The sequence below is a fragment of the Cricetulus griseus genome, chromosome 3 (assembly GCF_003668045.3).
Source record: "Cricetulus griseus strain 17A/GY chromosome 3, alternate assembly CriGri-PICRH-1.0, whole genome shotgun sequence".
In the NCBI taxonomy this organism is placed as follows: domain Eukaryota; kingdom Metazoa; phylum Chordata; class Mammalia; order Rodentia; family Cricetidae; genus Cricetulus; species Cricetulus griseus.
Genome location: NC_048596.1, coordinates 183,247,199 through 183,389,968, shown reverse-complemented (window position 1 = coordinate 183,389,968; position 142,770 = coordinate 183,247,199). Strand labels below are relative to the sequence as shown.

Sequence of the window (142,770 nt, the reverse complement as noted above, 5' to 3'; positions counted from 1 at the left end):
TTGTATTAGAATCTTTTCCACTACCTATTTTGCATCCTAATAGAAATAGCTAAATGCTAAATCCTCATTTGGAGGATTATAAAGACTTGTAATAGTGGCAGTAATTCTTTCCCAATGTCAAAGGTTTTGTTGTAAAATGTACCTCCATAGGGGCCAGCAAGATGACTCTGGGTAAAGGCTGCCAAGTCAGTTGACCCAAGTTGAGTCCTCAGAACCCATGTGGTAGAAGGAGATCATCAGCTCTCATTTGTTCTCTGATCTCCACACTCATGCCTTATCGTGAGCTCACAGTTACATCCTTCACATGAACTGGGCATGGATGACACATGCTTTTGTCTAAGCACTCCTCTGGCACAGATAGGATGATCTCTCTGAGTTGATGCCAGCTAGGACTACATAGTGAAACCCTGTTTCTGAGGGGGAAGAAAAGAAGAAGCAAAAAAATCACATTTATTTTAGCCAGGCAGTGGTGGTACGCACCTGTGATCCTAGCAACCGGGGAGGCAGAGGCAGGTGGATATCTATGAAGCCAGCCTAGATTACAGAGTGAGTTTCAGGACAGCCAGAGATACACAGAGAAACCCTGTCTTGAAAAAACAAAGAGAAACAAACAACATTTATGTGTACGCACACATGCTGTGGATTGTGTGTGGAGGTCAGAGGACAATTTGAGGGAATAAGTTTTCTTCATCCTCCATGTGGGTCCTGGGGATTGAACTCAGGTAATGAAAGACTGTATACAGACATCTATGTGTGATATTTGCACATATGTAGTAAATCTTCTTACGATTTTATTTATGTATGTTTGGGTTTTTTGTTTGTTTGGCTGGTTGTTTTGGTTTTCGAGACAGGGTTTCTCTGTGGCTTTGGAGGCTATCCTGGAACTAAACTAGCTCTTGTAGACCAGGCTGGTCTCGAACTCACAGAGATCCGCCTGCCTCTGCCTCCCCAGTGCTGAGACTAAAGGTACACCACCACCGCCAGGCCAGTTTGTTTCTTGAAACAGGGTTTCTCTATGTAACAACTCCTGGAGTTAGATCTGTTGACCAGACTGGCCTCAATCTCAGAGATATGCCTGTCTCTGCCTCCTGAGTGCTGGAATTGAAGGCCTTGTACCACTACCCAGTTCCAATAAATTCTGATTAATGGCAAACTTCAAGTCTTTACCAAAGCCATCATTTTCTAAAATCACTGAGGGATGCCAGTTGGTGGTGGTGCATGCCTTTAGTCCCAGGTCTCCAGAGGCAGAGGTAGGCGGATCTCAGATCAAGTCCAGCCTGGTCTACAGAGCATGTTCCAGGACAGCCAGAGCTACACAGATAAACCTTGTCTAAAAAAACAAAAACAAAAACAAAAAAAACCCTCAAAACAAAGTTTATTGGAAATCTGGTTTTCCTGATTTTTGGTTTTTGGTTGTTTTTTTGTTTGTTGTTGTTTTGTTTGTTGTTTTGTTGTTTTGTTTTTTTTTTTCCCGAGACAGGGTTTCTCTGTGACTTTGGAGGCTGTCCTGGAACTAGCTCTTGTAGACCAGGCTGGCCTCAAACTCACAGAGATCTGCCTGCCTCTGCCTCCCGAGTGCTGGGATTAAAGGCGTGTGCCACCAATGCCTGGCTGGTGGTTGGTTTTTGTAAGACGGGGTTTCTCTGTGTAGCCTTGGCTGTCCTAGAACTCTGTAGACCAAGCTGGCCTGGAACTCTGGAGATAAGCCTGCCTCTTGCCTTCAGAGTGCTGGGATTAAAAAGGCGTGTGCCACTACCTGGCAGAAGTCTATAAAACACTTCTTTGTGTAGGTTCCCAGAGCCTGAGGTGACTGCAAACAAAAAAACAGAAGAAATTATCCTTTTGTGATATCCTTTTAATTCTCAACATAGTGAATTTGTTTTGTTGTGGTTTTGCCATTCTGATGATCAAACTCAGTTTTATTCAAGCTAGGCAATCATTCTACTGCTGAGCTGCCTTTCCAGCTTTCAGTGCCTGTGAAATTTAAATCACGTTTTCCCTTTGGATAATCTGTGTTTAAATCTAAAACTATGTTTTCTTCACGTGAAAGAAACTGTGTATACTGTTCATGTTTTCCAGAAGCACCAAATGAAGACAAGTCAGCCACTTTTGTAACAAGAAAGCAGGTAATTAAAAACTCATTTAAACTTTGTGTGTGTGGATATTTTGTGTACATATAAGATTGTGTTTTTAATTATATATGTGTGTGAACTTGTGCATGTGAGTGCAGTGCCCATGGAATCCAGAAGAGGGTATCAGATCCCCCAGAGTTGGAGTTATAAATGATCAAATGAAAATTGAGTGTATGTGTGTACCTACCAAGTGTGTGCCTGGTGTCAGCAAAAGCCAGAGAGGGCATTGGATCACCGGGAACTGGAGTTACAGATGGTTGAGCTACGATGTGGGTGCTGGGAATGGAACCAGGTCCTCTGGAAGGACAGCCAGTGCTTGGTCATCTTTCTAGCCCTTAAGATGCTTTTCTGATGTGAGTTTTATAAGAACGGGTAAAATAAATTTCCCTTCTCAGGCAAAGATTACCCGTGCACCTGGTAAAAAAACCTCTTAAGACAGTTCAAACTAAGGTCAAACAGTAGGTTTTGTTGTTTGGTTTTGGTACTAAGGCTTGAGCCCTCACACATGCTTGGTGAACACTGTGCCCCTGAGCTGCACCCTAGTCATTCTTTTTGTTTGTTTTTTTGTTTTGTTTTGTTTTGGAGACAGGGTTTCTCTGTAGCTTTTGGAGGTTGTCCTAGAACCCTCTCTGTAGACCAGTTCGAGGCTGGCTTCGAACCTGCCTGCCTCTGCCTCCCCAAGTGCTGGGCCTAAAGGCATGTACCACCAATGCCCAGCTTCTTTTCTTATTAAGTTTCAGGGTTTTGGGTTTCTTTCAGTGTTTTGGCTTTTTTTTTTTTTTTTTTTCCTGTGTGTGAGCCTGCATGTATGTGTGTGTGCCATGTGTATGCAGTGCCCCCAGGAAGCCAGAAGAGGAATCTGATCTGAAATCATAACTGAAATTGGAGTTTATAGATGATTGTGATCCACCATGCAAGTGCAGCCACATCAGGGGCCTCTGCAAGAGCAGCAAGTGCTCATGACCACTGAGCCATCTTCCAGCCCCACAGCAGTGATTATTAGTAAAGAATGACATGTCAGAACATTGATGATTACTAGCTATCCAGACAGTGTTGGGTTTTTTTTTTTATATTTTATTTATTTATTATATATACAACATTCTGCTTCCATGTATATCTGCACACCAGAAGAGGGCACCAGATCTCATAAGGGATGGTTGTGAGCCACCATGTGGTTGCTGGGAATTGAACTCAGGACCTCTGGAAGAGCAGTCGGGGTGGTACTCTTAACCTCTGAGCTATCTCTCCAGCCCCCAGTGTTGGATTTTGCTTGTGGATAATGTCTGTCTCTGTAGCTCTGGCTGTGCTTGCAATAGAGATCTGCCTCCCAAATGCTGGGATTCAATGTATGCACCATCTTCACCTTGCTTATACTGTGTTGTAACCTTGCTATTGGTGTCAGAGTATTCTCATAGGATTTTTTACTTTGACTACCTTATCAATATATTGGAAAAGAGGTAAGTGGCAACAGGTTTTGACAAGTTTTATGGTTTCTTTTGCAGAAGTGGACCATAGAAGAAAGCGAGTGGGTGAAGGCTGGAGTGCAGAAATATGGGGAAGGAAACTGGGTTGCCATTTCTAAAAGTTACCCCTTTACTAACCGAACAGCTGTGATGATTAAAGATCGATGGCGGACCATGAAAAAACTTGGCATGAACTGAAAAAGGCTCTCATTTCCACAGGATTCACAAGAACATGGTCTGAACAGTAGTCACTGATGTTCTGATGTCTTTCAGAAACTAGACTGAGATGAGAATTGTGGGCAACCTCTTTCTGTCCAGGGAGGTTCCATGTACACTCCCATCACTGTTGGAATTGATGGAGCTGAGAAGTAAAGCCAAGTCCACCCCGTGTCTGCAGCAGAGGTGACAGGCACACAGCTTGTACAGTACCAGAATATCATTAGTGTTTCCCTTTAGTGGTTTGCTTCATTTTGATCCCCAGTAATCCATAGAACCTTCTCCTAAGAAATGATGGAATCCATTAGGAGTACTTACGATCTCAAGACCTGTTAAATCCAGCAATGTGAGCCTTATCTGGAATGTACTTAATCCAATCTTCATTGAGTGTCGGCCTCCTAACTCAAGAACAAAGGATCTCTGTGTGTTGAGCCCAGACGAGAGATTGTCAGTCCTTGTGAAATCTGATTTCTTTTAAAAATTGTGTATCCACTTGCATCTTCAACCCTGGACCTAACTGCCTTGGCATTCGCTGTTAACGAATGCTGGGCTACATGGCAGGTTTATCCTCCACACTTTTCATGTGGTTAAACAAGTGTTCTGTTTTGTTTTTTGTTTTTTGTTTTTTTTTTTTTTTTTTTTTTGGTAGAATGGTGATTGTAGATAAGCTTAGCTTCCCACCGCACCCCAAACCCCTTCTCAGAGCCTTTCCTTATGCTGGACTTTTAAAGCTTAAAAATCAATCCTGGTTGAATACAATGCCTAACTCATCCTCTGTGAAATGGTTGCTCCCATACTTCCCTAGTTGTGCTATGTTCGTGTCTTATACAGGAATCCAACATCCCTTTTCCTTTCGTACAGTGTTGTGCTTGCTTTTCTCTCAGACAACTTAAAAACTGTCTTTTCAGCAAAACAAAAATGAAAAAAATTCAGTTAAGTGTTTTCTGTAATCTTTTTTAAAATATGAGAATGAATTGTTCCTACTGTAGCATTCTTCATTAAAGTCTTGCTTCTCTCAAGGCTCCATAGCTGGTTAATTGCAGTGCAGCATGTATTCAGATGGGGCAGCAGCAGGGTTACAAGCTGCTGCACAATGCTGTTGAACTGCTATGAAGCCACTTTGTAGTCCTTAGATGCCATGTCACACATGCTGTGGAGTTGTCCCTTCTCCCAAGGGTCACTTTATATAGGGACCAAACAGTCCCTACTCCCTGTCTTCTGAGTGAGTACTAGGCAAGTTTAGAGATGTGTGGAAGTTTCCATTTCATCTTTAACTTTTTTTTTTCAAATTTATTATGTATACAGTATTCTGTCTGCATGTATGCTTGCAGAAGAGGGCATCAGATCTCATTACAGATGGTTGTGAGCCACCATGTGGTTGCTGGGGATTGAACTCAGGACCTCTGGAAGAGCAGCCTGTGCTCCTAACTGCTGAGCTATCTCTCCAGCCCTTCATCTTTAATTAATTGAAGTGTGAAAAGTGCAGAGTTAGAGCCTATTGGCTGTGTGTGGCATTTGATACTCCTGCCCTCTTAACCAGCCAACACAGGACGCCACAGAGAAGTGAGACCCAGTGCTGTGCCTGGTACTGTAGCTAGTTGTGACCTCCCTCCAGTCCTGATGGGAGTCACTATTTCTTGCCCACCCTTAGTATGCTTCGCTTTCTGTTGAAATGTAGAATTTTCTATGGATGCTGCTTGTTACATAAGTGATGTTAAGATTATGCTGGCAGTGGGACTTGACAGGGAGTGTGTCCTTATGGAATGAGGTAGTCCCAGGTTCCCCTGCCTTAAAAACTGTCCTGGAGTGCCAGGCAGTGGTGGCCCATGCCTTTAATCCCAGCACTAGGGAGGCAGAGGCAGGTGGAGTTTGAGGCCAGCCTGATCTGCAGAGTGAGTTCTAGGACAGCCACGACTACACAGAGAAACCTTGTCTAAGGAAAAGAATACCCTAGAGCAACCAGGCCTCCCAGGTAGTGAGATGCTTGCTGTCTGCTTATTACCTGTAACACTTGGAGTCAGTGGAGTGAATTCTAGGAAATTCTTAGTTTAAAGGTACCAATACAGTGAGTTTATTTGTTTTTGTTTCCTGGAACTTGCTAGGTAGATGAGACTGGCTTTGAACTTGGACATCTGCCTGCTGTTGTGCCCTCTTCCTCCTCCCCCAGCATGACTACTTTTTAGTATTTCAGGAGTATACCCACTGAAGAAAATGATACCACTTCCCTGTTGTTTTTTAAAGACTACATTAGATACTTTACTGTTGCTGTAAAACACCATGACCAAGGCAGCAACTTACAGAAGAGTTTATTTGTGCTTAAGGTGCTAGAGGGATAAAGAACCATCATTGTGAGGTGATGGTGGCACACACCTTTAATCCCAGCATTGGGGAGTGGGAGCACAGGAGGTAAAGGCAGGAGGCTCTCTGCTGTGAGTGAGTTGAGTTCCAGAATAGCCAGGGTTACACAGGAGCTGATGCAGAGGCTGTGGAGGAGAGCTGGTTGCTGGCTTTTCTCTTTTTTCCCCCTCTGCCTATTTTCTTATAGGACCTAGGACCAACAGTCCACCGGTGGCCCCACTCACAATGGACTGGACCCTCCATCAATCACTAAGAAATGTCCTAAGGCTGAACTGCAGCCTGATTTTATAGACATTTTCTCAATTGAGGTTCCCTCATCTCAGATGAGTATAGCTTGTATCAAGTTAACATGAAACTAGCCAGTACTTCATGTATTAAAACTTTTAGGTAGTTAGGCATTGTGACAAATATCTTTAATGTCAGCACTCAGTGGCAGGCAGATCTTGGAGTTCAAGACTAGTCTGGGGGCTGGAGAGAGCAGTGGTTAAGAGCACTGGCTGCTCTCCTGGAGGTCCTAGGAGTCAGGAATTGAATCCACATGGAGGCTCACAACCTGTATCCTATGGAATCCAGTGCCCTCTTCTGGTGTGCAGATGTACCTGCAGACACAACCCGTATACATAAAATAAACATAGGAGATCCCTGCACCTGACCCTACTCCCAAAAAGTGAGAAAAATGCTTTTGTATGCATGTATATGCTGAGCTTTGCTCTAGGGCACAAATTCTGTTGGCCAGAGTCTGTTGACCCGGTCGGTGCTTAATAGAAAGTAAGTGGCACCCAGCCATCTGATATAAGAGAAACCTCAGCTCAGCCAGCTTTTGTCAGTATGCATACTGGCTATAAATTAACTTGCCACATATTTAATCTACAAGAAGGAAAACTGAGAAAACAGCACAAAGAATGGATGGAAAGCTCTCTTCTGATAAGTACTTTTCTAGAACCCATTAACTGGATCTGGCAAGCCACTTTCTTGAGGTGAAAAGCAAAATCTGTCTGTGATCCAAGATGGGAGGCACAGCAACTGTATTGCTAAACATATATGATGGCTCTGAAACCGGTCCTAACTGTGGTTTGTGGGGTTAATGATTAGCCAGAAGCTGTCTAACCTTTCCACAGGGCTGTGAGCAGCGCACCTGCAGAAGAATCCACAGAAAGCAGCATGTTCACTTTGTTCCTTGTGGCTGGGTTGGTGGTTCCGAGCCTAGTGACTTCTGCTAGGAGCCAGGAGCCAGATCCCCTAATTGGCTCTGAGGACCAGCCACTCTTCCGTGGAGCTGATCAGCATGACTTTGCCATCGTGATCCATCCAGGAGACACAGAATGTTTCTGGCAATTTGCTGACAAGATGGGTTACTTCTACTTCAGCTATGAGGTGTGTGGAGGCCTCTGGCCATAGCTTTTATAAAGTGAGTGAGGTTTTTTTATGAAGCCAAGGTCTGGTTATCTATAATGCTGTGGTTGCCACTTGTGAATCAAATGGACCTTCAGTTAGAGGGCAACTCTGGATGAGAGTTAGATGAATAGCCAGCATATGGGTGGGTCTAGAACTGGAAGCTACAGCAGTGTGCTCAAATCCCAGGGACAAAGTCATACTTCTGAGAGAGAGACAGCCTTCACTAGTCCTCTGATTTGAGGTGACAGGAGAGCCAATACCTTCTAAAATAGTTATGTATGCAGCACAGAGTTGGATGAAAAGGGCAATTAATAGATTTCAAATGAAACCACTTCAGTCAATGGGGTGGGGGCACTGTTGGTACTTCCTACCTCTGTTAATCCTAGCATACTGGAGAATAACCAGCTGAAAGTATGTCTATGCAACCAGACAGTTCTTTTTTTTTTTTAAAGATGTTATTTATTTTGTATAGTCTTCAGCCTGCATGCCAGCAGAGGGCACCAGATGTCATTTAAGGTGGTTGTGAGCCACCATGTAGTTGCTGGGAATTGGACTCAGAACCTCTAGAAGAAACAGTCAGTGCTCTTAATCACTGAGCCATCTCTCCAGCCCACTTTTTTCTTTTTTAAGATTTATTTATTTTATGTGTGAGTGCTCTATCTGCACTTACAACTTTATGCAAGAAGAAGGCATCAGATCCCACTATAGATGGCGGTGAGCCACCATGTGGTCGCTAGGAATTGAACTCAGGACCTTTGGAAGAGCAGCCAGTGTTCTTAAACTCTGTATTTCTTTTAGGAGGGTACCTATCCCTTGGACAAATATACTAAAAGGGGCTTATGCCACCCAAGGATTCTGAGGTTAATATTAAAGTTAGAGGTACTTTTTTTTTTTTTTTTAAGTTGTAGAGGCTCTCAGGGGAGACGGGGTCTCATGTAGCCCAGGATACAGTCAAGTAGGTGGCCTCACACTTTCGCTACACCCAAGGATGACCCTGAACTGATAATCCTCCCACCTCCACCTTACAAGTGCTAGGACTACAGGTGTACACCAGCATGTCCTAGTTTATGGGGTACTGGGGATCATGCCCAGGACTTTGTGCACACAGGCAAGTGCTCTATTAACTGAGCTGTAGCCCAGTTCTCTGCTTTTAATCTAAGAAACCTGTTAGCTTTTTCTTTTTACTTTTTTGAGATAGGATCTCAATACATGGGCCTTGCTGGGTAAGAATGTGCAAGATTCGTGCATTTCCCAAAGTGTGCTGTCGTACCCAGCCATAATTTACTTGTTTTTGTTTTTCGAGACAGGGTTTCTCTGTGTAGCTTTGGAGCCTGTCCTGGAACTTGCTCTCTAGACCAGTCTGGCCTCGAACTCACAGAGATCTACCTGCCTCTGCCTCCTGAGTGCTGGAATTAAAAATGTCACTACTGCCGGGCAAGCAGTATTACTCTTATTCCACTGAAATTAACTTTTGTTTTTGTTGTTTTGTTTTTCAAGACAGGGTTTCTCTGTGTAGTCCTGGCTTTGCTGATGCCATGGGGTGTCAAGTTTTACCATGTTGCTGGTGTCTGAATGATGTAGGGACTTTTTTTTTTTTCTTTTCTTTTGAATGGTGATGGAAGGTTCAGCTCACTTTTGGAATGTCACATGATGGACACATTGCTGCCACCATACATACTCCACAGGGTTTCCTTATTGACACGTCCCAGGATGTTCGGGGCCAGATTAACTTCGCTACACAAGAGACAGGTCTGTATTCATGCCCAAGACTATGATAATGATCATAAGTTTCTATGAAATTGAGAAATAAGGGTGGCCCACACCTTTGATAACAACACTTAAGAGGCAGAGGCAGGAGGCAATCTCTGTGAGTTCGAGGCAAGCCTGATGTATAAGGAGAGTTTCAATATAGCCAGGGCTGGTACACAAAGAAACTCTGTCCCAAAAAGCAAAATAAAACAAAAATAATAATAAAATAAAATAAAAATCAGAACACTTTGTAGGGAATTATCCCAGTTAGGACATTTTTGTCCATAATGTGTCAGTTTCTCCTAGTTTTTTTAAAGATTTTATTTATTTATTATGTATACAACATTCTATCTCCATGTATATCTGCACACCAGAAGAGGGCACCAGATCTCATAACAGATGGTTGTGAGCCACCATGTGGTTGCTGGGAATTGAACTCAGGACCTCAGGAAGAGCAATCAGTGCTCTTAACCTCTGAGCCATCTCTCCAGCCCCTCTCCTAGGTTTTTGTTTGTTTGTTTGGTTGGTTGGTTTTTCAAGACAGAGTTGCTCTGTATAGCTCTGGTGGCTATCCTGGAACTTGCTTTGTAGACCAGGCTAATCTTAAACTCATAGATTCACCTGTCTCTGCCTCTCCAGTGCAGAGATTAAAGATATGCACCACCACTGCCCAGTAATTTTTCCTAGTTTCAAGTTCAAGGTGTCACCCTCCAGTTTTGTTGTCTACAAAGAATAAGCAAATACACCATGCTTTCAACTTCAACACATACCCAGGGGTGGCACACAGAGGTCTGTAATCCCAGCACTCAGGAGACAGAGGCAGGCAGATCTCTGAAATCGAGGCCAGCCTGGTTGTCTGAGTTCCACTGCTGTGACAAACATTCACGACCAAGGCAACTCGTAAAAGAAAGCTTTTAATTGGGGGCTTACTTACAGTTTCAGAGGGTTATGTCTGTGACCATCATGGTGGGGAGCAAGGCATCGGACAGGCAGGCATAGTGCTGGAGCAGTAGCTGAGTGGTTATATCTGACCCACAACCATGAGGCAGAGAGGTAGAGACTAGACCTGGTATTGCTTTTGAAACCTTACAGCCCCACCCACAATGACATACCTCCTCCAGCAAGGCTACACCTTCTAATCCTTCCCCAAATAGTTATCCCAACTAGGGACCAAGCATTTAAATATATGAGCCTATGGGGCCATTCTCATTCAAACTATCACAGTGATCTTCATGACTACATAGTGAGACCCCCATCTCAAAACAAAACAAAAAAAACAATTAGTGTTGGAAGAGGAAAGCATTTTTGTATCTAGTATAGGAGTTATCATTTAGCAAAATGTAATTATGAGTAGTATTTAGCAAGTTACTGTTAAGAACAGTGCCCTTTTTGTCAAAAATGGTCCTATTACTTCCTAAACAGGTGCTACAGTAGTAATTTTGAAACCAGGGAACAAACTATAAGCATTTCAGATGCTGAGGTATAAGAATTTTGGGTTCGCTGGGCGGGGTGGCGCACACCTTTAATCCCAGCACTTGGGAGGCAGAGGCAGGCAGATCTCTGTGAGTTTGAGACCAGCCTGGTCTACAAGAGCTAGTTCCAGGACAGCCTCCAAAGCCACAGAGGGAAACCCTGTCCCCGGAAAAAAAAAAAAAAAAAATTTGGGTTCAAGACCAGGCTGATCTACATAGTGAGACCTTGCCTCAAATGAAAAAATAAAACAAGCTGGGCAGTGGTGGCACACATCTTTAATCCTAGCACCTGGGAGGCAGAGGTAGATGGATCTCTGTGAGTTTGAGGTCAGTCTGGTCTACAGAGTAAGTTCCAGAGAGCCATAGCTACACAGAGAAACACTGTCTCAAACCCCTCCAAAAAAACAAAACAACAAAAAAACTGGTGAACAGCTATGTCTAGGGGAACCTTAAGACAGGGTGGGATGCTGGGTGGTGGTGCACACCTTTAATCCCAGCACTCGGGAGCAGAGGCAGACACATCTATGTGAGTTTGAGACCAGACTGGTCTACAGATCGAGTTCCAGGATAGGCACCAAAACTACACAAAGAAACCCTGTCTCGAGAAAAACAAACACACACACCCCACAAAAAAACAAAAGACAGGGTGGGACACCTAAAACACAGTAATGAGATCTAGGAATTCCCACAGGTTTTTATCAGCTTTGTCTAAAAAATGAGCAGAATCGCTTCAGTTCTGTACAAGTGTATCTCAACTTTGGAGTCTTCTATGAGGGGCCTGAAATGGATCACAAAGAGAATCAAAGGAAACAGCTGAATGATACTCTGGATGCCATTGAGGTAATGGGATTAGAATGCCTGGGGGTATAGCCTGAATGACTCATGATAAAAACAAAACAGGCAAGAGGAGCTGAACCTGTAAGTTCAGTATTATGTAGCATGGAGCTCCATTGTTTGGTGTCGAGGCCTGGGCAAACAATGGCTAACAGATCCATCTATTCCATGCCTCTTTTCATATATATTCACAAGATTGTGCAGCTACCCCTAGTGCCTAGAGCAGAACAATCTTGTGTCCCTGAAAGAAACTACACACATCCTGCCCCCATTCCCTCTAGAATCTCCCAATGCCAGAATCACTGTTGTACTGTTCTATGGTTTTCTGTTTGAAATTTAATGTAAGCAGAATCATACATACGGCTTTGTGGTAGCTTCTCTTACAAAGCATGGCTTCTGTTTGAGACAAGGTCTTACTCTGCATCCTTGGCTGGCCTTGGACTCACAGAAATCCACCTGTCTCTTTAGTGCTGAGATTAATGGCATGTGTCACCATGCCCAGCTTGATTATTTACTTGATTATTTCAAGACACTATCTTATGTAACAGCTCTGGCTGTCCCAGAATTTGCTCTGTAGACCAGGCTGGCCTCAAACTCAGAGATATCTTCCTGCCTCCACCTCCTAAGTGCTGGAATTAAGGGTGTGCACCAACTGCCTCTCTTTGATTACTTTTTTTTTTTTCTTTCTTTCTTTTAAAAAAAAAAGGGGGGGGGGCTGGAGAGACGGCTCAGAGGTTAAGAGCACTGACTGCTCTTCCAGAGGTCCTGAGTTCAATTCCCAGCAACCACATGGTGGCTCACAACTTTCTGTGAGATATACATGGAACCATGTATACATGGAAGCATTCTGTATACATACAGAATGTTGTATACATAATAAATAAAATCTTAAAAAAAAAAGCAGGGTTTCATAGAAACAGGCAGATCTCTGAGTTTGAGCCAACTTAGTCTACAGAGTAAGTTGCAAAATGGCTGTAGCTATGTAGATAGACTGTCTCAAAAAACAAACAAAATTAGCCGGGTGGGTGGTAGCACATGCCTTTAATCCTAGCACTCAGGAGGCAGAGGCAGGCGGATCTCTGTGAGTTCAAGACCACCCTGGTCTACAGAGCAAGTTCCAGGACAGCCTCCAAAGCCACAGAGAAACCCTGTCTCAAAAAAAAAAAAAAATTAAACATCTCTTCATATGCTTATTGACCATTTTGTATATCATTGAGAAAATGTCTACTGAGATCCTTTGCTGGGGGCTGGAGATGTACCTCAGTACTAGCTAGCCCTTGCCAGGTATGTACCAACATCAGCACCACAAGCAGAAAAAAGTTGTATGTGGGGAAGTCATCATTTTCTTAAAAGCTCCTTGTTAGTTTCCTTTGGATTCTGGGTAAAAGCCTCTGACTAGACAGATGTCTTCTCCCATCACTGTTTCCTTGGCACACAAAAGCTTTTGTTCTATAAACCTAAATCTTACTGGAACAGAGCCATGTTCATTTGCCAGTTACACATCATTTATGACTGCTTTTGTGCTATAATGGCAAAATTTGGTACTTACAAGAGACATCTTCAAAGATATTTCTTTGTAAGCCTGACAAAAGTCTGTAGGGAGAAGGCATCAATTAGGAGGGTAATGACACACCGAACACACATCTCAATCTACTGTTGTAGAACTATTTCTGACACTGATATTGGCTTATACCTGTAACTCAACAGGGTAGATCAGGAATTTAAAGTTATCCTTGGCTACAGTGTAAGGCCAGCCTGGGCTATCTGAAAAGTAGTTCAGTAAGAGTGTTTACCTCAAACGTACAAGGCTAAGTGTTAGGGGGCTGAGAATTTTGTGGATACTATGCAATCCTTCCGACTACTGAGGTACATCCCAACCTCCCACCCATATCTCCCAACTTGGAAAACTAGCCAAGCAAATCTTTTTAAATACAGCCTAAGTACCATTTTTTTGTTTGTTTTTTTGAGACAGGGTTTCTCTGTGTAACAGCACTGGCTGTCCTGGAACTCACAGAGGTCTACCTGTCTCTGCCTCCCGAGTGCTCAGATTAAAGGCACAGGCCACCACTTCCCGACTCAACATACCCTTTATTATCGACTGCTATAGCAGTGTTGGATGTCAGAATCTTGAATAACGTTGACTTAGTTAACTTACCTTGTGCAGAGAGGCCCAGACAGCAGCCAGAGCCGCTTTCCTTCTTCCCACAGGACAGCACACGAAAGGTTCAGAACAATGTTTTTCACATGTGGCGCTACTACAACTTTGCCAGGATGAGGAAAGTGGCTGATTTTTTCCTTCTTCAGTCCAACTACACCTATGTGAACTGGTGGTCTGCAGCTCAGAGCCTTGCTATTGTTCTTTCTGGGGTCCTTCAGCTGTATTTCTTAAAACGTCTTTTCACCGTCTCTACTGACACAAGGCCAAGATGCTAATATATAGCTTTAATAAACCAGTTTTTTTTTTGGAGGGGGGAGTCAAATCAATTTGTGTTCATCAGTAAATGGAAATGGCAATAATAAAAATTGAGTTCTGATGCTGATTATCCTAAAATATGTATTAAGTGCTAAAACTAAAATGCAATTTTTGCAGAGAGGGTTTCAATATGTAGCCTTGGCTATCCTAGAACCTGCTGTATAGACCCAGCTATCCTCAGAGATTTGTCTCTGCCTCTTCACTGCTGTACACATACTACCATCCCCAGCCAGAAATACCATTCTGTACAGCTGTCCCTTAACCTTCACGGATTCCACTTAGAAGTTAATAGAAAACCCTGGAAGGGGGTTCTGAAGAAGTAGCTCAGTTGACAGAGTATCTGCTTTGCATGCAGATACTAGCATTCCAGAGGTGGAAGCATTAAAATCAGCTTCAGCTAGTTCAAGGCCCTATCTCAAAATAAGTTAGAAAGCTCTGGAAGAAGAGTTGAAAACAATGGAACAAAGTCTAAATCTGCTGGGTAGTGGTGGTGCACGCTTTTGATCCCAGCTCTCTGGAGGCAGAGTCAGGCAGATCTCTAAGTTCGAGTTCCAGGACAGCCTCCAAAGCCACAGAGAAACCCTGTCTCGAAACAACCAAAAAAAATAAAAACCTTTTAAATCCATTGTGTAGGACTGTGAAGTTCAGCATTCTCTCCTTCTACTTTGTCCCAGAGATTGAATCTTTTTTTTTAAGGGTTTTTTTTTTAAATATTTTATTTATTATGTATACAACATTCTGCTTCCATATAGATCTGCACACCAGAAGAGGGCACCAGATCTCATAATGGATGGTTGTGAGCCATCATGTGGTTGCTGGGAATTGATCTCAGGACCTCTGGAAGAGCAGCCAGTGCTCTTAACCACTGAGCCATCTCTCCAGCCCCAAGGGATTGAATCTTAACATTGGGCTTGGTAGCACATGCCCTTATCCACTCTACTGGCTTACCCACTGGCCTATCCTGCCTGCCCTATAGTGCCTTTCTGTGGTTGGAAATATTTTAAAGGATGTTACCTTTGGAAATGAGGTGTAGTGACATAGAGCTATAATATCAATTGAGAAGCTTAGACAGCCTGACTACATAGTTGTTTCAGACCAGTGTAAACATAAAAAAGATGATGGGTGGTGCTGGTGCACGCCTTTGACCTAGCACTCAGGAGGCAGAGGCATGGGGATTTCTGTGAGTTTACAGAGAAAGTTCCAGGACAGCCAGGGCTGTTTTACAGAGAAACCCTGTCTCCAGAAACAAAACAAAAAAATAAACAACAACAAAAAAAAATGTTTTGAGCCCAATGTGGCAGTTTACCCATTTATTTCTAGCACTTTAGAGGAAAATGATCTGAGTTCAAAGCCAGCCTGGTCAAGTTCCCAGCCTGTCTTGGAAACATAGTAAAACCCTGTTTCAATTAATAATAATGTAACAAAAATATTTCAACATGGGCAGGGAAGATAGCTCAGCAGTTAAGAGCCTTCTCTTTCAGAGGACAAGGATTTGGTTTCCAACACCTACACAGAGGTGACTTACAACTGCCTTTAACTCCAGCCCCAGGGAATCCAACCCCCTCTTCTGGCCTCTGAGTACACTGGTATCCAAATGGAATATACAAATGGATTTCTCTACATAGCCCCAACTGTCATGGAACTCACTATATAGACTGCTGGCCTTGAGCTCACAGAGATCTACCTGCCTGTCTCCTGAGTGCTGAGATTAAGGGTGTGTGCCACCATGTCTGGCACAGTTTTTAAAAATGGGGGTTGGAGAGACAGTTTGATGGCTTAAGAGCACAGACTACTCTTGACACAGTTCCAAACACCCCCACATCAACTCACATACATCTGTAACTCTAGTTCCAGGGATTCTAAGACTCTTCAGGCCTCCATGTCACGGTGCACAGGCATACATACATACATACATACACGCAGACAAAACATTCACACACAAAAAAATACATCTAAAACACTTTTAAAAATATATTTCAATATTTATTCCACACCTATTTGCCAGATCTATAGATCTATGCTAGATGCTTTATAATCATTATTTTTAATTCTGAATACCAGCAAGTTGATGATTAAAGAATATTTTCCAGTTTTGTGCGTTTTGCATTTGTTTTTCTTTTGGCTGGCCAGGAACTCCCTATGTGGACAAGGCTGGCCTTGAATTCATCTGCCTCTGCCTCCCCACTGCTGGAATTAAAAGTGTACCACCACACTTCCAGTTTCATGCTTCATGCTTTGGTTTATTTTGTTTTGTTTTTCCCTTTTAACAAAGGAAGAAAATAAAGCCTATCTGGTATTGACATAACTTGTCCAATACCAGACAACTGGCAGGCAGCAGAATTGAGGCTTGAGTACAGGTTCTTCCACACCATACACCACTTACCACAAAGAAAAATAGCTGAGTTCCATCTATTACTTTTACTCAATTCCATTTGTAAAATTCATAGGCATAGCCTACTATCCTTATATGGCTGTTTCTACCTTTAATGGTATTAAAAAACAATACCATTAGTCTGCTATGTTATTACTAGCCTGGAAAAGTGTTATCACAGATAACAGTAAAACTGCTCCTGTCCTCAGTGCAGTAACTTAGAGCTCGTTATCAGAACAAGTCTGCTGATTCAAACAAAGAGATACAGATAGAGAATAGAAACACTATTTACTCACACGAACACTTGACAGGTTTTGGTTTGTTTGTTTTAGATTTTTGAGACAGGGGTCTCACTATGTAGCACAGGCTAGCCTTGAACTTGCCCAAGTAGCCCCCTATACTTGTGATCCACCTGCTTTTGCCTCTAGATGGCCTGAAATTCTATTTTTGAGCCATTTCTGTTGAGTAAGAATCCAAGTTGCATATATCAGTGTTATCCAAATTTGACACGATGATGTCTGCACACATAGGAAACAAAGCTAAGTCCTCTCAATCAGCAAAGTTTGGGATGCCCATACTAAGTTAATGTCTCTTCATGCCGTACATATTCTCCAATGTCTGCTTGATGAAACACCACAATTGCCATGGGGTCCACTTTTCTGCAGTCTTGAGTAGACTTTGCTGCCACCCCAAAACCCTAGAATTGAAAGAACAACACTAATTTACTCACTAAAAAAAAACAAACAAAAACCTATGTTAAAACAGTTATATGTCTGAGAAATTTTCCCAGATGCACAGACGGAAACAACATCCTTTTCAGAAGGTACTGGTATTTGTGATGGCTACCATCTCTACTCACCAAAGGAACGTCTGCCATGGAGTAAACCACTACTCCCTGGTACTGAGAAGTATTTTCAGTGATTCGACCCAGACCAGATTTCAACACATGATTTCCATACAAGAAGGACTGTTCTGCTCCAGGCTTTATCCACACTTTATACTGAAAGAGAGTTAAAAACCAAGAAATAGAAATGCTAGTTATGCCGGGTGTTGGAGGTGCACACCTTTAATCCCAGCACTCTGGAGGCAGAGGCAGGTGGATTGTGAGTTCGAAGCCAGCCTGGTCTACAGAGCGAGTGCCAGGATAGGCTCCAAAGATACAGGGAAACCCTGTCTCGAAAAAACAAACAGAAAGGAAGGAAGGCAGGCAGGCAGGTAAGTTATATCCCTGTAGGGAGATTGGCTGCTGTTTCTGTAGGGAAACAGACAAGCAGACATGTTCCCTTTAAACAGTTTGGACCCTGTTCTTTTAATCTTTTGCCATGGAGTTCCTTCCTCAACTTGACATCTTAACACTATGAGCAACTTACATAGAGGACAACAGTTTTGGGGTTCTGTTTATGTTTTTTTTTTTTTGGACCCCAGGATCACTCTCATCACAGCCACTTATATCTACTTTCTGATCACCAGCTGACACTGTGGAGGCCTGTTTTCCTACAGTCAACTAGGCCATGCAGCTACATGGCATTCTCAGGCCCATACCCGTTCCTAAGCATGTCCAAGCAGCAATACCTACAAACATCTCGAACTGACGCTGTCAGTTCGGAAATGAATCTGAAGTCTGACCTAGCCGTCATCCTTGACTTCATCCCCGATGGCAAAATGGGAGACCAGACCCACATACCTTAGCGTAGGGTGCAAGGTAATCGAGAGCTGTAACGTGCAGCCGGAACTTGTGGGTCTTGGTAAACTTCCCAAAACACGTCCCCAGTGACACTAGCTTATCCCCGGAGATGTTGGCGGCCAGCTTCAGGATCATCTCACTACAAGGACGAGGGAGGAAGGTGCCTGGTGACGGCCACTGAAGGACGCGGGCCTCCAGCCCGGTACCCGGTGCGCAGCAAGCCCCACCTCACCTCACCTCACATAATACACTCGGTCGTTGTGCAGCCGGAAACAGTAGGTGCCGTCGGGCCTGTCCACCAGGAGCTGCAGATTCTCCCCGATGCTGAGGGCAAAGAGAAGACTGGAGGCTACGCCGGAACCGTCCCGCCCCAGCGCCGCGTGCGTCCCCGCTCCCCGCACCCCCGTCCCTCGTCCGCCTCTCAGGTTCCTACTATTTCGCAATCTTCTCAAACATCACTCGGGTCTCCTCTTCAGTCAAGGGCCTCATCTTCCCGCTAGCTTGATTCCCGGGATCCTCGTGCCCGGAGAGACGGAAACGGAAGTCACCTTACCCCCCGCTTCCTGGCAACACCAAAGCGTGCCTATCTAGCCCAATGCCACGTGTTCTTTGTGATAGTGCCACCTAGCTTGGAGGACCTCCGGGGACCGGAAAGCTGGCTAGGTGAGAAACCAGAGAGAGAGGAAGTGTTTCCCCAGCGTTTCCGGTTCCAGGCGCGAAAGCAGCGCCCCCGCGGGTGTGGAGAGGAAGTGACGGTGTTGCTGGGAAGATGGCTGCTGCTGTGACTCTCCAGTCCTCCCCTACTGCTTCGGCCACGGCGACAGCCACAGCAGCCGCGCTGGGGGAGGTAGAAGATGAAGGACTTTTGGCGTCGCTGTTCCGCGACCGCTTTCCCGAGGCCCAGTGGCGTGAGCGACCTGACGTAGGCCGCTACCTCCGGGAGCTGAGCGGCTCGGGGCTAGACCGGCTGCGACGAGAGCCCGAGCGCTTGGCGGAGGAGCGGGCCCAGCTGCTGCAGCAGACGCGCGACCTGGCCTTCGCCAACTACAAGACGTTCATTCGCGGTGCCGAGTGCACCGAGCGCATCCACCGTCTCTTTGGAGACGTGGAGACGTCCCTCGGTCACCTACTCGACCGCTTGCCCGGCTTCCAGCAGAGCTGCAGGTGCGGCTGGCCTAATGCTGAGAGGCCCATTATCTCAAACTGACAGGATGCCAGGAGGCTAGACATAGCTGACCCATGCATAGAGCTCTCTCCTGATGGCCTTAGTAATGCCCTTAAATTTCACCGCAGCCATCTAGGTAGGTACCATCATTGGTATTTTACAGACGAGGAAGTCGAAGTGAAGTGACTTGTCCAAGAACACAGCTAGTAAGTTTCCAAGTCAGAATTGACAGCCAGGAGTCCACCACTCTCTCCTCATAGGCCGCTTTATTAAATAATAATAAAAGTCCAGCCAATGTTGTTAACACAAGCTGTGGTTCCAGCACTTGTAGTGCAAACTCATCATCCAAGTCTGCATGTTGAGTTCAGGCCAGCCTGAGCTACAGGAGACATTGTACATTATATCAAAACAAACAAAAACCTATGTAAAAGTTGATTGGGGCTGACATAGTTAACATTACATACATGTCAACTTAATATATATGCACCTTTATAGTTAGGGATATTCAGCAGCTTGGGCTGGAGGCTATTGCGTTGAAATTTCCATGAGGCTGACTGACATGGCCATCATAGGTGGTCAAAAGCATTTTCTTTTTGAGCTTATTTCCTTCCTAGGTCCTCCATCTAATACCCTTAGTTCTGATATACAGCTCTATGTCATTTAATTTCATTTTTCTTTAGAGCTTTTGGATATTTAAAATAGCTTTTGTACCCTCTGTGCCTGAAAAGCGATTCAGGACTTCATTCAAGCCAGTTTCTGGAATTACTGTAGAGAAGTGGAGAAAGTTGAAGAGGAAGAACATCACATTAAGACCTGAGGGAATCTTAGGGCAAGAGTGTGGCTTGTAGGCTAGTTAGTGCTCTATTAGGGAAATATCAGTAGCTATTAAAATATGTGTATGTGTGTTTTGCCTGCATCTGTCTCTGAGCATCATATGTGCCCAGGGATGCCAAAAGGGTGTCAGATCTGCTAGGTCTGGAGTAGATATGAGCCACTTGATATAGGTACTAGGATCTGAACCTGAGTCCCCCGAAAGAGAGGTGATTGCTGAGCCATCTCTCCAGCCCCAATAATAGCTAGTAAGGAATTTGTTTATTTTTTTAAAGATTTTATTTATTATGTATACAACATTCTGCTTCCATGTATATCTGCACACCAGAAGAGGGCACCAGATCCCATAACGGATGGTTATGAGCCACCATGTGGTTGCTGGTACTTGAACTCAGGACCTCTGGAAGGGCAGTCAGTGCTCTTAACCTCTGAGACATCTCTCCAGCCCTTGTTTACTCTTTTTATCCATTTACTTGTAGCAGGTCCTGTGTACTTCATAAATGTCTTTTGTTTCTGCAAGACAGGATTTCTCTTGTGTAGCCTTGGCTGTCCTGAAACTCCCTCAGTAGATCAGGCTGGCCTCAAACTCAGATATCTGCTTGCCTCGGCCTCCTGAGTGCCCAGATTCAAGATGTAGGACATCACTGTCACCCAGCCTAATACATGTCATCTTATCTGTCTCTAACTTTCATGCCTTTGTGAAACGGGCCTTCTTACTTTTAACCAATAGACAGGTCCAGAGAGGCAAAGTACCTTGCTATAACTTATTCCTTTTTCATGAGACCTTGAGCAGTTCAGTCCCAAATGTGACAATCCTCGCAGCCAATCCAGATCTACAAGGCATTTTAAAAATTACATCGAGAGATGGGTGCCACCATTTGCATGTGGAAGTCAGAAGACAGCTGTAGGAGTGGGTTCTCTCCTTCCATTATGTGGATCTAGGGATCAAACTCAGGTCAGCAGGCTTGTTGGCAGGTACCAGACACCTTTACCCACTTGAAATGTTTCTTAAACCTTGAGTTAAAAGTTTTTCAAGGGTCTGGAAAATTAGCTCAGTGGTTAAGAACACTGACTGCTCTTCCAGCGGACCTGGGGTTCAACTCCCAGCACCCATATCACTGCTCAAAACTGTCTAACTCCAGTTCCAGGGGATCTGACACCCTCACACCAATGCACATAATAATGTTAAATTAAGTTTTTTTTTGTTTTTTTTTTAGGCATTGGTGGTACATACCATAGAGAGTTACAGGACAGCCAGGGCTATGCACCGAAACCTGTCTCAAAAAACAAACAAAAAAGCTTCTTCAAGTATAATAGGAATTACAGGTTTGATGTGAGGATTTTGAGAGAGGTTCTTAACTATGTGTCTCTGGCTGGTCTGGAACTCATATCAGCCTCAGCCTCTGGGAGGTTGGGCTTAGGGTGTATACCACCACACTCAGCACTGAGTGACGATTTTAAATGAACCAGGTAAACTATAGAGCCCAGTGTGATAAGTGCTTGGTAACTGCCTACTGTGCAAAACAATGAGGAAATATATTTTCCTAATTGGTTGTAGGAACTTTGTGAAGGAAGCCGAGGAGATCAGCTCTAACCGCCGGATGAACACCCTGACTCTAAACCGGCACACAGAAATCCTAGAGATTTTAGAGATTCCCCAGCTTATGGACACCTGTGTCCGAAACAGCTATTATGAAGAGGCCCTGGAGCTTGCAGCCTATGTGCGACGACTGGAAAGGAAATACTCCTCCATCCCTGTCATCCAGGTAGCCAACTTGCTCAGAGGGCCCTGAAGCTGATCTTGTAATTATTGGTTCTGTGATTGTGACTAAGCTTTTAAGTAGAAGCCTTTGCATATTTCATATCAATTTCTGCTAGCCAGGTAAGCTGAACAGAAGGGCTCACTTATTCAATGATCTTTTTTATTGTTTTTTGTTTTGTTTTGTTTTTGAGGCAGGGTTTCTTTCTTTTTCTTTCTTTTTTTTTTTTTTTTTTGGTTTTTCGAGACAGGGTCTCTATGCTAGTGAACGTCTGATAATTGACAGATATTGATTAAATAGAAGAAATAAGCCAGAGAAAGCCAGGCAGGCATGATGGGGTAGACCTGTAAAACCAGCACCTGAAAGATGGAGACAAAAGGATCAATCAGGAGTTCAAGGCTATCCTTATTGACTTAGTGAGTTTGAGTCCAGCTTGCTGAGATTCTGTTCCAAAAAGACAAAAATAAAATTAACTGGAGACAAGCTGGACGTTGGTAGTGCACCCTTTTAGTCCCAGCACTCAGAAGGCAGATGCAGGCGCATCTCTGTGAGTTCCAGATTAGCCTGGTCTACAAGAGCTAGTTCCAGGACAGCCTCCAAAGCCACAGCGAAACCCTGTCTGGAAAAACAAAACAATTAATCGTGGACTAGTGTAGAGGGCTGGGAAGGGTTGTTACAGTGTTGCTTTGCTAGCATGATTAGGATGAAAAAGGACCAGTACTTGAAAATCTAGGGAGAGAGCAAAATAGGAAGTAGGAGAGGCAATAAAGGGTGAGGTGGAAAGAAATTGGAGTGTTTCAGGACTTTCAGCTTCTGTTACTGGACTATAATAAGAAAAGCTAGGGCATTAGGAAGCCAATGAAATTGGAGAATCCGGCAGGGCCTCATGATGAATAGTTGGTAGTTTGCTGTTTGTGATGGAAAATCCTAGGAGAATTTTGAGAAAGAGAGTTAGTTATGCAATTAGATCTCTGTAAACCTGCAGGTGTAAGCTTTAGAAATTTGCTTTATGTCAGGAAAGCCATAAGAATGTTGGCCTCCAGCCGGGCGTTGGTCCTTTAATCCCAGCACTCGGGAGGCAGAGGCAGGCGGATCTCTGTGAGTTCGAGGCTAGCCTGGTCTCCAGAGAGAGTGCCAGGATAGGCTCCAAAGCTACACAAAGAAACCCTGTTTGGAAAAACCCAAAAAAAAAAAAAAAAAAAAAAAAAAAAAAAGAATGTTGGCCTCCAGTGTCCAGGGTTAGTAGGATGGTTCCAAAATATTTTTCCCTGTGTGTTGTGATTTTGTGTCTGTATTGCCAGGGCATTGTGAATGAAGTTCGTCAGTCCATGCAACTGATGCTCAGCCAGCTGATCCAGCAACTGAGGACCAGTATCCAGCTCCCAGCCTGCCTGCGTGTCATTGGCTATCTTCGGCGCATGGATGTCTTCACTGAGGCTGAGCTGAGAGTGAAGTTTCTTCAGGCCCGGGATGCTTGGCTTCGCTCCATCCTGACTGCCATCCCTAATGATGATCCTTATTTCCATATCACAAAAACCATTGAGGCCTGCCGGGTCCACCTCTTTGATATCATCACCCAGTACCGTGCCATCTTCTCAGATGAAGACCCCTTGCTCCCACCTGCCATGGGAGAGTACACTGTGAATGAGGGTGCCATCTTTCATGGCTGGGTGCTGCAGAAAATCTCACAGTTCCTGCAGGTGCTAGAGACTGACCTTTACAGGGGTGTAGGTGGTCGTTTGGACTCTCTGCTGGGCCAGTGCATGTACTTTGGGCTGTCCTTTAGCCGGGTAGGGGCTGATTTCCGAGGCCAGTTGGCTCCTGTTTTCCAGAGGGTGGCAATCAACACTTTCCAGAAAGCTGTTGAGGAAGCAGTGGAGAAATTCCAGGATGAAATGACTTCCTACACCCTCATCTCAGCTGCAGCCATCCTGGGCAGCAGTAACATGTCTACTGCAGTGCCAGCCACACAGCCAGGGACATTGCAGCCACCAATGGTGCTCTTAGACTTCCCACCCCTAGCCTGCTTCCTCAACAACATTTTGGTTGCTTTTAATGATTTGCGTCTCTGCTGTCCTGTGGCCCTAGCGCAGGATGTGACTCAGGCCTTGGAGGATGCCCTTGCTAAGGTGGGTAACTTTCTGCTACCTTGGTCTGCCTTTGTTAACATCCAGCCAGGCTTTTGTATTAAACCAGACCATATAACTTTGGTGCCTGCTCCCTACGAGAGGTTTAGTGTGTTCTTAAGGGTTTTTCTGGTAGAGAAGCTCTGATGATGGATCACCCTTTGTGGGGATGATCCTAGAAGAAGCTATGAAGTAGAGTACCTGTGTCAATCATTCAGCATGCACAGTCTGTTGCTTGATACCAGATTCCCAAGAACTCAGTAGCTTTAAACAGTACATATGTTATCCAGTGTCTGTGAGCCACGAATCCAGGTACACAGTCTCTATTGGAGTTAGAGTTCTGGGCTCAGTTAGAGGTGCCATCCCCAGCCATTGCAGAAGTTAGAGAGCTGAGGTCCTCAGCTCCTAGAGGCCACCTACCATAGACAGCTCACAACCTGCCTGTTTCTTCCTCGAGGCTGGAAGGAGAGCGTCTCCTTGTTTTTCATGATGCCCCATTACTGGAACTGGAAACCATACCAGAACATAACAGGTTGGGTCATAAATCCACTAGTGTGAAGTGATACAATAGTGACTATTGGCCACAGTGCTGAATGTGAACAAGATAACAATGAAATGTACTGTTTGCAATGAATAACTTTTTTGTTATGTTTTTTGTTTTTCAAGATAGGGTTTCTCTGTGTAGTTAGTCCTGGTTGTCCTGGAACGCCATTTGTAGAGCAGGCTGGCCTCGAACTCACAGAGATCCCTCTGCCTCTGCCTCCTGAGTGCTAGGACTAAGGCATGTGCCCTCACCACCGGCTATAAATGAACTTTCTTTGTGCTGCACTTTTGTGCTATTCCACATAGTCAGCAGCAGTAGACTTCCTCTGTGGTTGATTGTTGTCACTCTTGTCTTGTAGGTAACCAAAACAATCCTCGCATTCCATCGTGCTGAAGAGGCTGCGTTCAGCAGTGGGGAGCAGGAAATCTTTGTCCAGTTCTGCACTGCCTTCCTGGAAGACCTTGTTCCCTATTTGAACCGCTGTCTTCAAGTCCTTTTCCCACCAGCTCAGATAGCCCAGACTCTCGGTAAGACAAAGGAAAGATTTTTTTAATTTTGTACCTTTTTTTTGTGTTACAGGATCTATCTTCCTCTACATCTCCAGTGCTGGGATTAAGGCATGAACCATGACACCTAGCTCTTTTCTTTTATGATTTTATTATTAGTATTAGTTTTTGGGTTTTATGATTTTATTATTGTTGTTGTGGTGGTTTTTAGCTTTTTGTTTTGTTTTTCGAGACAGGGTTTCTCTGTGTAGCTTTGGAGCCTATCCTGGCACTCACTCTGGAGACCAGGCTGGCCTCAAACTCACAGAGATCCGCCTGCCTCTGCCTCCCGAGTGCTGGGACTAAAGATGTGTGCCACCAACGCCCGGGGTTTTTGGCTTTTTAAGACAGAGTTTCATTATATAGCCCTGGCTGTCCTGAACCTCCTCAGTATACCAGGCTGGCTTTGAACTCAAGAGATTCTACGAATGGCTGGGATTAAAGGTGCATGCTACTACCACCTGGTCTATTTTTATTATTTTTAATTATGTATTCATGTAAAGTCTGTGTGTGGGTATGTGTATGTTAATATATTTTTAATTTTAAGTCTCATGTAGCTGGCCTTGATTTGGATATGTAGTTGAAGCCATGCTGGAGCTTCTGGTCATCCTACTTCTGCCTTCCAGGGGTGGGTTACAGGCATGTGCCACCACCTGTTTTAAGAGTAAGAGGTTGTAGCTGGGCGTTGGTGGCACATGCCTTTAATCCCAGCATGCAGGAGGCAGAGGCAGGTGGGTCTCTATGAGTTCAAGACCAGCCTGGTCTACAAGAGCTAGTTCCAGGACAGTCTCCAAAAACCACAGAGAAACCCTGTCTCGAAAAACCAAAAAAAAAAAAAAAAAAGAGTAAGAGGTTGTAGAGTCGGGCTGTGGTAGCTACACCTTTAAGCCCAGTATTGGAGAGGGATCTGACTTCGAGGCCAGCCTGGTTCAAAGAGTGAGTTTCCAGAACAGCCAGGCTACACAGAGAAACCATGTCTTGAAAACAAAAATCCCTCACTGGACTTGGTGGCACAGGCCTTTAATCCCAACACTTGGAAAACAGGAGGCAGGTGGATCTCTGAATTGGAGGCCTGCCTTGTGTAGATAGTGAATTCCAGGATAGCCAGTGCTATGTAGAGAGACCCTGTCTCAAAAAATAAAAATAAAACCAGTAAAAAACTACTTTTTTCTTCAGTTATGGATCCCTTATGGAGTTGGGTGAGAGGAGGCACAGCTCCCCTCAGGCAGTGGGTCAGTGATGACCTGACTAAGAGTAGCTGTTCTCCACCTTGGCTTAGCACTTTCTTTCTCTTGTGTCTATCCCAGGATTCTAGTGTCTCCTGGCTCCAGCTCCACCCACCCTAACTGTTGGGCTCCAGTATAACAGTCTTTCCATATTACAGATATGCTCTTGCTGAATTGGAATATGTAATTGTGTCACTTCTTTATTCTGAGGGGAGAGGGGGAACGACCCGGTCTCTGCATTGAATTTAATGACTTTTTTCCATTTCATTTTTCCTACCACGTGGGTCAGGCATCTCCCCCACCCAGCTCTCGAAGCACGGAAACCTTGGGCATGTGAACATCAGTGCCATCCAGGAGCCTCTCGCCTTTATCCTGCCTAAGAGAGAGACAGTCTTCTGTCTAGATGACCAGGAGCTAGTACCGGACCTCGCGGCCCCAGAATTAGAGCTTTCTGTGGAGCATCCCAGCCTGGAGCCAGATACTTCAGCAGCCCCTGAGAGCGGGTCAGAGAGGGAAGAAGCAGGGGAACAGCTGCCTGGGGAGCCAGTGGAGGGAGAGCCACTGCAGCCCCCGAGTGAGGAGCCCTAGTTGTTCCCTCACCCAGGCTGGCGAGCAGCACTGAAGGCACAGTCCTGCCCGCGGCATCTGGAGAGGGAAGATCGTCGCGTGTGTGGGGCCTGAGACTGCTTTGCCTAGGATATCGCGGGGCACTGTGGTTCGTGGGAGCTTTAATAAAGTAGCTCGACTATCGCCACCTGGCTGCTGTCCCTGATGACGAATGCTCGAAGTCGCGCGGGAACTACGCTTCCCAGCGACCTTGGCGCTAGCGGGAGGCCTGGCGGCGGCGGATTCGGCGCCATGGGGCTGGTGGGGGCGCTGCTGGTAGCCACGCGGGTCCCGCTGAGCCTGGCGCGGGGCTGCAGCTCGTCGGCCGGCCTAGAGGGCCCCGCGCGCACGCGCTCCTACTGGCGGTACCTGAGGCGCCTTGTACGGGGCGCGCCACAGCCGCCATACACGCGCGTGTGTCAGGTCGGGGACCCGGTGCTGCGCACCGTGGCGGCCCCCGTGGAACCCGCACAGCTGGCGGGGCCGGAGCTGCAGCGGCTGGTGGGGCGGCTGGTGCAGGTGATGCGGCGGCGCGGCTGCGTGGGCCTGAGTGCGCCGCAGCTGGGGGTGCCGCTGCAAGTGCTGGCGCTCGAGTTCCCCGACGCGCTCTTCCGGACCTTCTCACCGCGCCTGCGCGAGCTGCGTCAGATGGAGCCCTTTCCGCTTCACGTGCTGGTGAACCCCAGCCTGAGGGTGCTGGACAGCCGCTTGGTCACCTTCCCCGAGGGCTGCGAGAGCGTCGCCGGTTTCCTGGCGTGTGTGCCTCGCTTCCAGGCCGTGCAGATCTCAGGTGCAGGGGACGGGGGCGGCGGGGTGGCCATGCTCTTCCTATTCGGAGACTGCAAACACAGCAGGACACGGTAACTCAGGAAACTCAGGGCTGACAGACAGCACTCCTGAAGAGCAAGGCAAAACCCGCTTACATGGGGTGCCAAGCAGGGTGCCAACCAGGGAGACTATTTAGATTGGGGTCTGTGTCTCTCCTCTCTCATAGGTATATATATATATATATATAGATTCTCATATATGTGTGTCTGTATTACACGTTCCTAGTTTAATCACTCATAGTGGACTTGTGTAAGAAAGTGGGACCCAACTTTATCCAGACTAGGGCAACAAATCATTCCATGCCTATCGTCCACATTGTTTTGTAGACTGTGGTTATTTGCTACTGTCCCAAGCTTAATTATCTTTGGTAAACAGCACCTGAGAAGAGCTTTGAGGAGGGAAGTGCCTCAACAAGAGAATTTCTTATCCTTGCCCTATAGTAGAGCTGGGAATTGGCTGAATAAAAAAAGTTGGCACTGGGCTGGAGAGATGGCTCAGCGCTTAAGAGTACCGACTGTTCTTCCAGAGGTCCTGAGTTCAATTCCCAGCAACCACATGGTGGCTCACAACCACTTTGAATGAGATCTGGTGCCCTCTGCTGGCATGCGGGCAGAAGACTGTATACATAGTAAAATCTTAAGAAAAAAGTTGGCACTAAACAAAGTTGAGGCATCCTTTCTAGGATCGATAAGAGCTATCGTTCACATTCACTTTCTGGCGTTGCCTCTGTAGATAGGATGTAAATAGGCATGGCCAGGGCAGAAATCAGAAGTAGGGACAGGAGGAGGTTAAGCATATTCAGCAAAGCCCCACCTCAGCCAGCCTGTAACTTCCTTTGCAGGACTGAACCCAAGAGGAGAGCCAGTGGTGTGGTCAGCAAGTGGGTGGACAGCCCGAATCATCCAGCATGAAATGGATCATTTGCAGGGCTGCTTGTTCATTGACAAAATGGACAGTGGGACATTTACCAATCTCCACTGGATGGAGGTAAATGACTGAAGCTCTGTTGCTTGACTGAGGGTCTGGAAAACTGGCATGCAGACACTCCATGTTAAGATGGGCACATCTTTTTGTGCTTCAACTTGGAATTGTTCTGACCATAAACAGTGGACTGCTGGTATGTGCCGAAATGAGATAAAGGAAGATGATGGGACTTGCTTGTCCTGAATCAGATTTAGACAGAGCTCTGTTACAGCATGAATAGAAATACTGACGAGGGAGTGGGTATTTCCGGGCAGTCTTACATGGAAAGACGTGGGCAGGTAAACATTCTCAGTACAGGTGACTCACGAGGCACATATATTCTACCCTCACAGCCATGCTTGATAATAATACAGTCCAAATATCCGAAAGTTGTTTTAACATACAAGTAAAATCTGGCTGTGGTGGGCACACCTTTAATTCCAGCACTCTGGGGGCAGAGGCAGTCTGATATCTGAGGCCACCCAGAGGTACGTTACATAGTGAGACTGTCTTAAAAAGAAAAAAAAAAAGTTAGCTCCAGTCATGAAGAGATGTCTTGACAGGCTAAAGAGTACTTGCTTTTCAGACAGTGATGGTGCACTTCTTTAGTCCCAGCACTTGAGAAGCAAAGGCAGGTGAATCTCTTGAGTTCGAGGCCAGCCTGGTCTCCAGAATGAGTTCTAAAGATGACCAGGGCTACACAGAGAAACCCTGTCTTGAAAAAAATACAACAACAAAGTACTTGCTTTTGCAAAAGGCTGCAGTTCTGAGCACCCACATCAGACTAACTCACTATGCATGTATCTCCAGCTCCAGGGAGTTAAGTGCCGCCTCCTGTCCACCACAGGCGTGTCTCACACACACACACACTCTAAAAACCAACCAAAGCTTCACTCAGCCACTTTCAATCAGAGCAAAGAAGCAGTGAAAGGCCATCATAATCTTGGCTACAGAATCATTTTCTGGCCCTTTCAGATTTTCAAGTTACATATATGCTCCCACTTACAGCTGGGAGCATATAAAACTCATGGGAACAATAGTACTTAATGTGGAGGGACCTAGGTTTGATTCCTAGCATCAGGAAGTAAAATACAGAAGAATACTGGTTTTTGGAATTTAGAGTGTTTCCTTCAGTGTGTGTACATGCCTGTACTATGATCTCTATCACACAGCATCTCCAGGGCTGCTTTATCTGGGAAGCTTCTAAACTGGGCAGCATCTGTTCAGTAGTAGTTATGAGGTTGCCTCATGGGAACAGAGATCCAACATCACAACTCACTCCTATCTCAGCACTTGGGAGCTGGAAGCTGGAGGATTAGGAGTTTAAGGTCATTCTCCTCTACATAGTGAGTCCAGAGTCTGCTTAAGTTACTTGAAATGCTGTCTCAAAACAAAAAAGAGCAAAACTACAGCCACACTTCTGAGCTTAAGGCATGGAGGCCTTGTCACTAGACTGGACAGCAGGCCTGATGAGCACTCCTACTTCCTGCCCTGCTAAGGAAAGAAAACAATGAAGCGTGCCTTACCAGAAACAAGCTTCACTCTCACAAATCCCATACTAGAATAAAAAACGAAGGACTCCAGTGGCTCAAGAAAGGAAAAGTGTTTATTAGACATCTCCTGAACAGGACCAGCAGAGGCTGGGCTCAGTTCTCAGTCAGTGAAGGCAGCAATAAAGACCTGCCTGCCTGTCTTCTCTCCTGATGGAAACAGCTTTGTGCTCACAGAAGTCATCAGCTCCTGCAAGGAAGACTGGAAGCTCCAGGTGCAAACTTGGGGCGGGATGGCTTTTCCTGCTTCTTATGGTCAACTGTTAAGTAGCCAAACTTGAAAGGAGTGGGAGCAGGGGCCTGGTGGCTCCCACCCCTTAACACTTCCAGATCATTTTTCTCTTTATTTATAAACAAGACAGAAATCAAAGCAGCATTAATTTAGGGGAACAAAAGTTAAAAAAAAAAAAAAAAAAAAAAGATCAGGGCAAGGACTGTGAGCATCCAGGAGTATGCAGAACCAGTGTCCAAGTGTCCTACATGGTGAAGCATCTCTGCAGTGGTGGAAGCTCTTCCATCATCCCACTAGGTCGGCAGCCAGGCAGCAGAGGAGATTCTAGTGACTTCAGGACTTCAGGCCCTGCCTGGCCACTGGTGTAGGAAGTCCCATGAATTTGCTCCAGTCAAACTCCCAATTTCATTATCAACATGAAGCTTTAACTCTCTTGTCCAAAGTCCTCAGAGAATTTCTTTACTTTCAGGAGGTCCTCTGCATTCACTGTGGGCCGGGTAGTGGCTAAAGACCGAAGCATGTCCGACTGCAGAGAGACACAAGCATGCAGCTGAAAAACAGCTGATTCCAGGTCCTCAGTGCCTCTTCTCTAGTTGTGCTGTCTAGATTGACAAGAGGCTGCCTCTTAGGTCACCCCTAGTGCAGACTGCCTCTCATGTCCACACATCTTTCCATCTGAAAGACTACTTCACGCCAAATCTCATCCCATCCCATCAGTAGTTTCCATTACTGTATTCATCCACAGTGCAGGCAGCTGCTAGGGGACAACAGGCACCATAACTAACAAAACTAGGAGAGATCTAGACTGTTCGAATAAGACCCATGTGAAAAGATTTTCACTGGTTCCTTCTGGACCAAAAAGCCAGTCCTTGGAATGACAATTAGTGTCTGGACTGCCTCTTAAAGGTTCCCAGCGTCTCAGCAAAAACCTCAGCCACCCCCAACCCCAAAGGCTACTTACTCTCTGGGAGGGCTACAAACCAGGACAATAGGAAGATGCTCACTTTTATCCTTAGACTCAGGTTCCCAGTATTAAGGATTTTCTGGTTCTCTCCCAGTGGGCCACTTACCATGCAAACCACAGGCTCTAAGAGTTTATCACCAGGGACATCCATCCAAGTCATCTCTATGGCCCCTGGGTCCCCTGGAGAACATGGGGTCAGAAGATCATCAATCACAACACTCGGGTTGGTGCGTGAAGGACCACAAACCTGAAACCAAGCAGAGACTGTCGGGCTGGTGTGGCAGCCGACCTTAGTGCTAGTATACCTAAGGACCGAAAGGGATAGCCTCAACGGAATACTAGTACACCTAAGGACCGAAGGATAGCCTCAACGGAACACTAGTAAACCTAAGGACCGAAGGATAGCCTCAATGGAACACTGGGGTTTCTAGGCCATCAATGCTGGAGGAGGGCAAAGCTCCTTTAAAACTCAGGTCTGATCTATTATAAGATTTATGGGAGGAGAAATCAAGTTGTATGGCTTTATAGCATTCCACCAAGTAAGTATGGAATGTTATACTGGGTCAACAATTTTCCATCAAATTCCATTAATAAGACTGTCAACAGTTTAAAAACAAAAACCCTCAGGTCGGACGGGAGTTGGTGGTGCACACCTTTAATCCTAGCACTTGGGAGGCAGAGGCAAGCGAATCTCTAAGGGTTTGAGGCCAGCCTGGTCTACAGATCAAGTTCCAGGACAGCCTCCAAACTCCAAAACAATACAGAGAAACTCTGTCTGGAAAAAAAAAAAAAAACCCTCAGGTCTGAGGTCTGAAAGATGTCAGTGGGTAAAGGCACTTGCCATGCAAGCCACCTGATGACGGAGTTCTATCTATGGAACCCATGTGAAAATAGAAGAGAGCCAAGTTCAAAGTTGACTTTTACCTCTAAAACATGGCACCTATACATACTGACCCCACTCACACAATAGTATTTTAAAACAAGACAAATAAGAACCCTCTGGTGGCAAACACCTGTGATCTCAACACCTAGGAGGTATGGGTAGGATATTTGAGTTTTGGGTCATCTTAGACCTCAGGGAGACTTTGCAGCTGACCTGGACTAATTGAAACTGTCTCAAAACAATTCCAGCTAGTGAGATGGTAAAGGCACCTGTAACCAAGCCTGATGACATGAGTTTGCTCTCCCTGATCCACATGGCAGAAGGACAGAACCAACATCTGAAAGTTACCCTTTGATCTTGATACGCACACACTTGAGGATGATGGGTCTACACCGGGGCGACAGGGAGATTCTAGAGACCAGCAGCTGGAAAAGCATGCTGTCATTATGCACTTCTAAAATCACATTAACCCACTTGGACCTCAGCCTGTGTTTATTGTTTTTGAGTATGTACCTTTAGTAGTCAGGAAGCTGGTGAAAAAAACCAGAGGCTACTCCACCTCCTGACTGCTGACGCTGCCTAAGCCACTGCTGCCACCCACCTTCTTGAAGTGTGTTGCTGACTGTACTTTTCTAACGGGCTGCATGAGGGAGTCCCGCACAATGATGCTGATGTCAGCTCCTGAGTAGCCTTCTGTCTTCCGGGCCAGCTCGTGGATGTTAGCATCCGTGAGGTTGTGAGGTGTGCTTCCCAGATGTAACCGAAACATCTGGGCCCGGGCCGCTTCCTCTGGTAATGGGATATAAATTCGCTTTTCAAACCTGGAGAGATATATGCATGATATCAAATGAGAGCTGATCACAGTATGATGTGACAGGAAATGGCAGCATGCATATTAAAATGAGTGATCCAGGACCACTACCCAACTTTAGCAATGGCTCTGCTTGACATGCAGACATGAAGGATTCCAGAGAAATGGGGGCAGACAACTAGTAGCAAAATGGACCATTGTTAGACAAAGATATCAGCCCTAAGCTCCTAGTTTAGACTCACCTCCTCCTAATGGCTGAATCCAACACCCAGGGGATGTTTGTGGCACCAAGAACAAGAGTCCCATCATTGTTATTCCCTACTCCTGTGGAGAATGGGAGACACAGAAGCAACTGAAGATGCCTGCAGAGGCAGCTGGGACCCATGAGAAACTAATGCCCTGGGGCTTTCCTGGGTAGAGAACTAAAGCATCACCTGCTCTGGGAAGGATGGAGAGATGATATGGCAAAGGCCTCAGAGCCCTCTCTTTGATGCAAGCCCATATAAGGCTGGCAGAGATGGCATCACAAGTGCCTCTCCTCCATCGTACCCAGTGCAGCTACATAATGGAGCCCTGGGCTGGCTTTAAGTGGAAGACAGCCAAGGAGTTATAAGGCACCAGCACACACCCTGCATCTGGACCAAGAACTCTGTTTTGATCCTGCGGGCAGCTTCGCTCTCATTTTCATTCCGTGACCCACAGAGGGAATCCACCTCATCAATGAAGATGATGGAAGGCTTGTGTTGCCTGGCCAACTCAAACAGGTTCTTGACTAGCCTGTGAGAATGAGAAAGAGGTCAAACCTAGACACTCCCAAACATGCCCACCCTGGACCCAGTTGTTACATCCAGTGCTTCTCACACAGGGAGGCTGAAAATGGCTAACAGGGAAAACAGGGCAGATAAGTCCTCAAACAGTAGTGAATTAAGAATTTGCTGTGGCATCAGCCTCAAGTCCCGGAAGCACCATTCATTGGCTCTGGACTTGAGAAGAATCCTTTCCTATTCTCAGAGCCTGTTTCTTATCAAAGAATGGGGGTCAGCTTGAGGAGTAAGCTAAACCCATAAAACGCCCCAAAGAGGATACACAACTGAAACTGACTCTATAGGCTTGGTCGCTTGTCAGTAACCCCTACACTTAGGAGGTAGTACTAGGAGAATCAGAAGTTCCAGGCCAGCCTCTGCTACAGAATGAGTTTGTGACTAGCATGGGGTACAAGAGATCCAGTCTCACAAAACCAAAAAGAAAACAAAATGATATATACTCACAATAGGTTCTTTTCCTTTCCTTTTCCTTTCCTTTCCTTTTTGGTTTTTCAAGACAAGGTTTCTTTGTGTAGCTTTGAAGCCTGTCCTGGAACTTGCTCTGGAGACCAGGCTGGCCTCAAACTCAAGAGATTCTCCTACTCCTGCCTCCAAGGGCTGGGATTAAAGGTTTGCGCCGCCGCCCCACCTGGCATTCTTTCCCTTTCTTTTTTATTCTGAAAGAAGGTCTTATTACAGAGAGCAAGCCAACCTTGAACTTGTGATCCTCTGTCTCTGTATCCTGAGTGCTAGGGTTACAGGGGTGCTTCATCTTTTCCAAGTTCCCTGACAGGGGTTGGAGAAATGGTGCAGGGGTTAAAAGCACTCTTCCAGAGATCCTGAGTTCAATTCCCAGCAACCACATGGTGGCTCACAACCATCTGTAGTGGGATCAAATGCCCTCTTCTGGCATAGAGTTGTAGATGCAGATAGAGCACTCATATACATAAAATAAAATTCTAAAAAAATGAGTACTGGAGATTCAAGAGTGGCAAGTTTCCTGACATCTGTGTATCAGGACAGCATCTCAAGAAGTAAGAACTTCAAAAAAAAAATAAGTAAGAGCTTCAGGAGAGATGGCTCAGTGGTTAAGAACACCAGCTGCTCTTCCAGAGGTCCAGAGTTCAATTCCCAGCAACCACATAGTGGCTCACAACCATCTGTAATGAGATCTGGTGCCCTCTTCTGGTGTGCAGGCATACATGCAGACAGAATATTGTATACATAATAAATAAATATATCTTTTTTTTTTTTGGAGACAGGGTTTCTCTGTGTAGCTTTGGAGCCTATCCTGGCACTCGCTCTGGAGACCAGGCTGGCCTCGAACTCACAGAGATCCACCTGCCTCTGCCTCCCGAGTGCTGGGATTAAAGGCGTGCGCCACCAATGCTGGCTCTAAATAAATATATATCTTTTAAAAAAAAAAAAAAAAAGCTTGTTCTCCTGACAACTACCTCTGATCATGTGACTGGCAGCTTCTCTGGGAAATGATTTCCAAGGGGCCAAGAAGCTGGACTACCAGCAGCTGCCAGGGCTGCCACAGCATAGCTGATGGCTGACTTACTTCTCACTCTCCCCCAACCACTTAGACATCAGATCCGAGGAGGACACAGAGAAGAAGGTGGAGTTGTTGGCTTCTGTTGCCACGGCTTTGGCCAGGTAGGACTTGCCTGTGCCTGGGGGCCCAAAGAGCAGTATACCTCGCCAAGGGGTACGCTTGCCTGTAATAAAGAACAGACAGAAGTCAACTGCTTCCTGACAGGGAAAAAGGAGCAAAGAGAAGTTGAAAAGTTGAAGGCAGGGCTAGAGAAGCCAGCTCAGGAGACAGAACACTTGCCCTACAAGCATGAGGACTAGAGTGCAGCTTCCCAGCATCCAGGAAAATACCAGGCAAGAGTGGTGGCCTGCCTGTCACCCCAGTGTTTGGAAAGCAGAGCTAGCAATCCCTGAAGCAAGCTGGCTAGATTAGCTGAATCATCTAGTTTTGGGTTCAACTATATAAGGTGAACAGCAATTGAGGAAGATACTTGACATACTCCTCTGACCTTCATACACATGTACGCATACATGCTTCTCCACAGAGAATACATATATATAATTATGCATGAACATACCACATATACACAATGAATGAAAAAGTTGTGGGGTTGGAGAGATGGCTCAACAGTTAATAGTTCTTAACAGCAGTTAATAGAAGTTCTTCCAGAGAACCTGGGCTTAGTCCCAGCACCCACATAGCAGTTCACAACTGTAACTAGTTCCAAGGGATCCAACACCCTCTTCTTGCCTTCAAGGGAACTGCATGAATATAGTGCACAGACATACAAGTAGTCAAAACACCTATATACGTAAAATAAACCCAAATCTTAAAACAAAGTTATTTCTCAGGTAGGGGGGGAAGCAAGCACTCCTTTAATCCCAGTACTAGGGAGGCAGAGGCAGGCGGATCTCTGTATGTTTGAGGCCAGCCTGGTCTACAAGAGCTATTTCCAAGATAGCCTCCAAAGCCACAGAGAAACCCTGTCTCAAAAAAAAAAAAAAAAAAAAAAAGAAAGAAAGAAAGAAAGAAAGACTACAAATCAAATTAAATTCCCAGCTTACAAAAACTTGTTTTGTTTGAGATAGGGTTTCTCTGTGTAACAGCTCTGGCTGTCCTCAAATTTCCTTTGTAGACCAGACTGGCCTCTAATTCACAGAGATCAGCATAAAAATGTTTTTGATGCTAGCAAGAGGCCAGGGAGTTAGGGTCAGAGTCAGGGGTAGAGAGCTTGCCTAAATCTCAGGTTCCATTCCCCGCAAAAGGAAAACAACACAAAATCAAAATCAAGCCATGAGGTAGATGGCTGTAGTCAACAGGACAGACACAACATGCAACAAGGCCACGAGCAGCCTGCTGAAGACACGAGGCTACCTACCATCTATTCTGGGACACTCAGGATGGAGAAACCCAAGCTAGATTCCTCAGGCCAATAGTTTTATACCTGAGCTAGTGACTACATTCTTTTGTTTGTTTCCAAGAGAGGGTTTCTCTGTGTCACCTTGACTTTTGTAGAACTTACTCTGTAGACCAGGCTGGCCTTGAACTCAGAGCTCCACCTGCCTCTACCTCCTAAGTGTTGGGATTAAAATTATTCACCATGCTATATTCTTACCTGTGAATAAATGTGGGAATTTAATTGGCAAAATGACAGCTTCTTTGAGAGCCTCTTTAGCTCCCTCTAGTCCGGCCACATCATTCCACCGTATGTTGGGTTTCTCCATCACAACAGCACCTGCAAGGACGAAGCCCAGACTGACACATGAGCACAAGTGGACACAAAAAAGGACCCATGCCATGCCCCTATTGCTATGAAGCTCAGGCCTCTTACCCATCAACTGTTCTTGTAATTTCTTTTTCTCTGGGTTATCCCCTTCACTGTCACTGTCACTACTAAGAAAGGAAACAGAAGATCAAGTTGCTCCTCCATTCTGAGAGCAAGGAGGCTCTGTAAGACTAGCTGTGTATGTGTGTTCCCAGCTCAGCACTGGCAGAGGGACAAGCACAAACTCTCAGAGATCCGCCTGCCTCTGCCTTCCGAGTGCTGAGATTAAATGCGGGCACCACCAATGCCAGGCTTTTTTGGCTGGACTTAAAAAGCACCAAGGCAAATGGTCAGACTTTTCAGATGAACTAAAAAACAGACAACATGTAGTTAAACCCCAGAGAATTCAAAAGGCAAAGACATGAAGTTTAAAATTAAATATAGTAAGAGACCTTGTCTTAAAACAAAACTAAACAAAAGCATTAAAGGGGAGGCTGTTCTCATGCCAACAGCTATCTGCTGCCCAGATCTGCATCACTTATTTTCCATCCTCAAAGCCTCCTGCTGACCTGTCTCCTGTCCCTTCCCAGTCTCTTTTATACTTGGAAATCAGACACTGTGGACAGCTTAATGAAAGCAGCTGTTGGTGTTTTGTCATGAGCAGATAGTTACCCTGTAAGAAGGTACAATAGAAGCCCAAGGCAGCATTAGCATCAAGAATGACAGCAGCACCTGAAATAGGAACATGCACTCGGGGACTGTGGCTCTGTAACCGTATGCTCCAGCACACTCACCCCTTGCCCTCACTCTGATTCTCTTTGACTGGCTTCTTGCCATGTTTTTCTTTGTTTCGTAAATAATCTTTCAGCTTCTCTGCTCGGTCTAGGTACTGCACGCACTTTGCTCGAATGCTCTCCTTGGCCTTGTCGCTGTGTGCTTCATCTGTGAAAAAGAAACCCAGTGGCCCCTGTCAACCCCATGTGCCCGCCCTCCTTCTTCCAGGGCACTACAGCCAGGGGACCCTGAGAGTAACTCACATTTGATGGCATGGAGGAAATACTCCACAGCATGCTGGTAGAGCCGGAGTGCCTCCTCGTAGTTCTTGGCTTTGTCCTCTTCTGTGGCTTTTGTCACCAGATCGATGGCTTTCTGGAAAGGCAAGGTATATAGCTCAGTACTCCCCACAGGATCCAGAGAGCCTTTGGCGTCACAAGCCACAGAATGAGATGAGAGTTAGTGCTAGGCCTGTGGATTTATGGGTTGAAGGCCATTATGTTGCCCTACTTTTCTGATACCAACTAGAAGGGATTGGAAAGACAGTTGTTCTTCCCAGGGAGCTTCTTGGTCAGAAGCCACCTTTTCCTCCATTCTGTTCTGGAGCTTAGCAAATAGGAACCAACTAATGTCTGATACAGACCCATGGAGCAAGTCCACACTCTACTTCACTGCTGAAAGTAAAAGAGACTAGCTCTTATAGCTCAACAAAGCCAGAAACCACACTTGGCCCAGGGGCCAAAAAGATGCAGCCAGTTAAGAAAGTCCTCCATGGACCTGATAGTTTCAATCTAATAGAAAATTCAGAGACACTTGTAGCCCTCTCTACTCCCCAGATCAATCTAGGTTTAGAAGAGAGCTTTCCTGAACACCTGAGTAGGTAGGCTCAGCACATTACAAACCAGGAGCTCCAAGAACAAAAGTGCTCTCTAAGAACTGTGAGTGATGACTTTGGGAGTCTCAAAAGGCTCTGCAGGCCCGTGCTCCCAGATGAACTGGAGGCCCTAGACAGCCAGTTTCAAACCCTGTAGTTCCCTCAGTCAGCAAAGCCTGGCCACAATCTTCCTCCATCTGGTGTGGCACCAGCCGCCTGGCAGGCAGATCCCACTGCAGACCCTGCTTCAGCCACAACAAACAATAACCTCCTGACGGGATCTTGGCAAGGCCAAGGCATTTGTTCAGCCATCCTCATCTGGAAGGAAAGCACACAGACAGCTCTGTAAGGTGGCTAGGCTCGGGTGAGGAGACAGGCTACATGAAAGGAACTCACTAGAACAAGAAGACAGGAAAGGTGAGCCTGTGAGTGACTGTCATGCTTGGACCCCACTGCCTACATACTATATGATCAGCACTATACTGTCTTGCCGTGAACACACTAGTCTCCACAGCAGTTCCTTAGAAACCATGGAGACAATACTTGGTCCTGGTGGCTTCTTTTCTTTTGTCTACAGTCAACACCCTCAATTCTTTGGACTTTCCACTCAGTATGACTTGCTTGGTCTCCTCTTTTAAAATAGGGGATAGAGGGAAGGATCACGGCTGGTGAGATGGCTCAGTGGGTAAAATCACTAGCTGTGAAAACCTGGAGCCCAGGGTTCAATTCCTATGAATGAAGGAATGATGGATGAAGCCATGGATGAAGCCATGGATGAAGGAGACCCCACACTCAAGGAGAACCCACTACTCCTGAAAGTTGTCCTCTGACCTTCACAGACAAATAAATAATGTATAAAATTAAAATAAAAAAAATAAGGTAAGAAAGATAGTCCAGCAGTTACATGCATTTGTTGCTCTTTGAGAGAACTCTGGTTTGAGTCCCAGCACCTGCATGATAGCTCACAACTGTTTCCAGTTCTAGGGGATCAGATGCCCCCTCTTCTGGCCTCCCCTAGCACCAGGCACTTAAGTGGTACACAGACATGCACACAGGCAAAACACCCGAACACAAAATAAAACAAAATAAATAATCTGGAAAGATGGCTCAGGGTTTAAAGGTACTTGATGCTCTTTTCTGTTTTGTTTTGAGACAGGCTTTCTATTTGGCTCTGACTAGCCTGGAACTCTGAATGTAAATGAGCTAGACCTCTGCTTCCAGAGAGGTGCTAAGATAAAGGTGCATGCCACCAAGCCTGGCTGCACTTGCTGCTCTAGCAAAGGACCTAGATTTGATTCCCAGAACCCATGTGGTGCTGTTAACTCCAGCTCTGGACAGTGAGGACACCAGGCATGCAACAAGGTACATATATACATGTAGGCAAAACACATACATAAAAACAAAAAAATAAAGTGGAAGCTAAGAACAATATCTGGCTGGGCTTTGGTGGCGCACATCTTTAATCCCAGCACTTGGGAGGCAGAGGCAGGCGGATATCCGTGAGTTCAAGACCAGCCTGGTCTACAGAGCAAGTTCCAGGACAGGCTCCAAAGCAATACAGAGAAACCCTGTCTCGAAAAACAAACAAACAAACAAACAACAACAAACAGAGAACAATTATCTGAGGTTCCTCTGTCCCCACAGACCAGAGAAGGCCTGTCTCATCTCTGCTAAACACTATTAGGGCACCTACTGGTGCAATACATTTTTCTGGCAATTAATGCTGTCTTTCAGTTGCAGATCATAGTTTGAAAGGAGAGAAACAGCTTTGCATAACAGGAGTGTACATCGACAAATTAAACGCCAGCCCCGCCACATTTCTAGTAACCCCATGGCAAAGGGCTGAGATGAAGGAGTAACAAAGGTGTGCTAGCAGGGCCTGACAAGACTTCTCTTGGAAAGCCCAGTCAGCAGGTACGTTAGGTTTGGGGGACAAATAATCTCTGCAGCACAAAAGTAGCCATAGATAGCATATAACAGAATGAGTTGGGATGTCATCCAATAAAACTTTATTTATAGGCACCAAAATCTGAATTTCAAATTATGCCATGAAAGCCTAAAAGCCCTCCCTCCAAACCATTTAAACAATGTAAAAGATTGTGACATTAAGTTAAGCCAGCCAAGTCAGTCACAGAGAGCCACACATTGTATGATTTTATTTAAAGAAAATCTCAGTTGGTCAATGGCGCACACCTTTAATCCCAGCACTTGTGAGGCAGAGGCAGGCAGATCACTGAATTCAACAAAGTGAGTTCCAGGTCAGGCAGGGCTACACAGATAAATCTTGCCTCAAAAAAAAAAAAAAAAAAAAAACAACAACACACACACACACACACACACCACACACACACACACACACAAAAAAAAAAAAAAAAAAGAAAAACCAAAATACCTGAGCCAGCAAGATGGATCAGCAGGTAAAGAAAGGGGCTTGCCTGATTTCAGGACAAAGACAATCAAGTGTGAGTTGGGTGTGGTATTACACAATTTTAAGCCCAGGTCTGGGAAGACAGAAGCGGGTAGGTATTTGTGAGTTTGAGGTCAGCCTGGTCCACATAGCCACGTTCCAGCCAGGGCTACATACTGAGACCCTGTTTCAAATAAAATAAAATAGAAACCAAGCTGACAGCCCTGCCGACTAGCTTTCATAGTGCTAGAAGGTGCTATGAAGGTCCCTGGGTGAGAAAAGACATCAATAGTATCCCTAAAGTCAGCTATGTTGCTACACTACTGACCTGCCAGACAAGCTGTGCTCACTGGTGTAGCAGTGGCACAGAGGTTATGGGGGTACTTAACTATGTAGGCTTGGATCTGAGGCCTGCTCTATCTATTGGAGGAATTCAGGCCTGGTACTGAAAATCTGGTCAGAATCACATGACTTGGGAATCACAGGCCCTGGGGAAGAATCTACTGCTGCTGTTATAAAAGAAATTCCAGAGAAACAAACTGCTTATTACCAAGCCTGACAACCTGAGCTCAACAACCAGAAGGAGAGAACTGACCCCTGAAGTTATCCTCTGACCTCCCCACAGGCAGTGGAATGGGAATGGGTTTGCTGGCACTGGCATACTAGTATACACACACACACACACACACACACACACACACACACACACACACACACACACACCATATGTATACAAACACAGAATAACATTTTTAAAAAAAGTGTCTAAAATAGGCAACTCCACAGACAAGTGTGCTACATGGGACTGAATGGCTGGGGAACAATGGCTAACATCATAGTTTCTTTGGTGATGATACAAACCTCCAAAAGCATTGGATGGTAAGCTTTAAATGTATAGCACCAGTGTTTTATCTACATAAAACTGTTTCGGGGCTGGAGAGATGGCTCAGTGGTTAAGAGCACTGAAGGCTTTTCCAGAGGACCTGGGTTCAATTCCCAGCATCCACATGGTGGCTCACAACTGTAACTCCAGTTCTAGGGGACCCAGCATCCTCACACAGACATACATGTAGGCAATCGATGCACATAAAACATAAAGATAATTTTTTAAATGTTTCAAAAATGCCCGAAAACATTCTTCTCTCTCTCTCTCTCTCTCTCTCTCTCTCTCTCTCCTCTCCTCTCTTTCTTGGGGGGGGGTGTTGAGACAGGGTTTCTCTGTTTAGTATTGGCTGTTCTGGAACTCACTCTGTAGAGCAGACTGTCCTCAAACTCAGAGATCCACCTGCCTCTGCCTCACGAGTGTTGGGATTAAAGGCATGTGCCACCACAGCCCGGCACAAAAAACATTCTTGGTTCACAGGCAGTGAAACACTGGCCAGGCAGGTGGGATCCGGCTGAAGTTGGCTTAATCCCTAGTAAACAGATAAGAATTCTGCCGGTGGATGGTGGTTCTGGCTCTGGATTCCATCTAATTCCAAACCTTGTACTCCCAATTGATTCCCACTCCTGTATTTCCATTTGGAGCAGCCAGCCACCCCCCCACCCCCAACAACAGGTAAGTGAAAGCCACCCACTCTCGATGCTCTGGCTAAAGTCCCTTCCTTCATGAAGTCTTACTTGGTTCTGCCCAAGCGCTGAATTTATTTGCAAAGGCTTACGGAGCACATGATGTGCTGAACCTATGTTACAATGCTTCCTCTGAATTATTCAGTCTGGAGCCGTCTGACAACCACCCTACAAGGGCACTGCCCATTTTACTGATGAGGAAATCCAACATTCCAAGATCAAAAAACCAGGCACGCTAGTGAGTGGCAGGGCTGGGATTTAAACACAAGCCTGGGGCCTGAATGTGTTTACGCTTTTTGACAGCTCTAGAATGAGCCCTTCCTTCTTTCGGGCGGCGCCACCCAGGATCGCCCTGCATGATCTAGGGAATGAATGAGGGGTGGCTGGCTGAGAAACAGGGGGCTCGTTGGCAGAAGGTCAGGGGGCAGCCAGGGTGCGCTGCAGGAGCCAGTGAACGGCGTTCCCGGAGCGACCTGGGGAGGCGGCACCGCTGCAAGGCGGCAGTTCAGCCCCGGCTGCGCGTAGCGGGCTCGGGGCCACGCCGGTTCGCCCTGGGCCGGGGCCCGGTGGAGACATCCCTTGGACTCCGAGCATGGGAGAGGCTGCAGCACTGGTGGGACGAGGCGGCCCTATGGGGACCGCAAGGCCGGGCTCCGAGGAGGCCGCAGCCCGCCCGCTCAGCGGCCCGCAGGCCCTGCAGCCTTCGGCCTCCGCGGTCGTGCCGCGCCCACGTACCTGGAGGGTTGACGTTGTCATTTCATCTCCTGGGTTCGCCCCACACCCCGCGGCGCTGCTTGCGGCCTCGGTCCGACCCGGAGGAGCCGAGGTGGTGGGTCAGGCGCTGGGAGCCCAGCGGGTCGGCGTTCGGTGCGGGACCGACTGCCACTAGCAGCCGGAGCCTAGTCCGAGGGTGAGCGAGAAGCGCGGCCCAGAGCGGCCCAGCCAGAGCCACGCGGCTGCCACCCAGCGGCCATGACCCGGAACTGCAGGCACCTCTCCTCCAAGGAGAGGGGGCGGTCGGGGGGCGGGGCCTGGTGGGATCCGGACGAGGGACGAGGCGAAGGCCTAATAATACCTTAGTAGGAGGCGGGGCTGAGCGAGGATGAGGTTAGGGGTGGGGGCGCCTGCATGAGGGGTGGGGCCAAAGGGGGCGGGGCCTGGTGGGATCCAGATAAGAGGCGGGGCCAGACGAGGGCCACGCTGTGAGCCTTTGAACCAAAGGCTGTGCTTCCAAGATTCAGAGTGGGGCGGGTCGGAGAAGGGCGGGGCTTGGAGGACGGGGGCAGTGGGGAGGGGGTGAGTGGGAGGGGGAGGGCAGGAGGAGGGGAGGAGGGGAGGGGGAGGAGGGAGGGCAGGGACCAAGTACAATCAGGACCCCACTGGAGTTAATATCACCAGAAAAGTAAATCTAACTTCCTGGAGCTGTGTTTTCTGGCTATTTAATAGGTTATGATAATTAGTATTTACCTCATGACTTCGCCAGTTTTGTGATAGTTTTATTCTTATTGTTTTGTTTTTCGAGACAGGGTTTCCCTGCATTGCCCTAGCTCTATCTGTAGACCAGGCTGCCCTTGAACTCCCAGAGATCCGCCTGCCTCTGCCTCCCGAGTGCTGGGATTAAAGGCGTGCTAGGTTTTATTTTTAAAATTTATTTATGATGTATAGTGTTGTGTCTGCATGTGAGACTGCAGGCCAGAAGAGGGCACCAATCTCTTTACAGATGGTTGTGAGCCATCTGTTGGGAATTGAACTCAGGACCTCAGGAAGAGCAGCCAGTGCTCTTAACCTCTGTGCTAGTTTTTAAGTGTCAACCTTTCTGGCCAAAGAGGTGGCTCAGCAAGTAAAAGCAGTTGTTCACCAGGTTGGAAGGAGAGAACTGACTTCTTAGAATTGCCCTCTGAGCCCCATATTCCCCACCCACCCAAATCTATAAATGTAAATGTTTATTTCAAAATGTTAGTTAACCTTTCTCTTAGGAAACTATTATTTTGTTCGTTTTGTTTTTGTGGTACTTTTTTTAAAAGATTTTATTTATTACGTATACAACATTGTACTTCCCTGTATATCTGCACACCAGAAGAGAGTACCAGATCTCATAACAGATAGCTGTGAGCCACCATGTGGTTGCTGGGAATTGAACTCAGGACCTCTGAGCCATCTCTCCAGCCCTTTGTGATACTTTTAATTGAACTTAGGCCCTCCCCTCAGCAATACCACTGAGTTAACCCACCGCAGTGAAAAATGTTTTTTCTTCTCTCTTTTTTTTTCCAGGCACATTCTTTTAGGTGGGGGTGTTTTGTTTTTTGAGGCAGGGTTTTCTCTGTGTAACAGTCCTGGAAGTCTTGGAACTCGCTTTGTAGACCAGGCTGGCCTTGAACTCACTGAGATCCACTTGCCTCTGCCCCCCAAGGCGTCTGCCATCAACACCGGGCTTCCAGGCAGAATTCTTTTTATTATTATTATTTTAATTAGAAAGATAATTATTTAACATGTCAATCCCAGGTCCTTCTCCCTCCCCTCCTCCCCTGCCCTCCCCCAACTAACACCCTACCCATCCCATACCCTTTCTGCTCCCCAGGAAGGGTGAGGCCATCCATAGGGGGCTTCAGAGACTGTCATATTCTTTGGGATAGGGCCTAGGCCAACCCCTTGTGTCTAGGCTCAGGGAGTATCCCTCCATGTGGGATGGGCTCCTAAAGTCTATTCCTATGGTAGCGATAAATACGGACCCACTACAAGAGGTCCCATAGATTTCCCAAGTCTCCTCACTGACACCCACATTCAGGGGGTCTGGATCAGTCCCATGCTGGTTTCCCAGCTATCAGTCTGGGGACCAAGAGCTCCCCATTGTTCAGGTCAGCTGTTTCTGTGGGTTTCACCAGCCTGGTCTGGACCCCTTTGCTCATCAGTCCTCCTTCTCTGCATCTGGATTTCAGTTCAGTTCAAGGTTTAGCTGTGGGTGTCTGCTTCTACTTCCACCAGCTGCTGGGTAAAGGCTATAGGATGTCATATGAATTAGTCATCAATCTCATTATCAAGAGAGGGCATTTAAGGTAGCCTCTCCTCTGTTGCTTAGATTGTTGGTGTCATCTTTGTAGCTCTCCAGACATTTCCCTAGTGTCTGAATTCTCTTTAAACCTATAATGTCTCCCTCTATTATAGTATCTCTTATCTTGCTCACTTCTGTTCTTCCCCCAACTCAACCTCCCTGTCCCATCATGTATTCTTCACCCCTCCTCTTCTCCCCTTCTCATTCTCCTAGTTCCCTCTCCCCTCCCCCATGCTCCCAATTTGCTCAGGAGATCTTGTCCCTTTCCCCTTCTCCAGGGGACCATGTATGCATTCTTATAGTGACAAGTATGTCCTGAAATTCAGTAGATAGCTAAGGATGACCTTGAATTTCTGAACCTCCTGCCTCTACCTCTTACACATGTTGTCCAATATATATATATCTTTGGCGTTTTCTTTTTGTTGTTTGTTTTGTTTTTCCACACAGAGTTTCTCTGTGGAAGAGTCCTGGTTGTCCTGGCACTCACTCTGTAGACCAGGCTGGCCTCAAACTCACAGAGATCCGCCTGCCTGTCCACCTTCCCTCCCCTACCCTGCCACCACCTGGTGTTTTTTGTTTTTTTTTTTGTTTTGAGACAGGGTCTCTCTACATAGCCCTGGCTATCCTGGAACTTACTAGGTAGACCAGGTTAACCTCAAGCTCTTGGAAATCTGCCTGACACTGCTGTGGAATTAAAGGTGTAGGCCACCATGCCCAGCTATTTGTTTTTTTCAGACAGGGTCTCTGTCTTTCTATAGTACTATGTCAGGTCCAAAGGAAACTCCATTTCCCAAAATTCTGGCAGTTAAACAAAAGCCAGCATTCCTCAGGAACTTACAAAGCTGGTTCTCTTCTACCAAAAGAGACATTTCCCTTGTCACTGCCAAAGAGACAAATGATTATCTGTGGTGTCTATCAGCATAGCAAAGTGCATATTGGCATCCAGGCCCTCCCTTCCCTTAAACTTCTACAGCTACTCATTTCTCCTAATAGCCCTGCTGTGCGCCCTCTTGGCCTCCTTTAGTCATCTCTCCCTCTCTGCTCTGCTCCTGCTTCTCTCATAGCCAGGTCCAGTACACAGGCCATGTCCAATCTACTATGTTCTCTCTCTGATCTGAACTCTTCCCGATGCCTCTGGCTGTTCTCTTCCTCATAGCTACAATAAAAACCTTCCCCTTAACCATACCATACCATGGTGGTGCACACTTTTAATCCTAGTTACTGAGGAGCCAGAGGCAGGAGGATCTCTGTGAGTTTGAGGCCATCCTGATCTATACAGCAAGGTCCAACACAACAAATCTACATAGAGAGACTCTGTTTTACAGTGTGTGTGTAGGACAGGGGAGTCAGTTCCCTCCCTCCATCTATAGATCCTGGGGATCAGACTCAGGTTGGCAGGCTGCTATGCCATCTCGCCTGCCCAAAGCAATCAAATTTTTTCTGAAGCAGGGTCTGTAGTCCAGGTTTGTCCTTGATCTTCCTATGTAGCTAAAAATGTCTTGGACCTTAAAAAAGCAAGGCCAGGGGCTGAAGAGATGTCTTAGTGCTTAAGAATACTGGCTGTTCTTCCAGAGAACCTGAGTCACACACATGGAAGCTAACAACTGTCTATCACTACAGTTCCAGGGGATTCAAGGCTGCCTCCTGGTCTCTGTGGCACCAGGCACACAGACATGCATGCAGGCAAAACACACATAACACAAAAAATAAAATAATTTTTGTTTTGTTTTGTTTTTTCGAGACAGGGTTTCTCTGTGGCTTTGGAGGCTGTCCTGGAACTTGCTCTTGTAGACCAGGCTGGCCTCACAGAGATCCACCTGTCTCCCGAGTGCTGGGACTAAAGGCATGCGTCACCAACGCCCAGCTCAATAAAATAATTTTTAAAAAATTACTAAAAGGAAAAGAAAAACCAAGGCCATCAGCATCCTTCTCCTCCTCCTCTTCCTTATGGCCTAGAGCTCCTAATATAGCTGAGAATGACCTTGAATCCCGGATCTTCCTGACATCCATCGTCTCCCAGATGTTGGGGTCGAACCACCACACCAGGGTTTGGTGTGGTTTTTTGTTTTGTTTGCATTTTAAATAGATGAATCTAGCCTTTCTGGATTGTGGTGGCGCATGCCTTTAATCCCAGGACTCGGGAGGCAGGGGCAGGCAGATCTCTGTGAGTTTGAGGCCGGCCTGGTCTATAGTTGAGTTCCAGAACAGCCTCCAGAATTACAGAGAAACCCTGTCTGTGGTGTGTGTGTGGGGGGGAGAATCTAGCCTTAATTTAGGAAACAGCTTGCAGGGATGGCTGTGGCAGTTCGGAGCTATAGTTCAGGAGAGAGGGAGGAAATCTGGGGCAGCATGGAAGATCACAGAGGGAGAGGCTGGAGAGGGTGAATCCTAAGTGTATAAAGGGAGCACACGAGGGCTCCAGGGATGGTTCAGGAGAAGGTTTTCATTGTAGTGAGGTAGAGAACAGCCAGAGGCATCTGGAAGAGTCCAGAGCAGGGAGGGAAAGTAGAGGACTGAACATGGCCAGCAGATTGACAGGGCCATGAGAGGAGGTGGGGGGTGTAGCAAGAGAGGAGGACCAACAAAAGAGAGAGCCAAGAGAGCACATGGCTGAAATGGCAGGGTTACATAGGAATGAGAAGCTGGGGGGAAGGGAGACCTGTGAGATGGAGAAATTAATTTAGGGTGGGGGCAGGCTGAGAAGAGCCAGGGTGGACTCCTTACAGGTATTTTCCAATGCTAGAGAGTCTGAAACTAGCATTCAATTTGGTATGCTAATAGGCACCACAGTAGCCCTTTATCTCATTTCTTTTGGACCTGATCATAAGGACTTGGAGATGGATTGAATACAGGCTACACGGAAAGATGGCAGGGGATGACTGATCCCTAGGGTGGCTGGGCTACTTAGGTACAGATAGATGCTGCATGGTTGACAGTGCCACAGAGAATGAGGAGGCTTTTAATTTGAGGCACCTTGAAATACCCCATAAGAAGCTGGGCATTGGTTGCACACACCTTTAATCCCAGAACTCAGGAAGCAGAGGCAGGTGGATTTCTGTGAGTTTCATATCAGTCCAGTCTACAAAGCAAGTTCCAGGACAGCCAGCACTGTTACACAGAGAAACTCTGTCTCAAAAAAAAAAAAAAATCCAGTGGGGCTGTCAGAATTTTGGGGTGTCAGAGGCAGTTGACTTAGCTTCCTACTGGTACTCTCTCCTATGCTTTTGTTCCCCTTGATACATACCAAACTGGAATATGGCATCAAGCATAAAAGAATTTTTTTAAAGATTTTATTTATTTATTATGTATACAACATTCTGCTTCCATGTATATCTGCACACCAGAAGAGGGCACCAGATCTTATAACGGATGGTTGTGAGCCACCATGTGGTTGCTGGGAATTGAACTCAGGACCTCTAGAAGAGCAGTCAGTGCTCTTAACCACTGAGCCATCTCTCCAGCCCGCATAAAAGAATTTTAGGACTAGTCAGTTTCTGAAACAAAGTTGGGGCTCAATAAAGATACACATGTATTTTAACATATTTATTTTTGGAGGGATGGAGGGAGAGAGTGCAGGTAGAAATGACTGGAATATGGAGGGCATTGGGGATGGGGGCAATGTGAAAGCCTAGTACAGTAGAAACTTCCAGCATTCTACTCTATCGAGGACTCCTAGTGAGATACAGAGCCTGAATCCCATCCTCTGTAACCAGGTAATTTCCAGTGGTGGGACTGGGACACCAAGACAGACACAAAACCTTAGACCTACAATCCGTCCTGCCTGCAAGATGTGCTGGGGTAAAGGAGGCACAGAATTTGTGGGAGTGGCCCACCAATGACTGATCTAATTTGAGGCCATGCCATGAGAGGCACTGCCTGGATGGCCAGGAACCAGAGGCTGGATAGCCCGGAGACCTAGGATAGAAAAGAAATCAATAATATGATTCCTAATGATACCCTGCTATATTCATAGACAGTAGCCTGCAGATGAAAACAAAGGAAAGGAAAAGTCCCTCTAATGAGAAAGAGGTGGTGTTATGGCTAAAGCTCCCACAAGGAAACATCACAGACTGTGTGGATGTGTGTGTGTTTTTTTGTTTTGTTTTGTTTTTCGAGGCAGGGTTTCTCTGTAGCTTTGGAGCCTATCCTGGCACTCGCTCTGGACCTGGCTGGCCTGGACCTCACAGAGATCCGCCTGCCTCTGCCTCCCGAGTGCTGGGATTAAAGGAGTGCTGGGATTAAAGACGTGCGCCACCAACGCCCGGCCGTGTGTGTTTTTAAACAAGATGTTACTATGGAGTTCAGGCTGGTCTGGAACTCACTATGGAGAGCAGGTTGGCTTGGAACTCACAAATGTATGTCTGCCTCTACCTTACCCCGTGCTGGGATTAAAGGTGTGTTCTGCCATGTCCAGCCTAGTGGGTTTTGTTTGTGTAAAGATGTTACTTATTACTTATGTGCACCATGTGTGCAGGTAGCCAAGGCCAGAGGTCTTAGATTCCCTGGGGTTGGAATTACAGGCCATTGTGTGCCACCTGGTATGGGTACTGGGAAACAAGAGCTAAACTGGCTTTCTTTTTCTTTCTTTCCTTTCTCTCTTCCTTCCTTTCTTCCCTTTTTCCTTCAAGACAGGGTTTCTCTGTGTAGCCCTGGAACTTGCTTTGTAGACCAGGTTGGCCTTGAACTCACATAGATCTGTTGCGGGATATTTGATAACACTGTGTGAAAAATGTGTCACTGTTTTATTCTGATTGGCTTAATGAAGAGTTGAATGGTCAATGGGTAGGCAGGAGAGAATAGGCGAGACTTCCAGGGAAAGAGGGGAACTGGGTGATGCTAGAAAAACGCTGAGGAAGTCAGACGTCAGAATGAGGAAGACATGAAAAGTCACATGACGGAACATACACTAGTAGAAACAAGTTTGTCTAAGTTTTAAGAGCTAGGGGGACAAGCATAAGTTAAGGTCAAGCTTTCATAATTAATTATAATCTCCATGTCATTATTTGGGGGATGGCAATCTAAAGAAAGTCTGACAAGAAAGACCAACTTCAGAGATCCACCTGCCTCTGGCTCCCAAGTGCTGAGATTAAAGGCATGTGTCACCACCACCAAGCAAGCTAAACTTTATTTTTTTTGATGTGCATTGGTGTCAGTGTGAGGATACCAGATTACCTATAACGAGTTAGACAGTTGTGAACTGCCATGTGAGTGTAGCCAGTGCTCTTAACCACTGAGCCCCCTCTCCAGCTCACAGACAAAGTGCTTTTATTTATTTATTTATTTTATTTATAGATTTGGTGGTCAGCCTGGCCTCAGAAGGGTTATGCAGCTGAGACTGGCCTTAAACTCCCACAATCCTGCTTCCACCTTCCAAGAGCTAGGATTATATAGATGTGCACCAACACAACTGGTTCCAAAGTGGCTTTAACAAACAGAAATGTCATTTTCCAACAGTTCTGGTCCAGCATTATTTTTTGTTGGAAGTCTCTCCTTGGCTTGTAGTGGCAAGTCTCCCTCTCTCTCTCTGAGGCACCATTGTCACTTTCCTCTATGTGGATGCCCTTGTTACTCAAATCCAAGGCCTTAAAGGATTGTTTTTTTTTGTTGTTGTTGTTGTTTTTTAAGACTTATTATGTATACAATGTTCTGCCTGCATGTATTCCTTCAGGCCAGAAGAGGGCACCATATCTCATTACAGATGGTTGAGAGCCACCATGTGGTTGCTGGGAATTGAACTCAGGACCTTTGGAAGAGCAAGTAATGGTCTTAACCACTGGCTGAGCCTTCTCTCCAGCCCCTAGAAGATTGTTTTGAATATGAAAGACTTGAAGGACTCCATGTGAGCTTGGACATTTTATTACTCACACAATGCCCAGTGTCTGCATCTTGCATGTAAGCAGTAGGTATATGTATAAATATGCCAACACAGTCCTGCTGGAGGCCACATTAACTAGCTTCTTACTGGTACCTTCCTTGCCTTCTAAGCCCTATTTTCTTTTTCTGCTTCAATGTCTTCAAAGGAGGAGAGAGATGGCCAGTTCCTCCCACATCAGCACTTGCCTTTACAGTCTGCAGAACACCTGCAAGAACAAGGTCACTTTGACCACTTCAAGCACCTCAGGATCTATGCCCAAATTTCTTCATTGTACAAGGACAGTAGCCACATTGGATTACAGCCCACTCAAGAAGCTCCATTATGACTTAATCACATCCGTTTTGTTTGTTTTGTTTTTTTGAGACAGGGTTTCTCTGTATTGCTTCCGAGGTTGTCCTGGGACTCGCTCTGTAGACTAGGCTGGCCTCGAACTCAGAGATCCACCTGCCTCTGCCTCCTAAATGCTGGGATTAAAGGTGTGAGCCACCAACCCCTGGCTTTAATCCAATCCTTAAGGACCTTTGCTTACTCTCTGAGATTTAGTATATGTATTTTGGAGGATACTACTTAGTCAGTGAGGCTCACAGGCTATTGCCTTTCTTTTTGTTTGGCCCACCCAGTATTCTCTGGTGACTTGTTTTGTGCTCAGAGCCTGATATCCAGTTTCCCAGAAAACACACCTCACCTTCAGCATACCCCAAGAAAACTCTGTCCCACTCAGCTGCTTCTGAGGGACAGGGATTTCATCTCGGGCAGACTCCCACTGAGCATGATCCTGAGAAGCCAGGTGACAGCCTGGGTTCTGGAATCAGTGCTGCTATTGCTGGGATGGGAGGTACGAGGAGGAGGAAGAGGGAGTGCCCACACTGAATGTAAGTTTAGGGGGGCTGGCCCACATGGCAAGTTTAGACTTGATAACTTCACATTCTTTCTCAGATAGAAGTTAATTGATTCTCAGCTCCTGCACTTTCAGAACAGGACTGACTTTTAAATGAAGTTAATTCCATTTTTTATCTTCCTCACAGCTATTGCTGAGGTTCTTTCTAACCTGGTCCCACCAAGCCCACAGCTGCTTCAGCCCCAAATGAATACACACAGACTTATATTATTAAATATTAGCCAATGACTTGGGTTTCTTTTTGGCTAGCTCTGTCTTAATTGTTAACCCATTTCTATTAATCTATGTATTTCCAGGTGGTCTTACCTTACTGGAGAACGCCTGGTGCATCCTTTCTTCCTGGTACTTACATGGTGACTGACTGGCTCGCTCTTCTGCCTACCTGTCCCAGAATTCTTCTTGTCTCCTAGTCCCACCTATCTTCCTGCCTTATTGGCCATCAGTGTTTTATTTATCAACCAATAAGAGAAACATGTATACAGAAGGACTTCCCCCTAGGTCTCTGTCCTAGGTTGGATTCTGCTGGTTCTAAGAATTTGGCTTTTTTTTTTTTTTTTTTTTTTTTTTGTTTGTTTTTCGAGACAGGGTTTCTCTGTGTAGCTTTGGTGCCTATCCTGGCACTCGCTCTGGAGACCAGGCTGGCCTTGAACTCACAGAGATCCACCTGCCTCTGCCTCCCGAGTACTGGGATTAAAGGTGTGTGCCACCAACGCCTTCTTCTTCTTCTTCTTCTTCTTCTTCTTCTTCTTCTTCTTCTTCTTCTTCTTCTTCTTCTTCTTTTGATTTATTTATTTTCTATACACTGGTATTTTGCCTACATGAATGTCTGTAATGAAACACCCCCAGACCCCTAAGGGCCTCAGGATCCCGAGGAGCCCCCGGGACTCAGAAACCAGACCAAGAGCTGCAAAAGAAAGAGGGTTTATTGAAGAATGTGCATTTGGGTGTCAGCAATATCGGGAAAGCTGCACACCCCAGCATGGGGTGCAAGCTCCTTATATAGGAAAAAAAAACGCAGATCAGCATACAGGCAAGGGGTACAAAGTGATTGATTACAAAGTATGATCTCATGTTAGAGTGGTCATCCAGGTGTGACCTGCTTTTCTACAAAGGAAAAACCACAGAACGTACCCTAGAAAGTCCTTGATTGTCTGTTGGCCAGCCAGGTGTGACCCAAGAGGGTTGTCTTGGCGATTGCCCCTGTCTAAACCATAGGATGTGCCTGGAGTGGGGCCAACTCCTTGTAATGTGCCAAGGCCTGTGGGAAACTTTTTCTCTCTGTGAACTAAAATCTTTCAAAACTTTTTCTCTCAGCAAACTAAAATCTTTCAGTATAAGGGCGTTGGATCCCTTGGAACAGGAGTTAGAGACAGTTGTGAGCTGCCATGTGGGTACTGAGAATTGAAACTCAGTCCTCTTGAAGAGCAGTCAGTGTTCTTAACCACTGAGACACCTCTCCAGCCCCTGAGACACATACTCTTAACAACTTGTTAAGGAACCTTGGGCTTTTGCCTGTAACACCAGAGGCAGGAGGAACACTGAAACTTTGAGGTCAACAAGGTCCCCAGAGACTTGTTTCAAAACAAGAGAACAGCTGAATATGTAGGACAGTGGTAGAGTGTTTGCCTAACACTGGTGAGACTTCAAGGCTGACTTCCAGATCTGTACAAAAACACTGGAATAGGTTAAGTAGACAACACACCCAGGTCCACAAAGAATCATGTTTTTAAATGATATTCTCCCGAATGCTGGGATTAAAGGCATGTGCCACTATGCTTGGCTCCAAAATTAGTTCTAAGAATGAGGTTTCTGGGGCTGGAGAGATGGCTCAGAGGTTAAGAGCACTGACTGCGCTGGGCGTTGGTGGCGCACGCCTTTAATCCCAGCACTCGGGAGGCAGAGGCAAGCGGATCTCTGTGAGTTTGAGGCCAGCCTGGTCTCCAGAGCGAGTGCCAGGATAGGCTCCAAAGCTACACAGAGAAACCCTGTCTTGAAAAACCAAAAAGAAAGCACCGACTGCTCTTCCAGAGGTCCTGAGTTCAATTCCCAGCAACCACATGGTGGCTTACAACCATCCGTTATGAGATCTGGTGCCCTCTTCTGGTATGCAGATATACATGGAAGCAGAATGTTGTATACATAATAAATAAAATCTTTAAAAAACAAACAAACAAAAGAATGAGGTTGCTGGGCTAGAGAGATGGCTCAGCAGTTAAGGGCACTGCCTGCTCTTCCAGAGAACCTGGGTTTATAGTCAGCACCCACACGACTCACAACCTCTATAACTTCAGCCCCCGGGGATCCAACACTGTCTGTTGGACTCCATGGGCACATATGCAGGGAAAGCACCCACACGTACTGAAAAACAGTGCAGCTGTTTCTGAATCTGCTTCAGAATGGCGCCAAATCAATTTGCTCACCAATTAATTGTGCCATTGCTTCTCTACCCATCTTCCCTGAAACTCATTTCCAAGGAAGAGGCAGCTGAGGAGTCCTGAAGTGAGGGTGGTTGGGTGAGATGGTGGGCAGGGAAGTGGGAGTAGTGGCTTCAGAGGCTGAGGTATTAATTATAGTAAGCAAATGTGATGGCTGTCCTTAGTTGTCAACTTGACACCAAGGTGGCTGGGCACACCTATGAGGGTTTTTTTTGGGGGGTGGGGGTCAGGGATTCTGTGTGCAACCCTGGCTGTCCTGTAGATCAGGCTGGCCTTGAATTTGCCTGCCTCTCTTTCCCAAGTGCTGGGATTAAAGGCATGCACCACCACCTGGTTTATGTTTTTAACATTCATGTTCATTTGTGGGATGTGCGTGCATGCCTGTGCATGTGTGCATGTGTGCATGTGTGTGCAACTTCTGGGAGCTATTTTCTCTTTCTGTCATGTGGGATCTCATGGACTGAACTCAAGTCATCAGGTTGGAGGAACCTGTTGAGCCTATCATATAGGCCCAAGAACCTTTGTTCTCAGGCACTTGATTAGGGAGTGACTAAAGATCTGTCCCAGACTGGAGATATGACAACCAAAGGTAACACATGGTACTGGGTATTAATAGGTCAGAAAGCAAAAGGAGGCCCTGCAGGGGAGGCATGGCATCACCTGCTTTGGCTTGGTGGGGGTGTTGGTCTTGATCTCATGTTGACTTCCTGACAAGGAGGGCCAGGCAGTGGCTGCCCAAAGAGCCTTGTATAGTAAGACAGACATTCATGAGAGAATTTAAGGACAATAGAGTGTCTGCCAGAAACACACATCAGGATAATGGAACAAGTGTGAAAAGTACTAATAATTGGGCAGGTCTCACACTGGCTGAGGCTGGTTCAGAAGCTCTCCTGCCTCAGCTTCCCCAGTGCTGGGACAGCAGCCACCATGCTGTTTCTCCAGTGTTTATGAAATTTTCTGTAAATCTGAAACTATATCCACATTCTAAAAAACAAGAAACAACATCTAAAAGCAAAATTTTATTTACAATATAAAGGTTACAAAGGCATATATACTTTATATATATATATATATTTATAATACCTTTAAGTTACAAGTTTTCATTGTAATATACAATGCTCTATGCTTGTGTGCAACCCAAGGGAAGCGTTGTCTAAACATCTATATTAATAGAGTATACATAAAGCTTCTTTCAGAAGACCACACACTGCTATTTTATGTCATGGGTCTTTGATTTGGTAGCCAGAAAACTTGAGTCATTGTAAGTAAGACTTGAACAGAGGTCTTACTTGAAGGATTCTAAAAAGAAAACAAACAAAGCCCACAACAACCAACTGGTAGAAATTTATTTTTTGAGACAGTTTCACAAACTCGAGCTGGCTTAATATTCACTACATTCACTAAGGAAAGCTTCTTCCTGCCTCCTGCCTTCCAAATAAGTGCTGGGTTCACAGATGTGGCCACCACACCTGGTTTTATATGGTATTAGGGACTTCCTGTATGTGAGGCAAGCCTTCTTCCAACTGAGTTACATCACCAGCCTTACTTAAGCTAGCTTCTTAAGTTTTTACACTTAGCAAAAAAGAGCAGTGTGGGAAATCATACATACATGTTGGTGATATCAGTGTGCATATCAGTGTGCATAGAAGAAAAATGTGCTCTGAAAAACTTCAGATCTGGCACAGAGAAAGAGAGAGAGAGAGAGAGAGAGAGAGAGAGAGAGAGAGAGAGAGAGAGAGAGAGAGAGAGATTGGTTGGGCACTGAGAGCTCCATGCTGAACTCACCCAACAGACTGTAACCATAACAGGGCATCCTGTACTGAGGAGATCTGAACCCAGTGCCTAGGATATAACATAAGTGAGGATAGAAGAGACTGTGCAAACCTGAACTTTTTTTCCTCCCCAATCCTACTAATTCAGAACAACAGCAAGATGCAACAAACACCCACTGGTAACGGGACTCAACAGAAGAAAAAGCACTTCTGTCCTGAAGGACTGGACATGCAGCAATACTATGTATGTGCTGGTTTTGGTAAAATACAATAATTAGCACCTGATTGTCAAAGGGCAGTTTAAAGAGCAAGACACTGAAGGTATGACCTCATTTTCACATATGACTCCAGTACACTTGAAAACAAGAAGAAGCCTACGTATCCCCATCCTTCTGCCACCCCCACCACAGAGAGCTCAGGTGCTGCTTGGGAATGATTAAACATGTCTGTCTTTCCTCAGTCAGTCCAGCCCAGATTGGCTAAGTGTTTGTAACCCAAGGGATCTGATTTTGCTCTCTCGGGCATTGAAAACAACAACAACAACAACAAAACTACACTTATGCTTGTCAAGTGCTTGAACAGAAATGTTGACTTTTAAGTACAGGAGTTTGATGTGGTGTGAAAAGTCTTAGGTAGTTATAAGATTTAGCTTTTCAGCAGAGTATGTTTTGATATTTGATATTCTAATGCCTCCTGTCATTACAAAACTTTTAAGTTTTTGTTCCTTTTGTAGGCTGTCATTATTTGTATCAAAAAACAAAGAATCTGAAAAGGTTTCAAAAATTTTGAAAAAATACATGTCCAAGGACCCTACAACTCAGGTAAATTTGATATGTTTTTATTTCTGTGACTTAATCCATCTCACTGCCTTTTGTAGAGCAGTAACAAAAGGGTTCTTTGTTGAGACTGTCATTTACCCCAGTTGTGGTAGGACACACCATTAACTCCAGCACTTGGGGAGGCAGATGCAGGCAGATCATTGCAAATCCAGCCTGGTCTACATAGTGCCTCCAGGCCAGCCAGAAGTTTTGTTTCCCCCCACCTCCCAAAACAAAACAAAAAACAAAACAAAACCCAACCAACCAAACGAACAACAAAAAACCCCCAATCATCTAAGTATTCACCTTTAAATACCCAACACAGGTTGTCAGTGATCCCAAACCTCTGGGAGCTTAGGCAAGAAGATTGCAAATTTGGAGCCTGCCTTGGGCTATATGGAGAGTTGTAAGGCCAGCCTAGGGGACACAATGAGACTGTCTTAAAACATGCTTCAAGCAGGGCTGTGGTGACACACACCTTTAATCCCAGTACTCAGGAGTCAGAGGCAGTTGGATCTTTGTGAGTTTGAGGCCATCCTGGTCTATAGAGTGAGTTACAGGATAGCCAGGACTGTCAGACAGAGAAACCCTGTCTTGAAAAAACAATCAACACACACACATATACCAATTGGTATTTGAGAGCAAAGAATAATTTGCAAAAGGCATATTTATATATTACATTAAACTCATACTCAAAAAAATTTCGAGCTGAGTTTCATGTATCCTAGGTTGACTTTAAACTCTTTCCACAGCTGAGGATGACTTTGAACTCCTGATTTTCCTTGCCTCACACCTCCTAAGTCCTGGAATTGTACTTCACATACTGTAGATGGTGAGATGGCTCAGTGGTTGAGAGAACTGGCTGTAGCTACAGAGGAAGCTGGGTTTTAGTTCCCAGCACCTACATGATGTCTTCTAACACTCTGTGAATTCAGTTCTGAGGACCTGGTGCCTTCTTCTGGCTTCCTCAGGCACTAAGCGTGCATTTGCTTGATGTACATGTAGGCAAAACTCAAATATATAAAAACAAATTGATCTGTCACCCAAAGTGGGAATGGAAAAACAGAGGTGGCAAGAAAATGTTCAAGTTTATAGTTTGAAAGTGGTGCACAGCTATGATTCCTGGCACTTAGTTGGGGGCAGGAGGACCAGCAATTTGAGGTTGGCATAGGTCATATGAGATAGTATGTGTAAAAACCAAAAAGAAACCCAAAACTTGTTATTCTGAAATCATAGAGGCTGGGAATATATGAGTATATAGCTCTGTGGTACTAACCATATGCTTAGCATGCTCACAGCCTTGCCTGAGGTCAATTCCAATGCCTAACACTAAAAAAGAATAAAAACTTGCCAGGCGTTGGTGGTGCACTTTAATCCCAGCACTCGGGAGGCAGAGGCAGGTAGATCTCTGTGAGTTCGAGACCAGCCTGGTCTACAAGAGCTAGTTCCAGGACAGCCTCCAAAGCCACAGAGAAACCTTGTCTCGAAGAAAAAAAAAAAAAAGAATAAAAATTCATGTTTTTCTGAGTTAATATAACAACCATTTTTCTAGTTGATTTGGCCACTGCTGGAAAGAGACAAGAAAATAATGTGATCCCTGTGGCTATTCCTTGAACCTCAACCTGAAACTCTCACCTTTGATAAACTTGTGTTGCTGATCAGACAGGTGTGGGTTTGTGTTTGCTTTTAGCAGGGTTCCAGAGGGTCCCAGGCCTTGTACATGCTGGGCAGGTGCTCAACTACTGAGCTACACCTCCAGGCCATTTCATTTTTTAAGAAGAGAGAACAGGTTTCAGATCTGCTACTTGGGCAGTCTATTGGTAGAATGAATGACTTCCACTTACGTCACTATAGTGTGGAACAACTATGTTGCTCGAATATGCACAATCCTGACATGCATGATTTCTACCTGTTATTATTACACTCTTAGTCAATGTCTAGATGCCCAACACAGTGAAGGGTGGAGCAGTTCAGGAAAGACAGTTTGGGAAAATTGCCATCAGCCTTTAGAAATTAAAATCATTCTAGGAGCCAGGTGGTGCAGGTGGGATTAAAGTGCTTTAATCCCAGCACTTGGGAGGCAGAGGCACAGGCACAGGCAGAGGTAGAGGCAGAGGGATCTCTGTGAGTTCCAGGCCAGCCAGGGATGTTACATGGAGAAACTCTGTCTTAAAAAACCAAAAATCATTCTAGATTACTAAGTAATTAAAATAAGGGCATGGAGAAGGAACAATGGGAAAATGCAGTTTCTTTCATCTTCAGCAGAGGAAAAGCCACAAAACAACTGTAATGTCATGGAAAGAATCCTAAGCTCACAGTACACAATAATGCCACCTGGTTCATGTGCCTGACAGAAACATTTGAAAGAAGGAGCATAACTTTTATAAAATGCAACTAAAGTTTATGCATTCTCAGATTTATCTATTTTACTTTTTTGAGACAGGATCATATGTAATTTAGCTGGTCTTGAACTGGCTATACAGCTAATGTTTAATTCTTTGCCTGCAGCTTCGAAGTATTAGAATTTTATTGTTTTGAAACACCGGGGCTGCCTGGCAAACCTGGTTTAGTTTCCAAGTACTCAGACTACCACTGTAGTACTACATATTAAAATCCACTCAGAGCAAAGTGCTTTTAAGAACTAAGTGACCTGCATTTGACTTTTTATTAGAGATGAAGAATTTGTTTGTCTCCTTCCTTTCCTGGACCATTGCCCATGGGTGCTGGGATCCAAACCCCAATCCTCATGGTTGAGCAGCAAGCCCTCTCACCACTGAGCCCAGATTTCTTTTTGTTATTCTGTTTCTTTTCTCATTGTAGCCCTGACTGTCCTAGAACTCACAGAGATCCACCTGACTCTGCCTCTTGAGTGCTGGGAGTAAAGGTGTGTCCCACCACTGTCCCAAGCCCAGCATTCTTAGGAGCCAGTTCATTTGGCACCTAGAGCTGCTGACAGCCACTTGGAAATGGAAGCAGACTGTTTGGATAGTTTAAATATAATGTGCAATCAATAGCTTGAAGCAGGGAGAATAAAAAATTATGAGCCAGGTAGGTGTCCAACAAAGATACAAAAGAACAGAGAAAGTGCTGGAGTCTCTTCCCTGAACTTTTCAAAACTGTTGAACTCTTTTAGCAGGTGGGGCTTTCAATAGAAGTTACATAGCAGCTTGGAAGACGATTTGCATTAAAACACACGGGCAGATTCTTTGATGGATTTGGAAACAAACCCACATGCATTTAAACTAAACAATAAGTCCAAGTTTCTTACAAAATTTTAAGAAATCAGCAATTTTCTCCACACATTTTTGTTTATCCAAATCCACTCATAGTAAAACCTATTTTTTTTTTTTTGGTGGGGGGAGCAGAATTGTATTCAGATCCTATACAGCCTAATAATTTTTGGTGATAATAATTTCTTATTTTTTAAAGATTTTATTTATTTATTATGTATACAACATTCTGCTTCCATGTATATTTGCACACCAGAAGAGGTCACCAGATCTCATTATAGATGGTTGTGAGCCACCATGTGGTTGCTGGGAATTGAACTCAGAACCTCGGGAAGAGCAGTCAGTGCTCTTAACCTCTGAGCCATCTCTCCAGCCCCAATAATTTCTTATTTTGAAAGAATAAATTTTGGTTTATCAGCTAAGTGCATTTATTCAGCTGAACAAAAGCTTTGCTACTACTCTGTTCAGGAGGATAAGTTAAGAAAACAAATCAGACAATGTTAGCTTCTTGTTGGCTGGAGAGATTTCTCTACACAGAAAAAAAATAAATAATCCAATCTCTCCTACCATGCAAACAATTTCCAGTAAGAAACTGAGAGTTGAGGCAAAAACAAAAAACCCCACCAGGCACGATCAGACTTACTCTAGTCTAAAAAGTGCTAAACATGGCTTCAAAATAGGCAGATGACATTTAAAATAACATTTCTCATTGCCCATACATGTCCCGATATTTAACCTGAAACTTTAGTCATAATTATCTATACAGCATATATGAGTCTTTCTTTCCTTCCTTCCTTCCTTCTTTCTTCCTTTCATTTTTTTCTTGGTTTTTGGAGACAGGGTTTCTCTGGCTGGCCTTGAACTCAAAGATCCACCTGTATCTGCCTCCCAAGTTCTGGGATTAAAGTCGTTCATCACCACTGCCCGGCCACGTGAGCATTTCTTTATATAAAATATTTGATACCAATTTCTAGGCAATGCTTGTTGATAACATCAGCTTCCTTGAGTCTTATGGTGCAGGAGACTTCTCATGCCCAGGGCCGGCAATCCAGGTATGGGATGCAAAGATACCTAGGAAGTGGTCCAACCGAACTAGGTGCTCTGTAGTTTCCTTTCCACTAGACATCCAAGATCCCACAATATCCCCAATAATATTCAAAAGAAAAAGAAAAGACAATTTAGCTGATTCTATAAAAGGAAAATTATCAAAGATGTCCATTTTTAGTTATGACTTGAAAATATTTTCCATCTTTTGGCATTTGAGTACAAAATTGATAACACAGGTCTGTGTCAAGGTGCCTCACACTCACAAAAGCATCTCACTTGTGGTTTGAAAAAATCAACACACTTAGTTGACCACATGCCGGGGGCGGCTACAGCTTCTCAAACAAGCAGCTCCGGGCCCTTGCTCTCAGGGCTTTAATAACAAAGAAATCACCCATAAGCCTTCATTTTCCATCAGGACCCAAATGACAGTATTAAAAATCCTGTGGGCCACAGTCCTCAAACAAAATAGATGCACACCTTACCTGGCCATAGACTTCACATTGCTTATAGTTGTAAGGGACTGGGTGGCAAAACTCCTGTCACACTTCTTGGTGGTTGAGCCTTTCACACCAGTATGGAAGACTTCAACTCTACTACTGAATCCTGAATCATCCATATCTCCTAGTAACAAGAGCATCCCAGCACTCTGCCTGAGGTTATCTGTTGTAGTTCTGCTTTCTGAACTTGGCTGGAACTTTAAAATACATTTTTTTTTTTTTTTTAGTTGAAGATGTATCATGGATGGATTCAATCTCAGAGTTACAAGTTTTTAAAACATAGAAAGTTCTTGAAAGATGTTCTTTAGATTTAAATTTCTGGTTTAAAGTGGATACCAACATTCGTTTTTTGGTGTTCCAATTTGAAGGTGGAGTGGGAAGGGCATTCCTCCCCAGCCTTTATATACTGTTAGTCTGACCGTAGAGAGCAGAGGGAGGCCTGATGCAGAGACAGCAGAGGACAGTGGGGTCACCACCTCTACTTGGGTATCTGTTCTTTCTTCTGGCCAACCTGTCAGTCAAGGCACCCAAACTACACGGCTCAGGTTCTGTGTGAACAGTTGTGTTTTCTTTCCTTTTCTCCCCCTACCCCATTTGAAGCTTCACATCCCCGTGTAGACAGAAATCTAGAAAATCAGAGCTATTTCTGGACATTTTTTCAGAGAGCATAGAAAACTCAGTCAATTTAGGGACTGTGCTAATCTGGATATTTTATGTAGAGAGACTATTTCAAATGTTTCTACACACATCTATTTCCTTCCAAACCAGGAAAAGCAAGCTGAGTATGATTTTCCAGGCCACAAAACCAGAAAGCACCCTGATGCTGAGTCATAACGACACTTGGCCATACTAAACAAAAGCAGGTGACTGCGGTGGTCTGTCTTATCCCCTACCCACTCGGTGTGCGGGGAAGCCAATGTTAAAGCATGAGCTGAAGGCAACTTGTCCTTACTACTTTGGGGCCATAAAAGTCCAATCCCAGATCTTTGCTGGCCTCACAGTGCCCTGTGCACCTGACATGGCATCTGTGCTATGAAACTAACGACCCACAAAGATCCCACTGAAAGAAGCCACGAAGGAACCAACCTCCAGGGTGACTCCTCAAAGCTATGGTATCCCTAGAATGGCAGTGAGATCTAGTCATCTAAACAGTCACTCATAAAGCTCCAATGACCCTGACCAAAGGCACATTTGGTAAGCAATAAGAAATGGCTTAGCTTAAAATGAAGATCTTTCTTTGAAAATAAACCTTAGACCGTCCCCTGGCTCCTACCAAATATAAACTCAATAAAAGCTAAAGAAAGCAAAACTCCCCTTTTAGAGCAGCAGTTTCCAACTTGCTTTTCAAGTTGGCCAACCACAAAGAGGGGGAGTGAAGGCAAAGGCAACCAGACTAAAGGTAGCACTCATGAGTGGCAGAGCTGGTGTCAGAGGTGGGGGTGTGGGGCAGGGTGAGGTCATCGAGAGCCAGGGTGCAAGGAAGAACCTTTGGGGAAGAACAGGTAAAAAGAGTAACACTGTGTGCAAACGACCTGTGTGGGATGCCTACGGGATGGGCTGCTGCACGCTAGCATCTAGGGAGTGGCAGTTATCCTAATAAGAGCTCAAGGCTAAGCCCCAAACAAATCCCACAGGAAGAGAAACTTCTTTTGGCTATTTGTTTATACCCAAAGAGAAATCCAAAGAGTCAGCCTTCATAATGGGAAATAAACATAATTAGAGATCACATTATGAAATGAGACGATAAATCACGACTTCAATTTGGAGCTCACTATACTTCTAGACTTTCTGACCAAGGTTGTGTGGGTAAGGTCAGCCCGTTTTAAACCCTGTTGGTTTAGCAGAGATCTGCAGGTCCTTGGGAAGGCACTATGATGGAGGAGAGCAAGGGTTTCTTTTTGTGCTTCTTGTTGTTGTTGCTTTTTTTTTTTTAATTTTCATGTTTTTGAGGTGTAAATACTTTTCATGACAGTCAAAGCTCTTTCTTGACTCTTGCTGCTCATACAAGCAGTCCCATTCGAGTGACTTTGGCGGATAAGAATGTATGCAACACAAATACAATTGGCTTTGGACAAGAATGCAGGTCCACAGTCTGTGGAGAAAGGACATGAATTATGACTATAATATACACACACTTCAATAAACAAAAGCATTAAGTAAATTAAGACATGATGTCCCACTTCTTCCTTTCTTTTGAGACAGGGATCTTTTTATAGCCCCAGCTGGAGACTCACTCTGGAGACCAGACTGCCTCGAACTCACAGAGATCTGCCTGCCTCTGCCTCCTGAGTGCTGGGATTAAAGGGCATATGCTACCCCACTGGCTCCATTTTTGTTTTGTTTTGTTTTGGTTTAGTTTGGTTTTGGTTTTTCTAGTCAGGGTTTCTTTGTGTAGATTTGACTGTCCTGGAACTACTCTGTAGACCAGGCTTGGCCTCAAACTCACAGAGATCCAACTGACTCTGCCTCCCAAGTCCTGGGATTAAAGGCGTGCACCACCCCTGCACAGTTTTTTTTTTTTTTCTTTTATGTAGTCTCTTGTAGCCAAGGTGAGCCTCAAATTTATTGCATATTGATCTTCCTGTCTGGATTTCCAAGGTGCTGAGATTATAGGGATGTGTCAACTATGCCCAGATTTATGTGGTGCAGGGAATCAAATGCAGAGCTTTGTGCATGCTAGGCAAGCACTCTATTAACTGAGCTACATTCCAATGCCTAAATTACCATTTTTTTTATAATTGTGTACACTCGAGCATGTGTGTGTGAGCGTGTGTTTGTGTATAAGTGAGCACATGAGTGCCACAGCACGTGTCAGGAGACAGTTTATGGAAGTTGGTTCTCTCCTTCTACAATGTGGACCCTGGGGATCCATCATAGGTCATGAGGTTTTGGTGGCAGTTGCCTTTACTTTCTGAGCCACCTCAATGGCTCTTCCCATGCCCTTTTTGGAAACAGTGTCTTTCATTGGCCTGGAACTTGCCACTTCAGCTACGCTGGATGGTAAAGAAGGCCCACGGATCCATCCATCTTTGCCTCCCCAACGCTGGAATCACAAATGTGTGCTGCACAGCCAGCTTCTTTAATGTACATTTTTTTTGGGTTGAACTCAGGTACTCATACACGTAGAGCAAACACATTACTCTCTCCCCAGTTCTCAGACAAAACTTAAAAAAAAAGAGAGAGAATGGTTCCCTAATGTGGGGAAAAGAAAGGAAAAGAAAACAACCCCATCCTGCCAGGTGGTGGCTGTGCACGCCACTCAGGAGGTAGAGGCAGGGGTATCTCGAGTTTCAGGCCAGTCTGGTCTATAGATTGAATTCCAAGACAACCAGGACTATGCAGAGAAACCCTGTCTTGAAAACAAACAAACAAACAAACAAGAAACAAAACTAACCCAGTCCCAGTGCCAGTGCCATCCTGAAAACCTTGCTCTAAGTGAATGTCAAATGTTAGGCCATAGGAGTTAAGAAGCAGAGGGAGGGTTGGGGATGCAGCTCAGTAGTAAAGCACTGCTCAGCATGCAGAGGCCTTGAATTCAACATCCACCAACATACAAGCAAGCACACAAAGAGAAGCAATGTGAAAGACAGAGACAACTAATGCAGGTTCATGCCATTCAGGGTGGCATCCAATAGACATTTCATGGTTTTCAAAAACATTCTTACCAGTTCTCCCTCAGGACCACCAAAATCCAGATAGAGATTTCTGATGCCATCATCAGCAGACATCTTCAGCCGTTCAAAAGGATAGCGGTACAATATGCTGCTCGAGCCTCCATTGTCTCTGGAGATAGTGAACCCATGTTCATAGTGGACAGTGAATCTTACCTCTTGGCCACTTAAGGTGCAGCCTATCGAAGACAAGAAAAGTCATATATAATAAAGATTCTTAGCCGGGCGTTGGTGGCTCATGCCTTTAATCCCAGCACTTGGGAGGCAGAGGCAGGCGGATCTCTGTGAGTTTGAGACCATCCTGGTCTACAAGAGCTAGTTCCAGCACAGCCTCCAAAGCCACAGAGAAACCCGTCTCAAAAAACCAAAAAAAAAAAAAAGATTCTATTTTAGTTATCAAGTAGAAAAGGATTCTTCCAGTTTCAAACAAGGAAAAAAAAAATCTTTTCTTGAGAATATAAGTCCTAAGCTGCTTAAAATTCCCTAAAATAAAATTTTTTAAAGATTTATTATTCTACAGTTTGACAGTACAAATACTAAAATTGGAATGATACAGGGAAGATTAGCATGACCCTGTGCAAGGATGACATGCAAATTCATGAAGCACTATGTTTTTTAAAAGGCCTATTATTTTTATTTGGAGACAGGTTTAATGTACCCCAGTCTGGTCTGTAATTATGTACTCCTCCTGATCTTCCTGCTTGTGTATCTCGAGTGTTAGAATTATAAGTGTGAGCTAAAGCCAGGTTGAATTTTCTTTCTTTTTGAGACAGGATCTTCCTGTGTAACCCTGGATAGCTTGGAACTTGATATGTAGACCAGGCTGACCTTGAACTCACAGAGATCTACTTGCTTCTACCTTCGGCAAGCAGGGTTTAATGGCATATGAGGACACCACACCTGGAATTAACTATAACTTAACTGTGTGTGTGTGTGTGTGTGTGTGTGTATCTGTGTGGGTGTGTGGCATGTGAATGCAGGGGTCCCTTGGAGCTGGAGTTACAGTTGATTGTGAGTTATCTGTCATGGGTGCTGGGAATTGAACTTGAGTCCTTTACAAGAGCAGTACATGCCCTGAACCACTGAGCCCAGTCTCCCGCCCCCTAAAATTACTTTTGCCCAAGCCAGCATCTTGCTGAGATGAGATAGGGTATAGCCTAACTCTCCTTGAACCCTGTCTGACTCAGTTCAACTGTATGTAGTAAAGGGGAGATGAGAGGGGATTCTCTGCTCAGACTTTACAAATCCCTAACGGTACAAGGTAGAATGTATAGACACAATTACACTTGAAACTGAGCTAAGACTGAAGTCAAGAAAAGGTTTCTAGGATGGGAATTCAGATAGGTCCTAAACAAAAGACAAAACTAGGGCTGGAAAGATGGCTCAGAGGTTAAGAGCACTGACTGTTATTCCAGAGGTCCTGAGTTCAATTCCCAGCAACCATATGGTGGCTCACAACCATCCGTTATGAGATCTGGTGCCCTATTCTGGTGTGCAGATATACATGGAAGCAGAATGTTGTATACATAATAAATAAATAAATAAATAAATAAATAAATAAAACCTTAAAAAAAAAAAGAAAAGAAAAGAAAAGATAAAACTAGCCAGATGGTGGTAGTGCACGCCTTTTAATAACTCTAAAGATAGAAGCAGGTGGATCTCTGAGGTCCAGGCCAGAGACATCTACAAAGTGAGTTCTGAGACAGTCAGAGCTGTTACCTAGAGAAACCCTGTCTTGAAAAAACAGCCAGCCAGCCAGCCAACCAACCAACCAACCAAAAAAAGATCAAACTAGACAGACAGAGATGTGGAGAGAAGTGTTCAACTGGGCAAGAAGGAAGGAGCAAAGTCAGAGAGATACCCTTCAGAGTTGTAACATGCTCTGGTTGGTATCCAGGAAAGAGATAAATGAGGCCCTAGGTTTAATCCCTAGTACCACAGAGACTAGAAAACAAATACTGCCAGCCCCACCCCCCAAAACAAGGGGGCTGCAAGATAACTCAGCAGGTAAATGGTGGTTGCTCCCAAGCCTGTTCCATCCCCAGACCCACATGGTGGGAGATGGCAGACTCTCACAAATTGTCCTCTGACTTCTATATGCAACACATGTACACACTCTCTCACAGACTAATGTAATAAAAAAATTTAAAAGCTCAACCAAACAAAGATACATCTGAATTGACAAAAACACAAAAACTGATCCCTGGTATGGGGGCACATGCCTATAATCTTAGCTAAATAGCTGAGACTGCAGAATCAGCAAAATCTAAGTCTAGCCTGGGCTACAGAGTGACACCTGAAGATTAGGGCTAAGCGTTTACTTTTCCATTTTAACAAGAAAGGCTCTTGAAGCAGGTTATCACATGTAACCAACATATTCTCTCACTGGGCATGCAAAAACTATTAGTTAATGCAGCTGTATATTTAGGAAACTGGGAAAAAGAAAAACAGATAAATATTGGTAGTATCCTTGTCTGCACTATTTGAAGTGAGCTTTGGACAACAAGCTAGTAGTTATCCTCAGAGGAGGAACCTAGTGGGTAAGGAGTAAACACGGATGCAATCAGCTTCCTGTAGTAGTCCATGTATTTTCTCTAAATGAGTAGCTAAGGGGGTGGCAGCATGCCCTAACAGAGCACCCAGATTACTGTCCTAACATCTCTAAAGCCAGTGTGCAGTGAAAGGATGGGGTTTAAACGGGAGAAAAGTTCAAAGATGGCCCAAGTTCTCACAGTCCTGGCTGGAGAAGGCACCAAGCAGGCAGCTGAGGGAGGGCCAGACAGTCACAGCCAGGAAAGGTAAGCCATCAATCAACAATGGGCTAGTGTGAGATTCCTCTCACAAGGTAGGCAAGCACTGAGACACATTTCAAGGCCCTGAGATTTCTCACACGATCTATTTAGGAATTGTGTTGCCTCAGGAGGGAAGGAAAGGAAAGCAAATGTGAGAAAAGGTACTTTGAAAAACAGAATCCTCCCTAGCCCCACCCCCACTCCCACCCCCCACCCCCAAGACAGGGTTTCTCTGTATAACCCTGGCTGTCCTGGAACTTGATTTGTAGACCAGGCTGGCCTTGAACTCAGAGATCCAACTGTCTCTGCCTCCAGACAGGCTGAGCCACTACTGCCTGGTTGACAACAGAATCTTGTTTATGGTTGCTTCAACACACATGCACGCACGTACACACTCACTCACACTCAAGCTATAGTGGCCATGTGCAAGTCACAGGACAAGTTTGGGAGTTGGTTCCCTCACTCTACCAACTGGATATTGGTATTGCACTCAGGCTATCAGGGATTCTCACACTTACTGAGCCACACTAGTCCTATATTATTTTATATATTTTATTTATTTATTTTTATTTATTTTTTTAAAGATTTTATTTATTTATTATGTATACAACATTCTGCTTCCATGTATATCTGCACACTAGAAGAGGGCACCAGATCTCATAACGGATGGTTGTGAGCCATCATGTGGTTGCTGGGAATTGAACTCAGGACCTCTGGAAGAACAGCCAGTGCTTTTAACCTCTGAGCCATCTCTCCAGCCCTGTTTTATTTATTTTTATTTTATGTGGACAAATGTTTTGTCTGCATTTATATCTGTATATGATGTATATGCCTGGTGCCCAGAAAATGTCATTGGGTCCCCTGGGACTGGGATTACAGATAGTTGTGAGACTCCTTTCGAATACTGGGAATCAAATTTATGACTTCTGTAAGAGCAGTCAGTGCTCTTAACCACTGAACCATCTCTCTAGCCTCTTATTTTATTTACTTTAGAGCCAGTGTTAGTGAAGCTTGGGCTGGTCTGTATAGCCAACAATGACCTTGAACTTCAGATTCTTCTATGTCTACCTCTCAAATGCTGTGTCCTGGCTAACTTCAGCTGCCAATTTGACACCGTCTAGAGTCATCTGTGGGAGTCTTAATTAAGGGACTGCCCAGATCAGGCTGGCCTGTGACCATGTCTGTAGAGGACATGATTAATGATTGAGGTAGGATGGTTTAGGCTGTATAAGAAAGCTAGCTGAGTATATGACCTGGAAGCAAGCCGGCAAGCTCTAAAATTCTTGCCTTGAGTTCCTGTTCTGACTTCTCTCAGTGATGGATTTTAACCTGGAAGTGTAAGGCAAATAAGTCCTTTCATCCCCAAAGTTGCTTTTGGTTACAATGTTTTATTTTATTAAAACCACAGACAGGAAACTAGAACATGCTGGAATTATAGCCACACTATCATATCTGGCCTATGTGGTGCTGGGGATTAAACCCAGGTCCTCATGCATAATAGGCAAACATTCTGTCTTCAAGAGTGACACCTTCAGCCACCAATAGCCTTTAAAAAAGATGTTCAATTTGCTGTGCATTGGTGGTGCACACCTTTAATCCCAGCACACAGGAGGTGGAGGCAGATGGATCTCTGTGAGTTCAAGGCCAGCCTGGTCTATAGAGTGAGTTCCAGGACAGGCTCCAAAGCAATACAGAGAAACCCTATCTCAAAAAAAAGAAAAAAGAAAAAAAAAGGTTCAAGTCAAATGTCCTGAAAGAATGATCCACACTGTCTGTCTTACTATCCCATCAGCCTTTGGCCTTTTGCAATATTTGCTCCTGTCTTCACACCATTAAGCATATCTCTCCCCAAGGGCACTGATTATCTCCAAGTTCTAAATCCAACCAAATATATTAAGCATTGGCTATCTGCCCCTTTTCCATGTCCCCATTCTTCCTTTATATAGGAACTTAGGTTTCTGCTCTGTCCTAATGTGTTTCATGGAAGACCAACCCTAACTTAAGAGTAGACAGCTTCTGTAGAATGGCTTTCCCCAGGGGAGCATATAGTCCAGTGAATAAAAAGAACTGTGATTGGCGCTGAGTGGTGGTGGCGCACACTTTTAATCACAGCACTAGGGAGGCAGAGGCAGGCAGATCTCTGTGAATCTGCCCAGCCTGGTCTACAAAGCAACTTCTAGGACAGCCAAAACTGATACACAGAGAAATCCTGTCTCAAACAAAACAAAACAGAATAAAACTGTGATTGGAAAAGAAGCCCTTCATCCCTTAGACTCCTGAAGACACATATACTTCTTCATATATGCATTTCTAGTATCTGGTTTAAGAGGGTGTGATGGTACACCTATAATCCTGGTGCTTAGGAAGCATAGAGAGAAGGATTAGGAGTACACTACCATCCTGGATATATAGGAAGTTTGAGATCAGCCCGGATTTAGAACAACCTATCTCAAAAAACAAAATGAAAATCATTTTAGTTTAATTAAAAAAAGAAAAAGAAAAAGAAAAAGACATTGTAGGGCCAGGCTTGACACAAGTTAGAGTCATCAGTGAGGAAAGAGCTTTAATTGAGAGAATGTCTTTATACGATCAAAGCTAAGCAAGCCTGTAGGGCACTTTCTTAGTGATTGATGGGGGAGGGCCCAGCCCATTGTGGGTGGTGTCATCCCTGGGATAGTGGTCCTGGGTGCTATAAGAAAGCAGGTTGAGAAGCCGGACGTTGGTGGCACACACCTTTAATCCCAGCACTCGGGAGGCAGAGGCAGGCGGATCTCTGTGAGTTCAAGGCCAGCCTGGTCTCCAAAGTGAGTGCCAGGATAGGCTCCAAAGCTACACAGAGAAACCCTGTCGAGAAAAAGAAAGGAAGAAAGAAAGAAAGAAAGCAGGTTGAGCAAACAAGTAAGCAACACCCCTCCATGGTCTCTGCATCAACTCTTGCTTCCAGTCCATTGATTTCAATAAAGAACTGTTATGGAACTGTGAGTGAAATAACCCCTTTCTTCACCAAGTTGCTTTGGGTCATGTTCCATCACAGCAACAGAAACACTAAGACAGGGATTATTTGGGAGAGAGGAGAGGAACAGTATGGGAACAAGTGAGTGTAATGGGGGATGAATATGAATAAAACATAATGATATGAATGTATGAAAATGTTATAATGAGTAGCTGGGGAGATGACTCAGCAGTTAAGAGCACCAGCTGTTGTTGTTTCAATCCCAACATCCACATGGCAGTTCACAACTGTCTATAACTCCGGTTCCAGGTGATCCAATAACCTATTCTGGCTTCTATGGGCTCTGCATACATGTGGTTCGCAAATGCACATGGAGGCAAAACACTCATATGTAAAATAATAAAATAATATAATGAAATTTAAACATTAAACTTAGTTTTGGTGGACATTGTTAACTTCAGTATAATCCACACCAGCTAGTATTATCACCATTCTTCTCCCTGACACCATCTCCACAAATCTAGTTTTCCTTCCACTGCTCTGGTTGCTATGTCTTAAACTCATGAAGGGTTTTTGGCTTTTTCGCATCATATGGGGAATTACTGAATAGAAAGATACACCTTTTAAAAGTAACTTCTTTTTCTTTTTTCTAAGACAGGGTTTATCTGTGTAACCCTGGCTGTCTTGGAACTAGCTCTTTAGAGCAGGCTGGCCTTGAACTCAGAGATCCACCTGCCTCTGCCTCAGACTAAAGGGGTGTGCCACCACCACCCACCTTGAAGGTAACTTCTTTAGAAGTCCCTAATATTAACACACTTTAGTAAAGCCAGGAGGAGAAGAGATTTATTCACTAAGAGGTCGATTGGTGTTATACTGAAATGAGTAACCATGTTACCTATTCTGTACCTTTATGTATATGTGTGGATGCATGCACAATACATACTGTGCATGTATGTAGAGGCCAGAGGACAGACCTTGGGAATTGTTCTGGTTGCCTGTTATCTGTCTTACTTTTTAGAAACAGGCAAGGTATCTTGTTGGTTTGGCCACTGAATCCCAGGAGTCTTCTTTACCTTCCTGGGTGTGGAACTACATACATGAGTCAGAATAGCTGGATTTAGAAGTAGACATGGGTTCTGGGGAGGGAGGGAGAGAGGGACACTGACCCAGGCTCTTTTGAGAATTGCAGGGCAATTCTGAAGGCAGTAGATCCTTAGAACTATGCCAGAAAAAGGCTGGTGTAGCACTCCTGCTCAACAGCGTAAGAAAAGCCATCCTAACCAACAAGCTAATTACAGAGGATGATAGGACACTGTACTCTTCTCACAGCTCCTGTTCAAGGATAGGAAATAAGTCTTATTTACTTTTAACCTCTCATTATAAAACATAGCTCTTGATAAACACTAAAGTACACAGCAAACTTAATGAATGAAGGGGATTGATACTGTATATCCTTCCGGCATTTAATCTAGTCATGAGTATGAGTCATCGGAATAGAGAAGGAAGGGCATAAATCACTGGCTCTATATAAGAACTACAACTCAAGTCACAGCCACAGCAACCCTAGTTTTTGTGTAAGTGAAATACCTGTATGCTTACAGAGTGTACAAGAAACAGCACCAAGTTCATAGGGAGCAGCCACCAGGAGCTCTTCCACAGTGGAACACAACAGCCAGCAGGGACTAGCCACTAGAGGGAGCTTTCATAGCAGAAACATGGCAACCAGCTCCTCGAATTACTAAGTGTTGGACAGAATATTTTCAAACCTTTGAAGAGAAACTCCTATTCCAGACACTTTATTTTATGTAGCTACAATATTGCCAGATACTTGTATTTAAGGGTTTCTAGCCATACCTTAGATGCCAAATCTTAACTATAGTCAGAGCATCTAATTTTTACTGCCTAGGTTCCTTTACTATTAAATATAGATTAAAATGATAGAGAGTAAAAAAGCCACGTGGTAGTAGGGTACTTAATGCCATGTGGCAAGCATGGTAAAGCTTTGTCAGTGAGACAAATACCAGATTTCTTTCCGCTATTACCACTTCAGCTACCATGTTTTAACAGTTTGTAGTCAGCACACACACAGTGGTTTTACTTGCTTTAAAGCCGAACAGTTTCACGTAGTTAAAGTTAGAGGGCAAGAGAGATGGTTCAGTTTTTAAAGGCACATACCTCAATCTTCTAAAGGACTTACTCCAGTTTGGTTCCCAGCACCAACAAAAGCAAATCCTGTCTCTTCAGCTGCCCTTTTTTGGTCTCCAGGGGCACCAACACACGTGGAACATACATACAAACATATGCCCACACATCAATAAAAGTAAATCTTGAAAAACCACTATAATTGTTGTTATAAATCCAGGGTCAGGGCCAGGAATGATAGCATGTGCACACCTGTAACTCCAGCACTGGGGAAGTGGAGCAGAAGGATCAGGAGTCCAAGGCCATCCTCTCACCCTTGCTACAGACTGAGTTCCAAGCCAGGACAGGTTGTGTGAGACCCTGCCACAAACAACAAACAAACAGAAGTAACTCTACCTAGGGAGACTTCCTTGACCAGCTCAGCAGCAGCATGACAACCCTGAACAAGTATTCTGGTCCAGGTCGACAAATCCCGGTGCGTTTCAACCCTGAAGAGATGCATCTCAATGCCCTGCCGAGAGCCCGTCCTTGTAGCAAAGGTAAGGTCAGATCCAAGGGAAGGTGACCGACATCCAGAACCCGAATGAACCAACCTAGGGCCACACAAATAGAACAGAGAGCTAAAGTAATTACTGCATTACTGGAAGAAAATGCTAGGAATTCATGCCCATTGGTAAGCAGAAACTTATAAAAACCTTCAGCAGTTTTTAGTCGAATGCATTCAAAACCAGATTGTAGTATTTAAGTAGATACTACTCTTTAATCCCACAGAATAATCCCTGGTGTCACAGGAGGCCGGGTACTACTTACTCTCTTCATAAAATACCTACCAACAGAAAAGAGATACAGAAAATTCTGCCAGGGGATAGAAAGATGATTCAGATTGAGAGCATTTGCTGCTCTTCCAGAAGACCTGGATTTGATATATGGCAATTCACAACCATCTCCAATACCCTCTCCTGTCTCCACAGGCACCAGGAACACACATGGACATGGACAGACATGCAGGCAAAATATCCATATACAGAAAAACAAAGCCCAAAGAATAAGAAAAAGAGAGAACAAGGAAGAAAGAAGGAAAGAAAGAAAGGAAGGAAGGAAGAAAGAAAGAAAGATTAAAGGCAGTGGTGGGGCACACCTTTAATCTGAGCACTGGGGAGGCAGAGGCAGGCGGATTTCTGAGTTCTAGGCCAGCCTGGCCTCTAGATCTAGTTCCAGGACAGCCTCCAAAGCCACAGAGAAACCCTGTCTCAAAAAAAAAAAAAAAAAAAAAAAAAAAAAAAAAAAAGCAAAGAAAAGAAAAGAAAGAAAATCCATCCAAATGTAGTGGTGCATGCCTGTAATCCCAACACTCGGGCAATTGAGGCAGAATTGTAAATTTTAAAACAGCCTGAGGTACAGATAGTGACATTCTCTCAAAATGAAGCAAAACACCACAAAAAAATTCAACCATGGCAGGAATGGAGAGATGGCTCAGAGGTTAAGAGCACTGACTGCTACTCCAGAGGTCCTGAGTTCAATTCCCAGCAACCACATGGTGGCTCACAACCATCCATAATAAGATCTGGTGCCCTCTTCTGGTGTGCAGACATACATGGAGGCAGAATGCTGTATACATTAATAAATAAATAAATAGATCTTAAAAAAAAATTCAACCATGGCATATTCCACTCAGTGGACTAGAAAAGGAAGTCCTATGATCATCTACCACATGGATAAACTTGGAGGATTTTTTTTAAAGATTTATTTATTATGTATACAGTATTCTGTCTGCATGTATGCCTCCAGACCAGAAGAGGGCACCAGATCTCATTACGGATGGTTGTGAGCCACCATGTGGTTGCTGGGAATTGAACTCAGGACCTCTGGAAGAGCAGTCACTGCTCTTAACCTCTGAGTCATCTCTCCAGCCTGAACTTGGAGGATTTTATGTTAAATGAATAATTCAAAAAAATTTAATGTGCACATGGTTCTACTTATATGCAGAACCCAAACCTGACCCAGAATTATAATTTTTTTTGAAAACCAGAATTTATCAGGGCAACAATTAGCACCAACACTTTCCTTGAGACAGGGTCTCTTACTGAATATGGAGTGAGCCTGATGGACAGAAAGTCCTAGCAATCCTCCTGCCTCAGTCCCCACAGCACTGGGGAAGAGGCACATGCTCAGGATGCCTGGCTTTCTACCTGGGTGCTGGAACCAGAATTCATGCTTGAAAGAAACACTCATTACCTACTGAGCAATCTCTCCACCTGAAACCTGGGTTTTTACTACCAGGTCAATAAAGACATTTTAAAATTAAATCAACTCCCTACCCCTAAAAGCTATTTAGGGACCACAATGCCTACTGATACAGGTGTGTTCTGTGCAGGTGGCAGGTTGCCAATTGTCCTGAAACATGTAAAGTATCAGCACTTTAACTTAACCCAGGGCAACTGTCAGCACAGTGAAAACCACAAGTAACATTTTATGATTACATAGTATTACTATAAGATGCCTTTGAATTTACAGACTTGGAGTTACCTCTGATTACTCAATTGATTACTGTAGAACTTACATGCCAGGTGAACATGAGCTAGCTCAGAAAGAGTTAAGTTTTAAAATTACTCTACATGTGATCCAAGTCAGTGTAGTACGGAGGAAAGTAATGGTATTATTCTACCATATTCAGTTTGATTGTTAATCCCATGTCAGACATTACAAAATATCAATCTAAGAGAATATTTCTCTCCTAGATTTGATTTTGAAATGTTTGGTTGGGGGATTCAATTCAAACCAGCTGCTGGACTTGAGGAGCAGCCACTGGTTAGGAAGCACTGCCAAGTCGTACCCCCCCACACACACTTTTGTGGGGATGCCAAATAAGCTGATGAAAGGATGAGCTTTAGCAGTCTGGGCCATATTAGTCCCACATGCTCAATACCACTCAGTTGTTCACATGGTACAGTAAGCCATGTGTCCATGGGTTCTGTCTCTCCCAGTCAAAGAGAAATTTTATAGGAAAACACTGCAAGATCCACAGCACCTAGGACATCCACAACACAGCAAATCTGTACCAAAAATGTACCAAGCATTAATCTTAGGAAAGACCTAAAATAAAAATTCCCTTCAACACCTCTAAGCATTACTTAATCTTCATTGCCAAAATTGTCATGTAATGAGTACACACACACACACACACACACACACACACACACACACACACACACACACACGATGCATACATGCTCACTTGCACTCACGCATATAGTTTTGATGTCCAAGAATCTATGTGAGCCAGGCATAATGTTGTACACCTTTGATCCCAGCACTCGGGAGGCAGAGACAGGTGGATCTCTGTGAGTTCAAAGCCAGCCTGGTCTACAGAGTTCGAAGACAGGCTCCAAAACTACAGAGAAACAACCACAAACAAACAAAAAACCCCTAAAAAACAACAACAACAAAAAACTAAATGTGTATATAATCCAACATAAACTGTAGCTGTTACTTTACACAAATTTAACAATATTACTTGATCTTGAAGTTTGAAGCATAATTAATTCTTTTTCTTTTCTTTCTTTTTTTTTTTGGGGGGGGAGGGTTTCAAGACAGTGTTTCTTTGTGTATCAGACGAGACTTTCCTGGAATTCACTCTGTAGACCAGGCTGGCCTTGAACTCATAGAGATCCATCTACCTCTGCCTCCCAAGTGCTGGAATTAAAGGCATGTGCCACCACTTCTCAGCCATAATTAATTTTAATTTACCAGGGATCACTTAGTTTTATAGACAATAAAGATCTTTCTTTTCCTTTTCTGTATGTATCTGCTATCTTTTTTCCTGTGTATTCATTTGAACCTGGAGCTCACTGATTCCACTAGGCTGGCAGGTAGTGAACTCCAGGGATCTGCCTGTCTCTGCCTCCCCAGGATTGGGATTACATCTATACCTGTTTTTTATTGCAGGGCTTCTGGTTATCTGAGCTCAGGCCTCAATGCTTACACTTTACCAACCAAGTTGTAGGTAGCTCCTCTTGGCTTCATTTTCTTGATGCTATCTGAAACACAAACACTAACTCTTACTCCCTTTTCTCATGCAGCATGTTTTCTTTTCTTTCTCTTTTTCTTTTTTTCATACAGGCTCTCATGTAGCCTAGACCCTGAACTCCTGGTTTTACTGCCTCTACCTCTCAAGTGCCAGGATTACAGGTATGTGCCACCATGTTTGGCTTTGTATTTGTTTTTGCTGCCATAGCCAAGATGGCTCTGGGTAGACCTACTCCTTACATACACATCTGTCCCATTTTCTTTACTACTAAAGTCCTTTGATGAATGATAGCCAATGAATAGAAATTGCTTGTTTATGAGGTGACTGTAACTTCTAGCATTATGGAATGAAGGTTTATTTAGAGTGTTCTAAATCTTTGGAATACAAGTTAATTGGTCTAACCTTAACTGTGGAAACATATCCTTGTTTTTGTAGGATTCCTGTCTTGCTCTCAGTACAAGTGAGACAAAGTAGAATAAGTGACAGTAGCTCAGTTTTTGAGGGGAACTATACACAAGCACAGTGGAACATTCTTAGATGACATCAAAGTTTTTTTATGTCAAGGTAGCTTTACTTGAGTGAGGGCAAGGGAACTGACACTTGAACTGTGTCTTTTACAAGATGCTTCTACCCTCAAGGAATTAAGGAGAGCACACCTCCCTAGTTCTCAAATTCAGGAGATGCTTTAACTCTGTTCTGTAACTGAGAGAAACCCAGGAAAGCTGTATAAAAGTTTATTTTTTTAAAGAAATCTAATCTTTAAGTAACTTTCAATTTAAAGCTCAGTTTAGTTATCAGCAAATGAAGGTATAACACAGACTTTTTTTTTTGGTTTTTCTTTTTTAAAATTTATTTTTTTTTATTATGTACACAATATTCTGCCTCCAGAGGGCACCAGATCTTATTATAGATGGTTGTGAGCCACCATGTGGTTGCTGGGAATTGAACTCAGGACCTCTGGAAGAGCAGTCAGGGCTCTTAACCTCTAAGCCATCCCTCCAGTACCCTGTATGACAATTTTAAATTGTATTTTCATGAAAAGAATGATACCACGTTGCACATGGAGGCACACACCTTTACTTCCAGTTCTTGGAAGGCAGAAGTAGGCGATTTCTCTGAGTTCACGGCTAGTGGGTTAGATATTAAGTTTTAGACCAGCTAGGCCTACATAGTGAATGAAACCCTGTCACAAAAGCAAACTTTCTGTTGTTGTTCAAAACAGGAAATATCCAGCATTCTCTACGGAAGACAGGACTGGTTCCAGCATTTCCCTCTTTCACTACCAAGTACTTTTTTGAGCAGCTCCCCTATTTAATGAAACCACAGGGCAAATGGCAGTTACAACAAAACATCAGCCACCAAGAGGCAGCTTCAGCTCAGGAGAGAGCATCGTGACTTCTCATGGATTCTGGTTTACTGCACTTAGAAAAACTTTTGAATGATTTCTAAAAGCAGTCTTGTGGGACATTCCAGTTATACCAACACCTGACTTTTTAGAATCCAAGTAAAACTGAATTTGAATGTGCTTCTAGTTGTAGTTATTACCTCTTAAGACAGCCCAAGCTTACATTTCTCATTGTTCTCCCACCCAACTTCATATATGTGTGACACTGGGAACATTCTGTGACTTCAGGACAAAGCCATGCTAATTGCTATGTGCTCTTTAGTTGCAAAGAGCACTGCAAAGATATTTTGGCTAAGTTGAATGCTTTCTCCACTATACCACAGTCTGGTTTAAATGATTTCATCACCTACTCAAAAGGCTGCTACAATTTTAGTGGTTTTCTAGTCACAGTCAATAATAAAGAAAAACCAAACCACTCCAAACCCTAATATATCCAAAGCAAGTTTAAAAGGACCAGCCACTCCCTCAACATTTAAACAACAACAACACACACACACACACACACACACACACACACACACACACACACACACACACACACAAACACAAGTGATTGAAGCAATTTATTCTGTTAAGAGTTAGGAGCTGCAAAATGGTAAGTTGGGGGGGAAAATCATTTTGTCTGTGTTAGCTTCTTAAATACTATTTTAGGTACCAAAGGCAGTAGAATTCACTTTACAGTAGACTTAAGAGCATTTTTTTTCTTTTTTATCTTACCTTGTGGCAACAAGAGGGTAGCTATGACATGGTGATGCCCAGGCATCTCTTGTCCATGGCATACAATCATAAAGCAGCAAATCCTTCTCGGTCACAGCCATGAGAACAGGCCTCCATTGCTGTCTTCCACCATCTAGTTTTGCCTGTTACAATGGTGAGATTCAGAATCAGAGCTAATGATGATATAACCATGAGCTTTTCGTGAGCACTGGCCTAATACTGGAGGAGGGGGGTGTCTTTGTTTTGCTCCCCCACCCTAATAGACTTGAGATACACAATCATTCCCATGAGGTTACTTCCATAGGTGGGTATTCTCCACTGGGAAGTGTGAAGTGGGGGTGTATCTGAAAAGCTAACAAGTCACAGGCATTATCTAGTAACATGATAATTTTACCCCAGTCCTTAAAAACTGAGCATCAGCTGGGCGGTGGTGGCAGAAGCCTTTAATATTAGCACTTGGGAGGCAGAGGCAGATGGATCTCTGTGAATTCCAGGTCAGCCATTCTACTGAGCAAGTTCCAGGACAGTCTTCAAAGCTATGCAGAGAAACCCTGTCTTGAATACTTGCCATATAAGCCTGACAACCTGAGTTTGATCTCCGGAGCTCACAGTGGTTGGAAAAAACTGACTCCCAAAAGTTTTCCTCTGACTCCTCCATGCCTGGACAGTGGAATGCACAAGCCTGCACTTACAAATTACACACACACACACACACACACACACACCAAATGCACACACAATGATAACTATAAAAATGTTGATCAGATGCAGTTTGTCTTTCTGATACTCTGATTCAAACAGGGGCCTCATTGTAGACAATGTCTCTACTGTTGAACTAGGTCCCCAGTGCTACCCTGTTATTTTGGAAAACACGGATGCAGGAGTCCTTCATTTTATTTAGGAAGTACATGTTTTGGTTTCAAATATACACATTTTTATCTGCATAGAGCTCAGTTATCTAGAAAGTTTAAAAATCTAGGAAAACAGCCACCTACTACTATTTATTCATATGTCAAGGATTCAAGGTCAAAATGGAAAGGACTATATTCAAGAAAAAACGTGTCACCGTCAAAACCCTTGCCCTTCACAGATAAGGTTGCTGAAGAACACTGTAATTTATCCCTGCCCCTCCAAGTCATCACTGACTGCCTCCAGGAGAACTCAAGTTGGTGAATCACTTGTCTCTTCAATAGCTGTCTTCGTAAACACTTTTTCTTTCTTTTCTTTAAGATTTCTGAAGGAGGCTGAAGAGATGGCTCAGTGGTTAAGAGCACTGGCCACTCTGTTAAGAGCAGAGGACCTGAGTCCCATTTGTGGCATCTCACAACTGTCTTGTAACTCCAGTTACAGTGGATCCAAAAACCTCCTCTTCTGACCTTTGTAGGCATGCAGGCAAAACATCCAAACACATTAAAACAAACAAAAAACCCAAAACACTTCTGAAGGTAATTTGGATGTGACAGAGCGTTATAAAAACACACTTGGAATCTGCGAAAGGCCTAAGCTATTTGGTTCTGTGTTGTAATTTTTTTTTTTTTTTTTTGAGGCAGGGTCTCTCTATGTAGAGCAAGCTGGCCTCATATTTACAGAGATCCACATGCCTTAGCCACCCAAGTGCCAGGATCAAAGGTGTACACCACCGTGCCTGGCGTATACTAAGAACATTTAACTCAGGGTCTCAGATTCTTCTGACACAGGGTCTCACCCTGGATGGCTTTGAACTCACAGAGATCTGCCTGCCTACCTCTGTCTTCTTAGCGCTGGGATTAAAGGTATGTGCTACCACACACCTCTGGATCTCTTTTCTCCTAGTTGAAGGCACAGGCTGATTCCAGGAGTGGAAAATGAAGTCTAGCCTATAAGAGGACCAATGTTCCCTAGTGCTCTAAGATTCATCTCTGCCAGCTGCAATCTGGTGGAAGAGTATCAGTTACCAGGCATAGTGGTGCATTTCTATAAGCCCAGCCAGCACTTGAGAGGTGAAGGCAGGAAGGTTAAATCTGTTATTAAAGGTCACTCCTTGCTACACGAGTGTTCAAGGAAACCTTGCCTCAACAATAAGTAATGTCAAATTTCTAGAGTGAGCAGGGGACAACATTTTGTATAATTTGTGATTTGTTAAAAGTGTTGATTCTTAGGGCCGGAGAGAGGGGCAGTGGTTAAGAGCACTTACTATTCTTGAGAAGAAATTGTTTAGTTCCTAGCATCCACAACTCCCTAAGCAGCCAAATGCCTTAAACTTCCTAATCTTCCTGCTTATACATCAAGAATACAGGTTTACAGGTGTGCCTGCTTTATACAGTACTGGGGATAGAACCCAGGGCTTTATGCATGCTAAGCAAATAATCTACCAACTGAACTATATTCACAGCTCTGAGCACTTAAGTTTTTTTGAGACAGGACCTAACATAGCTCAGGCTGTTACACAGAGAAACCCTGTCTCAAAACAAGATATCTTATATCTATCCAAGGATCCTTGGCCTTGCTCCCTCCCACCCCTCAGGGGTAAGAAGGTTTCTGATATTTGTGGGTTTTCTTTCCTTAATTTTCACTTGTAGGGCTGGAGAGATGGCTTAGAGGTTAACAGCACTGACTGATCTTCCAGAGGTCCTGAGTTCAATTCCCAGTAACCACAAGGTGGCTCCCAACCATCTATAATAAGATCTGGTATCCTTTTCTGGCCCTCAGGCATGCTTGCTGGCAGAACACTGTTTATATAATAAACAAATCTTTAAAAAACAAAGCCGGGCGTTGGTGGCGCATGCCTTTAATCCCAGCACTCTAATCCCAGCACTCGGGAGGCAGAGGCAGGTGGATCTCTGTGAGTTGGAGACCAGCCTGGTCTACAAGAGCTAGTTCCAGGACAGCCTCCAAAGCCACAGAGAAACCCTATCTCGAAAAACAAAAAAACAAACAAAAACAAAAATAAAAACAAAAAACAAAACAAAACAAAAAACCAACCAACAAACAAAAAAACAACCCTGACTCCACAAAAGTTGTCCTTTATCCTCTAACCTCCACATATTCTCTGTGGTATGTGCAGGCCCACACTCACAGATACACACACACCTTTTTAAGAGAAAAAGGAGACCATACATTTATATTTTCTTTCATTTGCATAAAAATATATAAAGATTTACTAGGGAAAAAGATATAGATTAGGGTGATAGGGACAGTAATACAGTAAGAATTTTCTTTGCCTATTTTCTTCCCTTTTTTTTAGTTTTTTTTTTCTTTTTTCTTTTTCTTGAGACCGAGTTTCTCTGTGTAGCCCTTGCTGTCCTGGAACTCACTCTGTCCCAGCTGACAATGAGAAATGCAATTTGATATCATGTGTGACCCCCCTCTTCCCTATTGTGCTGAACCTGGGATCTAGAAGAACCTGTGCTCTTCAGATCTAGCTTTCCCCCACATCCAGCATCCACTTAGGCTTCTGTGGTTCTTTCCATTTCATATCTTAGTTGTGGACTAAATTGAATATTGTTTAATGGCTTGTAAAATAGTTTATGTTTTCTTCCTCTGGTATTAGGGATTAAGTCTAGGCCTTGTATATATCAGACAAGTATTCTACCATGAAGTTAAATCTACAACTCTATATTTTGTATATTTTAAGTTCTTCTAGTTCAGGGACATAAACTAGAGACTGTTGTCCCTGGGAACACTACCAATAGTCTACAAAAAATGGCAAACATATGACGTCTGGGTCAAAACCACCCTTCAACCTGGTTTTCTAAAAATTTACTAAAACCTAGTTATGTCCATTTATTCTCATGATGTCTGAGACATCTTGCTTGCTATTATAGCAGAGTCAAAGCATGCTGCTATGTGTTATTAATACACAAAGTTCACTGACCCAGACATCCTTTTAAATATATATTTGTGTGTGTGTGTGTGTGGTGCATGGAGGCATGGAAAGGGTGTTGAATTCCTTTGGAACAGGAGTTATAGGCACTTGTACAACACAGCTTGTTATGTAGGTGCTAGCATCTAAACTCTGGTTTTCATGATTGCACAGAAAACACTTTTTTTTTTTTTGGTTTTTTGAGACAGGGTTGCTCTGTGGCTTTGGAGGCTGTCCTGGCACTCCCTCTGTAGACCAGGTCAGCCTCGAACTCACAGAGATCCCCCTGCCTCTGCCTCCTGAGTGCTAGGATTAAAGTCATGTGCCACCACCACCTGGCCAGAAAATACTCTTAACCACTGAAACATCTCTCCAGTCTCTTGACCCTAGTCCTAAATCACAAAAAGCACCCATGATTTTAAAAAGGATCCTCCTTGTAGTTATATTGCGATGATGATATCACGAAGAATAATTCTGCTGCTGGAGGTGTTGATGATTAGAAACCAGTAGCTAGATTGTAGAAAGGAAGTTAGAATCCTTAGCCATCAGGGAAATGCAAATCAAAACAACTCTGAGATACCATCTTACTCCTGTCAGAATGGCCAAAACCAAAAACACCAATGACAGTTTATGCTAGAGAGGATGTGGAGAAAAGGGAACACTTCTCCACTGCTGGTGGGAGTGCCAACTTGTACAGCCACTTTGGAAATCAGTATGGTGACTCCTTCAAGAAAATGGGAATCAGTCTACCACAAGATCCAGCAATTCCACTTAGGCATATACCCAAAAGAAGCACATTCATACAACAAGAACATCTGTTCAACGATGTTCATAGCAGGACTATTTGTAATAACCAGAAACTGGAAGCAGCCTAGATGCCCCTCAACCGAAGAATGGATAGAGAAAATGTGGTACATTTACACAATGGAATACTACTCAGCGGAAAAAAACAATGGATGAAGTTTGCAGGCCAATGGATGGAACTAGAAGAAACCTTTCTGAGCGAGGTAACCCAATCACAAGAAGACAAACATGATATGTACTCACTCATATGTGGATTTTAGACATAGAGTAAAGGATTACCAGCCTACAATCCACACTGCCAGAGAAGCTAGTAAACAGGGAGGACCCTAACAGAGACATACATATACATGGTCCCCTGGAGAAGGGGAAAGGGTCAAGATTCCCTGAGCAAATTGAGAGCATGGGAAGAGGGGGGAGGGAGCTACAAGAATGAGAAGGGAAGAAGAGGAAGGGTGCAGAGGTCATGAGGGAGCAGAAAGGTTGAGTCAGGGGAAGAATAGAAGAAAGAATATGTGATAGGTAGGGTTTTAGTGTAGGTGGTGGTAGGGGAGGATGGGAGGGAGAAGGGAACTGGGATTGTCATGTAAATCAATCTTGTTTTTCATTCAAATAAAAAAAAAGGACATTAGAGAGGAGGAACAAAAGACAAACAGAAGGGTTGCAATGTGGATATCCAGGAACTGAGTGATACATAATCTAAAGATATATCTGTAGACCGGCATGGTGGAGCAATGGTGAAGAGGTGAGACTCTCTCTCTCTCTCTCTCTCTCACACACACACACACACACACACACACACACACACACACACACACACACACACACACTCACACACACTCACACAGAGAGGAGAGGACAGGGAGAGGGAGAGAGAGAGAGAGAGAGAGAGAGAGAAAGAAAGATAGAGATTGAGATTATGCTGGTAGGCATAGATATAATACTCTAGATGTATGCCATAAGGGAAGCATTCTAACTCTGAGTAGGGATGAGTAAAACCCTTGCTCTGCCTCCCACCTACCTGTTCTGCCAGCCAGGCAATATGCTTGACTTCCTTGCTGCCTCCTGCTGTACTGGTTGCACCAAGCATGGCATTGAGTTCAGCCAATACCTGTGGGAGGAGAGCCATTATGTTGGTGTGGATAGCTACGAACCAGGAGTGTGCTGTGGCCGTATCTTTGCAGCGTAGGATCAAGGTATTCCTGCTATCAGGGGAATGTAGCTCTATCAATCTGTATGGAGAGAGAAAAGAGAAAAATGAGATAGGTTCTAAGTCATCACATCACCAGAGTTAACATATTAACTGAAAATCTAGTCTAATATTGTGATTTTCAAGTAAAGATAATTTAATTCCTCAGAGTCCAATCCCAGAGAAAACTATAAATATATGGGACAATAATTGGTACTAATGGCTGGATTTGTTGTTGTACTATGCCTATGGGATAGTCAATATTGGGACACTTCACTTTGCCTTAATTTCCATATCAAAGAAACAGAACCAGTGCCTGTTGGACACTGCAGGCAGGAACACCAACACCCATATAAACTCATGCACACACACGTATATTTTGTATATAAAAGATAGGGTCACATGTATACCATGTGCTCTAGACAGGGCTCACACTTGCTATATACCTGAGGATAACCCTGAACTCCCATTCCTCTGGGTCTTCACCTCTCAAGTGCTCGGGTTACAGGTGAATTTGAGCACACAAAGCTAAAAGCACACCACCTTTAATCCCAGCCCTCAGGAGGGAGAGACAGGTGAACTCTTTAGTTCGAGGCCAGCCTGGTCTACAGAGTGAGTTCTAAGAGAGCCAGGGCTGTTACACAGAGAAACCTTGTCTCAAAAAACAAACAACAAAAAAATAAAAATATTTTTTAAATAATTAGGAGCTGGAGAGATGGCTCAGTGGTTAAAGGGGCACTTGCTGCTTGCTCTTCCATTGGACCCAGGTTTGAATCTTAGCACCCCAATTATGTGGTTCAAATAATAATAATAACATAAACTGCCTATAACTTCAGCTCCAGGAGAGCCAATGTCTCTGCCTGCTGTGGTCACTTATACTTATAGGAACAGACACAAAAACACATAATTTTTTTTTAATTAGGTAATTCTGGTATAAGTCATAAAAAGCCTAACAATGAACTGAAATGCATATTATTTGAAATAAAGGGATATTAGCAGGATATTACTTTTCTTTGTGAATATTATTCTTTATGAAAATTTGGAATTCTGCTTATTTAGTTATTTGAGACCAAGTTTCACTATGTAGTCCTGCTGGTCTGGAACTCCCTGTACAGACTCAACGGGCACCAAACTTCCAGAGATCCATTTGCTCCTGCCTCCTGAGTGCTGGTATTAAAGACACGTGCTGCTGCTGCTGCTACTATTACTTCAATACTTGGCTAAAGCTAACTTTAAATTAGCAGTTCCAAGACTGGTCTCCAGGGTTACTAACGGTCATGCATTAGTTCTCTTCTAGTTTGACAGTGGGATGGAGTCAAACTCAGGTCATTAGGGTTATGCAACAAATACTTTTACAAGCTCAGTCATCTTGCTAGTCTACTTTTATTGATTTTTGTTTTTTACTTGTGTCATCTTGTATTAAAAATTTTCGAGGAGGGGTTGTTGTTCAATTAATTTGTGTGTGGGGGGGTGTAATGTGTATGTAGATGTGTGTGCCACAGTGTTGAGTGTACAGGTCAAAGAATAACTTGTGAGAATCATTTTTCTCCTTCTATCATGTGAGTCCCAGGGATCAAACGGAGGTTGTCAGGCTTGGTGACAGGCAGCTCTACCTGCTGAGACATTTTGCTGGCACTACGAGAAGGTCTCACTATGCTGCCTGATTGGCCTCTGGGTTGTTTTGTCATATTGACACAAGGTAGGGTCATCTACTAAAAGGGAACCTCAATTGAGAAAATATCTCCAGACTGCCTATAGGCAAGTCTATGGGGCATTTTTTGATTGATAATTGATGTGGGAGAGTCCAACTCACTGTAGGCACTGCCACATCTCAGGCAAGCAGTACTGGATTCTGTAACAAAGCAGGGAGCAAGCCAGGAATGTGCATTCCTCATGGCATCTGTTTCAGTTCCTGCCTTGAGTTGTCCTGATTCACCTCAGTGGTGACTTGAGAGTCCTAAGATGGCATAAACCCCTTTCCTTTCCAAGTCCAAGTTGCTTTTGGCTATAGTTTTTCATCACCCTAACTAAAAAGAGTGGGAAGAGAAAAATGCCAGCCACTCTGCTACATAATTCGTAAGTGGGTAGGGAATTGGTAGCAAGGTTATTTCTGAAAGTGAAACTAAAGCATGCACTACAAAGAGGCAGGAGGACTATGATTCTACACCATCTTTGGCTGCTTATTGAGTTATATCTCAAAAGATAAAAACAGGAACTGGGAATGTGCCTCAGTTGAGAATTTGATCCTAAAGTTCAATTTCCACCACCGCAAAGACAAGCAAAGCCAAAACCAAAAAGACCAAAAAAAACCAAAATCAACCCCCAAACAAAAAAGGCACCTAGCTGAACATCGTGGCTCCTTTGCTCAGGTAGCTAAGGCAAAACTGCAAGAAATTTGAGGCCAGCCTGGGCTATATAGTAAATTCTAGGACAGCCTATGATACACCACACCGTGAAACTATCAAAGAAACAAACAAACATAATTCCCCATACTCAGTGGTCAATGACTGCCATGACCTCATCCTAGCAAAAGAGTCAGAGCCATTCTCATTCACACCAAACTGGCTGGGAGAAGCAATTCTTGGTTCAGACTGCATGTCTTTAGACTGACCATTTTCTAGAAGGACTTATTTATTTCCACGCTGTTGCTCTATCACTGAGGCCTGCATAACATTCTTAAAAGACATACTAAAATTCGCTGGCAAGAAACAGACAAGAAATTTCCTTCACTCTTCCTACTGACCTACTTAGCACTAAAAATAGAAATCAGTTCATCCTTCTTTAGGCACAAAACAATTACTTTCTGGGGAAAAAAAAAAAAAAAAAAAAAAAAAAAACCTTTACACTGTATACTGTCCTGAGACAGTCTCTCAGATAGGTCATGGAGCATTAGCAACTGAGTAGCCTATTAACACAGAGTAGCTTTTAAAAATCCTGGTTTTAGACCCTAATTATAAACAACTGGAAGAATGAGAATAAATCTACTATAAAATAAAACTAAGCTTGATTAATCAGGAGTAGACACTAGGACAAGAGGGCCCAAATGATGAAATGGGCAGGAAGTTGTTTTGTAGGTAGGATCACCAACTTTCATGAAAAGCAAAATCTTGTAGCTTCTTGGAAAGAGGTTGTGGAAAAGTTAATCAAGAAAACAGTAAACTCCCAAGCAGAACTGAGTCTAGGACTCCGAAGAGTCTGACTTGGAGCAGTCCTCAAAACCTACACAGGCAACATAGTAATGCTTGAAATGAATTGTTTTAAAGGAAAAACTAAAATGAAAACCCTGCTAATAGCAAACATGGAGGCAGTCTGCCAGTAATTGAGCCTATGGGAGAAAGGATGCATTTACAAGGTTAAAGGTTTTGGACTGTAGTCAAAACTCTAAGGATTTCCTGGGATATTTAACTGCAATTTCATCTGACAAGTCAAATTAATATTTAGGTAGATAGAAGCATGGAATTTTAAGCTAAGCCTATATTACTTTATCTACTTGGTTATGTCTTTGACATAACCTATGAGTTTTTAGTAGCAATCATGTGATTTTTATGTCACAAATCTCACATGTATGTTTTATTAAAAAATAGAATGAAGATGAGAAACTGTGAGTGAATGCAAAAGACAGATTAAAATTGCTACATTCAGCTGGGTGGTGGTAGCGCACACCTTTAATCCCAGCACTTGGGAGGCAAAAGCAGGTGGATCTCTGTGAGTTCAAGGCCAGCCTGGTTTACTGAGTGAGTCCCAAGACTGGGCTGCTACACAGAGAAACTCTTGTCTTAAAAAAACAAAACAAAACAAAACCAAAAAAAAAAAAAAAAAGAAAGAAAGAAAGAAGAAAAGAGGGGCTAGAGAGATGGCTCAGAGGTTAAGGGCACTGACTGTTCTTCCAGAGGTCCTGAGTTCAATTCCCAGCAACCACATGATGGCTCATAACCATCCACTATAAGATGTGGTGCTGTCTTCTGGTGTGCAGATATACATGGAAAGCAGAATGTTGTACACATAATAAATAAAATCTAAAAAAAAAAAAGGAAAGAAAAGAGAAAAAAAGAAAAGAAAAAAGCAAAATAAACCACCACCGCCAACAACCAAATGCTATATTCCTACAAGGACACTGTGCTACTTGCTAAGAACAGGCTCATGTTCTCTCATGGGCTTCATCATTAATTAATTAGTTTTCCAGTTTCACAACACAACACATAATTATCAGAAGCATCTAGTGAGGCAGTAGAAACTCAGGTGGGCAAAGGCAGTAACCTTCATTTACTCACTTATTTTAACAGAGCACCCACTAGCTTTATAAATATAGAAACAAATCAAAGTAGTAAAATAATGATAATAAAAACAAGCTGCTTCCCTTTTGGTTTTGGTGAAACCTTGACATAGAAATGGAAGATGAACTATAACAAGATTCTACCACATGCCCATCAGAATAGTTACTACTGACAATGCTGGCAAGAACATGGAGCAATGGAAACTCTCACACTGTTGGCTGTTGTTAGCATAAAATGGCAGGTCACTTTCGAAGAATGCCTGGAAATTTTCTTTTTTCTTTCTTAGATTTATATTATGTATTTAATGTGTTAATATTTTGCCTCCATATATGAACGTGTACCATGTGTGGAGGTCGGTCAGGAGTCTGATCACTTGGGACTGGAGTTACAGACAGTTGTAAGCCATGTGGTGCTGGGATGAATGGTCCACTGGAAGAGCAGCCTAACTGCTGAGCCATTTTTCTAGGCCTGGAAGTTCTTAAACAAAACACACACCTACCATTTGTTTGTTTTCTGAGGGAAGGTCTTGCTATGTAGCCATGGCTGGCCTGAAACTCACAGAAAGCCACCTGTCTCTAACTAACAACTAACTCCAAACTAAAAACTGCTCAGGTGACCATCAAGAAGGCACAGTTAGGACAGGAGAGATGGCTCATCAGTTAAGAGTACTGGCTGCTTTTCTAGAGGACCAGAATTTGATTTCCAGCACCTACATAGTGGTTCACAACCATCTGTTACTTCAGTCCCAGAGGATACATTGGCCTCTTATGGCCTCTGTGGGGTACCAGGCATGCATGTGGGGCACAGGCATACATGTAGGTAAAATACTCATAAAATAATTTTAAAACCCCACAGATAGGGGCTGGAGAGTTGGCTCAGTGGTTAAGAGCAGTGGCTGCTCTTCCAAGGGACCCAAGTTCAATTCCCAGAAACCACAAGGCAGCTCACACCTATCTGCAACTCCAGTTTCAGGGGACCCAACACCTTCACACAGATATACATGCAGGCAAAACACAAATGTACATGAAATAAAAATAGACCATTAAAAAAATCCACAGATAAATAAATTGACATGTGTTTTGGCAGGGCTTACATAAATTTAAGGACTAAAGAGCTCCAAGTAATTTTACAGCTATGATCTTGTTTACTTTTGATGTGTGTGTATGGTGTATACACATGTGCTCGCTGTGTATGTCTATGGAGGCCAGGTTAATGTTGGTTGTCTTCCTCTAGCATGCTCTATCTTATTCTTACTGATGTTGCCCACATGCTTAGCTCTGTCTTCTAGGTCTTACAACTCAAGTGTGCTTAGGTGATGATTTTTTTTTTTTTTTTTTTTTTTTTTTTGTGTGTGTGTGTGTGTGTGTGTGTGTTTCCTGCCAAGACACACAGGACATACATCCTGGAAACAAAGTTTTGTGTGATCCCCACCAGCTACTTGTAATTCTGTTGCTTGCTTTTCTCGAGAGAATACTTCAATGCAAGTTAAAGTATCACCCTCACGGAATAACCAGTTTCTTTTCATTTGTATCTTAGAAAAAGATAGTCATTTTCAAATGTGGTATTTCAAGTAAGAACAAATTCCTTTTCAGTAGTAAGACTGAGAATCTTTACACTAGCCTCAGCCACCTGAGACCCAGCCTTGTACAGCACATCATGGCTAAGTACGAGGACCATCTGACTGGAATAAAGGGTATGGTACATACACCCCCACCCCAAATATTATGCAGTGTTTGACTTTTACTAAGATGAAAGCACTGGGTTTCATCACAGCATCTTTGTATGTGTATCCGCATACTTTGTTCTCAATTGTTCCCTCCTCCAGCTGGTTCCCTTTCTGCCTCCTTTCATTTTTTTCCCCAGGACTGTAGAACCTCCTTATTCACTCTGGGGGGCACCACACAGTCCCCCAAAGGTGATGAAGCCCTTTGCTGTGTGCACCACCATTTAAACTGCTGCTACAGGCAGCAGTAGTTCTTGGGTTGGGTGCCTGAGTCTTCCTTTCTGCTTTCCTTTTACTTGTAATCCATCACTACCTTGTATCTCCCTTAAGATTACTTTTTCCTTCTCATAATCCCTGTCCTAGTTTCCTGAGCTGCAAACATACATAGAGATAGTCTGCTACAATTTTAGCAGTTTCACACTGCTCTCTACACTTGGTTCTGAGGATCTCTTTCAAACCTGACAGTTATCAAATGCTTCCAGCATATGAGGCTAGAGAGAGATGGCTCAGGGTTTAAGAGCATTTGTTGCTTTTGCAGAGGATCCAGGCTCATGCCAGTGGTGGTGGTGGTGCACACTGCCTTTAATCCCAGCACTTGGGAGGCAGTGGCAGGTTGATCTCTGAGTCTGAGGCCTGCCTGGTCTACCAAATGAATTCCAGAACTACACAGGGAAACCCTGTCTCAAACAAACAAACAAACAAACAAAAAAGAAGATTCAGGCTCAATTCCCAACACCCACATGGTGGTTTACAAATGTCTGTAACTCCAGTTCCAGGGGGATCTGATGTCCTCTCCTGACTTCTATGGAAGTATTTATGTGGTGCACAGACATACATGTAGGCAAAACACTCACACACGTAAAGAAATCTTTAAAAATGTTTGCAGCATATGACTGAACCAAGAATGCAGCCCGAGTTTTAAGGAAAGTCAAGGTGACTATGTCTAACTTCATGATATAGTCAAATCATAATCACCTTCACCCTTCCTTCTTTCCTACAACCCCTCTTTCTCCAGAAATTTTACATGCTTTGCTCTTTTCTCCAGCTTCTAGCTGCATCAGCCACACCATAGGCATCTATTCTAGAAGGGATTTATCATGAAAGGGTTTAGCATTTCTGCCCTCCTTGGCCTGAGGCGCTCTTTCTCTCTCTCTCTCTCTCTCTCTCTCTCTCTCTCTCTCTCTCTCTCTCTCTCTCTCTCACTCTCCTTCCTCTCTCCCCCTCCCTCCCTCCCTCCCTCCCTCTCTGTGTGTGTGTGTGTGTGAGTGTGTGTGTGTGTGTGTGTGTGTGTGTGTGTGTCTGTGTGTCTGTGTGTCTGTGTGTGTCTGTGTCCTAGATGAATTAAGGCTTTTTGATTTGTGATTTTTCTGTAACTGGTTTACTCAGTTATTTTACAACCGAGACTAATCTGGAACTCACTATGTAGCCCAACCTGGCCTTAAATTCACAGTGATCCTCTTTCCTCAATTTCCCAAGAGCTGGGATTAAAGGTGAGAGCTACCATAACTGTCTCAGTTATGACACTTTATGCCACAATTTCTTGGGATGAAGATATGGCTCAAGGATAAGCGCACACCTGATGTTCTTGCAAAGGACCTGAGTTTGACTCTCAGCACCCATGCTGGGCAAATTACTATTGCTTGTAACTCCAGTTTTGAAGGTACCCACAGCATATATTCACATAAATAAAAACATTTTATAGACTTAAAAAGTAAGCTACAATTTTTTTGTTTTGTTTTGTTTTGTTTTTTGAGGCAGGGTCTCTCTGTAGGTTTGGAGCCTGTCCTGGAACTCTCTTTGAAGACCAGGATGGCCTCAAACTCATAGAGATCTGCCTGTCTCAGCCACCCGAGTACTGGAATTAAAGGCATGCCCCACCACCGCCCAGGAATAAGCTACATTTTTTTCAGCTACTACATAAAACATTCCAAGAAGTTTAAACCACATGAAAGCCTTACATGGCCAAGAAGGTCATTCTTGGCTGGTCTAGAATTCACTATGTAGACCAGGTCTGCCTGCTTCTTCCTCCCTAGTGCTGGAATTTAAGACATGTGCTACTATGCCTGACAAGACAAGCCTGGCTTCAGTTTCTTGCTGTGTTTCATGTTCTTTTACCTTACTCTGCTTAGGCACATGGGTGCGTTCGGATCAGAGACCATATGAATGAAAGCATATTGGGCCTGTCTTTAGGTCTTTAGACTTGTTTTTTGGTTTGTTTATCTTTTAAGTCACCCCCAACTCTGCCAAATCCCTGGCCTAACAGAGTCTAACAGTACTTTTTCACAAAGTCACTGAAATTAAAGCCATTATAGAACACAAGAAGGAAAATTATAAATTATTCATTCCATTGCTTGCATTTTATAGAAGGCAGAGGGGTCTGTGAAGCCTACTTGTCAGAGTCACATTGTCAGTTGATGTTCCAGATCTACAGTGTGATCTCTGAAATATAACATTACTCAAAATTAAGAAATTTCCTTATAGATAGGCAGTGACAGCACACGTCTTTAATCATTCAGGAGGCAGAGGCAGGTGGACCTTTGCAAGTTCAAGGCCAGTCTGGTCTACAAAGTGAGTTCCAGGACAGCTGGGTTTTTACGCAGAGAAATCCTGTCTCAAAAAACCATAAAGAAATATCCTTATAAAAAGACAGGGGAGGCTGGGTGAGAAGATGGTGGGTTTGAGGCTATCCAGGGCTCCAAAATTAAAGACAGATCCCTAATTTCAGAATATCATTTTTCTTAATAATTTACACAGCAGGAGCCACTGATACTGTGCTATGTCCTTGAGTTTGAAGTCTGAGAGTGTGATGCTCTGAACAGTCACGCTCACCTGTTCTCCAGATCTGGCATGCTTAGGTTTCTAGCAGCAAAGCACATTTTGAGAGGGATGACCTTCCTGTCCTTGGTGCTGTTCTGATGCTTTGGAGAACCAGAGTCTTCACTACCACTGAAGTTTGGTGACTGGGGAGCGGCACCTTCCCACGGCAGATCTGATACTAAAGATGGCTTCTTGATATATGGTGTTACTTCTCGGATGAACTTGACTATGAAAAACACAACAATAAAAAACAAAAAGCAAAGGTTAGTATTGTTGTTTCTGATCAAATGAAAACTGAAATATTCACATACATGCAACATCTAGAGTGAAGTGAAAATCAAAATTCAAATGCTATGAATGTCTTTGAGCTTTATTCTACATCTTCTGAACTCACACTGAGGGTACTCACCTTAATGCTTCCACCCACTGAAACACACAGAACAATCTTAATCTCTTTTGTACATGAGAATCTTTCAAATGTCCGAAAAACATATCTTTCTTCCTTATACTATGGCAAGTATTTCAGCCCAATTGATAAAAGGGCAAATAAGGCTGAGATCCTACCCTAGAGGAATGCTTCACCTGGATAGGATACAGGAAACTACATACATTATTCTGTGTTTAAAAATGTGTCAAAGTATATACAAGCACAAAGCCAACTCAACTGAAATCCCTTGCCTTTTCAAAATAGTCTTTTCCCATTAAATTCTCTTTTGAATACATAATATAGATTGAGTATCCCTTATCTGATATGCTTACCAGCAGAAGCCTTACAAATTTTGAAGTATTCATATATACATGGAGGTAAAAATATTTGTATAAACATGGTTAGATGAACAGGAAATCCACTTTCATATAAACAGTATAAATATGCTTAGACAGGAGCATCTTCATTTGGACTGCAGTATTAGGTCAGGTATGGAATTTTCCACTTGTATCATGGTTGTGCTCAAAAAGCTTCAGGTTTTAGGTTTTTGAATCAGGTACGATTGATACACATTCACATAAAACAAAACCCAAAATTTCATACTAATGATAGATCTCTATCTCTAAAGGTAACTATTATATGATTGTGTGGAGGTGCTACATATGCTCAGCACAGTGTAAGAACAGACACATTTATTTGTATGTTGTCTGTCTGTCTATCCACCCATTTCATGTGATGGTAGTATACTATGCTTGCTGTTTGTTACTTGTATTTTTATTTAGTAATGTTGACAGTAGCCAGTAGGTCATTATCCCCGGCCCCCCTCCATGCCATCCAATAATGGTGTTTTATGAACACCAACACTTGTTTTTGTTTGTTTGTTTGTTTTTGTTTTTGTTTTTCGAGACAGGGTTTCTTTGTGTAGCTTTGGAGCCTATCCTGGCACTTGTTCTGGAGACCAGGCTGGCCTCGAACTCACAGAGATCCCCCTCTGCCTCTGCCTCCCGAGTGCTGGGATTAAAGGTGTGCCAGACTGACACCCAACACTTTTACAACACAATGGAGACGCCTTTGGGAAGGGACTGGCTGGTTCAATTCTCACTGCTTCAAAGCTCTATGGTTACCTGCTGCTTCGAAGGTCCTCACCTAAAAAACCAGAGTGATGCTGGGCGTTGATGGCGCATGCCTTTAATCCCAGCACTCGGGAGGCAGAGGTGTTTAGACCATCAGGTGTTTTGTTTGCTTTTCTTTTTTATTGGCACCAAATAATCACCCCCCTTTAAAATGGGTCTTTTTTTTTTTTTTTTCTATTTCTTTGTTTTTTGAGACAGGGTTTTTCTGTGTAGCCAAGGATTTTCTGTGTAGGCAGATCTCTGTGAGTTCGAGGCCAGCCTGGTCTACAGAGCGAGTGCCAGGATAGGCTCCAAAGCTACACAAAGAAACCCTGTCTCAAAAAACAAAACAAAAACAGCGACTCTAAACAAGTGCAAGCTCTGGCACAGGAGTAATCAAGAAATAGCAGGTGCCTTTCTTTTGCCTTCCTGATTCAGGAAGCTGGAGAAATTTTAAAAGTTAATCCTAGTCAGTAGAAGAGATGAAGCTATTGTCTTAGATTATTAAATTAATCCCAGCACTTGGGAGGCAGAGATAGGTGGATGGCTGTGAGTTCACAGCCAGCTGGGTCTGTCTAGAGAGTTCCAGGCCAGCCAAGGCTACAAAATGAGACTCTGTCTCAAACTAATAAATGAAATAGACAAACAAAAAACACCACATCAGTATCTGCTGAAATCAAGCATAATACTAGGAAAGGATTCTAATGTTGCCATTTGGATATAGTACAGATACTTGCATATGTGTGTATCTTTTTCCTGCATGTTTTTAAAAATTCATTTCTGGGTGGAGAAAGTAAAAGTTTGCTGCCTTGGGTCACCAAGGAGATTTTTCATCCTGGAAGAATGAGCAGGAGCGTAGCCAGTATATCCTTTGAGCAGCTGACTCAGGCATTTCAACACACACTTGAGCTTTGTGCTTTCAGGAGAGGATTAGATCACGAGAACTTGGCAGAAACTCCTAAGGTTTTCAATCAATGCCAATGCTTTTGAACACTTACAGCACCATGCCAGCTACCAGGCTGCCAACTGGGAGAAACAAAGCCATTCTAAACGAGCACCCTTGAAAAGTACAAAGATTAGAAGAGTCCTTAATGATCTATTCAGAATTAGCATCTCTACTATGATTACTACAAACATGCTAAAACAAAAGCAAAGCAGACACACACCCAACCTAAGGGCCACTATATTAAAAGAGCAATGGCTATGGGCTCAGGACAGCCCACTGGTAGACTGCTTTCCTAACATGCACAGAGCCCCTGGTTTGGCATTCAGCACCTCAAACCAAACATGGCGGTTTATACCTATAAACTCAGCACTAGAAAGAGGAGAATTAAAAGTTCAAGGTCATCTTGGCTGGATACTAAGTTTAAGGCTTGCCTGTACCTCATGAAACCTTTGCCAAAAAGGAAGGAAGGAAGGAAGGAAGGAAGGAAGGAAGGAAGGAAGGAAGAAAGAAAGAAAGGAAGGAAGGAAGGAGTGTACATCCAGCTAATTAGCCATCCATAATGTTTAATGCCTGTAAATTGATATTTTTGTCTTATGCTAAAACCTTCCAGGCTGTCACAGAACCAACCTGGACAATGACCTAAAAAGAAACACCTTTACAACCAACCCATTGGCTTTCAGTTCACTTTTTCCCCCTCATAGTTAAAGATCACCCTCAAAATAGACCCAGCACTGGGGAGGCAGAGGCAGGTAGATCTCTGAGTTTGAGACCAGCCTGCTCTACAGAGCAATCTCATGACAGCCAGGACTACACAGAAAAAAAACCTGTCTTGGCGGGGGGTGGGGTGAGTTGTCATCCACAAAATAACCACACCCACATTTGTCAAGTGCTCTGAGCTCTCAGAGGCTAGAGCTAATTTTCTGTCTTGCATGGATCACTCTTATTTAAAATGAAAGGGAGGGCCTAGGTAGTAGTAGAGTTCTTGCCTAGGACTTGAGGCTTTAGGTTCCATCCAAAACAAAAAGATTCAAAGAAAAAACAAAAGTGAAAGAGCTCCTATCCATTCTGAGAAGTATCAGTCTAACCCCTTCACCTTTCCCTTTTTTCTGGCTTTTTGAGACAGGGTTTCTCTGTGTAGCTCTGGCTTCCCTGGCACTCGCTCTGTAGACCAGGCTGACCTCTAATTCACATAGATCCACCTGCTTTCTGCCTCCTGAGTGCTGTGACTAAAGGCGTGTGCCACCACTGCCAGGCCCCTTCTCCTTTTTCAGGTAACAAAGGCACGGCTGGTATGAGATGGTTCACCTGGTAAAGGTGCTTGCCGACAAGCCTGAGGACCTCAGTCCCAGGGACCCACAGAGTAGAAGGAGAGAAAGGACTCTAGTAAGTTGTCCTCTGACCCCTGCAAGCACACACACAAAGTAAATAATTGTAATTAACAAACATTGTCTGTTTTGTACATGTTTTTATAAATATATTGAAGAAAGGATTTTTAATCAAAATATTATAGTGCTTCTATATATGTTGATTTTAAATTTACAATTCTGTGTATTTTAAATGTAATGCCTGTATTATGTATTTTTAAAAGTAAGGTCATCTGAACTTAAACAGCAATTTAAGACGGTCTCAAAAGGGAGGGAAAGAAGAAAAGAATGTTTTTATAGCTTTAAAATTTGTTTGTTTTTGTTTTTCAAGACAGAGTTTTTCTGTGTAACACTGACTATCCTGAACCTCACTCTGTAGACAGAGATCAGCCTGCCTCTGCCTCCTGAGTTCTGGGATTAAAGGCATATGTCACCACTACCTGGCTAAAATTTTTATTTATTTGCGTGTACCTACCTGTCTGTACGTGCACACTTGTATACAATACCCACAGAGGCCAGAGGGCCTCAGATCCCCTAGAGTTACATGTGGCTGTGAGCCAATGAAGTAGATACTGGGAACTAAACTCAGGTTCTCTGCCACAACAGCCTGTAGTAGAATACTATTTTAGGTGTGTGAGTTTTGTTTATGCTGCATTTGTTTAACTCTATGAAGCTGTGATTCTTTGTCTGTCTAAAACACCTGATGGGCCAGGTGGCTCACGCCTATGATCCCAGCACTTGGGAGGCAGAGCAGTAAGACCTTTGTTGTGAGTTCGAGGCCAGCCTGGCCTACAAAGTGAGTTCCAGGACAGGACAACAAGGGCTACACAGAAAAACCCTGTCTCAAAAAACAAAGAAATAGAAAAAAAAAAAAAAAAAAAGACCCATTTTAAAGGGGGGTGATTATTTGGTGCCAATAAAAAAGAAAAGCAAACAAAACACCTGATGGTCTAATAAAGATCTGAAATATCGAGGCAGGAGCAAGGACAGGTGGGCTGGCAGCAGAAAGTAGTAGAAGGGGAAAGAGGAAGAGGGAGAGCAATGAGAGAACACACACAAAAAAGGAGGAAGACAGGTGCCAGTCACCCAGACAGCCAAAGAGTAAAAAGGAAAGTGAGATATTCGGAATTAAGAAAGATAAAAGCCCAGAGGGAAAAGGTAGATGGGTTAATTTAAGATAAGAAAAACTAGGGGCTGGAGAGATGGCTCAGAGGTTAAGAGCGCTGCGTGTTCTTCCAAAGGTCCTGAGTTCAATTCCCAGCAACCACATGGTGGCTCACAACCACCTGTAATGAGATATGGTGCCTTCCTCTGGCCTGCAGGCAACATGCAGGCAGAACACTATACACATAATAAATAAATAAATCTAAAAAAAGAAAAAAGAAAAGAAAAGAAAAAAAAAGATAAGAAAAACTAGCTAGGTGAACATCTCTGAGTTTGAAGCCAGCCTGGTCTACAGAGTGAGTTCCAGGACAGGCTCCAAAACTACAGTGAAACACTGTCTCGAAAAAACAAAACAACAACAACAACAAAAGCTGGCTAGAAACAAGCCAAGCTAAGGCTGGGCATTCATAACTAAGAATAAGCCTCCATGTGTAGTTATTTAGGAGCTGGGCGGTGGGCCTCTCAAAAAATCAAAAGAGACATTAAGCCTCTTAACAGCTAAGCCATTGCTCCAGTCCCCTTTCTTCCACCCAAGATAAATAAATTTTAAAATGCTGAAGGGAAAAAAATAGATAAAAGAGTTGCAATTCTACTCTATCTTCTAAATTTTCTAGTACTATATTTTCCACATTACACCAACTCTTAAGTACTATTTAAGAATCACCACATCACATTCCATTGTGTCTATCATGATTTTCTAGGGTATTCCCGAATAACTGGGTGCTTAGCTTTTTTTGTTGTTGTTGTTTTGTTTTTTTTGTTGTTTTTTTCGAGACAGGGTTTCTCTGTGGCTTTGGAGACTGTCCTGAAACTAGCTTTTGTAGACCAGGCTGGTCTGGAACTCACAGAGATCCCTGCCTCTGCCTCCCCAGTGCTGGGATTAAAGGTGTGTGCCACCACCACTCGGCTGGTACTTAGTTTTTAATGATCTGCAATGAAGATCTTTTTCAGGGAGACATTAATTACTGGGTCAAAGAAATACTCAAGACTCCTGATAATCATGGATAAACTTATTTCCCCAAAGCCAGATCTTGTTATTTTATACTCATTTATACTTCATTGGATCTGGAGTCACTTAAGACATGCCTCGGAGTGGGTATGTGAGGGTATTTTCCCAGAAGGATTGGCTAAGAGTTCCTTCCTATGCCCAGATATGAGGTATGAGGGGAAAACTGTTTGCTTTTTATCTGCTGACCTTTGATCCTTGCTGGTCCATGAATGTACCTTATTGCTGCTTCTGTTATCATCCTTTGCTGACAATAGAACCCAGTCTTCCATGTGGACTGAAGACTGGTGATTCTCCAGGAATCCTCCAGGCTTTAAGTGCCATACTGGGACTGCTGAGGAACCCTGACTGCTGGGTTCTCAGCTTCTCTAGCAGTAGACAAACCACTGTTGGACTATACAGTCTATATCATGTAAGCCAATCTGATAAATCTCTTTTGTAATATATACTCATCCTAACAGAAGTATCAGCTTTCACACCTTTATATAGATAAACATATAAATCCCAGCTGTACTGAAATAACTGGGACTTTGGTATATTTACAGTATAATTTCTCCTTGATAGAAGACTTTTAATTACTAATCTAAAATGGTCAAGTAGCTGTGGGTTATTCATAAAGACTTCTTAAATAGATTAAAAAATTTTTCTTTGTAATAATTTCCTCAAACTAACAGAATACATGAATTTATTTTAGACACCCTGGGTTTGCATTTTTAGGTGTTTTTGTGAGAAGACAACCACTAGTACATCCGCCTTTGGAAACTGCCACACAATAAGCGTCATTATTTAGGACCCTTACATAAGTAAAGAAACAGGAATTGCTTCTCTTCTATACTGGTTCATATTCACTCATTACTCATCTTCCTCTTTCTCTAGTCAAATCATTTCATTTAGAGGACTGAAGGTGAGGAGGGGCAATAGAGAACCACAGATCTGCTGTTCTCAGCAGGGCAGATCTTGCTGGCCTCTCCTCTGGAGTTTTACTTTTCTTTTGACAGGCCCCAGGCTGCCCTTGAACTTGCAATGATCTTCCTGCCTCTGCAAGTTAAGTGCAGGGATCACCCGCATAGGTCACCACACCCACCTCAATTTACTTTCTATGGCCTCCTGTTTTGTTTTGTTTTGTTTTGTTTTGGGGGGGAGGGTGGTTAAGTATGTTCTTCCTGCTTTTTCTACAAAGAAGTACACTCCATATGAAACAATGTATTGCTTCTTTTACCATTTACCGTTTTTTGGGGGTGACATATAGCCCATGCTGGCCTTGAATTTGCCATCCATTCTCCTGCCTCAGCTTTTTGAGTACTGGGAATGAGAGATCTGTGCTACTATCAGAAAAATTCTGATCATGTAAAAGCTTAACATTTTTTTCTTTTAAATTTTTCCACAGGGCCTTGCTGTGTAGCCCAGGTTGACCTCAAAATTAAGATCTTCTTAGCTTTGATTCCCAAATGCTGAAATTACAGATACGTTAGGAATCACCACAGCTATCCTGCAGATTTTTTCCCCTCTTCTTTGAAGCAGAGTCAATGAGAAAGGGAGTATGCAAAAAGTTTTACTTACTTAAATTGTACCAAAATGTTTAAATAAACTATGCTAAGCTTATAAGCAAAAAGTTTTGTTAGAACAATACTGTCTCTCATGATGTGACTACAGCACCCCACCCGGCTTTGCCCAATGCTGAGGACAGAGCCCAGAAAACCAGGCACATTAGCAAGCACTCTAACAACAAATGCTGCACCGCACCCACAGACAAAGTTTCTTTTTATAGCTCTGGCTGTCCCTGAACTCATTCTGTAGACCAGGCTGGCCTCGAACTCACAGAGCTCTGCCTGCCTCAGCCTTCTGAGTATTGGGATCAAAGATGTGCACCACTGCACAACCGCCTGGCTGGTTGAGCATCTCTCTCTCTCTCTCTCTCTCTCTCTCTCTCTCTCTCTCTCTCTCTCTCTCTCTCTCTCTCTCTCTCTCTCTCTCCTCCCCCTCCCTCCCTCCGTGTGTGTGTGTGTGTGTGTGTGTGTGTGTGTGTGTGTGTGTGTGTGTGTGTGTGTGTGATGCAGTGATGCTCATGCCATGGGGCATGAATGTGGAAGTCAGAGAACAGGCAGAGGCAGGCGTTTCTCTGTGAGTTCGTGGCCAGCCTGGTCTCCAGAGCAAGTGCCAGGATAGGCTCCAAAGCTACAGAGAAACCCTGCCTCGAAATAAATAAATAAATAAACAAACAAACAGAAGGAGCTGGGTGGTGGTGGTGCATGCCTTTAGTCCCAGCACTTGGGGAGGCAGAGGCAGGCGGATCTCTGTGAGTTTCGAGGCCAGCCTGGTCTACAAGAGCTAGTTCCAGGACAGCCTCCAAAGCCACAGAGAAACTCTGTCTCTAATAAATAAATAAATAAATAAATAAATAAATAAATAAATAAATAAATAAATGGAAAGCTATGTCCCACCCATCAAATTCCCAAAAATCTCTAGGTCAACAGATAAAGTAGAATTTAGGATATGCAGGGGGGGGGGTGTGGAGGGTGGAGGGTGGGAAGTGGAGGGTGGTGGGAGGTGGAGGGTTGATGGCCATAGCAGCGGCTGCACATGCCTTTAATCACAGCACTGGGGAGGCAGAGGCAGGTAGTCTACAAGAGGTAGTTCAAAGACAGCCTCCAAAAGCCACAGAGAAATCCTGTCTTGAAAAGAGAGAGAGAGAGAGAGAGAGAGAGAGAGAGAGAGAGAGAGAGAGAGAGAGAGAGAGAAATTGGGATATAAAACATAATACATGCTATAGAAATGTAAAAGTAAAATGTTACACATAATTGAATATAACATTAGCAAAGCAAAAAGAAACAATGAAAATACTACGCAAAAACAAAAACGTTCTAGTCATTTAAGTGCAAGAAAATCCACCTCTTTCATTGCTGCTAAGTAGATGTATCTTGGACTAGTTGGATAAACCGGATGGTTTGTTTTAGATCAGCACACTGAGTGATATACTATGGACGGAAACACAGTATTAACCCAGCACAATAGCTGCCTTTACAGGGTCAGCAAGCACTCCATCCTGAACATCAGTGAGAGCCACCACTGGGAATAAGAACTTCATCCAAGTTTCCATATCTGCAATCACTTTGCAACTTTAAAAATTGTACAAAAGGACTGCTATTTGTAACTGCTAGGCTTTTAGTGTCTCTAGAGATTTTCTGAACAATTTGGCAGAATAACCAAGTTCAGGAAGAGGAGAAAAGACAAAGATGAGATCCATTGTGTACTCTCCTCCCTTGTGTAACATAGTAACATAACTAAGTAATGTGGCTGCAGTACACTGAGACCAACACTGAATGTTGAGCTATAGTGTAATATTTATCAAATAACAACTAATAACAATGTTTTGTTAGTTTCCTTGATTAGACTATAATGAAAACAAAGAGTAGAACAATTCCAATGTCAAAATTATTAGTAGAATGGCAGAGATTCCAACACCGAATGTTGAGCTACAGCGTAATATTTATATATCAAATAACAACTAATAACAATGTTTTGTTAGTTTCCTTGATTAGATTATAATGAAAACAAAGAGTAGAACAATTTCAATGTCAAAATTATGAGTAGAATGGCAGGGATTACAGCCCATAAAATAAAAACCATGAGTTCATGCTGATATGAACAAAAAACTACATAAATACAGGAAAGAATCAGCTCTTTCTTACAGAAGAATACTAATTAAAAATATCAGAGAGGGTTGCTGGAGATATAACTCAGTTGGTAGAAAGACTGCCAACCAGGTCCATGAAACCAGGTCCAACCCCAGTACACACCTGTAATCCCGAAACTCAGAAGTAGAAGCAGGAGGTTCAGAACTTCAAGGTCATCCTTGGCACATGAACTTAAAGCCAGTCAGATGCAGGAGATGTCCCAAAATAATAACAGTAATAATAATAGGAGCAAAAGAATAATATCAAACAAAAACATCAACTAAGCATCTTTTTTGCAGGAGAAAATATACTAGTTAACATAAAACCATCAAGAAGCTTAAATAAATGATCAGGTTTCCTAGAATTATGGTTGGTACTATTTTTTTTTTTTTGAGACAAGGTAGCCCTGGCTGTCCTAAACTCAGATATCCATCTGCCTCTGCCTCCGGAGTGTTGGGATTAAAGTCATGCACCACCACACCTGGCTGGTTGGTACAAATCCTTAAATACTAGAAAAAGATACAACCAAAAGAGAGGGCTCTTTCTAATATACCTGAAACATACACATCACTGCCTCAGAGATCTGAAATCCTCCCCACTCTGACCCAGCTCTATTACTAACTCACTACCCAACCATAAACAAATTACTTAATCTCTAGGCTTGTATTATAATCATCTGTGTAATGACTGTTATATTACTATTACATGCTATTAAGAGTCTCAGCTAAATATAAATCATCACACAGCAGTATCATTACTCATTCAGCCTTGGGGAGACCTTATAATTCCAGAGATATATAAGAATACTCCTTGATTTGTCATCTGCAGAAAGCTAGACACTAAAACATTCTTATACCCCAGCTCCTTCATAATGGCCCTTCCAGGTACTAATCTAATTTTCATAAAGCCAACTAATCCTCCATAGTATCAACCAACTATAGTTCTGTATGGGACCCAAGGCTAAATAATGAAGAGTTTCTCACTTTTTTTTAATGCAGAACATTTATTGGAGGAAGGGAAGGGAGGAAGGGGAGGAGAGGGGGAGGGGAGGGAAGACAGAGAGGGCTGCCTCGTCAGAAATGGTAGAAAGAGAAGCTTCTCATTCTGATCTGAGGTTCCTGCCCCTCCAAGCCCCCACAGGGTTTCTCTGTGTAGCCCTGGCTGTCCTGGAACTTACTCTGTAGACTAGGCTGGCCTCAAACTCACAGAGACCCACCTGCAACTGCCTGTTGAGTTCTGGGGTTAAAGGCGTGTGCCACAACAGCTTAGCCTTATTTGAGGTTTTACAGATACTAAAAACGTGAGTTAATTGCAGACACTTGACTGTCTAACCCAGCACCCATTGCTAATCTCAGCTCTTTCTGTTAAAATTAAATCACATACTTTCCAGTCTTTGCTGCAGGCTCACTGTTGGCAAATAAGAGATATTTCATAACTGAATCACACTGCATTTAAGAAAGCCATCACTCCCCTTCCCTTCCTTCCTTTGTTTTGAGACAGGGTCTCATTCTGTAACCCAGCCTGGCCTCTCACTATATAAACAAAGCTGACCTTGAACTTGAGGTGATCCTCCTGCCTCCATATCCCAAAGGATGGATTATAGTTATGAGTGACCATACTCAGATGAGAAAGCTTCTCTTGATACAGAGCACAGATCCCACCAGCAATTCTCTCTTTCTTTCATTCTACCTTGAACTTATATCTGTGTCAGGCTCTACAACTATAATATAAATTAACTCACTACAAATAAAATTACAAACATGATTATCATGAGGTGTTGCTGCAGTCCTTTAAGGACCAATTTCAGGGCTGGCGAGATGGCTCAGAGGTTAAGAGCACTGACTGCTCTTCCAGAGGTCCTAAGTTCAATTCCCAGCCACCACATGGTGGCTCACAACCATCTGTTATGAGATCTGGTGCCCTTTTCTGGTGTGCAGATATACATGGAAGCAGAATGTGGTATACATAATAAATAAAATCTTTTAAAAAAAATTTAAAAAAAGAACCAATTTCAGACCTCTTAAAACATTCTTTGGCACTTAGGCCATTCTAGGTTGTGTCTTTTCTTTGTAGCCAAGTGTACTCCTAACTTACATGATGTCCAAATTCAACTCTTCTTTCCAACATCATACCTTCATTGTTTAAATTACTTGATACAATTGGTGGTATCATGGGCTGTTCAACTTAGAAACCCAATGTTAGCTTCAGTCTATACCAACACTTCAAATATAAGCACACAGACAAGCAAATCAGCAACAGTCATTAAGTCTTCTTTCAAAATTTTTGCTGTGGGCCTGGAAAGATGGCTTGGTAGCTAAGAGTGTAAACTCCTCTTCCAGAGTTCCAGAGTTTGTTTCCTGGCATCCATGTTGGGAGCTCACAACTGCCTTTAACTCCAGCTCCAGTGAATCTGACACCTTCTACTAGTTTATACACATGTGATAGACATGCATGTTGTTTTTCTTTTTTTAAAGCTGTGTGTAGTGGCGCATAACTTTAATTCCAGAATGTAAGAAGGATCAGAAGTTCAGTCCTCAGCTATATAGAAAGTTGGACACCAGCCTGGCATATGTGAGACCCTGCCCAAATAAAGGAAGGGGCCAGGGATCAGAAGTTAAGAGATTTGCTGCTCTTGCAGAGAACCAAAATTGAGTTCCCAGTAGGTGGCTGACAACCACCTATAACTACAGCTTCAAGGGATGGACAACCTCTTCTGGACTCTGTAGTCACACACACACACACACACACACACACACACACACACACACACACAAATAAAAACAGCAATAATAAACCTTTAAAAGCTTATTTACAAAAAGGGAGGCAGAAAACATCATTCTTTTCCCCCTTTAAATGTATGTATGTCTATATACTATATGTGTGCCTGTGTACCCACAGAAGTCACAAGAGGGGATCAGAATCCCTACAACTGGAATTACAGTTATGAGTTGCCATGTAGATTCTGAGACCAAAACCTTCATCCTCCACCTCCTGAGTGCTGGGATTAAGGGCTGTACACCATGCCTGGCTGTTTCCACTTCTTTGAATCAGTTTCCCTATGGTATTTCTGTCTGGCTTTTCATTTGTAACCTTCCTGCTTCCACCTTCCAAGCAGTGTAGTTACAAGAACCAACTACTTTCCAGTTCCTTTTTGAGGCATCAGAATAATGAATAGGCAATGACATTTTTTAAAACTTATTTATTCGATGGGCGTTGGTGGCGCACACCTTTAATCCCAGCACTCGGGAGGCAGAGGCAGGTGGATTTCTGTGAGTTTGAGGCCAGCCTGGTCTCCAGAGAGAGTGCCAGGATAGGCTCCAAAGCTACACAGAAAAACCCTGTCTCGAAAAACAAAACAAAACAAAAAAACCTTATTTATTCATCTGTCTATATACTTATGTATATGCCACACATCTCTGTAAAAGTCAGAGGACAACCTGTGGAAGTACTCTTAAAACAGCTGAGTCATTTCTCTAGTCCCTATTTGGTTATTTTGAGATGAGTCTCACTAAGTAGTTGATCATGACCTCAAATTCACTATGAAATAAAACCTGTTCTTGAATTTTCTATCTTTGGGCCTCAGTTTCCCAAGTGTTGGGACTGCAGGCATACACCACTGTGCCCAGCTCTGGAATAGCTCTGGATGTGTGCCAGTCTGTCCTTGGAAGTGACAGTTCGTTTGTGTTAATATCAGCATCTTACAAATCAGTAAGAGTGCTTATCCAGAGATTATATTTATCTCTGTGCATGGCAAATCCTCCTCTGCTTCCAGGAGATTATTCTAAGAAAGGAGAAAGATTCACCATTGCTAGCCCTATAAATGATCACTTTTGATAAGATTAATGAATGAAATGGTTCTTTTCTTTTTTCCTTTTGTTTTTTTGAGACAGGGTTTCTCTGTAGCCCTGGCTGTCCTGGGGTTCACTCTGTAGATCAAGCTGGCCTTGAATTTACAGAGATCCACCTGTCTATGCCTCTGAGTGCTGGGATTAAAGGTGTACACTACCACTGCTTGGCTATGAAATGGTTCTTAAAGTATATTCATTGTGGAGTTGAAGATGTAGTGGTAGTGAGTTTGCCTGAATGTGCAAGGCCCTGGCTTTCATGCCTAGTACTAAGAAGGGTATACTATGTGTAATAACACACACACATCCTATGCTTAAAAACTATCCTCAGGATAATCACATACAAGAGTTTAGAGCTAAAAGAAAACCCAGCAACAATTCAGTCCAGCAAGTATAAAATATAATCTAACCCAGCACTCAGGCGGTGGTGGTGCACACCTTTAATCCCAGCACTCAGGAGGCAGAAGCAGGAGGATCTCTGTGAGTTCGAGGCTAGTCTGGTCTACAGAGAGAGTTCCAGGCAAGATAGTACGTAGTAAGTCTTTGTCTCAAAAACCTCAAAAACAAATAAAACAAAACAAAACACACACACACATAATCTAAGAAAATGAAAGCCTAAGAAATTAGAAAACCCTTGTCGTTCTCCCCTTTCCCTTCTTCTTCTTCTTTTTTTTTTTTTTTTTTTTTTTTTTTTGTTTTGTTTTTCGAGACAGGGTTTCTCTGTGTAGTTTGGAGCCTATCCTGGTACGCTCTGGTGACCAGGCAGGCCTCGAACTCACAGAGATCTGCCTGCCTCTGCCTCCTGAGTGCTGGGACTAAATGTGTGCACCACCAACGCCTGGTGCTCCTGTGGTCTTTATAACTAAAAAACAGAAGAATAAAGGTCTTATCTAAGATTACATAATAATCTTACTAGTATGAGAGCAAGTGAGCATTTCATTTAACTCCTGTTTTGGGATGTCAGAAAAAAGCCAGATGTAATGACACTCATTTGTCACCCTAGCACTTTGGAGGTGTTAAGGCAGGAGGATGGCAAGTTAGATAGCCTGGGTTGTTTAAGAGACCTTGTCTCAAAGAAAGAAACAGCCAGCCAGCTAGGAATGGGGGCTAGTGTGAATAATCTTAGTACTCAGAGAGGTGAAGCAAGAGAATTGCTGAATGTTTGATGGCAGACAGTCTGGGCCATAGTTTGAAACTGTGACTCAAAAGAACAACCAATTAATGAATTGGACCAAAAAAAAAAAAAAAAAAGATTCTGACTATAAACTAGGCATGGTGACACCTGTGGCCCTAATATTTGGAACACTAAAGTATGTAGATGAAGAGCTCAAGGCCATCATGGGCTATGTAGTAAAGTTTAGGCCACACTGACAAGAAAAAAAAAAAAAGAAAGAAAGAAAGGCAGGCAGGCAGGCCGGCCAGAGATGACTAAGTTGAGTGGAGACTTGTGTGCAGCAAGACAAAAAACATGAACTCAATCTCTGGAATCCAAGAAAAGTTGGAAGGAAAATACTGACCCACAAAGTTGTTCTCTGACCTCCACATTCATGCCCCATGGCATGAGCATCACTACATCACACACACACACACACACACACACACACACACACACACAGAGAGAGAGAGAGAGAGAGAGAGAGAGAGAGAGAGAGAGAGAGAGAGAAGTACAAAAAATAATAATAGAGGAAAGAAAAAAGGAGCCTGTGAGGTAGCTTAGCAGATAAGGGTGCTTTGGTGCCCAGGGTGGCAACCTAAATTGAATCTCCAGAACACACGTGATGAAGAACCAATTACAGCAAACTATCCTCTGGTCTCATACATGCAGTGTGACACATACATGTCTTCACTTACATGCACATACAAGGAATAAATAAAAGAATGAGGATCCAACAGTGAAACATGAATCTAGGGTAATGATCCCAAAGAGGCAACATTTTTGTTGTGATTTGCTATGTGTGTAGTCCAAGCTGGCCTCAAACTCATTATCGTGCCTCAGCCTTTCACATGCTACCACCAGGCCTGTCAAAAGACTAACCTTTAAACTATTACTATAAACAGAAACCCCATTTAGTCAGAGCCTTTTCATCTTATGGCAATTCATCTTTTGAATATCAGACATAAGACTAAAAATCAGGCTCAATAATCATCAGGCTGTCCACTAAAAAGCAGCAATTGGCTCTTGAGTCACCAAAAGCAGCCTGAATAATCACTGGCACCTTTTCCATGTCAAAGTCACCATGGCAGCTGGATCTCTGTAAGTTCAAGGCCCGCCTGGATTACAAAGCGAGTTCCAGGACAGGTTTAAAGATACAGAGAAACCCTGTCTCGAAAAACAAAACAACAAAAAGAAAAGACATCATGGCAACAATGCAGGGAGGGAAAGAGTGGCTGGGAAAGCAGCATGGAAAACCCGCCAAACTAACTCTACAAAGGTTACCACTTTATGGAAGAGTGTGTGTAACCCACGTATCCATCCTATTTCTTTGGGTTTCAGTTTCTCTCTGTGTAAAATTATGATATCTATCTTAAGAAAGGCATTACAAAGCTTAAATAAATCAATGTATGGGGAGGGGTTTTAGAAACTGTATAGACATACAGATGTGGGGTATCATTACTTTTTCCCAATGCAACAAATGACTTTTTATATGCTTCAGAAATTAGTACTTAGCAAAGTTAGTACACACATAGCCAAGAAAATGTGCATGGATTTGTGCACAAAGTCTTTGAGGACTAAAGAGTTAAGAGCACCCAAGTTCAATTCCCAGCATTCACATAAGGTGGCTGGCCTGTAACTCCAGCTCCAGAGGATTCAATACCCTCTTCTGGCCTCTGTGGGAACCTCCACTCACAGGCACAACCCCCACCCCACCCCCACATATGCATAGTTAAAAATAAATCTGTTTGTTTGTTTGTTTTTGTTTTTTGGAGACAGGGTTTCCCTGTGGCTTTGGAGGCTGTCCTGGAACTAGCTCTTGTAGACCAGGCTGGTCTCGAACTCACAGATCCACTTGCCTCTGCCTCCTGAGTGCTGGGATTAAAGACATGCACCACCAAAGCCTGGCTTAAAAATAAATCTTAAAGAAACCAACAAACACTGGCGCTGGAGAGATGGCCCATAACTGGCTGCTCTTTCAGAGGACCAGGTTTTGAAATCCAGCACCCACATGGTGGCTCAAAACTTTCTTTAGCCCCAGTTCCAGGGATCTAAGGCACTTTTCTGGCCTCAATGGGCACTTACGTACATGCAGGCAAAACACTCAAACACATAAAATTTAAAAAATCTTTTGTCTCAATCTTGGTCATAGAAAGGCAATACACGTGCCCAAGCAGAAAAGACAAAAATGAAGGAGCCTACTTGGGCTTATGGCACAAAGGCAGAGACAAAGGCAAGGAGGAAGTAACAGTCACAGAAACCTAAGTAACGGGCATTGGTGGCTCACGCCCTTAATCCCAGCACTCGGGAGGCAGAGGCAGGCGGATCTCTGTGAGTTGAGACCAGCCTGGTCTACAAGAGCTAGTTCCAGGACAGCCTCCAAAGCCTGTCTCGAAAAATCAAAAAAACAAAAAAAAAAAAACAAAAAAAAAAACCCAAAAACAAAAACAAAAACAAAACGTAAGTAACTAGGAACATCTAGGATGTAGGTTCAAGGTCTAAGGAAGTCATCTGCTAAGTCATCAGTTGAAGCATTAACAGATATCATGAAAGATAGTCTTTGTTTTGTTTTGGTTTTGGTTTTTCAAGACAGGGTTTCTCTGTAGGTTTGGAGACTGTCCTGGAACTCTTTTTGAAGACCAAGCTGGCCTGGAACTCACAGAGATCCATCTGCCTCTGCCTCCTCATGAAAGATAGTCTTGGCTGTTATAGGTCTTTTTTCTTTAAGGAGATACAAAACTAAGCACAATGAAGTGTTCCCCCAAACACCAAAAAGTAGTTCCCTCAGAGCACAGTTTTGAAGTCACCTCTACAACATAGACTTCATCATCAGCTTTAGAAGGTAATAGATAGCTGGGCTTGGTGGTGCATGCCTTTAATCCTAGCACTCAGAGAGGCAGAGGCAGGTGGATCTCAGAGTTCCAGGGCAACCAAGAATACATATCCAACCCAGTCTCAAAAGTAGACAAAAACAAACAAACAAACAAACAAAAAGCCAGAACAAACAAAACACAAAATATAGTACATAAAGGTAGACTTTTAAAAGAGTTTAAAGGAAGGACAAGTCTCGGCTGGAGAGATGGCTCAGAGATTAAGAGCACTGACTGCTCTTCCAGAGGTCCTGAATTCAATTCCCAGCAAAAACATGGTGGCTCACAACCATCTGTTATGAGATCTGGTGCCCTCTTCTGGTGTGCAGATATACATTGTATACATAATAAATGAAATCCTTTTTTTTTTTTTTTTTCTTTTTTTGGTTTTTTCGAGACAGGGTTTCTCTGTGGCTTTAGAGGCTGTCCTGGAACTAGCTCTTATAGACCAGGATGGTCTCCAACTCACAGAGATCCGCCTGCCTCTGCCTCCCAAGTGCTGGGATTAAAGGCGCGCGCCACCAACGCCCGGCAATAAATAAAATCTTAAAAAACACCACCACCACCAACAACAACAACAAAAACTGGAAAAAAAAAAAAAAGACAAGTCTCATTCATTCATACCACATCACAGCCTTGCTTAAGGGATACAGGCATAACATATGCGTAAGATACCTGCTCAGCAGCAAAATGAGGTTTCCCATACATTCCAAAAACATCTGCAGTTTAGCCCTAATCCATAAATCCAAGTAAAACCAACCAAACACAGAAGTCACACAGTTCAACATTATTTTTGTTTGTTTTGTTTTTTTTTTAAATCTCAAGTTTATGCTGAATAGTAACAGACAACGATTAAACAGCTTTATGGTCTTGTTATAGTTTGGATGTCTTTTTTGAGACAGGGTTTCTCTTAGCCGTGGCTGTCCTGGAAGTACCTTTTAAACCAGGCTGGCCTCATGGAGATCTGCCTCCCTCTGCTTCCCAAATACTGGGATTAAGTGTGCACTACCACTGCTGCCTAGCTATAGTTTGAACAGTAGATGTACTTCAAACTCACATTGATTCTCCTGCCTCTACCTACCAAGTGCTAAGATTAAGAGTGTGTGTGTGTGTGTGTGTGTGTGTGTGTGTGTGTGTGTGTTTTGGTTTTTCAAGACAGAATTTCTATGTGTAGCTTTAGAGCCTATCCTGGCACTCGCTCTGGAGACCAAGCTGGCCTCGAACTCACCTGGCAGAATGCACTCAGATAGTACCCTGGTCATCCCAGGATTCCATGGCTAAGTAGTCTGCATGTAGGTGCAAAGAACCCTTTAAAAGAAAGACCCCTGTCCACTTACACTCTCTTTACCACTGTTCCTTGGGGTAGATAGGACTTTTCTTGTCTCCCTCTTCTGTCCTCTCTCTGTCTCTGTGTCTCTTTTTACCTCTTTTCTCTTTCCTACTCTGCCTTTCCCTTCTAATAAAACTTCTCACCTAAACTCTGCCTGCCTGGTATATTTTTCCCCACCTCGGTCACCCTCTCCGGCCATGGAATCCACCAAGGTCCCCTGCACACTTTATTTATAACATTTCCTATTTTTCTAGGCAAGGTTTGTCTGTGTTGCCATGGCTGTCCTGGAACTGGCTCTGTTAGACCAGGCTGTCCTTGAACTCACAAAAATTCACCTGACCCTGACTCCTGAGTGCTGGGATTAAAAGAATATACCATCACCACCTGGCTATAACATTTCTTTTTATTTCATTGCATTTAAGTAATTTTACACTTTCTTTTCTGTAAAAGGAACTGAGCATTCAGCAGCAGTAATATAACATAATAGATGAAAGGGCTTTGTGAACTTACCTAAACAATCGCTGTTAATGAACAGTAGGAGAATACAGGATGTCTCCTATAGCTACCCCCATGACAAAGTATCACGTACTGCAGATACATCCAGAAGGGTGAAATAATAACTCTTATCACTGTGCCCTGTCTTGTCACACATTGTATATTTTTGTTCTTCAAAGTTGTATGTACTCCTACTTACGTGACTGTTAGCATCAACAATATTTGGGACAAATTCTTACCACAGCTAGCACAGTAAACAGAGTAGGTTCTTGGGCAGAGCTGCCTGTGTTTCTCTCAGACCTTTCCTTCTTGGGCAGATCCCAATGCCTCAAGTTACTTATGGAGGAAACAAGAATCTCTCTTTGGGAGTCAGAAGGAGTCAGAAGTATCCACTGTAAAGCAGTTGGAACAGGGCCTGCAAGCTCTCCATGTTTAATGAATGTTAGCTATTTTAATCACTACCCATCTTCTGATGAATAGTAGTATTCTGAAAAACAACAGATATTTTGAATCTAAGAAATAAAACTAAGTTTCAAAGAGCATCTCTGGAGGGTTTGTCTTAAGTAAATTAGATTCTTTGTAGCAAAGCAACACAAAACTAGACTGTCCAGTCAATGTAGTCCTTTTATCCCTTCTCAGTCTGGTAAACATACTCTTAACTTCCTTAGTGACTTCTTAGGTCTTTTCTCCTCTCTCATCCAGTGATTCTCCATTCAAAGACATGCAAACAATACAAAGCTTGTAACTGTCCCCAGAGTTCCTGGCTTCACTTTAGTAAAAAATAAACCAGGGCTGGAGAGATGGGTCAGTGGTTAGGAGCACTGGCTACTCTTCCAGAAGACCTTGATTAGCCACTTGTGGTGGTGGCACAAGTCTTTAATTCCAGTACTTGGGAGGCAGAGGCAGGTGGATCTCTGTGAGTTAAAGACCAGCCTGGTCTACAAGACCTAGTTCCAGGACTACTACTCCAAAGCTACATAGGGAAACCCTGTCTCGAAAAAGCAAAAAATAAAACAAAAAACCCAGAAGACCCTGATTCAATTCCCAGCATCCACATGGCAGTTCAGGACTGTCTGTATCCAGTTCCAGGGGATCTGGTGCCTCTTCTGCTCCATAGGATCCTGCATATATGCCAGGTACATAAACTGGCCCTTTCTCTTCCTCTCTCTTCTCCCGCCCACACACACACACACACACACACACACACACACACACACACACACACGTTCATATGAAAAGATTTTTCTGTGTAGCCTTGGATGACCTGGAATTGTTCTGTAGACCAAGCTAGCTTTAAACTCACAGAGATCTGCCTGCCTCCTCTCTCTCTCTCTCTCTCTCTCTCTCTCTCTCTCTCTCTCTCTCTCTCTCTCTCTTTCTCTTTCTCTTTCTCTCTCTCTGTCTCCCAACAATTAGGAGACAGAGAGAAAGAGAGGGGGAGGGGGAGGGAGGGAGAAAAGGAAGGAAGGAAGGAAGGAAGGAAGGAAGGAAGGAAGGAAGGAAGGAAGGAAACCAAGGTAAGATTCTCTAGACTTGTCATACAGAAGATTCTGAATTGACCTCAGCTCTGCTAGGCAGCAACATGCTCAATCTACTTTGTAACCCTATAGGATCTTTTTATGTTCACTCAACAAAGAAGAGATTTCCTCTCAGAACATGTCAAAACTGGTCAGAACTGAATCTGCCGCCCTATTCACTGATTTACATGACACAATAACTTTAACAATGCAAACAAAGACAGTTTAAGAAAGGCTTGGATGTAGCTCAGTAGTAAAGTGCTTACTTAACATGTAGAATTTCCCTAGGTTTATCCCAGCACACACACACACACACACACACACACACACACACACACACACACACACACACACACACACCCCAAAATGCAAAATGCAATGCATCCAACTGTACATGTGATGTGTGCTTGTGACCTCGATACCTGGAAGGTTAAGGAAAGAAGACCTCCAGTTCAAACAAAACAACAAAAACAGGACTGGTGAAGTGGCTGAGGAAGTAAAGACACTACCAAGCATGGGGAACTAAATTCAATCCCTAGTACTCTTATAGTAGAAGGAGAGAACCAAGTTGTCCTCTGACCTCATGTACACTCAACTAAATAAATAAATGTAACAGCAAAAGAACAAACAAACCCCAATCAAACAAAAGAAACAACTGTAATCCCAGTACGCATGAATCTGAGGCAGGAGGATTGCTGCAAGTCTAAGGATAATAGGGACTAGGTAAGATTCTGCCCCCAGAAAGCTGGGTGTAGAAAAGACTACTACCATCATAAGCTACAAAATTAAAAATAAAAATAAAAAAAAAGAAGTCACCATGATTTATTTTGGAAATCTATAAACCTGTCAAATAGTTTAATCTATTTAAGAGTACTCCTATTTATACTCAGTCGTTTTTACTCACAGTGTATGTACTGTTAAGTACAGGTTATTCAGGGTGTGCTGGCTAATTTTATGTCAACTTAACACAAGCTAGAGTCAGAGAGGAGAGAGCCTCAACTGAGAAAATGCCTCCATAACATCTGGCTGTAGCTGGGTGGTGGCAGTGCAGGCCTTTTTACCCCAGCACCAGGGAGGCAGAGGCTGTGAGTTTAAGGCCAGCCTGGTATAGGGAATGAGTTCTAGGACTGCCAGGAATACACAGGGAAATCCTGTTTTCAATCCCCCTCCTCAAAATATCTGGCTGTGGACAAGCCTGAAGGGCATTTTATCAATTAGTGATTGATGGGGGAGGGTCTAGCCTACTGTGAGTGGTGCCATCCCTGGGCTGGTGGTCCTATGTTCTATAAGAAAGCAGGCTGAACAAGCCATAGGGAGCAAGTCAGTAAGCAGCACTCCTCCATGGCCTCTTTATCAGCTTCTGCCTCCAGGTACCTCCTTTAATGATGAACTGTGATGTGGGAAGTGTAAAGCCAAATAAACCCTTTTCTTATCAAATTGCTTTGGTCATGGTGTTTCATCACAGCAATAGTAACCCTAACACAGGGTTTTGTTTTTTTTTTTTTAAGATAGGATCTCTAGCCTAGGCTGACATTAAAGTACCTATGTACCTAAGTACCTAAGTACTGAGGATGACCTTGAATTTCTCCCCAGTGCTGGGATTATAGGTGTATAACACCACATCTAGTTTATGAGGTACTAGGGATTGAACTCATGAGCTTAGTGTATTCTAGGGGCAAGCACACTATCATCTGGGCTACATCCCAGCAGCAAGTTTGTGGCCAGCCTGGAATACATGAAATCCTGTCTCCAGTAAGGTGGCTCAGTGGGTAAGAGTGCTTGCTGCCAAGAATAATGATCTGAGTTTGATCCCTAGAAAGAACCAACTTTGGAAAGAACCAGCTCCCACAAGTTGTCTTCTGATTTCTACATGTACGACATGGGTACAAACACACTCACAAGCATTAATAGATAAATGTCATTTTAAAAGCTGAATCTTGGACTGGAGAGATGGCTCAGAGGTTAAGGGCACTGGCTGCTCTTCCAGAGGACCTGAGTTCAATTCCCAGCAACCACATGGTGGCTCACAACCATCTATGACGAGATCTGATGCCCTCATCTGGTGTGCAGATATACATGAAAGCAGAATGTTGTATACATAATAAATAAAATCTTTAAAAAAATTAGTTATTCTATAAATATTGTTGTTTTCCCTGCCTATGTCTGTGCACCACATGCTTAAGTTACAGATGGTTGTGAGCCCAACATATGAGTGCTGGGAATTGAACTTGGGTCCTCTATAAGAGCAGCCAGAGTAAGCCAGGCATTGGTAGTGCAGGTCTTTAACCCCAGCACTTGAGAGGCAGAGGTAGGCAGATCTCTGTGAGTTGGAGGCCAGCCTGGTCTAAAGAGCCAGTTCCAGGACAGCCTCCAAAGCAATACAGAGAAACCCTGTCTCCAAAACAAAACAAAACAAAACAAACAAAAAAAGAGCAGCCTGCGCTCTCTTAACTACTGAGCCATCTCTTCAGCTCCTCTCATCACTCTTTTTTTTATTTAAAAAATTCAAAAATTATTTTATTTTTACATATTTTAAATAATTTATTTAACTTTATTTTATGTGAATTGGTGTGAAGGTATTAGATCCCCTGGAACTGGAGTTATAGACAGTTGTGAGCTGACATGTGGGGATTAGGAATTGATCTCAGGACCTCTGGAAGAACAACCAGTGCTCTTAACCAATGACCCATCTATCCAGCCCCTTCTCTTCACTTCTTAACAAGCATAGTTGAGAGCAGAGCTTTGTGGTGAGTGCCTGTAATTCCAACACTCTGAAAACTAAGTCAGGAAGACTGCTGTGAGTTCAATGCCAGTTTGAGCTACAGAGGCCTGGTCAAAAAAAAAAAAAAAAAAAAAGCAAAAATGAAGCCCAGTGTGCATAGGATATGAAAAGGATTTTACGATGTATAGGAAGCATCCTTAGAAAATTTAGTTTTGTTTTTTGTTTTAGTGAAAGTTACATATTTCTGTTTTCCCTCTTTCAAATCCAACTCATGTTACCAGGTTTTAAAATTTTTTGTTTGAGTAGGGGCCACACATGTGAAAAGGCTGTGATGTCTTACTAAACTGGATGCCAGAAGGCACATCCAAAGATCAGTGGACATGACAGGGAAGGAAAAAAGATAAAAGAGGAGATTCTTTCCCTATGTTAGAAAGGGCCAGAAGACATTATCTGTCAAATAAGAATTGTAGTAAAATGGTCTCTAGACAGGGTGGAAATGAGGGTGCACTATGAAGAAAGTACTTGGTATTTCTTCCCTTGAACTCTAGGGCAGTCAATTGTGCCATGCATAGAAGACTCTCCTTTTTTACTAACGTCTTCTACATTGTATTCCCAGCCAACTTAAAATTATATGCATGGAAACAAAGCAAGATTGTCAGTATAGAATAATAAACCCTGGGTAGGTGATACTGACACAGGTGTACTGAGGCCACAGAATACATGAGACTCTATTTCAAAATGACAAAAACAGTAGAATTTGATCTCCTCTGAAAGACATAACAGTCACTACCACCACTGGGACAATCAAGCCCCACTTAAATTTCATAGAAAGATACAGAATACCAAGGAATAATGTGGTCAATTGGAGAGTGGAAAACACTTGCAAGGCCACAGAGCATTTAATTGAGATGGATTACTAGAGAGGCCAATGTTGCAAACTTCCCTATGTTAGCAGGAAAAAAATCTTCCTTCAATTTGAGACTATTCTCTGTCTTGTCTCTCTCTGTCTCTCTCACACACACAGCAATCCACCTGCCTCTGTCTCCCAATTGCTGTGATTAAAGGCATGCGCCACCACTGCCTGGTGAGACTATTCTCAAATGTTTAAGGTTTCCCCAAACTTAAATCTAAAGAGGCTTTTTTAGGCTTAACTTTAGATTCTTTGTTCCACAAAATGAAATTAATAAATCAGCATCCTGATGAAGAATGTGTCTCTGATTTTAAGCCCATTCTAGACAAGGTCTGAGGCGATGCTTGTAAAAGGGACAGTGACAAAATCTGATATCAGAAACTACTATCTCAGCATGTTTTTCTGTTTGACAAGAAATGAAGTTCCATGTATGGAAGACCTGATAATATACAACCCAGTGAATCTGGTGTCTGATGGGAGAATCCTGGTGAACCCCTGCAATGACAGCTGATCAGCAATGCTTCCTCATATTTCAAAGCAAAGTCTCTTGTTTATAAGAATACTAAGTATATAATAAGAAAATCTCTGTGTGTTCAAGGCCAGCCTGGTCTACACAGTAACTTCCAGCCTGGTCTACACAGTAACTTCCAGGACAGTCAAAGATACATAATGAGACCCTGTTTTAAAACAAAAAACAAAAAAATTAAGGGGAGAATAAGTAAATAAGAAAATTTTACTGTAATCTTAAAAGGGGTAGGGATGACTAGATACAGAAACAGTTTTAAATAAAAAGGGCAAAAATCCAAGTTAATACTATTTTCAGACACCACAACAGTGTATAACATTAATAACCTGCATTTGAATATAGCCACCATACCTTGCCTTGTAATACAAGTTCATAAGGCAGGTGTCCTACTTTGCTTTCTGTTGCTGTGACCAAACCAACTTGAAAGGAGAAAAGGCTTACACTTCCACATAACAGTTTAGCATCCAGGGAAGCCAGGGAAGTGACTTAAAGCAGAACCACAGAAATATGCTGCTTACTAGCTTATCCAGCTACTTTTCTTATAAAGTCCAAGCCTCCATTCTAGGGACTGCACTGTCACAGTGGGCTAGACCCTCCTCCATAAGTTAACAATGAAAAGACAAAACAAAACAAAAAAAAAAAAAAAAAAAAACCATCCAGACATGACCAGAAGTCAATCTGATGGAGGAAATTTCTAAACCGAGGTACCATCTAACTAACCAGCACAATAGCAATGTGTGTTCTAAATAACACACACCGAGAGAGATGTGAGCATTACTCCTGCTTTGATACAGACATTGGGAAGGATTGGATAAACAAGATGACTTCCTATCAGAAAGAACAAAAATTGAGTAAAAAAACTCCAGTCCCTTATACAATTAGACTACAAAGGGACCTACCAGGTCATGGTTCAGTCTGACACGTTGGTCAGGGTTGGCACTAGGACTAAGCACAAAAAGATACAGTAAAATATCACCAATATTTAGGTAAGTGCTAAAGTCATATGAACAGGACTTAATTTAAATAATCAGGTCACATGAGAGTTTTGAATCATGGTCTTGTGTCACCACACTGACACACTACATATCAGCTAACACCAGTTTTCCCAGACAGATGGACTGACATTCTAAATTAACTTTCCAGCTGGGAATAAAGTGTAAAGGAAGAAGGAAACTCTTATTTTTAAATACCTACATGGTAGGAATTATGTTCTCTGTCACCCTTCATCATAACTTGATGGGGTTCATGGTTAGCGAAATGATGCTTAAACAGTGTTATTTTCCTCCCATCACACAGAACCTGTACATTTACTTCCTCATATCCTGTGTGTGTAACTCATCTTCCACCCAGAACCACAGGCCGAGAGAAGATGAAATATTTTAGGAAAATTATCTGCAGAATTATTAATTTTACATAAATGATGAAGACAGCTCACACATGTTTTAGTCAAACTCAAGACCATACTTTCCAGGTAAGTACAAAATACTGTTCAAACTTTTCTTTCTGACAAACCAAGAACAATTTCTCAGGTGTTTTTAGTTTTCTTCTGTTTGCTCCGCTTTTTGAAGTTCATTGTTTTTGGCAGTAAGTGCAATGTGAATGGATTAACATTCCTTTCAGCTTGTATTCTATCTTAACCTGGAAAATACCCAATGATTTTGCAATACTTCCCTTCCCCACCCCAAATTGAAAAATGTATTCCTTTCAAAAAGAATTCTAGGGTTTTTTTGTTTGTTTGTTTTCTTTGTTTAAATTGCTGCAATTAATACTTTAGGACAAGAAAGATGACTCAGGGGTTAATAGGGCTTTCTGCTCTTACAGAGGTCCTAAGTCTGGTTCCCAGCACCCAGGTTAGACAGCTTGTAACAGTATGAACTAACTCATGCACATATATATGTTCACACACATAATTAGAAAAAAGAAAAAAAAAACTCACAAATAATACTTTACTAAAGACCACTAAAGGATTTTCATATATTACATTACAGGAGCATAAACCTAACCCTGATAGTAAGACTTTTACCACTTAGCTATACTTCCAGTCCTCTTTATTTTGACCCAGGGTCTCATTAAGTTTCCCAGGCTTGCCTTGAACTTGCTCTGTAAACTAGGTGGATGGACCTTAAAACTGGAGAGATGGCTCAGAGGTTAAGAGCACTGGCTGCTCTTCCAGAGGTCCTGCATTCAATTCTCAGCAACCACATGGAGGCTCACAACCATCTAAAATGATATCTGTTTCCCTTTTCTGGCCTGTAGGTATACATGCCTGAAAAACACTGTATGCATAAAAAAACCAAACAAAAAACTGTGATCCTCAGCACTCAGGAGGCAGAGACAGGCAGATCTCTGTAAGTTTGAGGCTAGTCAGGTCTACAGAGAGAGTTCCAGAACAGCAGGACAGTTTTAGAGAAACCCTGTCTTGAAAAACAACAATAAGGGGCTGGAGAGATGGCTCAGAGGTTAAGAGCACTGACTGCTCTTCCAGAGGTCCTGAGATCAATTCCCAGCAACCACATGGTGGCTCACAACCATCTGTTATGAGATCTGGTGCCCTCTTCTGGTGTGCAGACATACATGGAAGCAGAATGTTGTATACTAAATAAATAAATAAAATCTCAAAAAAAAAAAAAAGAAAAGAAAAAAACAACAAAAAACCTGTGATCCTTCTGCTTCAGCATTCTGATTAACAGAAACTACAGCTAACTAATCCAACTCCCTAGTTCTTTTCATTTCATCACTTTTCCCCCTCAATGGAACCATATCACCATCACGAGTGAGTCTACAGATCTACACTTAAGAATTTTATAAATTAGAGCCGGGCGTTGGTGGCGCACGCCTTTAATCCCAGCACTGGGGAGGCAGAGGCAGTCGGATCTCTGTGAGTTCGAGACCAGCTTGGTCTACAAGAGCTAGTTCCAGGACAGCCTCCAAAGCCACAGAGAAACCCTATCTCGAAAAACCAAAAAAAAAAAAAAAAAAAAAAAAAAAAAAAAAAAATTAGAAATTAGAGGCTGGAGAGTTGGCTCAGAGAACAAGAGCACTAGTTGCTCCTGCAGAAGACCTGAGGGGTCAGGATCCACAGGCAGCTCACGTTCCAGGGAACCCAATGCCCCTTTTTTTAGCCTTTTCTATGCAGGCACCAGGCATACACATGGCACACATATGTTATAGAATAAACTTTTTGTACACTGTGAAGATGTGTCTATACTCCTGAGACTCCACCCTTCCTCCTCCCTAGTGTCCTCTGTGTCTTAAAGGCATGAGTCATCACCATCCAGAAATAAGTGGTTTTCAAAATGTAGATTTTCACCGGGCAGTGGTTGCCCACGCCTTTAGTCCCAGCCCTCAGTAGGCAGAGGAAGGCAGATCTCTGAGTTGGAGGCCAGCCTGGTCTACAGAGCGAGTGACAGGATAGGCTCCAAAGCTACACAGAGAAACCCTGTCTCGAAAAACAAAAAACAACAACAACAACAACAACAACAAAAAATCAAAGGCTAGTCAGATGGTGGTGGTGCACACCTTTAATCCCAGCACTCAAGAGTCAGAGACAGGAAGATCTTTCTGAGTTTGTCGTCTACAGAGCAAGTTCCAGGATAGGCTTCAAAGGTATAGAGAAGCCCTGTCTGGAAAAACCAAATAAATAAATAAAAATAAAAAAATCTAAGGCTGGTGCCATACCTAGCATTTGTTAGTTTCTTGATCCAAACTTGTCCACCACAAAAACAGTCTATTTCAATGGTTAGATCGGATGAAACTAGTGCATCTTATCTCTGTCATCCTAGATAAGTAGTTTAAGATTCCTGTACTCAATTTCTTCATATTTAAAGTGTATGGAGCTAGGAATGTGGTTCTATGCACCTTTTAATCTTAGCTACGTAGAATCTAAGGCAGGAGAATCCACTTAAATCAAGGAGTTTGGGACCAGCCTGGGCAAAACTGTGAGATTTCATTTCACACAAACAGATGATGAGCAGGGCTGGGGTTTGGTGATAGTAGCAGAAGTCTTTAATCTCAGCACTCAGGCAGCAGGGGCAGGAGGATCTCTGTGAGTTGGAAAACAGGCAAAGCTGTTATACAGAGAAACTCTGTCTTGAAAAACCAAACCAAACCAAAACAACCAACAACAAAAAACAAACCAAAACCAAAAACAGGGCTAAGGATGTAGCTTAGTTGGTAGAGTGCTTGCCTAGCTCACAGGAAACCTTGGTTTGATCCCCAGCACATATCTACTGGGCATGGTGGTTCATGCCTGTAATCCCAGCACTTGGGAGGTAGAAGCAGGAAGAAATTCAGGGATACAGGAAACACTGTGTCAAATAATAATGATGATGATGATATAATTAAAGAGGATGATGTCCATTGCTCCATGGGCTGTTAAAATTGTTATAATGCATACCAAAATTAGGACAGTAAATTCTCAGCAAGTCATTTAATTTCTATTTATATTACTATTGTGTATATGATGTGTGTGTATGAAAATGTATATGTCATGACCCAAATGAGGAGGTCAGAGAACAACTTTCAGAAGTCAGTTCTCTCTTTCCACTGGGCTACAGGGATCAAAACCTCTGATAATCAGGATTGCATGGCAAGTACTTTACCTGCTAAGCCATTTCACTGGTCCTGTTTTAATTTAGAAACAAAAAACAAAACCACACCTATTTTTTGTATATGAATATTTTGCCTGTCTTCATTATATACATAACATACATCCCAATCTTCTAATTCTTAAAAATACATAAAAGACAAAGAAAAATTTTAAAGTAAAATTTAGGTATGAAAGTACTTTTAGCTTCCTAGTCCCACTATCTCCACTGTTAACAGTGGATATAATTTTGTTTAACATCCACCCCATTAATATTCAGTTTGATGCATTTTCAAACCTCCATATATGTGACCCAGGCCTAGACCACAGTCTCTATCATCTTGGTAACATTGGCATAGTCCAAAAAGAGGGCAAAATGGAGCTAATTAGAATCCTTCTCTGGACAGGCACTGGTGACACATGCCTTTAATCCCAGCACTCGGGAGGTAGGTGATCTCTGTGAGTTAGAGACCAGTCTGGACTAGAGTGAGTTCTAGGACAGCCTCTAAAGCAATACAGAAAAACCCTGTCTTGAAAAAAAGAAAAAGAATCCTTCTGTGAGCTGGTGCGCCATGGTGGCGCACGCCTTTGGTTCCAACACTCAGAAGGCAGAGGCAGGTGGACTTCTATGAGTTCGAAGCCAGCCTGGTCTACAAGAGCTAGTTCCAGGACAGGCTCCAAAGCTACACAGAAAAACCCTGTCTCAAAAAAAGAAAAGACAAGACTCCTTTTCTGAAGCTGATAAGTAAGAAATTACTTATCAGGTGGAAGTAACTAAAATCAGGATAACTTAGAGCTGAGTGTGGTGGCTCCTGCCTGTACTCCCAACACTCAGGAAGATGAGACAGAGAGTCAAGGCCATCCAGGCTACGCAGTAAGAGATCTTGTTTAAAAAAAGTTAGGATTAGATATTCCTAGACCTGCTGGTACTGCTGGTACCATCTTAGCTGACTATACAGAATTAGACTCTCTGCAACAGGAACTGTTGTGGCCAACCAAGATAATTTGAGCTTTTGGATTTTACTGAATCTAAACCTAGAGCCAAGCTCAGTCTTAGGAGTTACCTGAGGTAACACATACCACTTCAGCTTAAATTAGTATTTTGGTTTTCTGCAACCAAATAATTCTTGCTAAAATAAACTTGTATATTCTGTTTTGATAAACATAAATTTTATCTAAATCTATTTCTGACTTAAAGTCCTAGCCTAAGAATGCTCCCCCCACTCCATCAGATCTCATATACCAAAGCTGAACTTGTTATGTAGATGAAGATGAGCTGGAACTTCTGATCTTTCTGCCTCCCTCTCCAGGTGTTGGGAATTCGGGCATGCACCACCACACCAGGTTTATGGAATGCTGGGGACAAACTTAGGGCTTTGTCCATGCTAAGCAAGCACTCTACCAACTGAGCTATATCCTTGGCCTGAATGCTACATATTTTGGTTGGCTTAGCTGGAAAATTAGATAATGAGTATTTGCAATGTTTCTAAAATTCATAGAAAATTATGTTCAAAGTACCATTAAAATTAATGTTCAGAATAATTTAGAGTGGTAAGAGTTTTTCAAAAGCTCCATTTGTTGTACTCCACTAAATTATACAGCTACCTAAAACACCACATTCACTATCCTCTGAGAAACTCGCGCCTTCAATTTATGTGTTTCCAGAGGCAAAGTAAGTACCTGAGTTCATATAGAACACTCATTGGCTATATGTTGGGTAGATGAGTAAGGTCTAGTGTTTTTCATTGAAAAGGGATATTACAAACTACCAGTTGATATGATTGAACGTTTATTGCAGGGCAGTGGTGGTACACACCTTTAATCCCAGCACCTGGGAGGCAGAGGCAGGCAGATCTCTGTGAGTCCCAGACCAGCCTGGTCTACAAAGTGACCAGGACAGCCAGGGCTACACAGAGAAACCCTGCCTAAGGAAAAGAAGAAGAAGAAGAAGGAGGAGAAGGAGGAGGAGGAGGAGGAGGAGGAGGAGGAGGAGGAGGAGGAGGAGGAGGAAGAAGAAGAAGAAGAAGAAGAAGAAGAAGAAGAAGAAGAAGAAGAAGGAAGAAGAAGAAGAAGGAAGAAGAAGAAGAAGGAAAAAAAGAAAGTTTATTGAAAAAATACTTGTTTTCCCCAAGTAGATAATGAATTTAGCTACCTCATGAGTTCAAAGCCAGCTGGGGCTAGATGGGATCCTATCCTAACAATAATAAAAAATAATTACTAGATATTAAATGTTACACTACAACATACAGTATAATACATTAAATTTAAAAACTCAATAGGAAAAAATAAAGAAGAAAAAGAATAGGAAATCCCAGGCTGGAGAGATGGCTCAGCGGTTAAGAGCACTGGCTGCTCTTCCAGAGGACCCAGGTTCAATTCCCAGCACCCACCTGGCAGCTCACAACTGTCTGTAACTCTAGTTCCAGGGGATCTGATACCTTCTCACCACTACATAAAGTTTTTTTTTTTTTTTTTTTTTTTTTAAAGGTAGAAAATCCAGAATCAGGCCACACACACAAAGGAAGATGTCCTTCAGCTGGGCACAGTTGGAGTACACCATTAATCCCAGGGAGACATAGAGGTTTTGTTTTGTTTGGGGGGGTGTTTCAAGACAGTTTCTCTGTGGCTTTGGAGGCTGTCCTGGAACTAGTTCCTGTAGACCAGGCTGGTCTCGAACTCACAGAGATCCGCCTACCTCTGCCTCCCTAGTGCTGAGATTAAAGGTGTGTGCCACCAACACCCTGTAAATCTCTAGAGTTTTAAGCTAGCCTAGTCTAGATAGAGACTTCTAGGTCAGCCAGGGTTACATAATGAGACCCTGCTTCCACATAACAATGATGAGGACGATAAAATTAAATAAAAGATGCACATCAACTCAATGACAAAAGGACAGGTCATTCCCAGAGTAGCAGACAGAACTAATCAAGCAGACTAGTTATTCCAGCTGAATCCAGATATGGCTTCGATCTGTCTTTCTTAGGACAACCACCATCAATTATCAAACTTAGTGTACAAAAGGACTGACAAATAATGCTGAGACAATCAGTTGACTATTTGAAAAAAAGAAGTGTTTTTTTTTTTCAGATTTTAACTCTACTGTATACTTTATGCCAAATTAAAGCGTACATAAAAAGTTGAACAGGCCAACAAGATGGCTCAACTGGTAAAAAGTACTTGCCTCAACAAGGCTGGTGACTTGTTTTGGATCCTGAAGAACCCATGTAAAGGCAGAAAAAGAAAACTTAGCTGCTGAGCCATCTCTTCAGTCTCCTTGCTTCCCCCACACACACACACAAGTCAGGGTTTTACTGGGTGGAACTCACTGTGAGGATCAGACCAGTGGTAAACGTGCAGCCATTCTGCTTCGGCCTCCCCTCTGTACTGTTTGTAAACCACAACTTTTCCCCTCAAATGCCACACAGCAGACTTACACTGCCTGACAGCTTTATAACAGAGCTGAACAGCATGAGTGTCCTATCCTCCATACTATTCCATTCCTTCACTGGTAACCATTCCTCTACTGCTCCTGGACAGAAGTCTCACAGCTAAGTCATTATAGTCTATGTGTCACTGTATCCTGTCATCTCTTGCTTTGAAATAGTGATTTTTTTTTTCTGCCTCGCCATCTCTGGGATCAAAGCACCAGTGCTTAGTAAACAGAAACTTGCTGCAGAAATACTGTCCCAAGTGTCAAATCTGTGGGCACATGGACAGTCAGGAAGAGGCTATCTAGGCAGGAGAAGGTTCCTAGTGTGCTCTGCTATGACCTTTGGCAAGTCTCCCTCCATGGCTGTCACCTATGATTTGGATTATTTTACTGCAACAGCTGTAGTTTCTCCTAGCTCTGTTCTTTCCTCTTTGCACAGCATCCCATGCATCGACTGCTGCCAACCTAAAATTCTGTTCCCATCATGTCACTTCCTGGCTCAAAAACAGATTGCACCACTCCTTCCATCCACGAAACCTCTCCCTCACTCTATTGTACTTTCCTTCTTTCACACAAATATGCCCCATCTCTTCCCTACTTAAAACATAAGAATCAACCATAAGTGAAACTGTATATATCATTCAATTCTGTCATCACTTTTGTTTCTTTCATTTTGCTGAACTTTTAAAAAATATGGTCCACTCGATGTCCTCTGCTCCCTGCACCCTGATGAAACAGGTCTTAGGAACATCAACAACCTTATTCTCTCTCTATCAGACCTGGTAGAGTTTTTATTTCACAATTTCCCCTTTGTAAATGTGCCTGCCTGTCATTTTGCTATTATGCCATTTTCTGCACCCGCCCCCATCTTCCCTTGCTACCTTTTTCTAGATTCTTCCTCTGCCCTGACTTTAAAAGCAGAGTTTCTATAGTTTCTATCCACCCTGCTTCTATTTCTTTTTCATTTGCATTACTCTCGATGACTTTATCCACAATTACCACCTCTACCCTGATGTTTCATAAATACTCAATGCTGTTCTGACATTTCCCTTGAGTACAGACTTGTATCTATTTCCAACCAGCTTCTGGCCTTTTCCACCAGGATATCACATAGGTAACTCAAGTGCAACATGCCCTGAAATGAAGCTCTTTTATCATTACTTCAAACAATTCTTTTTGGGGGTGGGGTGGAGGGGGGTCGAGACAGGGTTTCTCTGTGGCTTTGGAGGCTGTCCTGGAACTAGCTCTTATAGACCAGGCTGGTCTTGAACTCACAGAGATCCACCTGCCTCTGCCTCCGAGTGCTAGGATTAAAAAGGCATGCACCACCACTGTCTGACCTCAAACTAATTATTTCATGTTCATTTTATAGGTTGTTGTTTTTTTTTTTTCTTTAACGTGTTCTTTTGTTATTTAAGACAGATAGTCTTAAGTCAGTCTTCCTTCCTTTGGTGGCCAAGAGTTACAGCATGTGGGGCATGGTCCCTGTTCTTGCTGGTTTCACAACTGTCCAGCTTCCCAAACCAGAAATCTTGACTTTTGCTCCATTTCTTTCTGTCCTATTTCTTTTAATAATTTATTTATTTTTATTTTCAATGGTGTTTTGACTACATGTATGACTGTGTGGGGGTGTCAGATCTTGGAGTTACAGACAGGTGTGAGCTGCCTCATGGATGCTGGGAATTGAACCCAGGTCCTCTGGAAGACCTTAACTGCTGAGCCATCTCTCCAGCCCCCTTCTCTCCTATTTCTAACTTTTTTTTTTGTTAATTTGTGTTTTTTATACAAGGTCTCTACATATCCCTAGCTGTCCTTGAATTCACTAAGTAGAATAGGCTGGCCTCCAACTCACAGAGATCGTCTATCTGCCTCTGCCTCTGCCCATCACATATGCCAGACAAGTGATCTAACAATGAACTATATACCCAGATTTCCCCTTTCTTTTCTTTCCTTTTTTCTTCTTCTTTCCCTTCCTTCCTTCCTTCCTTCCTTCCTTCCTTCCTTCCTTCCTTCCTTCCTTCCTTCCTGTTTTTTTTGGGGACAGGGTTTTTCTGTGTATTAGCCCTGGCTGTCCTCAAACTTGCTCTGTAGACCAGGCTGGTCTCGAACTCAGAGATCCGTCTGCTCCCTTTTTATTTTTATTTTCAAACAGGGTGTTGCTAAGTGGCTAAGGCTAACCAGATTTCCTCTGTAGCTCTAGCAGGGCTTGAACTTGTGATCCTCCCTCCTCAGCCTCCCAGATAGCTGGGACTTCCAGGCTTCCCACCACCCTGACCAGTATCAACACTGCAGTTTCATACTATCTCACTTAGTCTCTAACTTACTGATACTGGGAAAGTCTCAGAACTTGAGCTTCTCAGTTTCATCTGCTGCCCTCACCCTTCCATAACCCTCCCTCATTTAAAAAACATGTGCAGCTTTCCAGGCCTAAGCCTTTTTGACAGTACATCTCTAATCAGTAATAATTTGAGCAGACTCTCAAGAGTACCTATTACCACTATATATTATAAAAGCATATAAAGCCAGGCGTTGGTGGTGTACGCCTTTAATCCCAACCCTCAAGAGGCAGAGGAAGGCAGATCTCTGAGTTCGAGGCCAGCCTCTTTTGGCTTACATGGGCACTGTACATACATGGTATACAGGTCCCTGCAGGTAAAACACAAATACACAATAAATAAAAATAGAAATATGAAATAGGTGGACAGCCAGGGCTACACAGAAAAATCCTGTCTCAAAAAACCAAAAAGGAGCCGGCGTGGTGGCACATGCTTTTAATCCCAGCACTCAGGAGGCAGAGGCAGGTGGATCTCTGTGAGTTCGAGACCAGCCTGGTCTACAGAGCTAGTTCCAGGACAGCCTCCAAAGCTACAGAGAAACCCTATCTTGAAAAACCAAAAGATGAATACAAATCTAAAAAAAATGTTTTTTAAAAAAGGGAAATGTCGCTTTCTGTGCCGATATTGCTCCCACCAACATGGTAAACGTTCCTAAGACTTTCTGGACGTTCTGTAAGAAATGTGGCAAGCACCAGCCCCATAAAGTGACACAGTACAAGAAGGGCAAGGACTCTTTGTATGCCCAGGGAAAGCAGCGTTATGTCAGGAAACAGAGTGGCTATGGTGGGCAGACTAAGCCTATTTTTCCAAGAAAAGCTAAAACTGCATAGAAGATTGTGCTAAGACTTGAGTGTGTTGAGCCCAACTGCAGATCTAAGGGGATTCTGGCTATTAAGAGATGCAAGCATTTTGAACTGGGAGGTGATGGGAAGAGAAAGGGCCAAGTGATCCAGTTCTAAGCTGCTCTTGTTATGGAGACAATAAAATCACAATAAAAGAAACACACCTCAAAAATAGAGGGGGGAGGAATGTCAGCTCAGCCTTTTTGTTATAGTTTGCAGTATTACAATTATCTTCCATCCATAGCTCCTTCATACTAACCTCTAAACCTATAATTCTCAACCTTTCTAATGCTTTGATCCTTCAATACAGTTCCTCATGTTGTGGTGACCCCCAACCATAAAGTTATTTTTGCTGCTACTACATAACTATAATTTTGCTACTGTTATGAATCATAATGTAAATATCTGATATGCAACCCCACGAAAGAAAGGGTCATCCAATCCCCCAAAAGGGTTGTTATCCACAGGTTGAAAACTGCTGCAAGCCATATGCCCATCTTGTGAGGATTAGTTCAAATCAGATGATATAAAATGAAGCTGCTCAATTAGAGACAATAGCACTCTAAATTCCAATCTGATAACAGCAAACAAATGAGTAAGGTCACCAGGACCAACTCCTGTTCCTTTGTGAAGCCTCTTCTCTTCCCTTGGCACATTCCTTTATTAAATATTCCCAAGGCTCAATTTCTTTTTCTTTTTATGTTAGAGACCACCACTTAGCACTGTATACAGGGCATACATTTCCTATTTCTTCTCATGTGTTAACTCCAGTCTATAATCTCAGCCAGGAGACTGAGGCAGCAGGAGCAAGAATTGGATGGAGGCCAGCTAGGCTGCACAAGATCTTGTCCCAAAGGAATGTGAGTCTGCACATATGAGCACAGCAACTTTCTTAGGACCACCATGTTGTCTCCTTTACACATCTACCTTTTTTGGGCAAAGAGTCCCACCTCTATGAAAGTTTTACCACAGAAATCGATAATGGTCCCTTGTTAGACGAAAGGATAGGGATAACTCCCAACTTGGAATTCTCAATATCTATCACATACCTTGAATGCTATGGGTATTTGTTAAATGCTGAGTTACAAAACGAAAAAGATCCAATACCTCTGGCTTTTTTCAAAGTCTTGATAAACCTAATTAGCTTTACCTTCTTCCCTTGGGTCTGTAACAGCTAGCTCTCCACTGAATTTCCTACTATATATGTCATGTTCATTTGGCTTTTATTCAAACTACCCTCTCAACATGGATTGACTTCCATCTACAGAGAAGCTATCTTCTATTTCAAGCCTGAGATCAAATTCTGCTTCCCTCCAGAAGTCAAATTCAACTATCCATCCCTCATCTGATTACTTACTTCAGAGAAATCGCAACAGATTGGATATTTTAGCAATTATTCTCTATCTGATAGTCTTCTCTTTCTCCAATTTAGTTATTTCTTTCTTTTTATTTTAGAAGCAGTCCTATTTTACATATTAATCCCCCATTCCCTCTTCCTCCTATCCTCCCATGTCCCCCATCGATCCCCCAACCCCCCCACCCACTCCCCAAGGATAGTGAAGCCCTCCCATGGGGACCATCAAAGTCCTTCACATCATTTGGGGAAGGCCCAGGTCCTCTTTCTTATATCTGGGCTGCAATAGTATCCTTACACAGGGAATGGGCTCCCAAAGTCCATTTGTGCACTAGGGATAAACACTGGCTCCACTGTTAGAGGTCCCGAAGACTGCCCAGGCCTCCTAGCTGCACCCACATTCAGAGGGCTTGGTTCTGCCCAATGTTGGTTCCCCAGCTTTACACACACACTCATGAATAATTATTTAAATGAATAATTATTTAAAAAAAAAATTCCAGGGAAGGCCTGAAGAGATAGCTCAGCAGTTAAGAGTACTGATTGCTCTTCCAGAGGACTCGGGGTTCAATTCCCAGCACCCAGATAGCAGCTCACAACTGTCTGTAAGCAACTCCAGTTCTGGGGACACAACACCCACAGCAAAACACCAATGCACAAAAATAAAAAATAAAAAAATTAAAACAACAGCAAATTTCCAGGGAAGAATCTTGCCTAAAGAAAACAAAATTTCCCCATCATCACTCCCCCACCAAATAAAAAGATATTCTGAGGTAGTCAGTGATTCTCATAGCTTAGTGAACCTCAGTTTAGTTAGCTGTACAACAAAAATAAACTCCCTACTTTATTTTATTTTTTGTTTTTGTTTTTTTGAGACAGGGTTTCTCTGTGGCTTTGGAGGCTATCCTGGAACTAGCTCTTGTAGACCAGCCCGGTCTCGAACTCACAGAGATCTGCCTGTCTGCCTCCCCAGTGCTGGGACTAAAGGCGTGTGCCACCACCGCCCAGCCAAACTCCCCATTTTAAAGGGCCATATAGAGAGCAAAGGAAAACAGGTGTCAGTGACAGTGGTACACAACTTTAATCCCAGCTCTCGGGAGGCAGAGGGTGGCAGATCTTCATGAGTTCACACAGCTAGTTCCAGCACAGCCAAGGCTGTTACACAGAGAAATCCTGTCTTGAGAAATTAAAAAGAAAGAGAGAGAGAGATTAACAAAGAAATAAGAAGCTGGGCATGGTGGCATATGCAGAAGCAGGGTTATCTCTGAGTTCAAGGCCAGCCTGGTCTACAAAGAGAGTTCCAGGCCAGACAAAGCTACACAGTGATCTGTCTTCCAAAAACAAAATCACTAACAGGCCTTTCTCCTTGAAGCTGAAGAGGTTAAGAAAAAAGAAATTGAGCTGGGCGTTGGTGGCGCATGCCTTTAATCCCAGCACTCAGGAGGCAGAGGCAGGCGGATCACTGTGAGTTCGAGGCCAGCCTGCTCTACAAGAGCTAGTTCCAGGACAGCCTCCAAAGCCACAGAGAAACCCTGTCTCGAAAAAAAAAAAAAAACAAAAAAAAAAAAAAAAAAAAAAAAAAAAAAAAAAAAAAAAAAAAAAAAAAGAAAAAAGAAAAAAAAAAAGAAATTGAGTAAATGTCTGACAAGAGACTAGAGGAAGAATTCCTTCACCTCACCTCACCTCTCATACATACATACATACATACATACATACATACATACATACATACGAGATCCTTTAGGATTCTTAGAGATGGCTCAGAGGTTAAGAGCACCGACTGCTCTTCCAGAGGTCCTGAGTTCAATTCCCAGCAACCACATGGTGGCTCACAACCATCCGTTATAAGATCTGGTGCCCTCTTCTGGTGTGCAGATATACATGGAAGCAGAATGTTGTATACAAATAAACAAATAAAATCTTAAAAAAAAAAGAATCCTTTAGCTCCATTCTCTAACCTCAGGCAACAAGACACCAAGGCTGCTATTGACATGTGGTTGGGAAGAATATGCCTGAAATTCCCTGCCCACACCACAAGAAGAACATTATGTAAAGTCAAGGCAAGGTTTCAGGCATCTAACCAGAGGAACAAATCATTACATTTAAGGAGAAATGTCCCCCTACTCTATACTCCCCAAGATTTTGTAACCTAGGCTGTTCTCAAACAGCTGTCACTCCTCCTGGCCCCTTCCCTTAAATGTGGGGATTATAAGCATCCAACAGCTACCCTGAGAGGAGTAGTTTCATCAGGATGCCAGTGCCCCCCTTGAAGCAACCCTTCTTCCTGCTTTAATCTCTCATGTAGCAGACTAACTCTTTTTTTTGTTGATTTTTGAGACAGGGTCTCTTTACATAGTCCTGGCTATTCTAAAACACACTATGTAGACCAGGCTGCCTAGAACTCAAGATAAGATCCTCCTGCCTCTATCTTCTAAGTGCTGGGTTCATGCTACCATACAGGACTTTAAACTCTCTTATCTTCTACAAGTAGCCTATGTGAGTCAAGCATGGTAGCACAGGCCTATAACCATGGCCCTTTGGAAGTAGAGGCAGGAGGATCACAAGCTCAAGATCAGACTCACCACATAGTTATGCCTGAGGAAGGAGAACATGGCTACATGAAACTCTGGCTTGGGAGGGGGCTGTCTGGAGAAGACACCAGCTCTCAATTTTAAATAGTTTGACTAGCTCACTAAATGACTCTTTTAGAGATTTTATACTTGAGCAACTTTATTTTTACAACCCTTGACTTAAAAGGAAACACCACAAACTCATCATACTTATATAGACAAAAACTGCTTGTCTTACACAAAATGGGAAAACAAGTCTATAGGCTAGGTAAAAAGGCTTCCAATAAATGTTATTATGCCACTATCTGTAAAACATTTTCTAAAAGCACACAAGGCTTATGAGTGAACTATTGAATACTGGGAAGCATTTACTAGATGGTTGTCATTTTACCAGGTTCAAATCACTGGTAAACAAAAACCTTTTGTTTTGCATTTTATTATGGCATAAAAGGGCTGAACTAACTGTCTATCCATCACTACTGCATACCACAAATTGAATGAAATTCAATATTCTGGCTCTAAGAATTTATACTTGATAACTTACCTAGACCATGTCACACTACTTTAGTTTTACAAACCTATGCCAATTTTGCTGTAGTTTTACTCCTTTGATTAACACTAATTTCTGGGCAGTGTCTGGCCTTACCTAAAATTGGGATAGAAACCAGACTCATAAATAAGACATTATAAAAGTGAGGCACTGCAATTTCACAATCAGAGCACTTGAAAAAAAAAATTTTTTTTTTTGAGACAGGGTTTCTCTGTGTATCTTTGGCTGTCCTGAAATTCACTCTGTAGACCAGGCTGACCTCAATCTCAGAGATCTGCCTGCTTCTGCCTCCTGAGTATACTGGGATTAAAGGTGTGTACCACAAGCCCAGGCCCCCAAAAACAAATTTTTAACAGTCTTTAATTATGTGTACATGTTGTGGTGGGTGTGTTCAGGTGCCCTTGGAGAAGAGACGTGTCAGATGCCCTAGAACTAGACTTCCAGTTGGTTGTGAACCACCTGATGTACATGCTGGGAACTGAACTGGGTCCTCTGACAAAAGGTGTACAGGGTCTTACCCACTGAGCTATCTTTCCAGCCCCATGTTACTTCTTGTTTTTTGAGACAGGGTTTCTCTGTGTAGCTCTGGTTGTCCAGGAACTCAGATTTCCATCTGCCTCTGCCTCTGGGATTAAAGGGGTTCTCCACCACTACCTGGCCCCTATTTTTTAAAAGCTATTTTTTCCCCAAGTATCACAGATTTAAGGTGAAGACTAGGGCTGGAGAGATGGCTCATCAGGTAAAGTACACAGGCTGCTCTTACAGAGGACCTAGGTTTGATTCCCATTACCAACATCAGGTGGCTCACAACCATCTGTAACTCTAGTCCCAGGGGATCTGACACTCTCTTCTGGCCTCCAAGGGCACCAAGTATACACGTGGGGTATGGATATATATGCAGGCAAAACACCTCTATGTATAAAATAATTTAAAACATTTTTAAGTGAAAACTGAACTGGATACGGAGGTACACGCCTGTAAATCCAGCACTCATGAGGCTGAGTCAGTGAGATGACCTCTTTGAGGCCAGGCTGTCTGTCTCTCGTGTGTGTGTGTGTGTGTGTGTGTGTGTGTGTGTGTGTGTGTGTGTGTGTGTGTGTGTGTGTGTGTGTGTGTCTGTGCTGAGAATAGTGGAACTTGCCTTTAATTCTAGCATGTGGAAAGTAGAAGCAGACCAATCTCTTGTGAATTCCAGGTCAACAACAACAAACAAACAAATAAAAAGATGAAAATTATTTTTGCCAAATTATACTTGGAGCTTCTTAGTTTGAGAACCTTCCCTTTGGTTCTCCTGCCAGTAATCCTTTCCATTCTGACTCATTTCTGCACATTTATGACCATCACTTCCTTGAAGATCTGCCTCAAAAATCTGGCTCCTTGGGAATCCCTCCTGGGCTGATCCCATTTCCATCAAATACTTTTTTTTTTTTTTTTTTTTTGAGACAGAGTCCCACTGTGTAATCCTAGCAGGCATGGAACTCAGTATGTAGACCAGGCTGGCCTCCAACTCATAGAGGATCTGCCTGCCTCTGCCTCTTGAGTGCTGGGATAAAACGTATGAACTACATGACTTGTTAAATTTGCAATCCCTTAGCCCCTTGTAGTTTGTACTACAGAGTCAAGTATTTAATATTTTCCTCCCTAGAAGTTGTTTTGCATTTTCTGTCATTTCCCCACGTTAAGATAAAATAGGGGCAGCACCTTTCATATTCTCTATTATATGCTAGCAGCAATAAATGCTCCTGGAATGACTGACTCAACAGCGGAAATGAAGCTGGTCGTGCAATTATTTCTAAAGCAAGCAACTGGCTTTTCATTTACAATATTCCATTACCTTCAACATGCATAAGCCTTTGGAGATGAGATTCAACTCTATTTCAGTTGCATCAATTCATATGAAACAGCACACAGATAACATTTACATGTAAGGTAAAGAATAACTGACTATTCACACATAGCGTGTGATGGCATGGTTTCGGGATTCTTATAAAATTCTACTGGTCTTGAGGCAGCACGCCTGCGAGTGGTAGAGAAGCTGGCATCAGTCTGTTGCAAAAGGGGCGAAACTCTAGTTGGCAGTAAAATGCTCAAACACGTGAGCCTCCACTGTTAAACAAGGCTCATTAACCACACAAACTTGCTGTTTCAGCTCTCTGCCTTCCACGAAGTGCTATGATCTCCTCTGGTTATTGTTGAGAGCCAATGATGGGTTAAATTCCCATAAATTAACTAGTGCTTTGGTGGTTTGCCCAAGCAAACTGCTGGCATCGGTGTGGATGGATTTAATAGACCCGCCCGCCCCGGGAGCCCGAGGTGACTTAAGAAAGCGCCCAACCGACGCTTCTCAGCAGGCAAAAAGGAGACTACAGAACTCGAGCCGATCGCCCTCTCGGTAGTTAGCGCTTAGTGTCAGCTTATCGTGCAAGGGGGTGAGCTTCGCGTGCGCCTGCTGTCCCCCCCCCTCCACCCCCAATCTCAGCTGAGTCTCGCTGAGGGGCGGCAAAGCCACACTTCGGTGTCTACCCAACTTTGTCCTGGTAGGGAGCATCAGATTTTCCACACTCCAAAGCCCCAGAAGAAGAGGTCTGGTGGCTGAGGCGGAGGGAAGCGGCTCGCCCCGCAAAGGCGTCAGGGTGGCAGAAACAAAGTGCGCGCTGGCGAGCCCAGACCGCCACCGCCCGCCCGGCCCCGCTCACCCTCCAGCAGCACCTCCTTGCCCGCGCGCTTCAGCGCCTGCACGGCCTGGTCGTGGGTGGCCTGGCGCAGGTCGGTGCCGTTCACCGACAGGATGGCGTCGCCCAGCCGCAGCGCCCGGCTCTGGTCGGCCGCCAACCCCGGGAAGATCTTGGAGATGAGGATCGGCATCCGGTTCTCGCGGCCGCCCTTGATGCTGATGCCCAGGCCGCCCGCCTCCTGCTTCACCACTCGCACTCGGCGCACGGGCGGCGAGGCACCCGCCTCCCCAGCGGGGTCGCGGGGCGGTGCGGGCGGGCTGGGCGGCCCCAGGCCGCGGTTCGGGCTCCCGGGCAGCGAGTCGCCGCCGCCGGCGCGCCGCCGCCGCCGTTCGGGGAGACCGTTGAAGGCGGCAGCCGGGGCTCGGGCTCCACCGCCGCGGCGTCGCCCGTCAAGCTCAGGCTCTCGCCGCTGAGTTCAGCCACCACCCGCACCCACCGCTCCCGTAGAAGCAGCTCCACCAGCCCCGCTTTGGTGGCCCGCGTCCACACCGCCATGGCCGGCCCTGCTCCCGTGGCCGCCGTCGCTGCAGCTCCCTGGATTCCAGTCAGGCAGCCTCGGCGCTTCCCCCTTCCCGCCCGAGGGGGGCGGACCCCTCCCCTCCCCCCGGCGATTCATTATTCATGAGGGCCACGCCCACTTTCCGGAGGGGCGGGGGAAGGCCGGCGAGGCGGCTTCCGGGAGGTGAAGTTGTCCTGGTTCGCGGAAAGCTCTTGGTAGGTGGGCAGCACCTCTCGGGCAGCTGGGCTCCTCGCAGTCCTTCGCTTTGGTTCTCCTTGACCCCCCCCTCGAACTCCTGACTTCTAAGAGGGCTGTCCGGGCACGAAAAGCGAAGTTAGGATGGAGAGGCACTTTGTGACCCTTCAGGGCCGGGTGGCACATTCGTTCCTGCATTGATTGGTTCTTTGCAAATGCTCTAGGCGCTCAGAGGTGTGCTGGGGCTCCTTTTAAGGCCCTGGAGACAGAGTGAATAAAATGCACCACAGCTGAGAGCTTGTGGTCTGGTGGGAAAGAAAAACAGAGGCAACTAACTAGGTGTGATTCTCTGTGGTTAAAAGACTGTACAAATGTGCCTAGGACAGGATAACAAGAACATTTGGTTGGTCTTGGGGTAAGTAGCACAGAGCCGACAGAAGAGAGAATAGCACAAGCAAAGGATAAAACGTAAGTGGACATGGGTCCAAAGGCATGAATCCAAGGCTTTGCCACTGTTTTACTTTTTTATTATTAGTATTATTATTTAATTTAAGGTGTATTGGCGTCAGAGCCCCTGGAACTGGAGTTACAGTTGTAAGCCACCATGTGGATGCTGGAAATTGAACCCAGGTCCTCTGGAAGAGTAGCCAGTGCTCTTAAGCTGAGTTGTCTCTCCAGTCCGTGTCACTGCTTTTTTAAATCACCTGTTTACTTGCCTGTAATTAGAGGGGACCATATCTTCTTAAACACTGGGAAGCCACAGTGTGCAGGGTCAAAGACATTTGCAGAGTGGTGATGTTTTAATAGTTTCCCCAGAGAAACAGACCAATGGATATATAGTTAACATAGATTGTGCAGAATTAGCCACAAGATTGTGGAGGCTGAATTCCACAATCTGCCATCTGTAGCCCCAGGAAAGTTGGTTGGTATACTTTGAATCAAAATCCAAAGACCTGAGAACCGGAGGAGCCAATGGTAGAAGTCTGAAGGTTTTAGAAGACTGGAGGCTTGAGGAGAAAATGGGAGTGGAAAGCTACAATGTAAAAAAAAGAAAAAAAAGTTGGCCCAGTCCATGGAAAACCCAGGAGCAATGAAGTGTGGCAGAAGAGAAATGTCCCAGTTTCCACATAGAGTGAATTTACCCTGTGCTTTATGGTTCCATTGTAGTTCTCACCTGACTGGATAATGCCTGTTCACACTGGTCGTCTTTACTCAGGTCACCATGCAAAGGATTTCTTCCAGAAACACATGGACACACCCAAAAATGTTTTACATCCCTCTATCCAGTGTCTATCCAGGCATGTTTTAGCACAATCAAGTGAAAACAAAAAATTAACCATCTGTGGTGGCACATGACTTTAATCCCAGCACTCAGGAGGCAGAGGCAAGTGGATCTGTGAGTTCGAGGCCAGCCTGGTCTATAAAGTGAGTGAGTTCCAGGACAGCCAGAGCTGTTACACAGAGAAACCCTGTCTCAAATAAAATAAAATAAAATCTAGAACCCATGATGCTGAGAAGGTAACATCTCTCAGCAAAATCATTAGGACCAAGATGCCCCCTAATCTTTCTTTAGTAGTAGAAATAAAATTCCCCAGGCTTTCATTTGGGCAGAGAAAGGGCAAACGGAATGTGCATCAATTCTTGTAAAATGGCAAGTTCAAAGGATCACTCAAAGGAAGAGGCTACACTGTGGCCACGTACCACTCTATCAAAGTGCATTCCTGTGCAGACAGGACATGGGCTAAGCATTCAGAGCCTGAATGAATAAAGAATTCAAAATGAGAAATGTATCTTTTTATCAACAGAAAAGGATCGTTACAACAGGTCTTTGCAGTGAGTGGGGCACGATTTTCCAAGCTGCAAATGTCAGCGAAAGCTCATCCCTCTAGCCTTCTCCTAAATCAACTGTAGTAAAGCTGGCTTGTTGTTCCAGCAGGTCCCAATGTGCCCAAGTGCACCTGCAGTCACAGGCATTTCTGGCTTTCCTCCAGCTGAGCCAGAGCCCCCAGAGGCCTGAGTTATGTGAAATTTCTGCTTGTTAGAGAGCATTTGGCAGCTGATCCTTCAAGAGTCTGAGCACTAATTTTAACACTTTTGCATATGTGATCATGAGGGGGCAGGGTTTGGGCAATCTAGGACACCTTTATTAGCAAAAGGGAAGTGCTGGAAATTCTTTCCAAGAGTATGAAGGACTTTTTGTCAATAGAGTTGGAGGAAGTCACAAATTATTGGTGAGGACACTTATGTAAGATAGCAAGTTATATAACAAAATATTTAAACCTGGGAACAGGCAAGGTAATAGAGATTACTTGGGAGTATTTTCTTAAAATTATTTTGAAGCAGTACCTTTGGCCTAGACCTCACTACAAAGGCTTGGTTGGCATTGAACCTTTTGCCTCTCTGTACCTATTGAGTATAGTGTGTGTGAAGTAGGGCAGGTACACACAACCTCAGGTGTCAGTCCTCTTTCCACCATATTTTGGGACAGGTTTCTTGTTTGCTACCGTAAATACCTGGCTGGTTGGCACACGAGCATCCAGAGTTTCTTGTTTCTGCCTTCCATCTTGCTATAGGAGCCCTGGGATTACAGGCATGAGCTACCTCGCTGCATTTTAATTTTGGTTCATTGATTCAAACTCATGTTCTCATTTTTTTTCAGCAAGAACTTTTAACTAGTGGGCCATCTCTCCAGCCCTTTTGCCCCCTGCCCCGAGACAATGTAACCCAAGCTAGCTCCAGTTTGCTGTGTAGCCAAGAATGACCTTGATTTTCCTGCTTCCAAAGTAAAGTCCATCTTCATAGTTGTGTTTCCACATTCTTTCACTCAGATACTCACCCATCCAGTATCTTTACACATTCACACCCAAGTCCTTCAGAATACCTCTGGTACCTTTTAATTTCTTTCCCACCCGCAAGACCTCATCCCAGCTTTCTGTGACTCCCTATGTCTTTGGTACTTTTCCTTTGAACAATGTAATTCTATGCCTAGGCTGGAATGCCCTACTAAGTTATATATTCCAGGAAGGCAAAGACCACCTATCAATTAGTTTTGCTCCCCACTATTTGAAAAATACTGCCTTGCAGAGGGGAAACTCATTAAATATGTGACTGATTGGTACCCATGTTTCCTGTGCTGTCATCTTTTCAAATAATCCGTATGAAAGTTATGGGTTCCGTGCAGGGTAGAAATTACCATCTAAGAAACCTCAAGTAGTTGGTGAAATCTACTTACTGTGGATAATGAAATCTGAAGTAGGGAACACATCTGTTCCCATGGCTTCCTAAGGACAGGGAGACAAGCTTAGAGAATTCTTCTAGCAAGCATATTTTACCTACCTCTAAAAGAAAACGGCTGACACAATTCCTAATACCTTTCATTCCTGTCACCTATATCAATAGCTCTTCTCTGTTAACAATTGTTCTCTTACTGTTTCTCAGAACAGGCAGAGCTCATTACTACTTCAAAATGAGGGGATGTCAGTAGCTCCTTGGGTTCTGTAATTCCATCCTAAAATTCTGAGCCAGGCTGACTCTAAGTTTCTTCAAAACCTAATGACTGTGCAGAGCTTGTAAAGCAGAGCTGTACAGTTAAGAACTTGAAGGCCAATTTGGACAGGGTGGTGACATATTCTTCTAATCCTAACACTCAAGAAGCAAAGATGGGCAGATCTCTGTGAGTTCAAGGCCAGTTTGGTTTAAGAGTTCCAGGCTAGCCAGGACTACATGGTAAGACACT

General features: G+C 43.5%; 6 protein-coding genes, 2 non-coding genes and 1 pseudogene across 14 annotated transcripts in view; 5 read left to right on the top strand and 4 right to left on the bottom strand.

The window, feature by feature from the left end:
* Window positions 1-4,785, top strand: part of Terf2 (telomeric repeat binding factor 2) — a 26,892-nt gene extending 22,107 nt beyond the window's left edge. For 2 of the 4 annotated variants that reach the window (XM_035442658.1, XM_027405941.2), the window contains 2 exons: window positions 2,080-2,126; window positions 3,635-4,785. In XM_035442658.1, the coding sequence (XP_035298549.1) occupies window positions 2,080-2,126; window positions 3,635-3,793 (206 nt within the window). In that variant the 3' untranslated portion in view covers window positions 3,794-4,785. The remainder of the gene's footprint in view (window positions 1-2,079; window positions 2,127-3,634) is intronic. The other 2 variants (XM_027405940.2, XM_027405939.2) reach the window with 1 other exon arrangement.
* Window positions 4,786-4,973: 188 nt separating this feature from the next.
* Window positions 4,974-14,170, top strand: Tmed6 (transmembrane p24 trafficking protein 6). The gene is made up of 4 exons (XM_027405942.2): window positions 4,974-7,543; window positions 9,187-9,313; window positions 11,477-11,625; window positions 13,828-14,170. Exons 1-4 carry the CDS (start codon window positions 7,331-7,333, stop codon window positions 14,050-14,052), a joined length of 714 nt encoding a protein of 237 aa, XP_027261743.1. The 5' UTR covers window positions 4,974-7,330; the 3' UTR covers window positions 14,053-14,170.
* Window positions 14,171-16,053: 1,883 nt separating this feature from the next.
* On the bottom strand, window positions 16,054-18,730 carry Nip7 (nucleolar pre-rRNA processing protein NIP7). Its single transcript, XM_027405938.2, has 5 exons — window positions 18,581-18,730; window positions 18,385-18,471; window positions 18,148-18,286; window positions 17,323-17,463; window positions 16,054-17,160 (listed from the first exon to the last, which is right to left on the bottom strand). The coding sequence occupies exons 1-5, from the start codon at window positions 18,634-18,636 to the stop codon at window positions 17,041-17,043; spliced, it is 543 nt and encodes a 180-aa protein (XP_027261739.1). The 5' UTR covers window positions 18,637-18,730; the 3' UTR covers window positions 16,054-17,040.
* A 146-nt stretch (window positions 18,731-18,876) lies between these two features.
* On the top strand, window positions 18,877-29,846 carry Cog8 (component of oligomeric golgi complex 8). Of its 4 annotated transcripts, none has more exons than XM_035442657.1 (6): window positions 18,877-19,311; window positions 21,702-21,909; window positions 23,205-24,032; window positions 24,932-25,100; window positions 26,634-26,810; window positions 28,620-29,846. In XM_035442657.1, exons 1-6 carry the CDS (start codon window positions 18,917-18,919, stop codon window positions 28,775-28,777), a joined length of 1,935 nt encoding a protein of 644 aa, XP_035298548.1. In that variant the 5' UTR covers window positions 18,877-18,916; the 3' UTR covers window positions 28,778-29,846. The 4 variants fall into 4 exon arrangements, with proteins under 4 accessions (XP_035298548.1, XP_035298546.1, XP_027261736.1 ...); XM_035442655.1 differs by lacking the exon at window positions 28,620-29,846 and having other exon boundaries at window positions 18,878-19,311; window positions 23,205-23,603; window positions 23,736-24,032; window positions 26,634-27,098; XM_027405935.2 differs by lacking the exon at window positions 28,620-29,846 and having other exon boundaries at window positions 18,878-19,311; window positions 26,634-27,098.
* A 483-nt stretch (window positions 29,847-30,329) lies between these two features.
* Window positions 30,330-43,844, bottom strand: Vps4a (vacuolar protein sorting 4 homolog A). The gene is made up of 11 exons (XM_027405936.1): window positions 43,646-43,844; window positions 38,324-38,435; window positions 38,081-38,228; window positions 37,353-37,414; window positions 37,137-37,256; window positions 35,549-35,705; window positions 33,810-33,958; window positions 33,424-33,505; window positions 32,972-33,191; window positions 31,594-31,734; window positions 30,330-31,049 (listed from the first exon to the last, which is right to left on the bottom strand). The coding sequence occupies exons 1-11, from the start codon at window positions 43,664-43,666 to the stop codon at window positions 30,948-30,950; spliced, it is 1,314 nt and encodes a 437-aa protein (XP_027261737.1). The 5' UTR covers window positions 43,667-43,844; the 3' UTR covers window positions 30,330-30,947.
* Window positions 43,845-56,173: 12,329 nt separating this feature from the next.
* Sntb2 (syntrophin beta 2) lies at window positions 56,174-138,897 on the bottom strand. Its single transcript, XM_027405934.2, is given in 8 exon segments — window positions 56,174-64,623; window positions 66,197-66,381; window positions 74,486-74,682; window positions 80,239-80,381; window positions 85,902-86,112; window positions 94,896-95,109; window positions 138,302-138,697; window positions 138,700-138,897. Coding segments are annotated over 8 exon segments (1,575 nt in total). The 5' UTR covers window positions 138,836-138,897; the 3' UTR covers window positions 56,174-64,530.
* On the top strand, window positions 66,718-66,820 carry LOC113834702. The gene has a single exon (XR_003483436.1). It is a non-coding gene; the product is annotated as a U6 spliceosomal RNA (small nuclear RNA).
* LOC113834709 lies at window positions 92,207-92,336 on the bottom strand. The gene has a single exon (XR_003483443.1). It is a non-coding gene; the product is annotated as a small nucleolar RNA SNORA68 (small nucleolar RNA).
* On the top strand, window positions 130,836-131,288 carry LOC107980031 (annotated as a pseudogene).
* Window positions 138,898-142,770: the final 3,873 nt, after the last annotated feature.

Excerpts from the sequence above, each read along its gene's own strand:
- Tmed6 (XM_027405942.2), top strand. The coding sequence starts at position 7,331 with ATGTTCACTTTGTTCCTTGTGGCTGGGTTGGTGGTTCCGAGCCTAGTG. Across the intron at positions 7,544-9,186 it reads ACTTCTACTTCAGCTATGAG|GTTCAGCTCACTTTTGGAAT; the intron begins GTGTGTGGAGGC and ends TGGTGATGGAAG. Across the intron at positions 9,314-11,476 it reads CTTCGCTACACAAGAGACAG|GTTTTTATCAGCTTTGTCTA; the intron begins GTCTGTATTCAT and ends GAATTCCCACAG.
- Nip7 (XM_027405938.2), bottom strand. The coding sequence starts at position 18,636 with ATGAGGCCCTTGACTGAAGAGGAGACCCGAGTGATGTTTGAGAAGATT. Across the intron at positions 18,472-18,580 it reads TTTGAGAAGATTGCGAAATA|CATCGGGGAGAATCTGCAGC; the intron begins GTAGGAACCTGA and ends CTTTGCCCTCAG. Across the intron at positions 18,287-18,384 it reads GACCGAGTGTATTATGTGAG|TGAGATGATCCTGAAGCTGG; the intron begins GTGAGGTGAGGT and ends TCGTCCTTGTAG.
- Vps4a (XM_027405936.1), bottom strand. The coding sequence starts at position 43,666 with ATGACAACGTCAACCCTCCAG. Across the intron at positions 38,436-43,645 it reads TGACAACGTCAACCCTCCAG|AAAGCCATCGATCTGGTGAC; the intron begins GTACGTGGGCGC and ends TTGCCTTTCCAG. Across the intron at positions 33,959-35,548 it reads TGGTTGGGGGAGAGTGAGAA|GCTAGTCAAGAACCTGTTTG; the intron begins GTAAGTCAGCCA and ends TCATTCTCACAG.
- Cog8 (XM_035442657.1), top strand. The coding sequence starts at position 18,917 with ATGGCTGCTGCTGTGACTCTCCAGTCCTCCCCTACTGCTTCGGCCACG. Across the intron at positions 19,312-21,701 it reads GGCTTCCAGCAGAGCTGCAG|GAACTTTGTGAAGGAAGCCG; the intron begins GTGCGGCTGGCC and ends AATTGGTTGTAG. Across the intron at positions 25,101-26,633 it reads TCAGATAGCCCAGACTCTCG|GCATCTCCCCCACCCAGCTC; the intron begins GTAAGACAAAGG and ends CACGTGGGTCAG.